General features: G+C 49.4%; 5 protein-coding genes and 1 pseudogene across 5 annotated transcripts in view; 5 read left to right on the top strand and 1 right to left on the bottom strand.

Annotated features, from left to right (window-relative positions):
* The window catches only part of Gid4 (GID complex subunit 4 homolog), a 21374-nt gene extending 10731 nt beyond the window's left edge, over positions 1 to 10643 (top strand). The window contains exons 3-6 of the mRNA XM_070027566.1: positions 665 to 772; positions 3843 to 3944; positions 6240 to 6370; positions 10534 to 10643. Coding sequence (XP_069883667.1) covers positions 665 to 772; positions 3843 to 3944; positions 6240 to 6370; positions 10534 to 10597 — 405 coding nt within the window. The 3' untranslated portion in view covers positions 10598 to 10643. The remainder of the gene's footprint in view (positions 1 to 664; positions 773 to 3842; positions 3945 to 6239; positions 6371 to 10533) is intronic.
* Positions 1 to 16704, bottom strand: part of Atpaf2 (ATP synthase mitochondrial F1 complex assembly factor 2) — a 45674-nt gene extending 28970 nt beyond the window's left edge. The window contains exons 1-2 of the mRNA XM_070027564.1: positions 16631 to 16704; positions 14757 to 14832 (exon numbers count right to left, since the gene is read on the bottom strand). The gene's annotated coding sequence lies outside the window, so the exon portion shown is untranslated. The remainder of the gene's footprint in view (positions 1 to 14756; positions 14833 to 16630) is intronic.
* A 243-nt stretch (positions 16705 to 16947) lies between these two features.
* Drg2 (developmentally regulated GTP binding protein 2) lies at positions 16948 to 33420 on the top strand. The gene is made up of 13 exons (XM_070027567.1): positions 16948 to 17126; positions 21052 to 21212; positions 24515 to 24604; positions 25050 to 25110; positions 25757 to 25847; positions 26406 to 26478; positions 26590 to 26680; positions 27536 to 27633; positions 28014 to 28090; positions 29507 to 29595; positions 31137 to 31195; positions 32227 to 32280; positions 32636 to 33420. The coding sequence occupies exons 1-13, from the start codon at positions 17063 to 17065 to the stop codon at positions 32720 to 32722; spliced, it is 1095 nt and encodes a 364-aa protein (XP_069883668.1). The 5' UTR covers positions 16948 to 17062; the 3' UTR covers positions 32723 to 33420.
* A 5493-nt stretch (positions 33421 to 38913) lies between these two features.
* Positions 38914 to 91506, top strand: Myo15a (myosin XVA). The gene is made up of 64 exons (XM_070026785.1): positions 38914 to 42501; positions 44299 to 44381; positions 45306 to 45369; positions 46104 to 46213; positions 46501 to 46575; positions 46734 to 46826; positions 48001 to 48108; positions 48245 to 48308; positions 49097 to 49210; positions 50505 to 50666; positions 51413 to 51526; positions 52068 to 52126; positions 52216 to 52339; positions 53324 to 53419; positions 53785 to 53916; positions 54421 to 54546; positions 54803 to 54880; positions 55699 to 55847; positions 55966 to 56011; positions 56602 to 56726; positions 57226 to 57343; positions 57610 to 57785; positions 58818 to 58902; positions 59540 to 59593; positions 59690 to 59771; positions 59849 to 59979; positions 61028 to 61123; positions 62093 to 62328; positions 63863 to 64044; positions 64323 to 64395; positions 64574 to 64765; positions 65591 to 65775; positions 65862 to 65956; positions 66682 to 66802; positions 66926 to 66993; positions 67073 to 67150; positions 67341 to 67521; positions 67652 to 67778; positions 68091 to 68196; positions 68350 to 68422; positions 69011 to 69132; positions 69341 to 69400; positions 69866 to 69941; positions 70288 to 70403; positions 70495 to 70613; positions 71298 to 71439; positions 72605 to 72716; positions 72804 to 72878; positions 73496 to 73674; positions 74239 to 74354; positions 74549 to 74621; positions 75104 to 75176; positions 75403 to 75476; positions 75724 to 75806; positions 76443 to 76573; positions 77729 to 77823; positions 78049 to 78126; positions 79866 to 79962; positions 82646 to 82806; positions 84196 to 84329; positions 86591 to 86724; positions 87015 to 87148; positions 88953 to 89093; positions 90952 to 91506. The coding sequence occupies exons 1-64, from the start codon at positions 38914 to 38916 to the stop codon at positions 91051 to 91053; spliced, it is 10596 nt and encodes a 3531-aa protein (XP_069882886.1). The 3' UTR covers positions 91054 to 91506.
* Positions 91507 to 92516: 1010 nt separating this feature from the next.
* On the top strand, positions 92517 to 97958 carry LOC138830525 (pre-mRNA-splicing factor SLU7-like; annotated as a pseudogene).
* Positions 97959 to 99132: 1174 nt separating this feature from the next.
* Positions 99133 to 121683, top strand: Alkbh5 (alkB homolog 5, RNA demethylase). The gene is made up of 4 exons (XM_070027568.1): positions 99133 to 100651; positions 111729 to 111809; positions 117964 to 118119; positions 120043 to 121683. Exons 1-4 carry the CDS (start codon positions 99882 to 99884, stop codon positions 120218 to 120220), a joined length of 1185 nt encoding a protein of 394 aa, XP_069883669.1. The 5' UTR covers positions 99133 to 99881; the 3' UTR covers positions 120221 to 121683.
* Positions 121684 to 121896: the final 213 nt, after the last annotated feature.

A 121896-nucleotide genomic window follows, 5' to 3' on the forward strand; every position in this document is an offset into this window, starting at 1 on the left:
CCAGTATTGCCCCCTACCCTACCCCCCGCAAATAAAAGATGATTTCCATTTGTGAAAATTTTCCCTCCCTCCCTTTCTTCCTTCCTTCCTGTCTGTCTGTCTTTCCATCTTTCTGTCTAGTGGTACTGGGAATTAAACTTAGCTTAACCCTTGTTAAACAACCACTCTACCACTCAACTCACATCTCTAGCCCCTCTATAGTCCAGGGACACCAAGTCAGTAATCTACTGTGTTCAGTGTTCACACTGTTCAGTCCACCAAGCAAGCCCCTTGCTCACAGTTTAGATTTCTTTCTTTTTTTAATATATGGAATTTTTATTAGCATCAGTTAGTTGTATAATGAGCAGTTTAGGTTTATTTCTACAGCCCAGTGACAAATCAGCTGAATCTAACTCTGGTTTTGATTATTTGCAATGTGATGGGAAAAAAGAATAAAATTGCTTCTTTCTGAAAGGTTAAAACGAGGGAATGGGGATTGTATGTGGCTCAGTAGGAAAGTATATTTTTAGCAGACTTGAGGTCCTAACTTCAGTTCCCAAGTTTAAACAAATTTAAAATGCTCATTCAGAGTCTGGGGATGTAGCTCAGTGGTAGAACAATTACTTAACATGTATGATCCATCCAAAAAAATGTTTGTTCAATATCTTATTTGTCTCTTTTATAGGAGTATCCAACTCTTACAACCTTTTTTGAAGGAGAAATAATCAGCAAAAAACACCCTTTCTTAACTCGCAAGTGGGATGCAGATGAAGATGTTGATCGGAAGCACTGGGTAAGGTTGTGCTCTGCCTAGAATTTGATGCTAGCTGGAGAGCTGACAGAACTCAGGAGCCCTCACTGATAATAAGTAGAGGCTCTGCAGTGAGGGGCAACAGGTTCCTACACACAGGCTTTAATTGTTCCATCCTCCTTCTAAAAAGTTCTTACATAGCACATTTGTGCCAGACATCAGTGGCTTATACTAATAATCCTAGGTACTCTGGAGGTTGAGATCTCGGGGATCTTGATTTGAAGCCAGTCCAGGAAGAACCATCTATGACACTCCATACCCAAAATGATCAGCAAAAGTCAGGGCTAGAGGCATGGCTCAAGTGGTAGAGCAACAACTAAGCAAGCAAACAAAGTAAGCACAAGGCCTTGAGTTCAAACTACAGTATCAGAAGAAGAAAAAAATAGCACATGGTTATTTGACCATGTGTAACCTTCATGTTCCATATACACTTGGTATACCTGTCAGCGTCATCTATCTTTCCACTGTTTCTTTCCAGTTACCTCTACATGGAGAAACCTATGAAACACCAGTTGCCTCTGTTAGGGTTGACCCAAGATAGAGACATTCTTTGTGGAAACCCAGTGAAGTCAGAACCACATGGTTTCTTTTCATCCTGTCCTAGTACATCTAGACACTATGGAAAAATCTCCTTTATAGCTGTTAAGTATGGAAGATTCTCATTTCCCAGTAGTGAACACTTTAAGACAACCTAGAGTTACTGTCCTTGAGTCTTTTCTCTAGTTGTCATTCAAGTCATTCAAAAATCTGTTTTCTCAAATATATGTTAATTTAAAAATAAAATAATTTAAAATATTTCTCCTATCAGAAGAGCCTTCAGTTTAGTTAGCCATAATGAGGATGAACTTTTGTTTAACGCAGAGGATGTCCACGATACTTAACTTCTGTAAACCCACCAGAAATGGCTGGGGTAGTCAGTAAAGATTGTAGAACTTACTCTACTGGTCCTCAGGTCTGGCTCTCTAAACTATCCTCCTATTCCATACCACACCCAGCCTGTTGTGAGAATTCTAGTGAGGCCTTTGTAGGCCTCACCGTGGGTGATAGCTTTGCTTATTGATGTCTTTAAAATGCTGAGCTGGAGTTAAGCTTAAACTAGAGCCTTTTCAAACATTTTTCTGAAAGCCACACCTTTTTGACTGTAGTACGTGGACGCCAAAAGCTAAATAGTCATTCATGTTTGGATAATCTGAAGAAATGAGGAAGATTTAAGTGTCTGAAAGGTTGGGGCATACTGGTGGCAGCATCAGAGCTGAGAGCTCCTGTGTGCCCAGTACTGCACCCTGTTTGTCTGGTCCTCCTTCACCTGTGGTATCATTTTTCCCATAGAGGCCTGCTGTTCAGCCTCAAAATTTCCTGTGAATGGGGCTGGGAAGGTGGCTCGGTGGTAGAGCGCTTGCCTTGCATGCATGAGGCCCTGGGTTTGATTCCTCAGCACTACGTAAGCAAAAAGAAAAAAGCCAGAAGCGGCGCTGTGGCTCAAGTGGTAGAGCGTTAGCCTTGAGCTGAAGAGCTGAGGGACAGCGCCCAGGCCCAGAGTTCAGGCCCTACAACTGGACCCCCCCCCCAAAAAAAAAAACAAAAAAATTTCCTGTGACAGTTGAAGTTGGTTTCATAGTCTTACCATTAAGTCAGGATTCTACATATTTAAACTACTTAGAAGAAAAATAATTGCCTGAAATAACCCATGACTTAACATCTCTGTATCTTGACTTTTTAATTTTTTGACTAGCACAATACTTATTATACATTCATGAGGCATAATGTGATGCTTCAGTTCATATGTACATTATATAATGATCTACTCAGGATGATTAGAATATATCACCTTAAGCTTTTATTGCGAGTTTTTTTTATGTAAGATGCTTTCTTATTAAATTATTGAATAATTATTTTAAAATTATTTGACAAGACAAAAAGTTATCTATAATGATAATACCTAAAGTTAAACAACTATTAACCTCTTTCTGAATCTCTTGTGTATATGCAGTTGGCCTTCATATCTGCATTTTGTGTACTCATCTAACTTCATATGAAAAATCATAAAAAAATGTCTTTAACTCAACAACCAGCCTTTTTCTTGTTACTGTTCTTTACACAATACAATAAAACAACAATACACAAGGCAGTTACATTGTATTGGATGTTATAAATAACCTATAGAGGAAGTAGAGGAGTGGCTCAAGTGGTAGAGAGCACCAGCCTTAAGCAGAAAAGGCCAAGCAAGAGCGCACAGCCCTCAGTTCAAACCCCATTACCAGCACCAAAAGATAGACAGACAGACAGACAGATAGATAACTCAGAGATGAGTTAAATGATGTGGTAAATATGCAAAGAATATGCAAGTACTATGATATTATATATAAAGGACTTGAGCATTCAAGGATTTAGGTTTCTGCAAGGATTCAGGAACCAATTCCCTGTAGATACTTAGGGATGACTACTTTTTTATTTTTATTTTTTTGTCTTTTTACAAAAATAAGAGATCATAAAATACAATTTTTTTGCATCTTTTTTCCCACAATACTGAGGATTGAACCCAAGCCTGGCAAGTACAAGGCCACTTTTCCTCCCAGCTCTCCCTTTTTTAATTTAGCTCTGTATTGCCGTGTCTTTAATTTCTACCTGAGCAGAATCCTGCTATGAGGCCAAAGGCGTAAACTTTACCACATCCCTCTCCTCTGTGGGTGGACATGCTATTTCTAAGTTTGTAGGACGTTATCCCCTATAGATTTACTTACAGAGACCTTCTCATTAACTGTTCCTAACTTTCATTCTTGTAATAACTGTGTTTGTTCCCACCCTCTAGCCTTTCCCTCAAGGCCATGTTCACTGGGCATTTGGTCCAGCAGTGCCTTACCTGGAGCCTAAGTGTCCGCCAGAAGTTTAGATGTGCATGCCCAGGTGTCAATATAGTCCCCTTCTCTATTATCCAATATTGGCCAACTTCATCAGGAGCCAAGAGTCCTGACACCAACCAGCCCCTCCCTATGTAGATTAGTTATGAGACTTTTTTTTTCTTTTCCTTTTTTTTTTTTTTTTTTGCTTTCAGGGCAAGTTTCTGGCTTTTTATCAGTATGCAAAATCATTTAATTCAGATGACTTTGACTATGAAGAACTAAAGAATGGGGATTATGTCTTCATGAGGTGGAAGGTAAGGTCCTCAGCTGTCACCTGAGATCCATATGCTAGCACCTGTGGTGCACTCCCAAACCTGCCCTTCTGAGGGTATATATACCTTCCAACAAGGGCTCCCTGTGTCCTAGCTTGTCATGGTATATCTTCATTGCAGGGTCATGATACACTTGTAAAAAATAGGAGTGCCACAGCTCCAGCGCACACATGGGTGAGCTACTTGTATCCCAGCTGCTTCTCTGGTTTCACTGCTTAGTGGCTAACAGGTGCATTTCTGCCAGGTGGGCACCCATGATGCTTTAGTTTGCATCTTCTCCCCTTCCTTTCTCCCACCAAAGAGTCTCTTTGAGCTTTCAGGTTGAGTCATCCAACTGTTCTGTAGATTTTGAACTTAGTCATCATTGAACCCTATTCTCATTGGAGCTTAAATGCCATCTGAGTGACTGGTCTCTTCCACCACATCCTTTGCCCAGGGCCCTCTGCTCAGGAAATGAGGGACTGGGAATGGAATGTGGATTTTCCCCTCACCAGCCCTCAGCTCCATCTGGTGATGGGACTGGCTTTTGCTTGGGAGTCCTTTGTGTTCCTGCTCTGACAGCACTATACTTACAGCTTCAGGATAGCAAAACCATGAAGCACACATTAAGTACCTTTGAAAACATGCACCTACTTCCAATTCCCAGTGCCAGATTTGTAGAGTAAAAGCTGTTTAATCATGAAGCCTTATGAGCTTTCATAGAACAAACCTGAAGCCCTCATTGCCATCTTTATATAGCTGATCATTTGGGGAAAGAGGTTATGACTACTTCAGTAGACAGTGCCAGGTGCAGAGAACAAAGGCTGAGCCCTACCCTTCAACGGCTTGCCATCAGTAGGAAGCATGCCAACCAGACCTTTAAAGGAAGCATCTTTTCCTAACTTTTTTTGTGTCTGTGCCTATACTGGGGTTTGAACTCAGGGCTTCTCACTCTAGCTCAGCATTCTTGCTCATAGCTAGCACTTCTACTACTTGAGCCACACATCTCTAGTTTGGCATATTGCTGGTTAATTGAAGATGGTTTCTGTCTTGAGGATTTTCCTGCCCTAGCTGGCTTTGAACCATGATCCTCTAGGTCCAAGTCTCCTGAGTAGGATTATACATGTCAGCTACCAGCTTCTAACTTGTCCTAATTTAACATTTGTTTACCCGTGCTGGGGATGGAACCCAGCTTTGTGCTGTTAGGCAAGCTGTCAAACCACTTAGCTAGACAACTCCCTGCCCCTCCCACCCCATCCTAAATTAGTTTCAGATAAGATAGAATATCCTTAAAAAATTGGAGGTAGAGAAAACTGAGATGTAGCTTAGTGTTAAGAGCACACTTGTCTAACATGAGTTCTTTCACAGCATTAAAAAAAAAAAAAAACTTTTATTTTAAAGCAATGACATTTCTTGTCTAAAGAATTTCTCAGAGAAGTCAGGTGCCAGTAGCTCATGCTGGTAATCCTAGCTATTCAGGAAGCTGAGATCTGGAGGATCACACTTTGAAGCCAGCCTGAGTAGAAAAGTCTACTAGACTCTATCTCTAAAATAACTAGCAAGAAATAAATTGAATAACTAAATATCAGAACTGGAATCATGGCTCAAGTGGTAGAGTACCAGCAGAGCAAGCTGAGTGTGGGCTCCTGACTTCAAATCCTAGTACCAGCACATATACACACACAAAAGAACTTTCAGGGTGAAACTAGTGGGCTTCTGGCCAACTTAATCCCTGCTCTGACCCAGTGTCTCCAATGGAATGCAAATAAGGACATAGCCTTTCAAATCTTTGCTTATCTTTGTAACCTGCCTGGTCATGAGCATTGCCATTCTGATTGTTTTGATGAGTTTTAAAACTGGAAGGGGGTGTGGCAGGGGCTCTTGGCAATCAGTCTTCTTTCAGAACAATCACACACTAACAGAAATAACTCATTGTTCTAGAGATTAAGACCCCAGAGCCCAGTGGTAGTTCCTAAGAACTGAAGCTAAAACCTATTCTTTCCAGGCCATTCGGTCTGTGGTCTCATTGATAAGTAGACAGGTTGGCAGGTGGCTATCAGTAGATCTCGGGCCCATGATCCCTTCTCTGATTTGCTAATCCTCAGGAATGCATCTGCTACTTTAGCACATGAAATGCTCCAGTAGAACATGGGTGCCATCCCAAAGTCAGACTGAGACCCAGAATATTGGGGCAGACTACATAGTCATATTTTATCAAGTGACCCTTAGAATCCCCTAATGCCAACCAGGAGGCCTCCTAGAGTGGTGTGTTATTGACAATCCTTCATCTGTGTGCAGGAGCAGTTCTTGGTCCCAGACCATACAATCAAAGACATCAGTGGTGCTTCCTTTGCCGGGTTCTATTACATCTGCTTTCAGAAGTCAGCAGCTTCCATAGAGGGCTACTACTATCATCGGAGTTCAGAATGGTAAGGACCTCAACAGCCAGGGCCACTACACATGCACACAACTGGAAGAGAATCTCTGGGCCTGTCTCTATAAGATATCATGCTCAGTCTCTATTTAAATGGTTTCACCCTCTATTTTAAAGGGTTTCAGTTTCTGTTATCCACAGAGCAAATGAAAATGAAGTATTTGGGTGAAGGAGGTAATTTCTAAATACTATTTTTTGTGTGTATGTGGTAGAACCTGGAGCCTTGTTCTATACTGAGCTACATCCACTAAATAAGCATTATTTTATTTTATTTTACTTTATTTTATTTTGTCGGTCATGGGGCTTGAACTCTGGGCCTAGGTGCTATCACTAAGCTCTTCAGCTTCATGCAAGCACTCTACTAGTATTACTTTAGTTTCAGTAATGTCTAGTAATCTTCTTGGTTTTGTATTTATTTCTCACAAATTTAACAGTAATTGTAATTGATTTAATCATGTGGACAACGTAGTGTTTACGGTCAACTGCCATTTGGTCCTACATGTACTGGTTCCATCAGGTCTCAGTCTGATGGCCTAGGGGCCTTATGAATTGACTCTCCTGCTGTGCCTTCTCCAAGGTGAAGGACAAAAGTTTACATCCATGTTTGCTTGTAGCAGCTTTTGGCAGACACTTTCAACTCTTGCTGCCTGTGTTAAGCACCTAGCTCTACTTGGAGGGTGAAGCAATATAAAATCCAATTTCCCTTCTGAAGATGGAACCCTTTGTTGGTTTTCCTTTTGTTCATTCTTTAGTGACTGTGAGTGACCCTACCCTAGATTAACTCAAATGCCTCATTTAGCATTAGACTCTAAGGGTCACTTGATAAAATATGACTATGTAGACTGTAATTTTTGTTTTCAAGTGAGTTGTCATAATCCTTTTTTTTTTTTTTTCTGGTGGTTATTAGGCTTGAATTCTGGGCCCTGGGTGCTGTCCCTCAGCTCTTCAGCTCAAGGCTAGTGAGTGCTCTACCATTTGAGCCACAGCATCATTTCCAGTTTTCTGGTGGGTGATTGGAGGAGATAAGAGTCTCACGGACTGCCTAGGCTGGCTTTGAACTGTGATCCTCAGATCCTAGCCTCCTGAGTAGCTAGGATTGTAAGCATGAGCCACCAGCGCCCCAGCTCTTCATAATCCTTTCTGTTAAGTTTTGAGATATTATTTTCCTAAAATGCAGTTTCCTCTCTTAAAGTGTAGAAGTAATGGTATTTATATATTAATAAAGTTAGGTGGGCTGGGAAGGTGGCTCAGTGGTAGAGCGCTTACCTTGCATGCTTGAGGCCCTGGGTTCGATTCCTCAGCACCACATAAGCAAAAAAGAAAAAAGCCAGAAGTGGCGCTGTGACTCAAATGGTAGAGTGCTAGCCTTGGGCTGAATTGCTGAGGGCCAGCGCCCAGGCCCAGAGTTCAGGCCCCACGACCGGACCCAAAAAAAAAAAAAGTTAGGTGGCTGTTGAGTTTAGAATTCTGTGTGTGTGTGTGTGTGTGTGTGTGTGTGTGCGCGTGCGTGCATGCGTGCGTGCGTGTGTGCCTGCATGCACACGCATGTGCACATGTGCATATGTGTGAGCATACGTATGCACACATAGTGAGTAAATGCATGCTGAGGATAGAACACAGGGCCTTGAACATGATAGGCAAGCACTCTGCCACTGAGCACACCCCCTGCTTAAAACGTTTTCACTCTCACCAGAGGAAACCCTACCTGCTTAGCTGTCATTTTCACCTCAACCCCTCCCTATCTTTTATATAAATGAAATCCTAAAATATTTAGCTTTGGCTCTGGAGTCTTTCACTTGGTATAATATTTTGAAAGTTCATCCATGTTGTTTTATGTATCAAAACCTCATTTTTATTACCAAAGAATTCCCTATTGTATGTCTATTGCATGACAATATTTTTTTTTTTTTTTTTTTTTTTTTGTCGGCCGTGGGGCTTGAACTCTGGGCCTGGGCGCTGTCCCTCAGCTCTTCAGCTCAAGGCGAGCGCTCTACCACTTGAGCTACAGCGCCACTTCCGGTTTTCTGGTGGTTTATTGGAGATAGGAGTCTCACAGTCTCTCCTGCCCGGGCTGGCTTTGAACCGCGATCCTCAGATCTCAGCCTCCTGAGTAGCTAGGATTACAGGCGTGAGCCACCAGCGCCCGGCTGCATGACAATATTTTGTCAATCCATTCACCTTTTTTTTTTTGTGGTGGTGGGGGGTTGGTCGTGGGGCTTGAACCCTGGGCCTGGGCACTGTCCCTCAGCTCTTAAGCTCAAGGCTAGCACTCTACCACTTAAGCCACAGTGTCACGATTTTCTGAGTGGTTTATTGGAGATAAAGAGTCTCAAGTACTTTCCTGCCTAGGCTGACTTTGAACTATAATCCTCAGATCTCAGCCTCCTAGGTAGCTAGGATTACAGGCGTGAGCCACCAGCACCAGCTCTTCATTCACCATTTAAACAGCCATCTTTTGGCTGTTGTGACTTATGCTACTATTAATGTGGGTGGACAGCTTCTGAGCTCTGGCTTTCCATTCCTTTGGACATATACCTAGGATTGAAACTGCTGGGTCATACAGGAATTCTATATTTAACTTCCTGAGGAACAGCCAAACTTTCCACCGTGGCTGCTCCATTTTGCATTCTTATCAGCAACATATGAGGATTTCAGTTTCTTCAGATCCTCCCCAATACTTGTATCATGTCTTTATAATTATAGCTGCCAAGAGAGCATGAAGCAGCATCTCGGTGTAGTTTTGGTTTGTATATTCCTAGTGGTTAATGCATTTTTTTTCTTTTTTTTTAATTTTTATTTATTTTTTATTGTGAAAATATTGTACAGAGGGGTTACAATTACAAGGGCAAGATAATGAGTACATTTCTTTTTTTTTTTTTTTTTTTTTTTTGTCAGTTGTGGGGCCTGAACTCTGGGCCTGGGCGCTGTCCCTCAGCTCTTCAGCTTAGACCAGCGCTCTACCACTTGAGCCTCAGCCCCACTTCTGGCTTTTTCTGCTTATGTGGTGCTGAGGAATCGAACCCGGGGCCTCATGCATGCGAGGCAAGCACTCTACCATTGAGCCACCTGCCCAGCCTAATGAGTACATTTCTTATCAAGCATTGTAGCCTCCTCCTTTGTTTCCCCTTCCCATCCCTTCCCATCCTCCCCCCACATTTTTTTTCTTTTTCCTCTTTTTTTCCTCATGCTAGACAAGCACTCTACTACTGAACTAACACCTTCAGCTTTTTATTTGATTATTTTTGGCAGTACTGGAGTTTGAACTCAGCGCTTTGTTCAGCTTGCTTGCTCTGCTAGCACTCTACTTGAGCCACACCTCCAGCCCTGATTGTATGTGTGTGTATACTGGTCCTGGGGCTTGAACTGAGGGCTTAGGTGCTGTCCCTAAGTTTTCGCTCAAGGCCAGCACTCTACCACTTGAGCTACAGCTCCACTTCTAGCTTTTTGGTGGTTAGTAGGAGGTAAGAGTCTCACAGACTTTGCTGTCAGGGATGACTGCAGACCTCAGTCTTCAGATCTCAGCCTCCTGAGTAGTTAAGATTACAGGCAATGCCTGTCTCTTTCTCTTTTTTTTTTTTTTTTTTTGGGGGGGTCGGGTTGTGGGGCCTGAACTCTGGGCATGGGCACTGTCCCTCAGCTCTTCAGCTCAAGGCTAGTGCTCTACCACTTGAGCCACAGCGCCACTTCCGGCTTTTTTTCTTTTTGCTTATGTGGTGCTGAGGAATCGAACCCAGGGCCTCAGGCATGCAAGACAAGCGATCTACCACTGAGCCACCTTCCCAGCCCCTCTTTTTTTTTTTAATTGGTTATGGGGAGGGGTCACTATTTTATTCCCATACATGTTTACAATATATTCCAATCAGTCTCACCCTCTCTATCACTGTTTGCTCCCCAAAACAATTTTAAGAGATTTTATTGTTCTTTTTTCATAGTTGCAATCTCCTTTAACCTTATTCATATTCTCTCTCTCTCTCTCTCTCTCTCTCTCTCTCTCTCTCTCTCTCTCTGATACTTAGTTTGAACTCAGGCCTTATACTTGTTAGGCAGGTACTCTACCACTTGAACTGTGCTTCTAGGTCTTCATTGAGGATTTTCTAACACTCTTTGCTCAGCACAAACAAAATGACTACCTCCATCCTGTCTCTCCTCCCACTGCAGGTATCAGTCCCTCAACCTGACCCATGTTCCCGAACACAGTGCACCCATCTATGAGTTCCGGTGACAGCGGTTCAGAACAGCAGCCAAATAAAACTGACCTTGGCAACAAAGAGCTTTGCCACAAAAATTGTGTACCTGCCAGAACCAGGAGAGGTGTGTTCCTGTTTCGTCACAAGCAGACTCGCATCAGAAAGCATGAATGTTAATCCACAGAATCCAAGGAGCATGGCCGACCAGATCGGCAAGGCAGGCAGAGGGAGCTGTCGGCTCCCTTGCTCCTCCCTCTGTGGCAATGTGGTCGTCATCTGTTTCTAAGCTACCTTAAACGCACTTTCCTTTCTGCACAGCTAACTTCTGCATCACTGAAATGCCGTCCTTCCTCGATCCACCTCCAGCCTAATGGAAGGTCAGCTCCCGGGTCTCCTCAGCCTTGGTGCTCAGTGGTCCCCATCCAGGCCCTGCTCCTCCCCCAGTTGCTTGTCCAGTAGCCCCAGAAAAGGCAGAGCCCCAGCACCTCTGTGCCCCAGAGCTCTGCGAGGAGTTGGCCAGCCCCAGCATCTGCCGCCAATGAAATGAGGCGGGACCCTGCTGGACCTCATCGGTCTTTGGTTCTGATTCCAGGGATGCTTCGTGGGGTCAGTGGCGCTGCTAAGCCCTGAACTGTAAGCAGCGTGAAGCTAGCATGTGGCTGTCAGGTTCCTGGGCCTGCCTTCGGGGATCACTATATGTAAGGCTTCCAGATCCCTGGCAGGAACACATCCCAAACCTGCTTACTCAGTAAGTTTGCTCCAAACTTTTGAACAAGAGGGCAATACAAAACTTAAAAATAAGAGTTTTTTTATGACAAAATTATTTTTATGGTCCCTTTAAATGAGGACCCTATGGCAAATGCACAATTATTCAGAATTACATTTTATCGTTTTCACATTGAAAACAGCAAATGTTGACTTAGTAATTTTTATATCTATATGTATATGTATATTTAATCAACCAGCAGTTTTAAAACAAGTCATCTTGGTACAGAAGTTTTGCAGCACCGCATAAATTATAGTGCTAAACACAGGAACTGTTTTGGGGGCCAGTTTAGCGTTTGTACCTCCTCCTTTTGCTATTCAAAACAGCAGTGCTTCATGGCAACCTTTTCCATGAGGCAGAAGGGGTCTTTGTTCTGAGAAATAATGACTCTGAAATGTTGGGATGAGGGGTGAACATGCTCCGATAACTAGAGGCTCATGTGCCAAAGTGTGTGTGTCTGCGTGCATGTGTGTTTTTGTTTTTGTTTTTCTAAATGTTTAAAAAAGCTAAAATGGGTTGGTATCAGTTTTAGCCCACAGAGATGGGCAAGGTTGTGGGAGTGGGAATTTGACTTTTTTTTTTTTTTTTTTTTTGGTGGTTTACAAGGCTTAGTCCGAACATAAAAGGAAAAGCTTTAAAAAAAAAAAAAATCTAGCATCAGGGCTAGAGGTGTAGCTCAGTGGTAGAGTGCTTGCCTAGCATACTCGAACTTAAAACCCTGGGTTCAAGCCCCAGCACCACACACACACAAAAGGAAAAAAAAAAAAAGGAAGGATGATAGCATTGCAGGTTGCACATCCATGGGCCCCATAGAGAAAGCCCTCCAGGAGGATGGGTGCTGGGGAATGTTTTCTATTCTTAAGTGACTTTCTTTTTAATGACATGTACTGTATGTTACTGAGACTGAATGTTAAGGGAAGCCTTAAAGGAGCAGAGGAGCAGAATTTGGGGAAGTAGCCATGAGCACTTGTGACATCCAGAATTTATAGTCCCAAGACAGCAAAGGTGCAACCCAGCCATGCTGTAAGGTCAGAGCCTAGGAATCCTAAAAAGTGCCCCAGTGACTGGTGGAAAAATAACACATCCATTCCTAGAGCTGAATCAAAAAGGTCAAGCTGGTGTAGGGGTGTGGACCTGTAGTCTAGCTACTCTAGAGGCTGAGGCAGGAGTGTTGCCTGAACCCATCTCTAAATGAACCACCAACTTCCAGCTAGATATCAGATGAGTGACTCTGCTCAGACCTACCTTATTCACACTCATGAGATGTTAGCTAACCATTCTGTTAGGCTGAGGGATATCACTAAAGAGCAAAGGAGGCCATGGCTGTGCCAGCTTTCCTCATGCAGCATATAAACCCTCTGTGTTTGCAAGATGCCTCGGTGATGGCAGGGCTACTTGGAACAGCGTGTTGAGGTTTGTGTGCATGGTTCTGCATGGCACATCAGTGAGCTAGAAGGGACACTAACAGATGCAACAGAGACCAGGCAGGCCAGGTTCTGTCCTAGGGATTTTCACATTTTTCCTTTCATAGCTACGTAATGAAGTGCGCAGGTGTTTGGAAAAATGAAGTGATACCTTTCCCAGACCCTCCAGACACCTCTGAAGATTTGTTGGCTTAGAAGTCTGCCCATAAGCCCCCGTGGGCGAGACTGAGCACTTCTCATAGTCACTCCCGAATGATCGAAATCAACTCCTTTTTCTTTTGTCCCTGAAGGACTTGGGGAATTCTCTCCACCTGTAGATCGTTCCTTAACCTCAACAGTTTACATGCCTCTGATACTATGTGCAATATTTCTGGTTGACACTTGTATCCATTACTAAGAGATTAGTGCAGATCGCAGGTTTCCTACTGTCTTCCTCCACCCCAAACAAGCCTGCCATGAGGCAGGATCCTAGGGATTTGGCTGTTGTTTCCCCACTGCTCAGAGGCTTCCACTCCACTGTCCCTAGCCGCCTCCTACCCGTCCCTTTAAAAGTTCTATAGAGTTTCAGCTGCAGTCCAAAAGTAACTAAGACAATGCCTAATGTCAAGGACAAAGTCAATCTGCTGGTTCCGTTGGCTATGTTGAAATCACAAACTCCAAGGGTGGCAAGGGGGTCTTTCAATGGTCTGCTTTCAAAAGCAGGGAATTTATATTCTCTAAGGCCTTGAATTGATTTTTTTTTCCTCACAAAATAGTCTGATAAGCTAATTTTTAAAAAAGAAATGCCATTAAGTATGTTGTATTGTGGTTTAAAATGACTAACGAGTTCTGGAAAGAAAAAATATTTGATTTTGAATCTTAAATGTTCTTAAAATTAGATTTGAATGAGCGCAAAGTATGAATATTTTGTTTCTTTATGGAGGACATGTGGAAAGGGTTTGAGGGTTTGGGATGGGAGAAGTATTTTGCAGAGCTATCAATGTCCAAATAATTTTTAAAAAATAATAAAGGTATTTAAGCAGTGTGTGTCCAATTTCTAAATCAGAACAGTCCTGTTAGTAGAAACCAGTTCCTTTCTGGCCCTGGAGATGCACAGTTCTGCCAGGCTGGCAAGAGACACATATGAGCCAAAGCTTTCATATGGCCACAGCCAAGGCCCTCCCTGGACTACTCTCCTTTTCATTCTGGAGGTTTCTGGCCAACCACTCTACACCTTTGTTTGATCTCCATTCTGTTCAATTATAGATCTCCTTAGGAACATGGAAGTGCTTCATCTTTAGTCCTGTGTGTGAGATTCCCACCTCTCACACAGGAAGTAGACACATTAAGCTATCATCTGCTGCCTGTCACGGCCTGCTGTCCAGACAAGTCAAATCAGGCATGCATGTGAGCTGCCTTTGCCACTGTGACCATTATCCTCTGGGAATGTGAGAGCCCCAAAGCACTGGCAGCACCCTGAAGCTGGGTGTGGATGGAAGGCCCTGGCCTTTAATTTCTGAGGTCCATGACTCCACAATTACCACCAGGTTAGGCAGCATCTAGGGATACAGCCAGAAACAGTTGAATTCTGAGGAAATGTTTTAAGTGCTGAGGAGGTTTAAATTCTAAGCTGGTTGAAATGCTAAAGGAATTGACATCAATGACAGTTCACTTGTGTGTATAAAGTATCAATTCTATTATTTAAACTAATAAGCTTTTTTTTTCTTACTGTGAGACAGGATGTTTACGAACATGTTCACAGCCAGGCACTGGTGGCTCATACTTGTAATCCTAGCTAATCAAGAAGCTGAGATCTTAGGATTGCTGCTTAAAGCTAGCCTGAGCAGAAAAGTCCTCAAGAGACCCTTATCTCCAATTTACTACTAAAAAAAAACAACAAAAAACAAAGTAGCACTGTGGCTCAAAGTGGTAGAGGGCTACTTGAGCAAAAGAAGCTCAGGGACAGTGCACAGGCTCTGAGTTCAAGCACCAAGACTGGCAAAAAAAGAAAAAAATAGGACTCACAACTCTGACCCACTGCATCAGTGATGATTGTGAGTCCGGGCTCGAGTTTCCAATAAATGGCTCTCGTGTACTTGCACTGGAAAAAAAAGAAAAAAAAATAATTTAGTAAACACCTATATACCTTCTCCTGGAGTCAACAATCAATAGCATACTTCTACATTTACTTTCACTGCTTTTGCTAAATATTTTGAGCTCTGTGAGAATAAGATACAGACATGACTTTTCAACCTTGTTGTAGACTGTCTTTTCCCATCACCACATTCATATGTTGAAGCCCTGCCCTGGAGTTGGAGGCCTAGAGTAGTGATTAGAGTAACATGAGTTGAAGAGGGTGCTTCTCATGATAGTTGAGTACCCCAATAAAAAGAAACACTAAAGAGCTTACTCTTTGTTCCAAGCAAGACCACATGAGGCCACAGCAAGAAAGCAACTGTCACCAGAAATGGAACATACTGATCTTGGACTTCCAGTGTCCAGAGCTATGAGAAAATGTGTTATTTAAGCCACTCTCTCTGGTGGGGATTTTTTTTTTTTTTGCTTGTTTTGTTTTTGACAGTTATGGGGCTTGAACTCTGGGCCCGAGCACTGTACCTCAGCTCTTCAGCTAAGCTCAAGGCTAGCACTCTACCACTTGAGCCACAGTGCCACTTCCAGTTTTCTGGTGTTTTATTGGAGATAAGGGTTTCACAGACTTTCCTGCCCGGGCTGGCTTTGAACTATGATCCTCAGATCTCAGCCTCCTGAGTGGCTAGGATTATAGGCGTAAGCCACCAGCGCCCAGTGTCAATGGTGTTTTATAGCAGCCAGTACAAGTCAAGACAACCTTTAAATTCTGCATGTGCATCTACTAATAAAGCAACTAGCAACAGTTCCCTAACATTCACTGGCCAATCCATTTAAACTTTCCCCAAATTGTCATAACTGTGTTATACTTAGGGAAAAAAAATCCAGGCAAAGTCTTTATCCCTGAATCTGGAAGAGTCCCCCTATTTTTCTCCCCTAGTCACTAATATTTTGAAGAACCCAGTAATTTACCTTATAAAATGTCCCATTTTCACATGTCTGTTGTTTCTTTGTGCCTAAACTCAAGAACAGTATTTTGGGGGCAAGAATTCCACCTTATCAGGATACCTGTAAGGGCAGGTAGTATGCTAAGTTGCAGCACTTACGGTGTTATCGAGCCAGGCACCAGTATCTTATGCCTGTCATCCTAATTTTTTTTTTTTTTTTTTTTTTGTCAGTCTTGGAGCCTGAATTCTGGGCCTGGGCGCTGTCCCTCAGCCCTTCAGCTCAAGGCTAGCACTCTACCACTTGAGCCACAACACCACATCTGGCTTTTTCTGCTTAGGTGGTGCTAAGGAATCGAACCTAGGGCCTCATGAGCCACCTTCCCAACCCCTCATTCTAACTATTCTGGAGGCTGAGATCTAAGGGTCATGGTTCCAAACCAGCCGGTGCAGGTTAAATCTGTGAAGCTCTTATCTCCAATTAATCACACACACACAAACAAATCCTGCAGTACAGCTGTGGTTCAAGTGGTAGAACTCCATCCAGCCTTGAACTAAAGCCAGGAGACGAGGCTGGGAAGGTGGTTCAGTGATAGAGTGCTTGCCTTGCATACATGAGGCTCTGGGTTTGATTCCTCTGCACCACATAAACAGAAAAAGCCGGAAGTGGCTCTGTGGCTCTAGTGGTAGAACGCTTGTCTTGAGCTGAAGAGCTGAGGGACAGCGCCCAGGCTCAGAGTTCAAGTCCCATAACGGACCAAAGGGAAAAAAAAAAAAAAAAAAGCTAAGAGACAGCGCCCAGACCCTGAGTTCAAGCTCTACTACCAGGTAGAACACACATACACACGCACACACACTAGCTGTTACCTAGGAACATGCTTTTAACCTTCTCCAAAATGAGAGCCACCAAGTTTTCCGCTCAGCGCCTCTTCTTGGCACAGTGTAAAGCGTCTCCAGTCCAGGGTCCATTCCTAGAAAGTCCCTCTTTCTGGTCTCAGCACAGGTCCAGAACCTCAAAACCCCGCCCCGGCCTGCCTGGCCCCGGCCTGCCTGGCCCCGGCTCCGCCCACAGGCCCCAGCCAGCCCTGGACCCGGCGTGCGGAACAGATTGTGTGTGGCGTTGTGCTCTACGTCGCCTGTCCGGACACTGAATCCAGAGGCACCGGGCGTCCACGAGGACTCTATTCTCCGTAGGCTTCCGGGTGCCGACAGCTCGGCCTCCGCCGTCAAACCGGAATTCCCTGTACCGCCGCCGCCACCGCCGCCGTTGGTTTGTCAATCTGTGCAGCAGCTGCAGCCATGGGCATCTTGGAGAAGATCTCGGAGATCGAGAAGGAGATCGCTCGGACGCAGAAGAACAAGGGTGAGGCCCAGCTCGGCGGAATCTCCTTTTCTGCCTGCCTCCGTTTTTCCGTCTGTAAAATGGGAGAACAGCTCCTTCGGTACTGTCCGGGGCCGCATAGAAGCACCGGAGGAGAGCCGAGGCCCTCCAGCCTGCACGAGATAGGGCCAAGCGGAAAATGGTTCTAATGCTCTCTTGGGTCCCCCTTACCCCCAAGAGATCTGATCACTGCTATACCAAAGAGGGGGGCGGGACCGGGATTCCAACCTGTAGGTTTCCTAAGGGTCAGGCCTGGTGATTTTCTCTCATCTTGTGCTGAGGAGGGAAAGAGAAGACACCCTCCCCCCCACCCCCCCCCCCACACCCTCGGAAAGCCCTCACTCCAGCAGGTAGCCAGGAGCCAGCAAAGTGATGTGGAGAGAATCAGAACCCTAGAATTTGGAAGGGCTAGCTTTGAGCCCCAGGTCTGCCACAGTACTTGCTACAGGAAACTTTGGAAAGACATTTTATCCCTTGGGGCCTTGGTGTCCCCTTCTGCCAATGGGGATAATAACTCCCTGCTCGGTATCTTAGCTCCTGTTGTTTATTTAGATGACATTTGTAAAGCACTGTTATGGGGTGAGCATGTAATATTTTAAATAAATCACCCAAGCCCAGGTGCTGACCAGGCAAACAAATCCAGACTTTTTCTTTTTTCTTTTCTTTTTTTTTTTTTTTTTTTTTTTTTGCTAGTCTTGAGGCGTGAACTCTGGGCCTGGGGTGCTGTCTCTGAACCTCTTTGTGCTCAAGGCTAGCACTCTTCCACTTGAGCCAAGCTCCACTTCTGGCTTTCTCTGAGTGGTTTATTGGAGATAAGAGTCTTAAGGACTTTTCTGCCTGGGCTGGCTTCAAATCCGATCCTCAGATCTCAGTCTCCTGAGTAGCTAGGATTATAGGTGTAAGCCACTGGCACCAGGCCCAAGAGACTCTAATCTCCAATTAATCAACAAAAATCCAAAAGTGGAGGAGTTATGGTTCAGCTGGTGGAGCTTCAGCCTTGAGATGAAAAAGCTAAACAGGAGTGAGAGGCCCTGAGTTCAAGCCCCTGTACCAGCACACCACAAAAGAATAAAATAAAACCACCCAATATAGATTGCATGTATGGGAGCATCAGAGCTATGCCTCAGATTGTAAGGGAAGAAAGGTCAAGAGAGACAAGAGGAAGTGGGACCCAGCCATTGCTGTAAGGGTATCTAGGCCAGGAAAGGCATGGGAATCACAGTGAGCATGCTGTGTTCCTGGGATAGTAAAAAAAAATCTAGATCAGGAGGATGTGGAGTAATGAGACCTGCAACTAGACAGTCTTGTGGGCTTCAGCTAACTGGAAGCAAGAAATGTGAGGTAGCAGGTCATAGTGTCTGCCCGTTAGCTCCATTTAGGTCTGGAGGAGGAGTCAGAGTCGTGAAGCCTCTGATTCTTTCACTCTTTAAACCTTTCCTGAACCTTTATAGTGCTAGGCATCATACCCATCCTGCCCTCCTGGAGCTGACTTTCCTGTCCATATCCTGCCAGCTTATCATCAAATAAGCCAGATAACTTCAGCCAGTAGTGGTTAGTATTGAGCCTGTTTAGGGGCATGATAGAAAAGACCACTATAAGGGTTAGGCATTGGAGCTGAGACTTGAAAGAGAAGGGACAAAACCATGCAAAGATCTGGGGGCAAGGGACTGTACCTGGCAGAAGGAACCAACTAATGCATAGGTCCCAAAGTAGGAACTTGGCTTATTCAAGGGCTAAAGGTTTGGTGCTGGGTTGCAGTGATGAGAGAGAAGGGGGCTAGGCATGTAGGGCCTTAAAAGTCAACAGGAAAGATGCTGGGCTGGTGGGTGGTGGTGAAGTGTGTCAAGCAGAGAAGAGACTAGTGGGATTCCTGGGTGTTTTTGTTGTTTGTTTTTTTGTGTTTTTTGGCCAGTCCTGGGGCTTGAACTCAGGGCCTGGGCGCTGTCCCTTTGCTCAAGGCTAGTACTCTACCACTTGAGCCACAGAGCCACTTCTGGCTTTTCTATTTATGTGATATTGAGGAATGGAACCCAGGGCTTCATGTGTGTTAGGCAAGAACTCTACCACTAAGCCACATTCCCAGCCCCAGGATTCCTGTTTTTAAAGTTCCCTGTGGCAGCTGTATGCAGCATTATTCACAAGCCCCCCAAAATAGCAGGGAGGCCACAGATGTTTTTTTGCTGGGGCTGTGGTGGGTAAGAGGCTGTAAAGATGATTCAGACCCAGTCCTTCTCCAAAGAGAAGCTTGAGGATGATCTAGGATGACAGTAAAGGACCATATGACCTGACTGATAATGCTAAGACCTTGCTTGCTGCCAGCAGCCTACCAGTTGACTTGCTAAAAACATGTCTTGAGCATTGGACTAAGGAAGCTTAGGATACAATAACCACTATGCCTCTCTTATTGAAACCAGAATGTTCTAAGAGTTATAAAGACAGTAAACAGAGGTATGAGGCAGATTTTAGGCAAGAGTGGGCTTGATTGTAAATAGTAAAGAGCCAACTTAATGTTGGGTGATCACTTTCTGCTAAGCAGGCTCTTAATTCTTAGCTGTCTGTCTTTATGCCTTACAGCAATCTGATCAAGTAGCAAGTACTGCCAGTGGTCTCATTTTACAGATGAAGAAGCCGACTTTTCCAAAGTAAAATAGCGAGCAATAACAGAATGGGGTTCTGACACAGGCTCTCGACTTCTGTATAACACTGTTCACACACACACACACACACACACACACACACACACACACACAGGCTCTCAACTTCTGTATAATACTGTTCACACACACACACACACACACACACACACACACACACACAGATTGAGGCCATCTTGGACACATTGAGACTCTATCTTTTTAAAAAACTTCATCTAAGCACTTCTTGCTCATGCCTATAAGAGGCTGAGATCTGAGGATCAAGGTTCAAAGCTAGTCCAGGCAGGAAAATCCAGGAGATTCTTACCTCTAATAAACTACTCAGAAAAAGCCAGAAGTGGTGCTGTGGTTCAAGTGGTAGCTTGCTAACCTTGAGCACAAAGGCTGAGGGACAGTGCCTAGACCCTGAGTTCAAGCCCAATGACCAGTTAAAAAAAAATTAAATTTAAAATTCCTAGCTGGGCACTGGTGGCTCACACCTATAATCCTAGCTACTCAGGAGGCTGAGATCTGAGGATCTCGGTTCAAAGCCAGCCTGGGCAGGAAAGTCTGTAAGACTCTTATCTCCAATTAACCACCAGAAAACCAGAAGTGGTGTTATGATTCAAGCGGTAGAGCGTCACCTTGAACTGAAGAGCTCAAGAACAATGCCCAGGCCCAGAGTTCATGCTCTACAACCAACCAACCAAAAAAAAAAAATTAAAATTCCAAGTATATGTATATGTGTATTAAATATATATTTACATACATATTTTACTGTGTGAGCGCTGGGGACTGGTGAAGTAGCCACAGCTCTGGGTGGGATCACAGAGAGGTGGTAGCCATGATACAGACCAGGGCAGGGCAGGTAAGTCTTATGTAGCCACTCAAGTTTTCTACCTGAGATGTGGCTGTGGCAGCATGGCATCCTAGAATGGTAAAGGTCTATTCAAACAAAGCAAACTGAAGCCTTCTCTTATATACTGTAGTTTATTCTTGGTGATCCCAGTACTCTTCCCCCCACCCCAGTACTGGTGTTTGAACTCAGGGCCTTGCACTTGCTAGCCAGGTACTTTACTACTTGGCTGTACCCCCATCCTTTCCAGAGGATAGCAGTGCAGAAAATGCCATGTGTTTTGGAAGCAGGGGCAGGTACTAGGCCCAGAGGTCCTGACCCAAGTTTTCTCTCAGCGACTGCTACCTGGTTCTGATTTTCCCAGTCAGCATCTGATGGGATGCAGGGCACTCACTTCTGCCTTACTTTTGCCTTTTAGCCACCGAATACCACTTGGGCTTGCTAAAGGCAAAACTCGCCAAGTATCGGGCCCAGCTCCTGGAACCGTCCAAATCAGCCTCATCCAAAGGAGAGGGTTTTGATGTCATGAAGTCTGGAGACGCCCGAGTAGCCCTGATTGGCTTTCCCTCTGTGGGTAAGGTTAGTGACGGTCAGTGTGGATTTGGGGAGGAAGGCAGGAGAACATCTTCCAGACAGATGGCCATCTCCTCCCTCCCTTTCCTGGTAGTCTCAGGCACTTCCAAGGCCAGGGCCTGGTCTCTCCATCTCCATTCCCTCCCCCCTCGAGCCTAACCTGGAGAGTATTTTGCCTCTCATTAGCAAGAGAAGCTGTGCTCAGCCTCCTGACTCAGCCATGAGCACAAAACATTTATTGTGCACCTTGTATCCAGGCAATATGGCAGGTACTGGAAACATGGCAGGGAACAAGAGTTCTGTTCCATTTTGCCCACACAGAACTCCTCTTCTCTAGGGAAAACAACAGAAAGCAAATACAGTTGGGGACCTATCAAGTGATGAGCCAGGGCTACCCAGAGAAGGCAGTGGTCTAACCCTTGAGAGGTGTGGCAGGGCCTGGGAGGAATTCTGTAGTCCATAGTTATTTGAGCAGAAGCCCAAAGAAAGTGAGGGAACTTATAGAGCCATGAGCAAGAATATTCCAGACCAGAGGAATAGTGAGTACAGAGACCCTTTGAGGGGAGTCTTCCTGGGATGCTAAGGGAAGCAGGGCAGCTGGGTCTGAGTGAATATTGAGGACAGCAGAGCAGAAGAAAGTAAAAAAGAATGGAGGCCTTCTGAGCCCTCAAATGAACTTTGGCTTGGAGTGAAAAGTGACATGAAAACAGTTGCAGTTCAATATTTGTATAAAATCCATATTGACTTACATTTATGTATAAAGATTAAGCATTATGACAGGGTTTTGAGCAGAAAAGAAACATGATCTGAATTACTCTTTTAAAAATTGTTATTATAAAGTGATGTACATAGGGTTACAAGTTACATGTCAGGTAAAAAGTGCATTTTGTCTTAGACAATGTCACTCTTTCCCTTGTCTGAATTACTTTTAAATAAGTTTTTAATTTTAGAATAAAGTTGGGACTTAAAGAAAAGTTGCAGCTGGGTACCTGTGGCTCACGCCTATAATTCTACTGCAGGAGGCTGAGATCTGAGGATCACAGTTCGAAACCAGTCAAGGCAGGAAAGTCCGTGAGACTCTTATCTCCAATAAACCACTCAGAAAAGGCTGGAAGTGGCACTGTGGCTTAAGTGGTAGTTCACTAACCTTGAGCACAAAGAGGCTAAAGGACAGTGCCCAGGCTCAGAGTTCAAGCCCCAGGACCAGCAAAAAATAAGTTGCAAAGGTAGCTAGGAAGCTCTCATCGACCTTACATTCCATTTCCTTGTTGTTAACATCATGTGTGTGAGTACAGCACATTTGTCACAGCTTAGGGCAGAGTGGTACTGTTGTCCACCCAAGTTCATACTTGAATTTCTCCCTACTGAGATCCCACATTGCAGTCAATTTACAGTCTCCCTAATTCTAGGCAGTTTTTTAAACATGCCTTGTTTGTTTTTGTTTCTATGATATTGGGAATGGAACCCAGGTCCTTATAAATGCCAGGCAGGTACTCTATCACCAAGCCACATCCCCAGCCCAACATGTCTTGGTTTGATGACCTTGACACCTTTGAGGAGAGCTGAGCAGATGTTTTGTAGAAAGTCCCTCACCTTGGGTTTGCCTGATGTTTTTCTCTGTGTCAGCTAGGGTTCTGCTTTAGTGAAGAAGCTCACAGAGACCCAGTGTTATTATATTACCTTGTGAATTACACTGTGGACATTGACTTGACCACCTGGCCCAGGTTGGGGTGGAGGGATGGTAAGTTCCTTCATAGGTCCTCTATTTGCCTCTCTTTAACCACACTGAGCCTTTGAGGGAAGGCACTGTGAGCAGCCCATACCTTCCTGGGCAAGGAGAGTTACACAAATTATTTGGAAATCTCCTGCATGGGAAGAGTTCTCATCTCGATTTATTTGGGATTTATTATTTGTTTTGGGTGCTGGGGTGGCAGGGCTTTGCCTCTACCAAGCATGTGCTCTACCACTGAGCCACGCTCCAACCCCAAATTTTGTTTGGTCCCAATATTTATTAATCAGTATGGACTGGTGGGTGTTTGTTTTGCTTTGGGATCTTGGCCCATGTTCTTTTTTTTTTTTTTTAATCTGGTCTTGGGGCTTGAACTCAGGGCCTGTGCATTGTCCCTGCTCAAGGATAGTGCTGTATCTATCATTTGAGCCACAGTTCCACTTTTGGCTCTTTCTGTTTATTGGAGATAAGAGTCTCATGGACTTTTCTGCCCATGCTGGCTTTTGACCATGATCCTCCGATGTCAGCCTCCTAGGTGGTAGGAGCCACTGGTGCTCAGCCCCATGTTTTTTTGTTGCCCAGGTTGTTCTGACTTCAGAGCTATTTCACTAGTGGCTTGGACAAGCACCTGTCTTTGTTTTTCTAGTAGAACTCAATTTCTGACACCATAAGACACTAAGACTCATGTTATCTCATGGTTGCCCTCGTCTGGGATCTGCCATTTCCCCAAGGAACCCTGATTCTTTTTTTGGAGAATGGTGTTAGGAATTAAGATCTGAGTGCTGACTTACTTTTAACAGAATCAGTGTTTGTGCAGATAATGGGTCAGAGAAGAACAGGGTAGACCTGTGGAGGCCAGTCAGGAAGCTGCCTAAAGGAAGGCTACATGAGTCCTGCTCGGGCCTACAGCAAGGGCAGTATAGGGCCACCTTCTGAGTCCACTCACTAAGCAGATGATCATGGACGGCAAAAGTATTTCTTGAGTGCTTGCTGCAGACTGGGCAGTATTTTGTGTGCTGTGTTTCACCCTTTGCGTACTTGGTGTGTCAGAAAGCCATTGATAGAAATTACCAAGGACTGTGCCTCCTGGGGTCTGATCCCACCTGCCCTGTTGGGAATATGAACTCACCTCTTATGAAAGTGGCCAGCTTGTCACCCCTGGGTCAGACAGGTCAGGGTGTCCTCAAGGTTGGATTCCCAGAGCATTTGCTGGGTGCCCTGGTAACCATCAGTCTCAGGCCCATTGCCTCCATCCCCATGCATGATCCCTCACCTCTCCCCAAGGGCTGCAGTGAACTCTGGGTTCTGGTTTCATTAGTATGTGAGAGCATTTTGTGGGATCAGGGGAAGGCTTCTACTTCATGTGTGGAGCACCTTAGAAACGGGTTCCCAGCTTACTGGAGACAAGCCAGAGGACTTGGAAGAACATAGCCTTGGTGTGAATCCAGAGACAGCCCTCCTGGCCCCATATCCACGGCAAAAAAGGCTCTTTCTGCTACCCAGCAACCCCCAGCCCTGCACAGTCTCCCAGGAGCCTGGAAAGAGACTCCTCAGTGCTGTGACCTTCTTCTTCTCTTAGTCGACCTTCTTGAGTCTGATGACCTCCACAACCAGTGAAGCCGCATCCTATGAGTTCACTACCCTGACGTGTATCCCTGGAGTCATTGAAGTAAGTGTGGAATGATGGGCTCCCAATGAAGAGAAGTGTGCTGTGTTGATCTTGAATGTGTGAGGGTGGGTGGCCTGGCATGGGGTAAGCTGGTTGCTTTACCCTGGCACCTGTCTCCCCCCCGCCACACACACACACAAAAGCCTCAGGGCCCTTGGCTGTGCTTGCCATGGGCAATGGGTGCTGAGGCTGCATTTCCATGGTGATCTAGTGTGTTTGTAAGGGGCTGTTTCTATTAACAAGTTGATATAGAAGATCCAGAGACCCTCCCAGAAAGCTCCAGCTCCTAGGCTGTGATTGGTGCCAGGCTGAGATGGTGAAAGGACTCCGACTTGGCCACAGTTGGCACCTGTGTTTCCCATATCCTTAGCTGCAGTTTTGTTGTAAGTATCCTGAGCCTTGGTGGGCCCTTGGCCTTACCTCACCCTTCTCTTCTGTTCGCCAGTACAAAGGTGCCAATATCCAGCTTCTGGACCTTCCTGGAATCATTGAAGGCGCAGCACAAGGTGAGAGCCAGACAGGCGGGTGGGGGCCAGGCTGGAGCTCTGTCACTGAGTATAGCTGATGTGGAGATGACCAAAGATCACTGGTTCTGTTCTAGAAAGAACAGGCTCAAGTTCAAATGCTGGAGCCATATTAGCTGTGTGCTTGTCTCTCTAAGCCAGGCCTTAGTCTTCTTACTTCCAAAATGTGCAGGATAATGTTGAATTCACAGCAGTGTTGAGGATTAAAGGAAGAAATGTACACAAAGCATCTTAGCCTGGGCCTGCTGTAAGGTAGGGGCAGGGAGGATAGCTATTATTATCCTATCGTTCCACTTAAGGTTGCTGGGTATGGGTGCCAATAATCCAGAGTGCTCGATGCCAATAATCCCAGCACTCTGGAGGCTGAAGCAGGAAAATCACTGGTTTGAAGCTATCCTGAGACCCTAACTCAAAAAAAAAAAAAAAAAAAAAAAAAAAACAGTCTCCATGAGTAAAACAGCCATGGGTTAATGAAGGTCGTCAAGGAAATTATGGCATGTAGCAGAGACCATGGTGGGTCTGTAAAGACAGGAGTCTAGGGTGTCAGAGGCTAGGTGGAAGTCACAGGTCCTTCCTGTTTATGTGGGTGTGCCTCGTCAGGGTGTAACCACTTCTTCTACCCATCCAGGAAAAGGCCGTGGCCGGCAGGTGATCGCTGTGGCACGCACAGCTGATGTTGTCATCATGATGCTGGATGCCACCAAGGGAGAGGTGCAGAGGTCCGCGTGGTGGGGCGGGAAGGCAGGCTCACATGTCTGGGATGGGCCATGTGTCTGAGATCGTGGTGAGCCCTCCATGGGTGCCTGGCACTGTCATTGTTGGAATTCTCACAGGGCTGTCTGTGACCAGCACTACCTGGCCTGGAACATGCCCCTCACTAAGCTGTGTTCAGGCATCTTGGGCTAAGAACAAAGCCTTGCCTGGCTTCTCCTACAGAGATCTGAATGCCCAAATACTGTCCAGAATCTATCAGAAGTCTAGCCCCACGTAGGGGCACAGCAGCTGCCTGTCTAGTAGCAGGCCCATAGAAGTTCCGGGGGCAGGGATAGTATTCTCTGTCCCTGGGCTCATACTACTGGCTTATGCACACCAGCTATTGTAAATTGAACAGGCCTGGCCTCTCCTTGGCCATGACAAAGAGTTTGAGGCTCCCCACAATTCTCAGGGGTTGGGTTACTAGGGAGAAGGCTAGAGAATTGGTCTCGAGGTAGCGGGAACTGCCGGGACCACTAAGATGCTATTCAGGGCAGCCGGTGAGGCTCGTGGATATCTCCTAGGTCTCTGTTAGAGAAAGAGCTGGAGTCGGTGGGCATCCGCCTCAACAAGCACAAGCCCAACATCTACTTCAAGGTACAGTCCTCCCACCAGGCGGGTTGGTGTGGCATAGCCCCTGTAGAGGTGGCGCTACCATCTCTTTGTCCCTTAATCAATAACCCTCCCTACTGTCTTTGCCTGTTCCAGCCCAAGAAAGGTGGTGGCATCTCCTTTAACTCAACGGTCACGTTGACCCAGTGCTCAGAGAAGCTGGTACAGCTCATCCTGCACGAGTACAGTATCCTTCAGAGGAGGGCTAAGCAGAGGAGACGTCAAGCTATCCCAGGAAATCTCCAGCTGGTAGCCACACAAGCCTGCTGGGTTTCAAGTGTGAGCCACCAACTTGACAAGCATGGCTTCCTACTATCTTACTGAGTCCTGGATGCTGTCAGATGACATCTAGAAGAAAGGCAAGATGTCATGGGAAAGGATCATGAAGCCTGGGGGTTCCTGACCTAGAGAAGCTTGAGGGATCTGTGTATAGCTAATGGCCCAGAGGATAGGCTGAGGCCTCAGAGACAGAGGGGACCTATTAAGTCAGTCCTGACAGGGCAGGAGAGGCCACTCAGCAGGATGTGAGCCCTTGGTTTTCAGAAATGCATGAACTGGCAGACAGTCCCCAAGGACAGGCGGGAGTGGCACAGGCCATGGCACACCATTCATGTGCACCTGGATTTGCACGTTTTTAAACTTTACCTTGACTTGAATTCAGGGCCTAGGTGCTGTCCTTTAGCTTTTAAGTTCAAAGCTGGTGCTATACCACTTGAACCACAGCTCTACTTTTGGCTTTTTGGTGACTAGTTGGAGATACGAGTCTCATAGACATTCCCTTTCTGGGCTGGCTTTGAACCTCAATCCTCAGATCTTAGACTCTTGAATAGTTAAGATGACAGGTCTGAACTGCTGGCACAAGGCTTTGAGATTTGTTGATTTGTTGATGAGAACCTATTGTGGATCAGAGTTGTGGGGATGAGAAGGCTCTCAAGCTTTGCAATCAGGTAAAACATTTGATCAGCATGCTTGCTGCTCTGCTCTCTTCTGAAAAGCACACAGAATACTGGTACACAGGTCATCCTTAATCTGAGCCCCTCAGAGATCTTCAATGCAGAAGTGCTCTTCCGAGAAGACTGCTCTCCAGATGAGTTCATCGATGTGATAGTGGGCAACCGGGTGTACATGCCCTGTCTGTATGTAAGTGGCCCGCTCCTGGGTCCCATGTGGGAGGGTATCCTGGAGGAGGCCACATGGCCTTTGCTCTGAATGCATCTCCTGAGCTCCAATGATGGACATGGCTGCCCTTGCTGCTTCCCTCTCAGCAAGCTTCTGAGAAGAGCAGAGTCAGAGGTCTGCATCCTCCCCCTGCAGACATGGTCAGCTTGAAATGAGGGTTTGATCCATTCTTTCCTCCTGGGGAGGCTGGCTGCCATCAGCTACTTCTGTCTTGTTAGTCTTGAGGCAGTGTGGGGGGCAGTGTGGGGAAGTACGTGAGTTCAAATCACAGCCATGGTTTGAAACCTCATCCTGAACTGCTCTTCTTCCCTACCACTCACCTCCACCTGTTCACTTCTCAGGTATATAACAAAATTGACCAGATCTCCATGGAAGAAGTGGACCGCCTGGCCCGAAAACCCAACAGTGTGGTCATCAGGTGAGATGTTGGTGCTTTGCTGCTCTTCTGTCTCATGTTCAGGCCTCCTAGCCACCTCAGCTTAGGAGCCAGGCAACTCCAGCTGCAGGTAAGTTTATGAAGCCTAGGAACTATGAAGAAGCCCACCCAACCCCTGGCAACAACCGATGATACTGGCCTGTCTGGTGGCCTCTGGACAAAAACAAAAACAACAACAAAAAAAAAAACCCAAAAAACATATGTCAGCTCCAAGGCTGAGGTTCAGAGGCTTCTTAGCCTAGTAATGAACTGCAGGCCCCAGAAAGTCTTGGGTACGATGGCCTCTGCTGGTGCCTTGGAAGGCCTGGCTTTTGTCCGATCACAGTTCCAAGGAAAAGGGAACAAAGCTTTTAGATGGAAAAGATCTATCCCTGGCCACCTGGAACCCTTCCTCAAACAGGAACCACATTGCTGTTTCCTGCTCAAACTAAGTTCTTTGGTGATTTCCCAGTGGGACCAGGATGCCCAGGGACCAAGAGGGGTAACAATTGAAATGATGGATGAAGACTGTTGTTGAAGCATTGTGACCACTTAGAAGAGTAGTGTCTGTCCCTCAGAGAAAACTCAGTCCTCTCCTCCCTGTATCCCAGGCTCCTCAGCTACCTGGGACACACTCATCTTCGAGGCATGAGAGCGTGGACACCTTTATCTGCTCATGCTCACCATGGCTTTTGGGGTTACACTGTTTCAAGCAATCACTTTGGGCCACCTAGTCCTGGTTACCCCCAGTACCCAAGCTGCTCCTGCATGCCAAAATCCCTGAGGGCTACCCTGTGCCTTGACAGCCCCTCTCCTCGCAGAGAGGGTTGAGTTTTCCATGTTCCTGGCTTCTGCCCACAGTCCTGTCACAGTTCAGCCAGTCACCCCACAGCAGTCCCGTGGGAGTCACAGGTACTGTGGGCCTATACAGAGCATAGACTGAGCTATTGGGGTTTTTAGGTTTGGGGTTTTTTGGTTTTTTTTTTTTTGACAGCCCTGGGATTTGAACTCGGCCAGGGCTCTGTCCCTGAGTTTTTTTTGCTCAAAGCTAGCATTGAGCCACAGATGCACTTCTGGCTTTTTCTGAATAGTTTATTGGAGATAAGGGTTTCATGGACTTTCCTGCCCAAGCTGATTTTGAACCATGATCCTCGGATCTCAGCCTCCTGAGTAGCTAGGATTATAGATGTGAACCACCGCCACCTGGCCAGACTGAGCTGTTGGGCATGAGCACTGGATGAGTGGAGGGAGTTATGGGTGGCTGAAGCATCAGCTGCTTCAAGATGACAGGCTTATCTCCCGCCTTGTGCTAGCAGGGCCACACTGGTCTTGGTACCATGCCTGGCCAGGGAGGTAGGGGGGGTAAAAAGTGGAAATCATGGCCTTTGAGCCCTAGGGTCTTGTGGTACCTCTCCACAGCTGCGGCATGAAGCTGAACCTAGACTACCTGCTGGAGATGCTCTGGGAGTACTTGGCCCTGACCTGCATCTACACCAAGAAGAGAGGACGTGAGTCTGTGCTCAGCTCAAGAAAAAAACAGTCTCCCCAGCCAGCATGAAGCTAGCTCCCAGAGATCTAGTTTGTCTGCACCTGGGTATTGTCCTCTGCCCCAGGCTGAAAGACACCTTGGCATGAAACCATGTGCAGAAAATCTTGAGTTAAGGGATGTCTGTCTTGAGGCTTTTCCACACTGGCCCTTCCCTATCCAGTGGCAGTCCCATTACTACACCCCCTCCCACCCCTGCGCTCCCCTCTCCCTCCTGGTCAGGAGCTTTAGGCACTTCCCACATCCCTGTCCCTTGGTACACACACTCACATACCCCAGGCACCCAGTGTCCCAAGTTCCAAGCTATTTATTTATTTATTTATTTTATTTATTTTTTTGGGTCTGGTCATGGGGCCTGAACTCTGGGCCTGGGCGCTGTCCCTCAGCTCTTCAGCTCAAGGCTAGCGCTCTACCACTTGAGCCACAGCCCCACTTCCAGCTTTTTTCTTTTTTTTTTCTTTCTTTTTTTTTTTTTTTGCTTATGTGGTACTGAGGAATCAAACCCAGGGCCTCATGCATGCAAGGCAAGCGCTCTACCGCTGAACCACCTTCCCAGCCCCCCATTCCAAGCAATGTAGATCAGCCTTGACAAAGGGTTGGCAGAGGCGAGAATACACATCTCTCCTGCCCAGACTTCAGCAGCTGCTTGTTTTTTATCTGTTCAGTCAGGATGCTCTAAATGGTTTGTCTTGTGAATCCTAACTTAGACTGATTCATCGATTTTCTTTCTCTTTCTCTTGTTTTTTTTTTTTTTTTTTTTTTTTTCAGTTGTGGGTTTTGAACTCTGGGCCTGGGCACTGTCTCTCAGCTCTTCAGCTCAAGGCTAGCCTAACACTTGAGCCACAGCACCACTTCTGGCTTTTTCTACTTAGTGGTGCCAAGGAATCAAACCTAGGGCCTCATGCATGCAAGATAAGCACTCTACCACTGAGACACATTCCCAGCCCTTCTTTTTCTTTTTGCTAGTCCTGGGGCTTGAACTCAGGGCCTGGCCACTGTTCCTGAGCTTCTTTTACTCAAGGCTAGCACTCTACCACTTGAGCCACAGCACCACTTCCAGCTTTTTCTGTGTATGTGGTACTAAGGAATCAAACCTAGGGCTTCATTCATGCAAATCAAGCATTCTACCACTTAAGGCCTGGGTGTTGTCCCTGAGTTGTTTTGCCCAAAGCTAGCACTCTTATCCCTTTGAGCCACAGCTCACTTCTAAGTTTCTAATAGTTAATTGGAGAGAAGAGTCTCATGGTCTTTCCTGCCCAGGCTGGTTTGGAACCATGATCCTCAGTTCTCAGCCTCAGATAGCTAGGATTATAGTACCTGGCAATTGACTGATTTTCTATGTTAAGGTCAAGGTTGCAGAAAACAGAACCAAGGGTATGCTGGATAGCCAGGGACAATGTTAGGCCCAGGCACGGGGCTCTGCAGCTAGCACTTCCCCTTTGGATATGAATCTCAAACATCATAGCCTAGGACTGGCTCATGCTCCCCCATCTCTCCCAACAGAAAGGCCAGACTTCACAGATGCAATCATTCTCCGGAAAGGGGCCTCTGTGGAACACGTGGTAAGTGGAGACTTGTCCAGACTGGGGCTCTAGGAGTTCTGCAGGCTCCATTCTGCCTAGGACGCTCCTAGCTGGGCTGGAGTGGGCTCCCTCACCTCATTCTTGGACGCTGAGGCGGGCTGTGAAGCTAAATTAGATAGGCCAGAGTTAAGGTTATACCACGTCTTCCTAGCTGCATGTAGAGTCTCCATCCTTTGCTGGGCAGTTAGGGTCATTGAATGATGACAAACATGTACGGTTCTCAGCTCACCTCTTGACAGTGGCTAGGCAACAAGGAGTTTGGTCTTGTCACCCCGTTCCCAGTCTGCTGTGCCCTGGTCACGGGGTCATGGACCATTCTGGTGTTCATCCAGTAGAGAGCTTGCTGTTTGATATTAGTTAAGTTTCTGCAACAGTGCTGGAGCTGAGATTTTGAGAGGCACTTGCCCCCATTCTGCCCTCTACCTTTTGCAGAGTTGACTAGGACTGAGAATTGCTACCTCCTATAGGGGGAGGAGCAAGGTTGCAGTTTGCTCCCTGCCACCTTTACAATACTTACAATACTGACATTACCATGGCAACCAAGGGTCCACATTGTGTGGCAATTGCTGACTGCCTCCTCCAGAGTTTCATTCCATCTTCCAGGCTGTGCTTTTGCCCCATCCAGATGCACTGAAATGAAAAGAGGTGCGATGTGTAGGGGGCCTTAGTCCACAGCTGGAGCCAGGGAGTGAGAGACTCCAGGCTGTGGTAGATGTCTTGAAAAACCACCCTGGCCCATCCAGGAGGAACATGTGTCAGGTTTTTTTTGGCAAATCAGGTAGAAAATAGCTAACTAACTGTAGAACGTTCTGACAGAGTGCCACAGCTCTTGAGTACCTGGGAGTGAGAATGTCTGAAGCACTTACACAGGGGAAAAGGCACTTGGCAGTCCTCGACTTGCAGCCTGGGTTGTCAGAGCACCTGTGGGAGGGCAGCTGACTGGCTCCAGCCCCAGGCTTGGGCTGGGTTGTGCCAGGCCTCATCTCTCTGTCTGACTCTCCTCTCCACAGTGCCATCGCATCCACCGATCACTTGCCAGCCAGTTCAAGTATGCCTTGGTGTGGGTGAGTTCAGATGGGCCAGGTGGACAGCTAGCCCAACAGTCCCGGCTTAGGCTCAGAGCTAGGTGTTCTCAAGCCTTTGTACAACTTCCCTGCTCTTTTATACTGGAACTCTGTATCTTCTTGGTGCATGTGCATGCATGAATGTTTGTATTTGTATGTGTGTGTGCTGACCCAAGCTGGATTCAAGACTCCATACCTTCAAGAGCATGGAGGGAACACCCTGCTGTCTGCCCTTCCCCCAAGCTAGCAGTACCAGACCCCAATTTGACCCTGACCCCCAGTATAGGCCCAGTTCACCTCCTCCAGCCTTGGCCAGTTCAAGGCTGACGTGGCCATCTACCTCACCCTTGCCCAGGGCACCAGCACCAAGTACAGCCCACAACGCGTGGGCCTGACCCACACCATGGAGCATGAAGATGTCATCCAGATTGTGAAGAAGTAGCAGCCCTACCCACCAGCCTCCTGCCTGCCCACCAGCCAGCCTAGCTTCTGATGGACCCACAGGGACACACCAAACCCGAACAGGAAAAATACAAATGCCCAGGAAGGAGGCTCTCAAGCCCACTGTTTCCAGAAGCCTCTTTAGTAGGCAGCTGATGCAGTGTTGGGGCTGAGGGGTGACCACTGGGCACTTGACTCTGTTGGGACATTTCCCACGAGCCTAATCCCCCTAATGGACTTCATAGGTGGGAGCCCACAGCCTGTATCCCTCACCAACATCCGTTGAATAGGGGGAACAAGTTAATCACCCACTTCCATCCAGGACCTAGAGCCAGTGGGCAGGCTCAGTGCCAGGGTGAGGAGCCTGGCTTGTCCAGGCTCCCAAGCTTCTGGCTACTGTTGGGGCACCTTGTTCCTTCAACTTCTCTGTACTGGGGAGAAGAGGTCCTAGGACAAAACCCCACAGGTCCTTCTCACCTGGGCTGCCCCATGGTGGAAATCAGAGCACAGCCAAGTGTCCTAAAGTGCCTCTCCCCTCAGACCCTCCTCGGGTAGCCGCTGCCCTGCACAAACCAGGACCTTCGCCCTGCCCTCCCTCTAGGGGCATCTTCACCAGATATGGATGTTTGAGTTTGGACTGTTTCCTAGACCCCCTAATCCCTGCTCTCTTTTTTTGAAATAAAATCAATTCCTGTTGGACTGAGGGAACTTTTTTTTAAAAAATACCTTTATTGCCGGGCGCTGGTGGCTCACGCCTGTAATCCTAGCTACTCAGGAGGCTGAGATCTGAGGATCGCGGTTCAAAGCCACCCCGCGCAGGAGAGACCGTGAGACTCCTATCTCCAATAAACGACCAGAAAACCGGAAGTGGCGCTGTAGCTCAAGTGGTAGAGCGCTCACCTTGAGCTGAAGAGCTGAGGGACAGCGCCCAGGCCCAGAGTTCAAGCCCCACGACTGACAAAAAAAAAAAAAAAAAAACCTTTATTGAGATTAAGTGATTACATAAATTTCACAGTATTGTGAGATAGTGATACTTAGCTAAAGTCACAAATACATTTTAACCTTCACAAGGCGAATTGTCATCATCATGATCTATAAAGCTTATGAACTCTACAAACCTTGATATTACAACTATTTCTTCCAAATCAAATGATAGGTACATTTCTTTCTTTTGCTTAGTATAAGCTGCTCCCTCTCTCTCTCATTCCCTCCTTCCCATCACTGCTCTTCAGTTGCTTAGTTCACTTTCATCAATGTCCAGTGCAGCTGATGGGCCGAACTGAGGGAACTTTCATAAATTTCCTAGACTGTCACCAGGGATGAGTTCAGCAATGAACCTCACAGGAAATGAGGAAGTCTAGGAGCTCAGGTGACGGGGGGCAGACCTAAGACTCCATGGCAAAAAGGAGGCTGGGGTCTTCTGTGGCACAGGCATAGGACAGGCCTAGGAAGGTTAGCAGTGACTGTGGGTACCCACATGGCCCCTCCCAAGGCCAGGCCCAGCCACTAGGGTAGGTGACCCCTCCAGAGTGGCTGGAGGCTCTTCTGTGAGTGCAAAGTGGCCGGTGTATTTCCTGAGGCTCAGGCCCCCATGGAAAGGTCAAAGGTGCTGGCTTTGAGCCCTGACCAGCAGGGAAGGCTTCTTTGGGGAGATGTACCTTTGAGGTGGACAGCAGGGGATCTGTGCTACTGTTGCAGCCCAGCTCTTCAGGTTCCTTGTGCCTTTCCAGAGACAAAACAGGAATAATAGCCATCATTAATTATGCATGGGGCCCCAGGCAGTCAGCGTGGTGGGCTGGGCCTCCCTCCCACCTCAGTGCTTTTCTCCATGGCCAGCTGCACTGGGGCCAGACTCAGGACCCCCATTAGGCGGCATGCAGGTGGGGAGCAAGCCACTAGACCCAGGTAAGGGGATCCTGGGTCCTTGGGGGGAGAGGGTCTGTCACCAGTCCCCGAGTGGCGGAGAAGAAGAAGGGGGCTACAGCAGAGCCAGAGCCTTGGCTTTACTGCCCATGAATCCTCATTCAGAACTCACTGTGTTCCTCTACAAAATGGGCATAATGCCATGCTGTCCCCTTGGCAGCACAGGAAGCCAAGCCAAGGTTTTGTTTGCCTTGGCTCCTTTCCTGACATCTTGTGGCCTGGCTGAAGGGAGGGTATTAGCCTGCGTGACAATCATCCACTCTGCATCTTCTAGGTAGGACCTTGCTCCAGGGAGAACCAGAAGGCATGGAGCTCTAGTTGTGGGGTCTAGGGTTGTTCTGCCCCCATACCCTACTGACTAGGAAAGATGGGAGGCCTGGGGACCTCAGGCCGAGCTCAGATCCCAGGCTCTAGCCATGTGTTGTGTGAGCTGGCTTGTCTCCTGGGGTGCCACTGTGTAGCTTGGGGACAGCTCCCTGTGTCCTGTTCTGTCAACATCTGGTCAAATCTGGGGCCATATATTTAAGCCTGTATGTAAGAGGGGATTGCAATTGCACACTTAGGTTAGTGTGAAATGTCAGCTAACCAAAACCCTTGGCTGGGGAAGCCCCTTAGATCCCCACAGTCTCTGAACTTGTGCCAGGGTGTAGCTTAGGACTTTGTTCCTGCCTGTCACTTTGTTCCCTCTACTGTGGCCACCACTGGAGGGAACCCTGCAGGCTCCCTCAGACCTGTTTCTAAGCAACAGGGCTATAGCTAGTCCCAGACTCACACCTGGGACTGCAGCTATACAAGACTCAGGTGCATAGGCTGGGGGCAGGTAAGTGCTAGCGCTCTTGCCTAATAAGCCTAAGGCCCCAAGTTCAAATCCCAGTACAGAGGAGAAAAAGAGAAAAACCTACAAATGAGCCTCAAGAAACAAATAGTCTGTGTCCCTTCATTCTCTAGTTCCCTCCTCTCTCAGATTCCAGGGTTCTTCTCTTGAGAACCTTCCTTTGGTAAGAGCCCCATGTCTTCCTGAAGAACTGAGTGTCCTCAGGCTTTCCTGGAGCCCCCTGCCTACTCTTCCCTCCTTTGCTCTGCCCCAGTCATGGAGGGAGCCTTGAACCCCACGGCTCTTCTCTCTCCCATACCTGGATGAGTTCATCTGGTTTGTCAGCTGGTCTGTTATGATCATCCAGGCTGCCATGACAGAACACCAGACTAGGTGGCTTGAACAAAGGTTTTCCTCACAGTCACAGTGCTGGACACCGCAAGGCCCATTTCACTGTGTGAACAGATCTGTCTCCAAAGGCTACCCTCACTCTTGGCTTCAGACAGCAACTTCCTGCTATGTCCTCTGTGGCTTTTCTCTGTGCACCTCCCTATCCCCCACAGGCAGAGAGCCCAAGGCATCCCTCTGAGACCTGCCTTTCTTGGTTTAGCTTCCCAGATCCCCCAACCCCAAGTTTTCTCACCTATCCAGATAGCCCTCTCCAACCTACCACTGAATGGGCTTCTCTGTTAAACAGCCTTCACTTGGAAGCCACGTTTTCTTGGCCTTGTCAGAGGTGGCTGGCTGAGACTCCTCTTCTCTCCCTGCTTCTTCCCTCTTTCTCTTTGTTCCTCTCCTCCCTCTCTTCCTCTTTTCTTCCCTTTCTCCTCCCTCCCACACAGGAATAGAGCCAGGACAGTCTCCTGCTCACTCTGTCCCTCTCCTAGATATCCTCTACCACCTGCCTCCATCCTGTCTGACCTGAACATCTTCCCTCCAAGTTCCAGGCCTGGGAATAAATGCCTCCTTAGCCATGCCATGTTCTTACACTGTACCAGGGTGTGAGGAGGTCATGGGGTAGAGTGGAACCAGCCATAGTCTATCCACAGGTCACCCAGTGTGCCCCATACTGCAAGCTAAGGACTACATACTCAGGAAGAGCCATGAGGGTCAAGTCATGATGCAGACAGCACCACCCACCTAGGAGCACAAGGAAGGGCTCCCCTAAGAGGGTGACCCTGAGCTGAAATCTGATCACATAGAAGAAACAAGAGCATTCCATAAAAATGAACAGCATGTGCAAAGTCCAGGAAAGCCTATGGCCAGTGAGTAGTGATAAGTATGGTGTGAAATGTGAAGCAGTTCGGATGGCAGCCAGAGGCCATTCCCATGAAGGATGTTGGGAGGGGATTCTGATCTCTATCCCTAAAATAGTGGAGAACCAGAAGAATGGCTCTGGGCCTGTCGTGTGTGTGTGTGTGTGTGTGTGTGTGTGTGTGTGTGTGTGTGTGTGTGTGTGTGTGTGTGTGTGTGTGTGTGTGTGTGTGTGTGTGTGTGTGTGTGTGTGTGTGTGTGTGTGTGTGTGTGTGTGTGTGTGTTCTACCGGCCAACTGCTCTGTCCTTTGCTTCTCCTCAAGTCAGCAGCAACCACAGCTCAGAGAGAGGCAGGAGAGTGAAAGAATGAAAGAAGTTGATAGGGAGAGTAGCCTTTCCCACAAAATCTTATGCAGGAGGACCACCCCTCCCAAAGGGCCCCCTCCCCAGAAAGTTACTCAACCATTCCTGTTTCCAGCCAGTCTCAGCCCCTCCTGATGGTTGCCTGCAGTAGGTGTCATCACCTACATATGCTGGTATAGCCCCTCGATATGGCTGGTCCTGGAGAAAGAGGAGCAAGTAGAGGAGGGAGAAGAGGCAGAGATGGAAGCAGAGATGAGAAGTGACGCTTTCCTTGCTCCATTGCTTCTGTCCCCATTTCACAGCTGAGCAAGCCAAGGCTCTGAAGCCACTCACCTTAAGTGGCAGAACCAGGAATGTGGCCTTGCCTATCCGGGGTCTCTGTGCTGATCTTTTAGCCACCAAATAATGACTTTGGGGGCCTAAGAGCTAGATGGAAATGCAGAGCACCTAACATCAATTATCATGTGTCTTTAGTCACAGTGGATCCTGAATATTCTGCTTTGTGAGCAGAGGGAAGAAAAGGAGGAGAGAAGAGAGGATGGGGGGAAGGAAAAGGAAGAAGAAAAGGAAGATGAGGTATAAGAAGGGAAGAGAAGAAGGAAAGGAAGAGAGAATGGGGAACACAAACTGTTGATGGAGAAAGATGGAGAAGATGGTTTTGAAGCTTCAAGTCCCTTGACTACCCCCTGTCCTGAGTTCTCTTCTCCTTATAGCCATAGTTCCTATTTTCTCACCCTACCCTGCTGGGTATGAAGCCTAGGCCTTGTATATGGTAGACAGATGCTCTACCCTTGAGCTTCACCTCCAGCCCAGAACCTTGTTGGGTAGGTTCTCAAAAGTAGTCTGACTGGCCAGAGCTAGACAGTTGGTACTTGGCCTTGGGTTAGGTATCCAACCTGCAACCAGATAAGGACTATAACCTACCCAGACAGAGAAGGAATGGAGAAAATAGGCTAGGCTGGGACTTCAACAAGAAGCCATTGCAAGGTCTCTGCCTCTAGAATGGCTCCACAGCTCTCTCAGGTCTTTCTTCCTCCAGGTGAAAGGAGTCAGGGCACAGTCTGTCACTTCCATTCTACAGATCAGAAAACCACGGCCCTGAGACAACAAAGGGCCTTCCTTAGACCACACAGTCAATCGCAGAGCTGAGAAAGTGCCAAGCTGACCCAACTTCCATTTCTGTTCCTGTGCTTCCTATCCCTCCCCCATGACCTGCTGAGATACCCCCACCTTGCTCTGCTCTGTGAGTCAGCAGCCAGGCTCTCTCCAATGCATTATTTAGCTCTAGATAGGCCGTTAGCTCCTGTTACACTGGCTGCAGCCCTGGGTACCTGCCCTGCCCACCCTTCAGGTGACGTGGTGGGTGAGCACCCTACCTGGTCTCAGGAGATCTAGGCTCCACCTCTGGAAGTCTAGCACAGATGGTGTCCCCTTTCTGGCTCAGTGCCTTCCTTTTACACTGTGGGGTCCTAAGCACTTCCGCTGGGGGGAAGTGAGGCACAGGAGGGTCAGAGCAACATCAACAGTTATTGACACTGTGATTAACATCAGGATGCTCACTGGGCCTCACTGGCTTCTCCCACTGTCCTGTAAGCAACACCCACACATTTTCCACCACCACCAAGTGAGGGTGAAACCCAAGGCGGCTCTAGAGGAGATGAATTATGGATCTGCCCTCCCGGAATGTTGGTCTCGTCCCTCCCCAAGCCACTTCAGCCAGTCTCAGCTGCTCAGAGTCTGAGAAGGCCACGGATTCAGCTGCAGGCAGGAGACCTAGCAGGTCCCCAAGTCCCCAAACCTGTGAACTGGCCCCAGCCCAGTAGAAGCAAGAGGCCACCATGCCGAAGGAAGAAGATGAAGAGAAGAAAGCCAAGAAAGGGAAGAAGGGGAAGAAGGCCCCAGAGCCGGAGAAGCCCAAACGGAGCCTAAAGGGCACATCTCGTCTATTCATGGGCTTCCGAGACCGCACACCCAAGATCTCCAAGAAAGGCCAGTTTCGGAGTGCATCAGCCTTCTTCTGGGGCCTCCACACCGGCCCCCAAAAGACCAAACGCAAGAAGAAGGCCCGCACCGTGCTTAAGTCCACTTCCAAGCTCATGACACAGATGCGCATGGGCAAGAAGAAGCGGGCAATGAAGGGCAAGAAGCCCTCCTTCATGGTCATCCGATTTCCAGGCCGGCGTGGCTATGGCCGCCTCCGACCCCGGGCCCGGTCACTTAGCAAGGCATCCACGGCCATCAATTGGCTTACCAAGAAGTTTCTCCTCAAGAAGGCTGAAGAGTCAGGTAGCGAGCGAGCCACAGTAGATGCCTGGCTCCAGCGTTCAGGCTCCCACATGGGTTCTCAAAAGCTCCCCTTCCCATCAGGAGCAGAGATCCTGCGGCACGGAGGCCGGCTCCGCAGGTTTCCTCGCAGCCATAGCATCTATTCATCTGGGGAACCCGTGGGCTTCTTGCCCTTTGAGGATGAGGCACCATTCCAGCACTCGGGCTCCCGCAAGTCACTGTACGGGCTTGAGGGCTTCCAGGACCTGGGCGAATACTACGATTACCATCGTGAGGGGGATGACTACTATGACCAGCAGTCACTGTACCACTACGAGGAGCAGGAGCCCTACCTGCATGGCTACGGCCCCTACAGCCCGGCCTGGCCACCCTATCACGACCACCACTATGGCTATCCACCTGAAGACCCCTACGACTACTACCACCCTGACTACTATGGTAGCTCCTTCTACCCCGGCTACGGCTATGGCTACGGCGATTATGAGCCCCCCTATGCACCCCCATTGAGATATTCATCTCCTTACGGCTACCATGACACATTTGAGGGTGAGGCCTACCCATACAACTACTACCTGGATCCCTATGTACCTTATGATCCACAGTACCCGCCCTATGACTTGCCATATGATGCTCCCTACAACGCACCCTACTTCGATCCCTATGGGGTCCCCTACACCGTCCCCTATGCTGAAGGCATCTATGGTGGTGGAGAAGACGCCATCTATCCTCCTGAAGCACCATATCTTTATCCAGAAGAGTCGGCCTTCATGTATCCCTGGGTGCCACCACCCATCCTATCACCCCACAACCCGTATGCCCACCCCATGGATGACATCACAGAGCTGGAGGAGCCGGAAGAGGCCAGTGGGGAGCGGCAGAGCACCTCCTTCCGTTTGCCCAGCGCTGCCTTCTTCGAGCAGCAAGGTATGGACAAGCCCGCCAGGTCCAAGCTGTCACTCATCCGCAAGTTCCGCCTCTTCCCACGGCCTCAGGTGAAGCTATTTGGAAAGGAGAAACTGGATGTGCCCTTACCTCCCTCCCTGGACATTCCACTGCCCTTAGGAGACGCGGAGGAAGAGGAGGAAGAGGAGGAGATGCGCCGGATGCCTACGATGCCCTATGCCTATCCTTACTGGGGCTTCCTTTCACCACGCCAGCGAAACCTCCAACGAGCCCTGTCGGCCTTCGGTGCCCACCGCAACATGGGCTTGGGCCCTGAGCTTAGCCACTCCCCACCCCGCCCAGCCACCTCATTGGCACGGTTTCTTAAAAAGACACTGTCAGAAAAGAAGCCCATTCCTCGACTCAGAGGCAGTCAGAAGGCCCGAGCAGGAGGTCCTGCAGTCCGGGAGGCCGCCTACAAACGCTTTGGCTACAAGCTGGCTGGCATGGATCCCGACCGGCCCAACACGCCCATCGTGCTGAGACGAACACAGCCACGAGCTTGCAACAACAACAACTCTCACCACCCGCCCTCGCCCAGGCCAACACGTCGGACCCTCGCCCACTGGAGTGCACTTGTCTCCCCTCCGCTGCCCAGACGAACCCCCAGCCCTGGCACACCACCGCCTGCCCCACCATTCTCTCCCACCCTCTCTGGGCTGCCCCGGCCAGTCTCTCCCTACGGGTCTCTTCGACGGCACCCCCCACCCTGGGCTGCACCATCTCATGTGCCCCTAACACCCCAGGCAAATTGGTGGGCCTTTGTGGAGCCTCCTCCCGTGAGACCAGAGGTGCCCCCTGACCTGCTTGCCTACCCTGCACCCCGGCCCTCATTCAGGGGTTCCCGCCGCCGCCGAAGGGCATCCTTCGGCTTCCCTGGGGCCTCCCCACTGGCATCTAGGAGGCGGGCCTGGACCCCCCTGCCCTCACCCCAGCCTTCACTGAGAAGCCTACCAGGCCCAGGCTACCGCTCACCCTTGGGGCCCCTGTCCCCTCAGCTGTCCCTCCGAAGGGGCCCCTTCCAGCCACCCTTCCCACCCCGTCCTCGACAGCCTCGATCACTGCGGGAGCCCCTGGTGCCACACCGATCCTCTGGACGCTCGGGCCCACCCCGCTCCCCAGTGCTAGGTTCACCTCGGCCACCCTCACCACCCCCGATGCTGGCCCCCGGCCCCCGGCACCGGTCTCTCAACTTGCCCTCGCGCCTCCCACACACGTGGCGGCACCTCAGCGAGCCGCCCACCCGGGCTGTGAAGCCACGAGTACGTGGGTCCTTCCACCCACCTCCCAGTGCCGGGTCCTGGAGAGCAGCCACAGGGCCCCGAGAGCATCAGGAGAGCCAGCATGAACAGGAGGATTCAGAGACACCCTGGACGGTGCCCCCTCTGGCCCCCAGCTGGGATGTGGACATGCCTTCTACCCAGCGCCCATCCTCTCCCCGGCCAAGAGGTGTGGGCAGCCTTCGAGGCTTTGCTAGGCCCCCTCCTGTGCCAGAAAACCCCTTCTTCCAGCACCTGGGCCCTGTGCTACCTCCCACTTCCCAGCCTGAAGATCCAGCCTCTGACTCAACTAGTGTCTTCCTGGGCAGACACCATGATCCAGGACCTGGACAGCTCAGCAAGTCAGCTGGCCCAATCTCTGAGAATCCTGAAGAAGAGGCCACACCTGGAGATCCTCAGACATCAGCAGAGCCAGAGCCCCAGACCCTAACACCTCCCAAGGATGCTCCCCAAGAGCAGAAGGTATTCAGGCGCAGCCTTTCATACCCACTGGCCACATGTGACCAGACAAGAGCCTTATGGCCTCCATGGCGTCGCTGGAAGACCCTGTCCAGAGCCCCAGCCCCCTTGGCACCCACCAGGGCCCCAGTGCCCCTGCCCAAGGCAAATGAACAACCCCAGGCTGGCCCTGCACGATTTGCTGTAGTTATGCCCCAGGTACGGGGTCTGAGTTCTTTCCAGAGAGTTGGGCCTGCAGCCCTTCAGCCTCCTGAACAGCCAGCCCAGGATCCCGAACACAACCTGGAGCCCCAAGCCTGGAGTCGGTGCCCTCCCCGCCGCTGGCTGCCATCAGATGCCCACCAGCACTGGCTACGAGTGCACACCCGTTCCCAGTCCCACCGCGTGAGCCTGGGGGCCACCTGCCTGTCCCTCCGGGGCCCTTGGAAACAGGCTTCCTCCAAAAGCTGGCCGAACAAGGTATGGGGTGCAGGTCAATGGGAGGGTGTGGCAGTTCTGGCCTAGGAAACAGGGCTTGGAGGTACTCTGCAGAGCTGCTACCTGCCTCAGTTCCCCATCTGCAAGGTGGTAGAACAGCTTGAACTGCCTGAGCCTCCTGAAGGAGCGCTAAATGAGAGGAGTCCCAGGCAGTCCTTGGGCTGAAGGATTCTGGACTAGGTGAGAGTGGCAGCTCCAGTCTTCTTATTGCCAAGTAGAGAAACTGAGGCCCAGAGGACCCACAGTGGATGGTGGCTGAGCTAGGAATTCATCTGAGCCACCTATGAGGTACAGGCAGGAAGCCCATCTGAAAGATGCCCAGCCTGTGCCTGCCTGCCACGCACATGGAGGAATGCGAGCCTGACGCCGGATGGCCCTCGGAGGAGGCGGGTGGTCACCGGAGCCTCCCCAGGGACATCCAGAATAGGCGGGGCAAGCAGGCGGTGGGTGCTTCTCAGCCTCTGCAGACGGTGCCCGGTGCAGCGGGCGGCCGGCTGGCCCGGCAATGACAACTGGGGCAGCCTGGCTGCTAGGGGGGCCCTGGCCCCGGCGACGGGTGCCCCGCGCCGTGTGGGCTGCAGCGTTGCGGGAGAGGGGCGCAGGGCGCCCGGGGGTGAAGGGCAAGGATGCCTGGGCCCTCCTTACCCTGGAATACGTGAGTGGCTGAATTATTTAGGGTCTGCGGCCTCTGACGAGCACGTGGGCAGATGGGTGGGCCGAAGGCCAGGGCAGAAAGGGTGATACTTGTTGTGCCCTACTTAACAGCCCAGGGATAGACATGCAGCACTCAGGTCCTCCTGGTGTCCCCTTGCCTGCTCAGGGGAGGGTGTAGCTGGGATGAGAATGGTGGCGTTGCACATGCACACACTCAGAGTTATGTAGCGCCTCAAAAGGCCTCTGTGCCTGGAGATCCATGAGCATCCGCTACAGCCAAAGGTGGACAGCAAGGATGTGCCATGTTTGAGCACCTGCAGGTGTCATGTTTTTGCTTCCCTTCTGTGCATGCACATACCCATGTGCACAAAAACAGGCACTGTGGATAGCCTGCAGCCCAAAGGTGGCATTCAGAATCCTCTTCTCCAGAATCCTCAGGTGGAAGGACCCCAGCTCACATGAAGTGGACAACTGAGTGTGTGCCCACATGTGTCTATGCCCCAGCCAAGCACTATAAGGCTGCACACGTAGCCACCACATCCTATGAGAACACAGGTGTGCACAGGCTCTGTGAGCGAACAATACCATTGCACATGGGTCCACCTATGGTGTCCATACATTTAACCCGGATGGTGCAGTCCTAGGGCAGTCTCCATCTTGGAGGGCCCTAAAAAGGACACAGATATCCATCAAGTTGTCACACAAGCTAACACATAGAGTGCTCTGGGGAGGAGGATGCAGATACAGAGTAAGCTGAGATTGAAAGGGATCAGATGCGTGTGTGTGTGTGTGTGTGTGTGTGTGTGTGTGTGTGTGTGTGTGTGTGTGTGTGTGTACATGTGTGTGTCACCCCCTGGACAGGACACTGGCGCTCACAGGAGGACTCAGGACTCAGGGACACTTTGGCACTGAGGACAGACTATGACCCCATGTGTAAGGGTTGCACATGAGCTCCATCAGTCACTATGTTTTATAGCAAAGAGGCCTGAAGGACACACTGGGGCTGGCCTTGGGGTTTGTTCCTTCTCTGACAGTGGGAGGGGAAGCCAGGTATGTCCAAACCAAGGCAACTCTGAGATGCTCTCCAACTTGCCAACCTCACCTCCCTCTTTCTCTCTCTCTCAGATGCACTCCATCCGGAATCTGCCTTCCGTGCGGTCCCGAGAGCAGCGCAGAGAGGACGGCGTAGAGGACATGACTCAGCTGGAGTGAGTGGGTGGAGCCAGGGAGGGGGTCACTCTAGGGTCCCCATATGCCTAGCCACATGGCCTGATATCTGCCTGCCAGAAAATTTCAGAGCCTCTGTTTCCCCATTTACAGAATGGGTACCAAGAAGTTTCGCAAAGGCCAAATACATGCAATTGAAATCTCTGTGAATCAGACAGGCTTCAGCTCAAGTCCCATTGCTTATCAGCCAGACCACTGGGGCTTAAACTCAGAGTCTTCAGCTTGCTAGGCAGGCGCTCTCCCACTTGAATCATGCCCCCAGGCCTGTTGTTTTATATTTCTGTGCTTCTGTTTCTCATCACAAAATGGGAAGATAGATGCTTGATCTCTCAAGGACTGGCATGTTTGAGATATTCAAAATATGAGGGTCATGCTGGCTACCATCATCATCCAATCACACCAACTAAGACTCAGGGTTCCCACCTTGGTGTCCCCTAACCCCCAACAAAGTAGACACAATAGTTACCATGCCCATAGGACAAACAAAGAAACTGAGGCACGGTTAGATGAAGTGACTTGCCTAAGATCTCACAGATGCCAGTAGTTCATGCATATAATCCTAGCTACTCAGGAGGCTGAGATCTGAGGATCATGGTTCAAAGCCAACCTGGGCAGAAAAAATGCATGAGATTCTTATCTCCAATTAACAATCAAAAAGTCAGAAGTAGACCTGTGGCTTAAGTGGTAGAGCATCAGTCTTGAGCAAAAAATAAGCTAAGAGACAACACCCAGGTATTGAGTTTAAGCTCCAGTACCATAATGACAACAACAATGAAATCTCACAGATGGTTAGTGACAGACAGGCCTTGAACTCAGGCCTGCCTGACCAAGGCATTGTATACAGTAAGGAAGGGCCCACGCTAATCAGGCCCCAGGGCACTGACAGCCTCTCCATGGCATTCCAGGGACCTCCAAGAGACTACTGTGCTGTCCAATCTCAAGACCAGATTCGAACGTAACCTCATCTATGTAAGTCCTGGAACTGATGGGCCCGAGGCCCTGCTTAAGAAGGCAGCTGCTTCCTGGTGTTAGAGGTAGTACAGTTTTCTCCTGCTGGGCCCAGTGTGACCTGTGGTATGAACACTGGGATTTTACTCTTTCAACATAGAATGTTAGAGCCTGGGGTACCAAAACTCAGAAGTCTTAAAACACAGTCTTGTATGGTGAATGCAGAAACAGAGACATAGAGACAGGGAATCCAGAAATATGTGAAAACCCTCCCCCTCCTCCACATGCTGGGTATCTGATGGGTAAAGCTTACAGAGTCCTAGAAAGGGGTGGCAGGGGTAGAAGGGAGCTCCCTCTCTCTAAAATGACAGAACAGAGGGCCGTAGAGCTGGACCCACAGAGAAGAAGGAAGACACACAGCTGTTCCCCTGGCCTCCCTGACCCCCTCCCTACTCCAGACAATAGAGTTTGACCTGGAGGCATAGGCTTCTAGTGCCTGGGCCTGACCATGAATGAGCAAAGTGGGCAGAGGTAGACATAGCTAGTATTGCAGGATCACAGCTATGAGACTTGGCTCACTCCATGTTCCCCAGCCTCAGCCTGAGCAACACCAGAGACCACACTATTAGACCACAGGACCCCTTCCCACTGTAGATAGTAATATGTCCCCTTGGAAAGGGGGGTCTAAGCTCCTGGAGCAGGAAAGGGAGGGCCACTTTAAATCCATGGCACTGAAGCAAACTGTCTGTCAGCAGACATACATTGGCAGCATCCTGGTGTCGGTGAACCCATACCGAATGTTTGGGATCTACGGGCCAGAGCAAGTGCAACAGTACAGCGGGCGGGCCCTGGGAGAGAATCCCCCGTGAGTGTCTTCAGACTGGGGAAGGGCTACCCTGGGGTGTCCAGGATCATGGGCTGGGTTGATAGGAATAGTGAACACCTCTGCTCAGTTTACCGTCTCTCCCCCTCTCTCTTCCTCTCTCTATAGGTTTAGCCAGGGTCTTTCTGGAGGCCAGTGAGGTTTAGGGTGGGGGTGTGGGATTGTCAGGATTGCCTGCTCGGCTAGACAGAAACCCCATTCCCCACTTCCGGGGGCTTGGATGAGGAGACAGGACTAGCCAGTGACACCTAGTGGCCTGTCTTCCCCAGGCACCTCTTTGCGATTGCTAATCTTGCCTTCGCCAAAATGCTTGATGCCAAACAGAACCAGTGCATAATCATCAGGTGAGACAGACTGTGTTTGGGTAGGGGACCAATGGCAGGACCTTGGACTTCAGGTCTGCATCCATCAGACCTGCTGTGAGACCAAGAAGATCACTGGGGCAGATCCAGAGAAACAGAAAAAAAAAAAATAACTTTGCTCTGCCCCTTTGCCTGACTAGTGGAGAGAGCGGCTCTGGCAAAACGGAGGCCACGAAGCTGATTCTGCGCTACCTGGCTGCCATGAACCAGAAGCGGGATGTGATGCAGCAGGTATCTATCTGTCTATCCAGGAGTCCCAGCTGAGCACTTTTGCTGAACCCATATCATATGCTCCCCAATAGGCCAGTCTTCTTGGCCCCCCTCAGAAGAGGGAGAGGCTGAATTCCAGGAGGGCTGGTGGCTCTGACCCAGGGATGTTCTTTCTCCATCCCTTCTACCCTCCTGTGTTTCAAAGGCAGCTTTGGGTTCCATGCCTCCAGAACTAGGTCACAGTAGAGATCATACAAGCAAGGGAGCCAGCCTATTTCTCTGGCTCTCCTTACCATCTGGGGCCATCATATTTTCATACTCAGAGCCTATGCTGACCCAATGGTAAAAAGGCAAGACACATCTGAGTGCAGTGATGATGGTACAAAGCAGCATATGCCGGGCCATGTGACAGAAATTGCTAAGTCCTCTGGACCTGGGAATACCAGAAGCTCATCCAGGTCAATAAAGGTTTGGTGAGGACCTACTACGCTCACAGACATGGCAGCAACCATCCAGACAAATGCTCATGCTTTTGCAGGAATTCCATTCTAAATGGAGAATGCAGAAAGGAAAAGAAAAGTAATAATTTATAGTTATGCAAAAATGATTTTTTTATAAATAAAGTGTGTCAGATTGTCATATTCTAGGGCCATGCGTCAGCCCCTAGACCTTGGGCACTGGGTTCTTCAGACTCACAGGTTTATGCCATAGGGGGCCCAGAGAGATCCCTCGATCCCACCATAGTCTGTGGCTCCCTGTGGGGTGAAGAGGGGACTTTATCATCGACTTGCTTCTATTTTTTTCCCTTATTTCTTTTCTTGCTTCCCTGGTGCTCCTGAAGATAAAGGTACTGTGTATATGTATGTGTGAGCATGCATGCATGTGAGTATATGTGAGTGCATTGTGTGTGTGTGTGTGTGTGTGTGTGTGTGTGAGGAAGGACTGACTCATCCTGGGGACTTGCGGTCAGGGGCTTCCCCACAAGCATCCTAGTATCCTAGGGTGCTTCCAGAGAAGGGTATGAGACAGAGCATGGATGGGGGCCATGGGTGGCACTGGGGAGTCCCTGGGGCTCTACAAGAAGTCTACTTCAGGTCGACCCTCACAAAGTGGGGCTCTTGGAGGAGGCCATACCTGCCATACCCAAGCCCCCAGAATAGTGTCCAGCTGTTCCATGCACACCTGTCTTCTTGGGACCCAGATCTTGGAGGCAACACCCCTCTTGGAGTCCTTTGGTAACGCCAAAACTGTCAGAAATGACAACTCCAGCCGCTTCGGGAAGTTCATGGAGATCTTTCTGGAAGGGTAAGTAGAGCCATGGCAGGCTCCCAAAAGCCTTGCAGAGCCCCATATATCCCTTGAAAACAGTCCCAGGCCAAGTAGCCAAGCAACAGCATCACCGACCCCAACATCAACTGTTCCTCTGGTTGTGTTTCCCCAGGGGCGTGATCTCTGGTGCCATAACCTCCCAGTACCTCCTGGAGAAGTCTAGGATTGTGTTTCAGGTGGGCTGGTCCCCGGGCCCAGGGAGGAGGTGGGCACAGAACTCAGAGTTTGGCACGGAGTGGGGGGAGGAGAGGGTGGCTTGACAGATATCAAAGCAATGAACAATGTACACCAATGTGTACATGTGAACCTATGACCTCATGGCTTCTTCTCCCCTTCCCCTACAGCACTTGGCTCTGCCGCCAGGCCTCTGGGCCTCAGGGCCTTTGTGTTCACTGTTTCCCCTCTGAGGCACACTCATCTCTGTGATACCTGCATGGCCAAACCCCCGCATCTTCTTGCCCAGAGAAGTGAACCCACTTAAAATACAGCCCTCTCCACCTACCACAACTCCTACCTTTCAAGGCTTCATTTCTCTCCAAAAGCTTTTCACCCGATTTTTTACCTTTAACCAGTAATTTGCTGGTCCCATCTTCCCAGCTTTGTAGATCAGCTGTTGGTCTGCTTCCTGCTGGGTCCCAAACTCCTAGGGCAGGGCCCAAGGCACAGGAAGTCCTCAGCCAGAATTCCATGTGTGCACATGTGGGCTGCTTATACACAAGCATGTAGGGGGGTGTGGACAAGTAAAACTGAGAGAAGATGGTTATCTTTATCTGCCCAAATGGTTTTCTGCCATCCATCACACCCAAGGCTTCTCCTCTTCCACCCTAGTGGGTGCCAGCCCGGGAAGTGCTGGGCAACATTGGCAGGCTTGTGTGTATGTGTGTGTGCATGTCCACATACGGTGCATGCATCTGAGCATTGCACAACTGGGGACCACCAAGGTGGGCAACTCCCTTCTCTGCAGGCCAAAAACGAGAGGAATTACCACATTTTCTACGAACTGCTGGCTGGGCTACCTGCCCAGCTCCGACAGGCCTTTAGCCTGCAGGAAGCCGAGACCTACTATTACCTGAATCAGGTAAGCATCTGGGCAAATTCAAGAGCCCCTCCATAGTCCTCAGGCCAGGAGATTCCAGCTGTGGTATCCTAGTGGCTAGAGAAGAGGACAGGTTTGGGGAAGGCATCTCCCAGAAGCAAGGAGGCCAGGAAATGTCACGTCTAAATCAGAGGATTTAGATAGACCTCAGCAAAACTGGCCAACATGAGGTCACCCCCCCCATCCTGTACCTCAATTTCCTCATCTGGGAAATGGGGACAACACAGCACCACTGTGCAGAGATACACTGAGGCATTTCCTGTGTGTCATGAACTTAGCCTGTAGCCTGAGCTACTGTTTTTATTTTCACCATCACTGACAAAGACTAAGGGCAAGCCCCTGCTACTTATCACATGGAGTCTATGAAACCCCATCCTAGCTGGGCACAGGTATCTCATGCCTGTAAGTCTAGCTGTTCAGGAAGCTGAGATCTGAGGATCACGGTTCAAAGCCAGCCCAAGCAGAAAAATCCCCATGAGACTCTGATCTCCAATTAACCACTAAAAAACTGGCAGTAGTACTGTGGCTCAAGTGGTAGAGTGCTAGCCTTAAGATTTGAGGATCAGGGACAGCGCCCAGGCCCCGAGTTCAAGCCCCACAGCCAAACATACAGAGAGGGAAAGAGAGACAGAGACAGAGAGAGAAAGAGAGAGAGAAAGAGAGAGAGAGAGAGAGAGACCCCATCCTGAGCCACCTCTGACTCACCTGGGCCCTAAGAATTAAAACAGAGGAGCTGGGAATGTGGCTTTGTGGTAGAGTGCTTGGCTAGCATGCATGAAGCCCTAGGTTCTATTCCTCAGTGCCACATAAACAGAAAAGGCCAGAAGGGATACTGTGGCTCAAGTGGTGGAATGCTAGCCTTGAACAAAAAGAAGCTCAGGGACAGTGCCCAGGTCCTGAGTTGAAGCCTTAGGACTGCCGAAAGAAGGAAAAAGAAAGAAAGAAAGAAGGGGCTGGGAAGGTGGCTCAGTGGTAGAGCGCTTGCCTTGAATACTAGAGGTCCTGAGTTCGATTCCTCAGCACCATATAAGCAAAAAGAAAAAAGCCGGAAGTGGCACTGTGGCTCAAGTGGTAGAGCGCTAGCCTTGAGCTGAAGAGCTGAGGGACAGTGCCCAGGCCCAGAGTTCAGGCCCCACAACCGGACCCAAAAAAGAAAGGAAGGAAGGAAGGAACTGAACCAGAGCCAAGGCCATATGGCCAGTCAGGGAAGAGTAGGACCTGGTGATTTCATATTCCCCAGCCAGAGTCCCTGACCCCAGCTCCTGCCCTTGCCCAGGGTGGGAACTGTGAGATCCTGGGCAAGAGTGACACAGACGACTTCCGCCGCCTTCTGGCTGCTATGGAGGTGCTGGGCTTCAGCGGTGAGGACCAGGATAGCATCTTCCGAATCCTGGCCTCCATCCTGCACCTGGGCAACGTCTACTTCGAGAAGTATGAGGTGAGCCTCCACAGGGTCAGCATCCAGGACACAGTTGTGTCTATGACCATGGTTTGTTTGTTTTTTTTATTCCTTTCATTTATTTATTTTGGTACTGGGGACCAGACCCAAGGCCTTGCATATGCTGGGAAGGAATCTACTCCTAAGCTACACTTCTAGCTTTTCCACTCATCTTAATTATTATGATATGCTTCAACTACCTCTCAGAGCTACCTTCCCTCTTTTCACACACACACACACACACACACACACACACACACACACACAACTCAAGGCCTTCTGTTCTTGCTTGGCTTTTTTTGCTCAGGGCTGGTGCTTTACCACTTCAAGCCACACCTTCACTTCCAGCTTTTTTCTGGTTAATTGGAGATAGAAAGCCTCATAGACTTCTGAACGGGCTGTTTCAAACCTCGATTCTCAAATCTCAGCCTCCTGGGTAGCTAGGCTCAGCAAATCTTCCATTTCTTTCCTTTTCTTTTCTCTCTTCTTTTCTTCACTCCTTTCCTTCTCTTGTTCCTTTTCTTTGGTGCAAATACCATGGCTTGAACTCAAGACCTCCCACTTGCACTTGGCTTTTTTTTTTCCTCAAGGCTAGTGCTCTAGCACTTGAGCCACAACTCTACTTCCCTTCACTCTTTTCTTTTCCAGACTTTTCCCTAGCACATCTAGCTTGTTTCTGTTTTTCACCCAAACGTTAAGCTCAGCGTGTCTAGTCCATAGCTCACTGCCCTTCGTGTTTTGCGTAGACGGATGCCCAGGAGATAGCCTCGGTGGTGAGTGCTCGGGAGATCCAGGCCGTGGCGGAGCTGCTGCAGATCTCTCCTGAGGGCCTGCAGAAAGCCATCACCTTCAAAGTGACTGTGAGTCCGCTGCTACTGGGGCCTGCCAGGCCAGAGCAGTCTTTCCTGTGGGGCATCTTCCATGGGTATCTCTCTTCTCCTCTCTCTGACCTTGTTCATTGTCCAGAGTTCTAACCTCAGACCCCAGAGGCATTATACTCACCATCTGAATAGTGAACATGGGAATAGGCTGTTTCTGTGCCTGGCATTCTCTTCATCTTTTTATACCTGCACAGGTACTCCCTCCACCAGGAAGCCTTCCCTGACCCCTGGCTGGATAAGTGCCTTTTCTGGGTCTTCAAGTCTTAAACCTTCCCCCTCCCTGGGTGATTCCATTGTGGTGTATGTCTGTTGACACTCCTCTCCTCCATTAGATCAGCAGTCACGCGCCAGCCAGCAGGAGGAGGGGGAGTTCTGTCCCTCCTAGGGCCAACTGCATACCTGAAACCAGTCACACCATCTCTCCAGCCTTCCTTTTCCTTTCCCCTCACCCCCACTCCTCCAGGGGCTTCCTGGAGGTGGTGGCCAGCCCATTGTCACTCAAAAGCCATGTCTCTCCCAGGAGACCATGCGAGAGAAGATCTTCACACCTCTCACTGTGGAGAGTGCTGTGGATGCCAGGTGAGGCTATATCCCTATCCCTGCCTAGCCCCTGACGCCCAGCACCTCTGCCCCGTGCCCCACCCAGCCGAGCACCGACTCTGTCCTAGGGATGCCATCGCCAAGGTCTTGTACGCGTTGCTGTTCAGCTGGCTCATCACCAGGGTCAACGCGCTGGTGTCCCCACAACAGGACACACTGTCCATTGCCATCCTGGATATCTATGGCTTTGAGGTAGGGCTGTGTGAGTGGGTGAGGGGCAGGAGCACATTGCTGCATGTGCAATTCCCTACAAGGGACCCATCCCTTACCATTCTTTGTCCCATCGCCCTGTTTTCCTCCATCCATTCTCTAGGAGCCCTCCTCCCCACAAGCTCCTAGGAGGGAGTGGGTAGCACGAAGGAAAAGACAAGACCATGGTCTGGCCCTTGGCAGCACCCCAGGGGTGCTGGGTAGAGAACAGTGGGAGTGGGTAGAGAATAGACTCTAACAGACTTGTGTGAAGAAAGGCATGAAAAAAAGGTAGCCAGGATTGGGAACTATCAGAGGGATCCTTTTCCTCAGCTGTGCTAGAGTCAGAGGCTTTCTGCAGGGAAGGGACATTCCTGAAGACAGTAAAGCCATTATTGCTGGTGTAGTGAATAGTATATGCAAAGGCCAGGAGGCACAGGAGACCATGGGTCTAGAAGCCAATGTTTTTTTGTTTGTTTTTTTTTTTTTGTACCAGTTCTGTGGCTTGAACTAAAGCCCAGGTGTTGTCCCTGGATATTTGTACTCTGCCACTTGAGCCACAGCTCCACGTCCAGCTTTTTTTTAACTAAAGATAAGAGTCACATGGACTTTCCTGCCCACGTTGGCTTTGAACCTTGATCCTCAGATCTCAGCCTTCTAAGTAGTTAGGATTACAGACATGAAGCACCAGCATCTGACTCCAATTTTTTTTTTTTTTTTTAGTTTGGTACTGGGGTTTGAACTTGGGACCTTGCCTTGACTTAGCTTTCTGGCTCATGGCTAGTGCTCTACCACTTGTGCCACATCTTCAACCTGGCTTTTTGCTGGTTAACTGGAGATGGAGTCTGGTGGACTTTACTCCCCCAGGCTGTCCCTCCAAGTTTTATCTTCCCACTTAGCTAGGATTACAGGGGTAAGACACCAAGGCCAAGGAAAGACCAAGCAGGCCAAAGAATGACCAAGTTCAACTTCCCCATCCCCCCACAGGACCTGAGCTTCAACAGCTTTGAACAGCTATGTATTAACTATGCCAACGAGAACCTTCAGTACCTTTTTAACAAGATCATCTTCCAGGAGGAGCAGGTGTGCAACCCATCCACCCTTCTGTCTCTGACTTCACTGGCCAAAGGGACTCCTTGAAGATAGACAAGGACATACAGGTTCTACAAGGACAGTTCCAAGTTGTCAGGAGACTCAAAAAGGAAAAGCAGTCTAAGCAGGGAACTGGGAAATGCTCAGGCCTACATTGCAGAGGCAAAGGTATTGGGATGCTGTACCTAGAGAAGAGGGGCAGCTCTTCTTGTCTTTTGATGAGCCATCCCAGGCAGAGAGAGCAGCAGGGCCCTGGGAGTTCAGGTTGTTAGGGGTGAACCCCCTGATCCTGGAATGCATGCAAGCAGAGCTGTTTAACCAGCTTCCCTCTGGTGATTGGGCCACATGGCCTGCAGGAGGAGTACATCCGGGAGCAGATCGACTGGCAGGAGATCTCCTTTGCTGACAACCAGCCATGCATCAACCTCATCTCACTGAAGCCCTATGGCATCCTGCGCATCCTCGATGACCAGTGCTGCTTCCCACAGGTGAGCAACATGCACCAAAGTAGCCTGCCAAGGTCCTCTGTGCTTTGGCCTGGGTTGGGGAGTAGAGTGGGGGCAGAGACAGTGTCATAGGACACTCACCCTACCATTCACAATCTTGGATGAATGGGGCTGGATGGGGTCTGCAGGTGTTTGGAGGAGGCTGTACCAGCTTGGGTAGTCCCAAGTAGCTTCCTAGAAGAGGTGACCTGGGATTGGGCCTCAACTGCAGATCATGAAGCACAGGACAAGATGGCAGTGGGAGGGCACCGGCGGCTGGACTAGCAAGAGGCAGCTGGGAGCAGATTCAGCAGCATAGGACCCACTGAGACTTTGATGCTTAGATAAGGCAGCTGTTCTAAAACAGGGATGTGGACTACCATGGAAAGCTGTAGGTGGTTCCTCTCCAGCACCCACCAGGGAGCAGTCAGGGCTGGAGAATTTAACACCAGGCTGGGAACAAGTGCCCAGGCCCGCTGATCACCCCCCTGGCCCTGCCACCCACAGGCCACAGATCACACATTCCTGCAGAAGTGCCACTACCACCACGGCGCCAATCCACTGTACTCCAAGCCCAAGATGCCCCTGCCCGAGTTCACCATCAAGCACTATGCCGGCAAGGTCACCTACCAGGTGAGCGCTGAGACAGCCTGGCCGCAGGTGCTATGACTTCTCCGTAGGATGAAGACAATACAACCTGGTCCCAGCCATGCATACCTGTTTCAGTCCTGTGACTGTTACACAGTCCTTGCTGTGTAACCTTGGGCAAAGAGGCGTTGGAAACATGCCGCTACTGTGTTATCCAGATACCCTGCTTCGAGACTACACAGAGTAGGGATGAAGGTAAGCAAGGCCCAGCTTCCACCACACTACGGGTCCTCTTTCCCAGGTGCACAAGTTCCTGGACAAGAACCATGACCAGGTGCGCCAAGACGTGCTGGACCTGTTTGTGCGAAGTCGCACTAGGGTGAGCATACCTGGCCTCCACTGGGTGTCCCCTGGCCCCAGCCCCGCCCCCGGAGGCTCCTCCCCTGGAAGTGACCTTTCCCAGTGTGGCCCCGCCTCTGTTGCCACACCCATTTCCTCTTGGCTGCACCCCCAAACTGGGTTCCTTCTGCTAGTGCGAGAAATGGGAAGGTACCTACCCTGTTCTCTCTTTAGTATACCCCAGCCGGGGGCCAGGATCTGGCCCCACTCCCAACCGGGATCCTGTACCCACCCTGCCTTGCCTTGCCCTATCAGTTCCAGTTCCACCATCCAGGCCCCGCCTCCAATTGGGCCCCACCCCAACTATCCAAGCCCTGTTTCCCCACCCACCGTTCCTGGCACGCCCTTTTTATTGCTTGCTTATTCCTGCCTATTCAAGCCAGCCTTGTTCTCTGCCTGCTTACTGGGCATGGGCCAAGTTGTTTGTCCAGAGCCCTCTCCAGTGTGACCATGAGGCCTGCAGAATGCTAGCAGGTCTTGAAGGTTTTGCAGGGTCCCATGTCCCAGCCCCACAACTGGTCAACAAGCAATGATTGCATGTTCCTCAGAAGGAGTGGGAAAACACAGTGTCATTATGAGTGGCCCCTAGGAAGCCTTGAGACCCTATGTTGTGAACCCCGCAGGCTCTGATGGCACAGAGGGCAGAGTCTCATTGTTTCTCAGATTTCTTCAGTCCAGGGACTTAGCTCTGTTTTCTCTCTTCCCTCATTCATCTCGTTGGACCATACAGCTCTGTTTTCCCTGTGGTCTCTTGTCTCCAACGCTTTGCCTTGTTCCTCTGTGCTGCCATCCCCCCAGGTTGTGGCCCACCTCTTCTCCAGCCATGCTACACAGGTTGCCCCTCAGCGCCTGGGCAAGAGCAGCTCTGTTACCCGACTCTACAAGGCGCACACAGTGGCTGCCAAGTTCCAGCAGTCACTCCTGGATCTGGTGGAAAAGATGGAGAGGTGGGTAGGGCAAGGGGACAGACGCCTAGCCTCCCCTTCAGTCCACACTATGATACTCAGTAGGTGAACACCTTCCTTTTTTAAGGTTTCACATCTCCTTCCCCCTGCCCTTGCCCAGGTGCAACCCCTTGTTTGTGCGTTGCCTGAAGCCCAACCACAAGAAGGTAAGAGCCAAATTTTTGATTGTGCTGTGTGACCATGAGAAAGTGGCTTGACCCTTCTGGACCTCCATTGAAAGTGCCTTGGTGGGCTGGGTGCTGGTGGCTCCTGCCTGTAATCCTAGCTACTCATGAGGCTGAGATCTGAGGACCACAGTTCAAAGCCAGTCCAGGCAGGAAAGGCCATGATACTCTTAGCTCCAATAAAACTACTCAGAAAAAGTCGAGCCGGGCACCAATGGTTCATGTCTATAATCCTGGCTACTCAGGAGGCTGAGATCTGAGGATGGCAGTTCAAAGCCAGCCCAGGCAGCAAAGTCCATGAGACTCATCGCCAATAAACCACCAGAAAGCCGGAAGTGGTGCTGTGTCTCAAGTGGTAAAATGCTCGCCTTGAGCTGAAGAGCTGAGGGTCAGTGCCCAGGCCCAGAGTTCAAGCCCCAGAACCGACCAAAAAAAGAAAAAGAAAAAAAAAGTCTAGCAATGACAAATAGAAGCTCAGGGACAGTATCCAGTATCCTGAGTTCAAGCCCCAGGACTGGCAAAAAAAAAAAGTGCCTGGGTGAGCCAATGATCTTCTCTGGCCATCCCTCCAGGAGCCCGGTCTCTTTGAACCAGATGTAGTGATGGCACAGTTACGCTACTCAGGGGTACTAGAGACTGTACGGATCCGCAAGGAGGGCTTTCCAGTGCGGCTGCCTTTCCAGGTGTTCGTTGACAGGTACCTTTGTTTGGATAGCTCCTAGCCTCGTGCACCTTACCTAAGCCCCCATAGCCTTAGGAAGCTACAATCCAGGACCTGTCATGCCAGGTACAGCCTGCTCAGGCTGTACACTATAAGACATATTCTGTTACATGATAAATACATTTATTGTTTTGCCTTTCCTCCCCCTTCCCGCATCTCCCCTCCTTCCCCCCCCCCAGTTTTATTATGTCTATTGAGTCCATAGAGGGGTCATTTTAATGGGTATTCTGACAAGTTTCCAGCAGATGGCAGTGAGTGTCTTGTTCTGCTGAAGTCACTTATTAGAATTTTCTGACATCCAGTAGTCTTGAGGACAGAGGGCCTGCCACTCTCTAATGAGGTACTCTAAGTGGAGCCACCAGCTGGGACTGGACCTCCTAGACATCGAATTGCTGTGGGATCCTGGAGTCATGCGTCTCCCGGGGTTGAACTGATGACCTCAGGCTGAGTTAGGAGCACCCCTCCCTCCCCCCAGGTTCCGCTGTCTGGTCGCCCTGAAACACGATCTGCCCGCTACTGGGGACATGTGTGTGTCGGTGTTGAGCCGCCTGTGTACAGTCATGCCAAACATGTACCGCGTTGGGGTCAGCAAGGTGTGTCCTACCTCACAGTCAGCCCTTTAGAGACCCCAAGTTCAGGAATGTTCCATTCCTGTCCCCAAACCAATCCAGTGGACCATCAGTGCCACTTCCAGACCTTTGTCCAAGTGGCTCCTGATGCCTGGGTACCATCACCCCTGTGTTCACAGCTTCCGACTCCTTCCAGCCCAGCCCCGGCAGGCTGCCTGGTATCTGGGGAGGGCAAGCCCCCTCCAGACTCCCGGCTCTGACTTATCTCCCACCTGCTCCCCTGCTCTCAGCTGTTTCTTAAGGAGCACCTGCACCAGCTGTTGGAGAGCATGCGCGAGCACGTACTGAACCAGGCAGCCCTCACCCTGCAACGCTACCTGCGTGGCTTCTTCATTCAGCGCAGGTTCCGCTCCCTGCGCCGCAAGATCATCTTGCTTCAAAGTCGGGCCCGAGGCTACCTGGCCAGGTGCGGGTCCCTTGGGGCCCTAATGGGTTTGGAAAGTTCTGAACTCAGAGGTATGCAAGCTGAAAGGGCCTTGCAGTATGGAAGATCAGAGTCTCCGTCTCTGCTTTTCTTTTTTTTCCCTCCTTTCCCCCCTTTCTCACTTCCTTCCTTCCTTCCTTCCTTTCTTCCTTCCTTCCTTCCTTCCTTCCTTCTCTCCCTCCCCCCTCCCTCCTTCCTTCCTTCTTTCCTTCCTTCCTTCCTTCCTTCCTTCCTTCCTTCCTTCCTTCCTTCCTTCCTTCCTCAAACCCCCTCTCCTTACACCTTTTGTTCTAGTGCTGGCGCTGGGGTTTAAACTCAGGTCCTGGGCTGGGAAGGTGGCTCAGTAGTAGAGCGCTTGCCTTGCATGCATATGAGGCCCTGGGTTCGGTTCCTCAGCACCACATAAGCAAAAAGCCAGAAGTGGTGCTGTGGCTCAAGTGGTAGAGCGCTAGCCTTGAGCTGAAGAGCTGAGGGACAGTGCCCAGACCCAGAGTTCAGGCCCCATGACCGACAAACAAATAAAAATAAACTCAGGTCCTTGCACTCTTACTTGGCTTTTTGTGCTCATGGCTGGCATTCTTCCACTTGAGCCACAGTTCCACTCCATTTCTGGCTTTTTGCTGGTTAGCTGGAGATTATGGCTTTGAACCTCAATCCTCAATCCTCAGATCTCAGCCTCCTGAGTAGCTAAGATTACAAGCACGAGCCACCAGAGCCCAGCTTCCATCTTTGCTTTTGGATACTCTTCCTCCATCTCCACACCCTCTAGACTGATGGGTGGGGATTCAGCTGAGAGGGACTCCCCCCCCTACACCTTCTCAGGGACCCCCGCACTATGATCTGATGGGAAGCACCCAATTGGCACAAGGTTAATCCAGACCGTACTGCTTGATTTGCTGTGTGGCTTTGATCAAGTGGCTGTCCTTAAGATCCAGTTTTCCTTTGTGCCAAAGTCCCAGAGGCACCTCTACCTGTAGCCCCAATCCTTGATCATCCCCTTCCCCCCCCCCCCAGACAACGCTACCAGCAGATGAGGAGGAGTCTGGTGAAGTTCCGCTCCCTGGTACACACCTACGTGAACCGCCGTCGCCATCTGAAGGTATAGTCTTGGGGCTGGGACACCACAAGGTGAGGCAAGCCCTTAGCAGCCAGGAGACGCCTGCTGGCCTCAAACAGTCCCCAGCCCCAGTCTCTCCTCCACCACTACTGAGCTGTGTGAGCTCAGGCTCCTCTGTAGCCTCAGTTTCCCCATCTGCCTTTGGTAGCCAGAAAGGTTGCATGTGAGCATCTACCCTGGTGCTGGGATCCTGATGGGGGCTTCAATAACCTGAACGTCCTAGAAGTGACCTGGATCTGGATCTTGAGATTAGTCTCGGCCCAATGGCACATCAACCAACCACCAAAGACGCAAGCCATCCCCAAAGCATGGAAAACCCCATGTAGTGTAAACGTTTCAGCGCAATGCAGGTTCTATTATGTGACAGTGGAAGGATTTCTGTTGCATACACTCACCTACTTGCTAGCAGTTTTCCTCCTGTGTCTCTATCCCTTTTGCTGCTGTCTTTTTTTTTTTTTTTTTTTTTGCTCCACCTCCCTCCTGTCCATTCCCTGTCTCTCTGGCCACATCTCTGCCTCCATGTACCCCCGTCAAGTGGGGCAGTAGCCTCCTGATGACAGGATGCTACCCTTGCTTTTTGTGCCCGCCCTGCCCGCCCTGACCACCTGCTGTCCTGCAGCTGAGGGCAGAGCGGAGGCGCCGGGTGGAGGAGGCACGGCTGCGGGAGCAGGAGGTGGGTGTGGAGGCTGGGTGGCAGCAAGGGACAGGGAGGGAGGCTGGCAGGGGGGATGTATGGCATCTGTGTCCTCACTCCTTGTCATTTCTCTAGGAGCTGAGCAAGCGGGAGGTGGTGGCTGTGGGACACCTGGAAGTGCCCGCTGAGCTGGCCGGGCTCTTGCAAGCAATAACAAGTATGTCAGCTCAGGACAGTAGGGGAAGGCAATGGGGACAAGGGCACCCAGCCACCACAATGTGTCAACCTCCACAGGCCTCAGGTTGACCAGCGCACCACGAGTGGCCCCCGTACGGACTCCCCGGCTCCAGGCTGAGCCTCGTGTCACACTGCCCCTTGATATCAACAACTACCCCATGGCCAAGTTTGTCCGGTGCCACTTCAAGGTAAGGGTTTCATAGACCAGAGGTGGGCCCTGACCACTGGCATCTCCTGCTGGGTGCTGGTAACGTACTGTTAGAAACAGCTTGGGATGTTGGTTTATCGTGTAGGAATAAGGACACTAACTTGAAAGGAACTTGGCAAGGTGAAGTTTACTTCTGTAGAAAGGTGCTCCATCAGTCAAAAATCTGGTGAGCAAACACAAAGAGCAGGCAGGCTGCTCCCTTTTTGTCCCTAACCCAAAAGGCCCCACAACTCTTCTCAGACTGGCTGAGCTCAGGTTCACAATCTACAAAAGGAGATGGCTTAATGAACAGGCTACAAGCAAAATTCAAGGAGCTTCTAACAGAATGTCTCAAGTTAAATGCAGCAGGATGGGCTGGGAATATGGCTCAATGGTAGAGTGCTTGCCTAGCATGCATGAAGCCCTGGGTTCGATTCCTCAGTACCACATAAACAGAAAAAGACGGAAGTGGCACTGTGGCCCATTGTGGTAGAATGACAGCCTTGAGGGGGGGAAAATGCTTAGAGACAGTGCCCAGGCCCTGAGTTCAAGCCCCAGGACTGGCAAAAAAAATGGCTGAGATCCCAAAAATTGCAGCTTAAGACCAGCCTGAGCAGAAAAGTCTGCAAGATTCCACCTCCAAAATAAAGAGCACATAACTGGTCTAGAAGCATGACTAGGTGGCAGAGCACCAACCAAGCAATTTCAAGGCCCTGAGTTCAAACCCTGGTAGTTCCAAAAACTAAAGAACTGGAAAATCCTCCTTGAGCAGCCTCCTGTCGGGTGGGCATATACCTCTTAGTAGCTGAATCATGGGACATGTGGGGGAGGAGGGGCGTCTAAGAAGACCTCACAGCATTTGGGGGGCATGGGTAGGGCTCACCAGTCAGTCTGGAAATACTTCAGAAATTGGGTAACTGCAAGAACCACACAAATCTACCCTGCTCCTATATCCTGCTTGGGAAATGGGCTGGATGTACCTGTTAGTCCTAGTGCTAAGTCCTCATGTGCCTATTCTGTGTCCCTCTGTGTCTACCTATGTCCCCAAGGAGCCTGCCTTTGGGATGCTGACTGTGCCCCTGAAGACATCCCTCACACGGCTGCCAGCTGAGCATTATGCAGAGGCTGTGAGCATCTTCAAGCTGGTATGGCATTGACCAAGCCCATCCTTGTAGTTTAACGCTGCCCCTGAGCCAGGCTGTGAGGTCCCCAGTGCCAGATCCTGAGTCTCTATAAGCCTGGCTCATGAGCACCAAGCCTATTCGGGGAAGGAGAGACTTTTATATTAGTGAGGGAATCTGTCCTGCTGATCTAGCCTCACTTCCTTTTTCCCTTCCTGGAAAAAAAAAAAAAGATTGCAATCTCTTGAAGAACTCCCGAGTAGTTTCTGAGCCTGTCCCAGGAGCACCAGGAGCAGAGGAAAACACAGGGCTGGGGTGAGGGTAATCAGAGAGGACTGCCTGGAGGAGGGACACTGGAGCCAGAAGAGAGTTTGCCAAGCAGGGAGAGTAGAGCAAACAAAGAGGAAGTCCCTGGTCAGAACAGAGGCAAGAGGGCAAGGGAACCATGCCAGCAAGGTGCGGGTCACAGACCCCAAGCTCTCACTTTACCCTGAGAGACAAGAGGGCCTGGGAGAGAGAGGGTAGAAACTGAATGTTGGGAAGGGGCCTAGAAGGGGCTGCATAGGACCAAAGAAAGTTTATGAGCAGGAAAGGAAGCAGCATATACTTCGGATCTTACCTTCCCTGCCATTAGAGTGACCTGCCTGGTCATTTGGCAGTTATGTTGATATAAAGGGACTTCCTTATCAATTTTTCTTGAGTGTGTTCCAGTCCTATGGCTAGAGCTCTACCACTGGAGCCACAGTTCCACTTTCAGTGTTTTGGTTAAGTAGAGCTAAAAGCCTTCTCATGGACTTTCCTGCTATGTCTGGCTTCAAGCTGTGATCCTCATATCTTAGCCTACTGAGTAGCTAGGATTACAGGTGTAAGCTACTGGTGCCCAGTGACAGAGGAACTTTTATCTAGGCAGGGAGAGAGAGACTTTTGTGTAGGAAGGGAGACCCACAGAAGGAATGGGAGAGGGATGCATGGTAAAGTCTGTTTGTGGCCCAGATCTTGCGTTTCATGGGTGACCCCCACCTGCATGGCGACCGGGAGACTGTCCTTGGGAACTACATCGTGCAGAAGGGATTGGTGTCACCTGAGCTGCGGGATGAGATCCTGGCCCAGCTGGCCAACCAAGTATGGCGCAACCACAATGCCCACAATGCTGAGCGGGGCTGGCTGCTGCTGGCGGCCTGCCTCAGTGGCTTCACACCTTCCTCACGCCTGGACAAGTTCCTCCTCAAGTGAGTGGGACTAGGAAGGGGCAGACACAAGGGGAAGGTCAGGCCCGGAGGGCATTTCCAGGTGGAAGGCGGCTTAGGCCTTAGAAGTGGCCAAGGGCTGAGTAGTCTTCCCAGTGAGCCTGGAATGGGAAGAAAAGCAGGGAGAGGAAGAATCAGGACAGACTGGATGAAGGACGTGGGGAAGCTGGAAACGTGCATTGAGCTCTTTAGTCTTAGAGTATAGCAGAACACTAGGAACATGGACAGTCAGGGTTCAAATCACAGTACAGCTGTGTGACCTCAAGCAAATTACTTCGCCTCTCTGGACATCACCCATAAAATGAGGAGGATGATAGTAACTATGTCATAGGCTATTATGAGGATGTAAAGGGTGAATAAAGCCATCATGCCCGGTCAATGCCAAGTAGGCATTACCACGTGATGATAACGCTATGGCCCTGCTGTTGGGCGAGACCAAGAAGAGGAGCTGGGTTGGAGTCTGGCTCTGTTGTGCAGCCTGGGGTCCAGTACTGCCCTTCTCTGAAACTGTTTCTCCTCTATAACTCAGGGATGGTAATAGCCTCCATCTGATAGGGTGGCTATGAGCTAGAGGGTGTTCAGACCCGCCCTCAGCAGGTATCCACGCCTTAGTCTTGTGGCAGCAGGGCAGGGCTTCTGCCTGCTGGTCTGGGCCTTCCTTTGTCTGTGGGCTCTGGCTCCCTCATAGCAGGCGGGAGGCACGAGGAGGGCTTGCCTGGAAAGGACAGGCTCATTGGTCCTGGATGTGGTTGAACCTCACAGCCATCTCTCATGTGAATGAAAACTAGAAAGCAAGACTAATGTGGGCAGATCACTCAGGACTGCCTGAAGAAAGGAGGAGGGCAGAGTTCCCCAGGTCAGGTGCTTTCCCACCTCTGGCTTCAGACTCTACTCTGACAATGAAATTGTGCTGCAATAATTGGGGCCTTCTTGGGCTATATTTGAATGTCTGTGGTGGCCTGTGATACTTCTGAGCTAGCCTGGGATCTTTTCAGTTTGGCTATGGACTCTGGGATAGTTTGAGATCCTTTTCATTTCCTTCCTTCCTTTCTTTTTCTTTGTTTCCTTCCTTCTTTCTTTTCTTTTCTTTGGCAATACTAGGGTTTGAACTTAGGACCTTGCACTTGCTAGGCAGGTGATCGCTCACTTGATCCATACTCCCAGCCCTTTTTTTTCTTTAGTTATTTTTCAAATGGTGTCTCATTTTTGCCCAGACCAGATTGATGCACAATCCAGAGCAGATGGAATGACAGGAATGTACCACTATACCAAACTCTGATTGGTTGATACAGGGTCTCACAAACTTTTGCCCAGGCTAGCCTCTGATCTCTGTCTCCCAAGTAGCTGAGATTACAGACATGAACCACTGTGCCCAGCCTGAGATCCTTTTATGGGCTAGCCTTAGAACTCTATTTCTAGGCTTTGGGCCCCTTTAATGAATTCACCTGAGGCCTAGAGCTGTAGCCTAGCCTAGGCTAGCTTGGGCCTCCCTCAGACTCCAACTCCCACCCATCAGGTTTGTGTCTGATTATGGACGGAATGGCTTTCAGGCTGTGTGTCAGCACCGCCTCATGCATGCCATGGGCTGGGCCCAGCAACAGGGCTCAGGGGCTGCCCGCACCTTCCCCCCAACCCAGCTTGAGTGGATCACTATCCATGAAAAGGCCAGCATGGCACTGGACGTGAGCTGCTTCAATGGTATGCTGCCTCATCCTGCTCTCCTGCCAGCCTCCCTTCCCCCTTCATAAAGGGGCAGCGTGGGTCTATGGGAGCCAGGGGAGGTGGTGGGGCAGGGGAGGGGCCTGCAGGGAAGTCAGTGTGTTGAGCTGGAAAGCCCGGTAGTGAGGGTGCATATACAGGCTCCAGAACAAGTTTAAGAATCCAAAGGGAGATGGAGGAGCAAGGAGCAGGCCCAGAAGCCAGCAAGACGGGCCTGCAGTTGATCTATACTGAGCTCAACACCTGCTACATCCCAGGTGACCACATTTCCTGCCCAGTGCACTCCTGGAGTACAGGGGAAGAGGTGGCTGGAGACATTCTGAGACACAGGTGGGCTTCTAGAACACCCTACCCAGCTCCCCCTTAAAGCCTAGGAAGAAGGGAGGAAGGAACAGGGGGCCACATCCTCAAGGGGGTGGTCTTAGAGGATTACTCTGATCCCAGGGACTCCCAGACCATGCCCAGTGGCTTCATCTCTCATTCTTATTCCTCCATACGCTGTCACCAGGGGGCTGGCTGACGGCTGGCGGGGCTGGACAGTAGCCATGAAGAATGGACTGCAGTGGACGGAGCTGGCTGGCCATGACTACGTGCTCGACCTAGTGTCGGACCTGGAGCTACTCAGGGACTTCCCGAGACAGAAGTCTTACTTCATCGTGGGCACAGAAGGGCCTGTGGCCAGCAGGGGAGACCCCAGAGTGTATGTAGCTAACCAACCTAACCCTCACAAACAGCTTCCTCCTCCCCCTCTCCCCCTACCTCACCCCCACCATGACCTACCTGTCCCAGCTGCTGCGCCAGGCTGACTTCTGAGGGTTTGCTTAGTTATGTGTTTAATGCTGGTCCTGGAGCTTTGAATTCAGGACCTTGCACTCTTGTTTTTGTTTTTGTTTTTTGTTCGGTTGTGGGGCTTGAACTCTGGGCTTGGGCGCTGTCCCTGCGCTTTTCAGCTCAAGGCGAGCACTCTACCACTTGAGCCACAGCACCACTTCTTCTGGTTTTCGAGTGGTTTTATTGGAGATAAGAGTCTCATGGACTTTCCTGCCCGAGCTGGCTTTGAACTGCGATCCTCAGATCTCAGCCTCCTGAGTAGCTAGGATTACAGGTGTGAGCCACCGGCGCCCGGCCCTTGTACTCTTGTTTAGCTTTTATTGCTCAGGGCTGGGGCTCAACTTCTGACTTTTTGCTGATTAATTGGTGATAGGCATCTCATGGCCTTTTCTGCCCCAGCTTGGCTTCATATTGTGATCCTCAGGTCTCAGACTCCTGAGTAGCTGGGATTGCAGGCATGAGCCACCAGCACCTGACTTTTGTTTTGTTGAATGGAGGTCTTGCTATGTTGTCTAGGCAGGCCCCAAACTCCTGGGCTCAAGTGATCCTGTCCCCTTACACTCCAGAGTAAGTGGCATGAGCCACTGTGTCTGGTGATCCTATCTCTTAAGTGGAGAAAGTCACAATTCCAGGGGAAGAGGGTTCTGAGCCGGATCCCTGGAGATCAGCTGCTGTATGCTCCCCTCTCCCCCAGGGTGTTTGGGAGCTGGGACTCTGATGAAGACACACCTATTAGGCCCCAGCCCCAGAGTCATGCACACCGAGCACCTGACTCCGATGGGTACTGCAGCCACAATGAAGCCAGTGCAGATGGAGAGACTGAGACCCAGAGAGGGGCGGCAACCCACCAAGATCAGCCAGCCGTGGCTGCTGTCTCTGGTAGGAAAGGAACTTGGGGGAGTGTTGGGGTAGGAACCAGCAGGAGAACTGGACTTGACTTTATGTGCTTCCCCCTCCCCCACTAGACATGGACAGCCTGGGAGAGCCCATTGTGCCCCCCAGGGGGCTGGACTGCTACCTGGACAGCCTCTTCGACCCCGTGCTGTCCTGCGGGGATACGGTAGGGATGGGGTTGGGATGACCGTTGGGACTTTCGACTGACTTGGTGTGCACACACCAAGGCCCAGAATGACACAGGAACTTCTCACAGCCAGGACTGCGGGCCGTGTGTCCCATCTGGGTCTCGGCTGGGAACAGGAAAAGCCTGGGCTCTTCTAGGGCAGCTGGACATATTCCCAGATGCCCTGTAAGAACCCAGGGCTAGAAGTCAGACTTTTGTCATGTCCTCTGATGGAAGCCGGCCCTCACTTTGTGGGGGGGTCCTAGATCTTAAGAGCACCCCCATGAGGCCCTGGGCAAAAATACAGCCCTCTTTTTTTTTGGGGGGGGGTCCGGTCGTGGGGCCTGAACTCTGGGTCTGGGCGCTGGCCCTCAGCTCTTCAGCTCAAGGCTAGCACTCTACCACTTGAGCCACAGCGCCACTTCTGGCTTTTTTCTTTTTGCTTATGTGGTGCTGAGGAATCGAACCCAGGGCCTTGAGCATGCAAGGCAAGCGCTCTACCACTGAGCCACCTTCCCAGCCCACAAATACAGCCCTCTTTGAGGCTCTGTTGACTACTCTGTGGCAGGGTTTGGGGCTAGAAGCTGGGGGTGGGGGGGAATAGGTCGGACTGAGTAAAAGCAGGGCATAGAGTAGACGCTTGGTTGGGGGTGGAGGAAGGTGTCAGGTACCTGTTACCATGGTCCCTCAGGAGAACAGCAGTGAGTCTGTCATTGCTCTTCCAGGAACTGGAGAAGCCAACAGCCATCGCTTACCGCATGAAAGGTGGAGGCCAGCCCAGCGGAGGCAGCAGCAGCAGTACTGAGGACACCCTCAAGAGACCCCCAGAGCCCAAGCCAAAGCCAAGTCAGTGCCTCCTCAGGGTGGCTCTGGGGTTGGGGAGAGGTGTGAGAAGAAGGCGGGCAGGAGGGAATTTTGACTTCCTGCCTATCCAGTGCCTATCTATGCCCCTCTGACTTGTACCCTCAGTCCCAGGTCTGGATGCCTCTACGCTGGCTCTGCAGCAAGCCTACATCCACAAACAAGCCGTGCTACTGGTGAGTGACGGGGGAGGGGAACACCAGCAGGAGGGAGGGCCGTGATAGACCTCCCTGGTCACCCACCCCCTCTCCTCAGGCCCGAGAGATGACGCTGCAGGCCATGGCGCTCCAGCAGCAGCCCCTGAGTCCTGCCCCAAGACCCTTGCCCCCAGAGGTGAGCTGGGCCCACCCAAGGTGAGGGGTTGTCTAGAGATGGCAGCCATGATGGACTGCTGTGCTGCTCCAGGGCATCATTGTACCTCTCTGAGCCCAGGAGCCCCACGGTCCACCTTGAGAAGATTCAGGGTCCTTGAGAGCAGGCTAGTTTATTCATGGTGACCTACCTCATGTCCTGCTTTTTGCAGAAGCCCTTAGCTCCAGAGGCCCGGCCGAAGTTTGTAGGTACCGGCCCCCCAGCCAAGCCTGTCCTCCTGCGCCCCTCTCCACAGCCCTTGGCCTCAGTCCCTCCAGCCAAGGCCCCAAGGTCCCCCACCAAACCTGTGGCTGTCCCCATTCTAGCTCAAGACCAGGCCTCTCCAGAAAACAGTGAGTGACCACCCCAGTATGGAGGATCGGGGCGGGGTGGGGGCTTCCCAGGCAGGATTGGGGGTATGTGACTGTGGCTTTGTGGCTTTATTCTGCACCCAAACTTCACCCCTTACCCCTTGGCCCACAGGTTCCTCAGAGCTGGTCCGCTACTCTACGCTCAACTCTGAGCATTTCCCGCAACCCACACAGCAGATCAGGAACATTGTCAGGCAGTACCAGCAGCCCCCCCGGGGAGGCCGTCCCGAGGCCCTCAGGTGGGCACCCGCCTGCCCCCCACGCCTCCCACGGGCTAGTCCCTGCTATTTCTCACAGAGCCCTAGCCAGCTCCTTCCGCCAGGGGCCATGTATGCCAATGAGTCCAGATGAGCCCTAGGGGAAAAGAGAGGCCAAGGCTGGATGGTCTTACTTGTGCGATGTGACCAGTCTCTGCTTTTCTCTGGGTTTTACTTTAGAATTAGGTGGGGGAAACAGAATTTAGCAGACATCCTCCCCCCCCCCCCGCCCCATCCTTGTGGTGGGGACAGAGAGATGATTCAGTGTCCAATCCATCATGTTTTGCCTGCTAGGAAGGATGGTGGGAAGATGTTCATGAAGCGACCAGACCCCCATGAGGAGGCACTGATGATCCTAAAGGGGCAGATGACTCACTTGGCTGCAGCACCTGGCACTCAGGTGAGGGTAGGTAGGGATGGGCCCAAAGGACAAAGATGTGGCTTTGGAAACAGTTCCCCCCACCCCCCCACTACCCCTACGTCCGATCAGCTGTGGCCCTGCTGCTGGCTGCTTCACAGGGCTCACCTGAATACTCTGTTTGGGGTTGGACAGGTATCCAGAGAGGCGGTGGCCCTAGTGAAGCCAGTGACCAGCGTCCCAAGGCCATCCATGGGGCCCACTCCAGGTGAGGGCTGGGAGGGAGGGGTGAGCAGACAGGAGTCCCGGAATATGAGCAAATCTGTGAGCACAGGGGAGACTGTGTGTGTGGATGACATTGTTCGATGTCCCTAAGCCCATGAATATATGTTATGTGGATGCTAATGTCATAGTACTAACACTTAAATCATCTACTTAGGCCAGGCCCACCCTGCTGTCCTTTATTACGACTAAAACCCAGCAGCCTGCTGCTGTCCCTTTGCCCAGACCGACCCCTCTGTCCATACAACCTTCATGCTTGGTCCCTTCTCGTCATCCAGGTATTGGTTCAAATGCCACCTCTTCAGGGAGGCTTGCTTAGACCACCTGGACAGAAGGCATATCAGCCCCACCTCCCCCCAGTCTTCTTTCCTGAATCATCCTGTCATACTTCTGTCCTAGCTCCTAGCACTAAGAGCTTTGGGTTTCCCAGCATAGGCTGTAAGCCATGAATAAAGGGCTGGGTTTATGAGTGAGCCCGTGAGTGGTTAGACAATCTGCCCTCTGTTCCCTCCTAACTGGCCTTACCTCTTCCACTTGGTCCTGAAATGCCTTTCTTGTCCCGTGCTCTCACCAGTGCTGCCTTGTCGGTCACTGGAGCCCCCAGAGGAACCTGTGCAGACACAGCTGCACCGTCCCTTCAACCCCAACTTCTATGGCTACCAGGACGCCCCCTGGCGGATCTTCCTGCGTAAAGAGGTACCAGGCCAAGCCCATCTGATGCACGGGCTGAATGAGGACCGAGGGGGTCCAGGAGAGCCCCAGGACAGACCCAGGAAAATGAAATATGTAGGGTTGAAGTTAGGAATGGAGTCAGTGCCAGGGGCAGGGCTGGTATAGAATAGGGATGCATCTAGGAGATGGGGCTAGGTACAAAGTGACACCTATTGAATCCCGATCCCTGCAGGTGTTTTACCCTAAGGACAGCTACAGCCACCCTGTGCAGCTTGACCTCCTGTTCCGGCAGGTGAGCCCCCTCTTCCTCTTTGGCTTTACTGTTCTCATCAGGACAATGGCCATCTACTCTAGTTGCACATTCTCTTCTGCAGTCTGGTTTGGGGACCTCAAAGGTGCAGAGTTCTCTTACTAAGTCTTCATTCCCATGATCAAGGTCACTGAACCCACAACTCAGTCTTACTTAGAATCCCAATTTGTCTAAGCTGAGGAAGGGCCCAGAAGTCAAGTCTGAGTTCTCCACTGGATAGTTAAGGAAATTGATACTTAGGAAGGTTAGGAAGGAGTATAAAGGTGAAGAGAGATGAGAAGGTTCTGGCAAGTGAGCTCTTTTTCTAGAGGTGACCCGGCTTACAGTTGACCGCAGTACTGCAGAATGGACCCTGCCCCCACCACTCCCTCTGACAGTCCAACCTGGGTTTCTCACTGAGCCACCTAGCTCCACCCTCCCAACGTGCATTATGGTCTGTTCCTGCAGATACTGCACGACACACTGTCTGAGGCCTGCCTCCGTATTTCTGAAGATGAGAGGCTCAGGATGAAGGCATTCTTTGGTATCTCAGGGATGAGGGGTGAGGGGAAGGGTGCTGATTGAGCAATTAGCCAGAGCTCTGGATGGCCCTTTTCTAGAGGGAGGCTGAGTGGACACAGCCATTTACATTTACCTCCACACATGCCCTTCCTTACTCCACTTCTGGCCTCTTCCATGCCTGGGTGCATGTTTGAGGTCAGCAATACCTGCTATGTAGATATACTCTGACCATCTTGTCCATCTCTGACTCTCAGCTTCCTGGGACAGATGTTGTTCAGATGTTTTCTTGCTAGTAGCAGCCTGTCTCCCAGATCTCCCTGACATGTGGGTTGGCAGAGGATCCTGACGAGACCTGGCCTCTATCTTAGCCCAGAATCAGATGGACACACAGCGGCCTCTGGTAACAGAGAGTGTGAAGCGGGCTGTTGTCAGCATTGCCCGAGACAGCTGGGAAGTGTACTTCTCCCGACTCTTCCCTGCTACGGTGCGAGGCCCCTGTCTGTGCCTCCCTGCCTGCCACAACACTCAGAGCTGAGGCTAAAAGGCCTCTCACCTGCCCTTCATCCTCACCCCAGGGTAGTGTGGGCACTGGTGTGCAGATCCTGGCTGTGTCCCACACGGGCATCAAACTCCTGCGAATGATCAAGGGCAGCCGGGAAGCCAGCGGGGAGCTGCGAGTTCTGCGTGCGTACAGGTGACCAGCACTTGGGTGTGAGTAGAGCTAGGGCACAGACTGGGGCTAGTGTTTTCTCATTCTGTCCAGAGCTGCTTACCAAATACCTATGATGTGTCCAGCTCTGTGCCAAGTCTTATTAGAGATGGAAAACGGAGGCTTAGAGAAGTTGCCTGTCTCTAGTCACATAGACAGGAAGTGATTGAGCTAGGAGCCCATTAACCTTCCTTGTCTCTCACAATTACATACTAGCCCTACTTTCAGAGCTCTGTGCAGGGAGGTAGAGGACAGGGGGGAATGCTGAGTCCCAAGACAGCTGGGAGAGGAGCCAAGCTCTATCTAGAGTCTTTACTGAGTCCCCAGACTCTGTCCCTGCTATGGTCCCTTTTGTCTCTTCCAACATGGTCAGGAAGAGCCTTCATCACCAGTTGAATGAAAGCTCCTTGCTTTGGAAGTTGGAGAGAATTTGCTCAATGAATCACAGATTTGTATGGGCAAAATCTGAGAGGTTGGAGCATTGGTTCAAAGAGTGGTAGGAGATGAGCAGAATCCACACACCAAAGGCCAGAGATGGAGGCAGGCAGTCCCAGGGTAGGGCTGGGCTTTGGGAGATGGGACAGAGTAGGATCAGAAGGAACACAGTAAGTAGGGGAGGACATCACTCTAGTGGGGGGTAATGCCCTCATACCACTTCCCACCCTTCAGCTTTGCAGATATCCTGTTTGTGACCATGCCCTCGCAGAACATGCTAGAGTTCAACCTGGCCAGTGAGAAGGTCATCCTCTTCTCAGCTCGAGCTCACCAGGTCAAGACTCTGGTAGATGACTTCATTCTGGAGCTGAAGAAGGTAAGGACTGCGCCCCCCACCCCCCCGCTGCCTGGAGCCATGGAGACACACACACACACGCACACGCACACGCACCCACACACACACACAGATATCCCAGCACAGTGCACTCTATACTCTGTGTATGTGTCTGTGTGTGTGTCTGTCTGTCTGTCTGTCTGTCTATGTGTCTCAGGATCTGCTGAATTGGTAGACATCAGCATACTTTTTCAGGTTAAATCTTTTAGCCAGCAGGCCTCTCCTGCTTCTGCCTGTTCCTTCAGCACTTACCCATATCTGGCCTCAGCAGTATGGCCTAGCACCTCCTCTAAGCTCCTGGAAATGGTCCCACCACCACAGTACTGCTGCAACTCTGTCTCTGTCCATCCCCAGCCCTGACTAGGCAGCCCCTGGCCTAAGCATCTGTCTGGGAGACCTCAGAGTGGGAATGTAACTGCAGTTTTTAAACCCCAGGCCCAAACTCCAGCCACTCGCCCTTAAAGAGAAGGTGGTAAAAGGTAGAGAAAGATTTATTATATGGCAGCCATGGGAAGATAGTACTTCATTTTATCTTTAGCCAGCTTTAGGTTTTATAGACAAAGAACTAAGGGTAAGTGGGGAGGGTATGTAGAATTATTAAACAGCCCTGGTCAAAGAATTGTCTGGTTGATCATTACTTCGGTCCTTATTTTGGGAGGGGTCCAGAGAGGTTGTTATTGCTGTCATCACTAGTCAGGATAAACATTATTGCTTGGGGATTGTCTGTCCTGAGGAAGCTCTGTTATTCTTTAGGGGTGGTTTATGTCCTCATAAAGATGTATTGATTAGTGACAAATCTCATCCTTCCCAGTGATTGCAAAGTGACTACAGAGAGAATGGCTTAGAGCACAGCAATATACAAAATGGTGGCAGGGACACTAAGTTTTTCACCTCTTTTTAGCCACTTTATCAACCCAGTAAAAGCAGAATTTGGGTTTGGTGGGTAAGGCACCAGTGTGCCCTGACATCCATTTCTGTAAAAGTGAGAGGCCTTGCAAGGCTTTTCCTGGAAAGCCTTTCCCTCTTCTGGCTAGAGATAGTCCCTTCCATGAGGCCTTGAGGAGGATGGGAGGACTGGGAGGAGCTCTGAGCCTCTGGGAGGAGAACTAAGGCACTGCAGTCCCTCACCTTTTCCTGGTGGTCTCAGGATTCTGACTATGTGGTTGCTGTGAGGAACTTCCTGCCTGAGGACCCAGCGTTGTTGGCCTTCCACAAGGGTGACATTATCCATCTGCAGCCCCTGGAGCCACCTTGTGTGGGTCAGTGCCACGGGAGGGTGGTAAACCAAAAAAGGAAGGCTGGTGGAGGGGCTTCCCAAGCAAATGTTGATAGAGCCTGTCCCACAGGCTACAGCGCCGGCTGTGTGGTCCGAAAAAAGGTGGTGTACCTGGAAGAGCTCCGGCGCAGAGGCCCTGACTTTGGTGGGTACACTGGGGATATCCCACAGGGCTCATCTACACACACTGTAGATGAACAGTGAGCCTGGAAGCCTAGGGCTGGTGGTAGAGTGATTGTCTAGCTGTGGGAGGCTCTAGGTTCAAACAACTCCAGTGCCACATACACACAAAAAGAAGCCAAAAACTTTGGACTGGCCAGGCGCCAGTGTCTCACGCCTGTAATCCTAGCTACTCAGGAGACTGAGATCTGAGGATCACAGTTCAAAGCCAGCCAGGGCAGGAAAGTCCGTGAGACTCTTATCTCCAACAAACCACTAGAAAACGGGAAGTGGCCCTGGCATGGCTCAAATGGTAGACTGCTTGCCTTGAGCTGAAGAACTGAGGGACAGTGCCCAGGCCCAGAGTTCAAGCCCCACAACTGACAAAAAAAAGAGACAACTTTGGACTGAAGTCTATGGTTCAGTGGTAAGAGTGCTTGATTTGTGTGCCTGAGGCCCTGAGTTCAACTCTAGCACCAGGCAACACAAAAAAGGTTCCATCGCATGAGATCTCAGAACTCTAGAGAGGGATCAAAGAGCTACCTGAGTGCCTGTAAAGGGTCCCTTTTGTCCCAAAGGAACAGACCCTTACTTCTCCCTTAGGCTGGAGGTTTGGGACCATCCACGGGCGCGTGGGCCGCTTTCCTTCGGAGCTGGTGCAGCCTGCCGCCGCCCCTGATTTCCTGCAGCTGCCAGCTGAGCCGGGCAGGGGCAGGGCTGCCGCGGTGGCTGCTGCTGTGGCTTCTACAGCTGCAGCCCGAGAGGTGGGCCGCAGGAGAGAGGTGAGGCTGATGGGAGTCGAGGCTGGGCTGATGAGGCGAACCCAGTAAAGGGGGAGGCGTTGCTGCCAGGTGATGCGACCAAGGTCAGCCAAGAGTGTGGCCAGTCCTGGAACAGGACACGCTGGATGTGTGACCCGTGTGCGTGGTGCGTGTGGTGGCCAAATGCGGTTAGGGAAGGGTGACAGTCAGCTGGTTGCAACCAGAGAGCGATGGGGTCCGAAGACCAACCTCAGCCAGGCAGTAAGTGTGGTGGGTTGGAATGAGGCGGGGCCCTGTGGGTGGGTCGGGCTTGCAGAGTGAACCCGGGAAGGGGAGGGGGGCGTCTGGTCAAACGAAGGAGCGAGGGGCGGGGTCCACTGCGACGAGGCAGCCAACCCCACGCACGGGGCGTGGCCTATGGCAAGGAGGCGGAGTCAGGCATGATTGGAGGAGACACACGGGACGGGTCGCGGCTGCTTGCCTGAGTCCTGATGGTCTGGAAGGGGTTACCTTGAATTAGCCCGGGCAGGAGAGCAAGATGGGGGAGTGGCCGAGGAACTGGCCGATGGGGTCCTTTTCCCACAGGGTCCCCTAATCAGGGCACGCTCCGCCGACCGTGGGGAGGACCCCTTGGCTCCCCCACCATATACAATGCTCGAGTTTGCACAGAAGTATTTCCGAGACCCTCAGAGGCGATCTCAGTGAGTGATGATCCCAATCCTGTTTCCTATATTCTTTGGGGCTTCTTGCAGCCCTCTTAAGTTTCTGGTTGACGGGCAAGAAGGCCCCACTTTTGGTGGGATGAGAGACCGTTTATTGTGAAGACGCCTCCAGGAGAGGTCCCAGAAAAGACTAGGAGGCAGGACTGGTCAGCAGCACACACTTCCTTTTGCAGGGATGGCCTCAGGCTGAAATCCAAGGAAGACCGGGAGTCCAGAACCCTGGAGGACATGCTTTGCTTCACCAAGGTGTCCAGTCCTGAACATCAGTTTCTCCATCTGTAAAACAGTGATGCAAGATCCCTGGGACAAATAACTCTGTCTTTTGTGACACCCTCTAGCTCTCAAGACCTGTGGGCCAGATTATCCCCAGGAGCATATTTATCTGGTGTTGAGTTTACTTTTCCTATTGTGGTGTGGGCCCTTCTGTCAAAGTGCAGCCTGGAAACTCTGGCAGGTGGCTCACACCTGTAATCCTAGCTACTCAGGCAACTGAGAGCCCGAGGATAGTGTGATTCAAAGCCACCTTGGTCAGAGAAGTCTGTAAGACTCCATTTCCAAAATAATAGCAAAAAGCAGAACTGGAAGCATCACTCAAGTGGTAGAGTGCCAGCTTAGCAAGCTAGAGGTTCTGAGTCCAAGCCCTAGTAGAGGGAAGGGGGAAGGAGGACAGCCAAGAAGCAAGATATGGCCCTCTTCTGTTATAACACGGCCCCTCCCTCCCCTCACAGACACCACTCCAGGAATCACTTATTGAATTCAGTGACAACAGCCTCAACAAAATGGCCACTGACATGTTCCTAGGTATGTGTGTTGGGGGCACACTGTGGAGTGTATCACTGTGGGAACCCTGCTTGTCCCCTCTCCTCTCTGGTGCTTAAATTCTTCCCCTCCTCAAACTCAGACATTGGACATTCAGAAGATGACTGTGGCCGCAACCTCCCAGGGAGGGATTGGACCCTGGGGCTCCTGGGGTAGGCAGCTGGGGTGGGAGGAGTCCATCACCTAATAGGACGAGTCTTTCCTGCAGCTGTCATGAGGTTCATGGGAGATGCTCCACTGAAGGGCCAGACTGAACTGGATGTGCTCTGTACCCTCCTGAAGGTCAGCACAGATGATTATGTCCCATGCTCCCTTTCTTGTTCTGTGGCTCAGTTTCCCCATTTGTCAGCCAAGGTAGCCAGACATGGGTTTGGGAAGCTTCTTTGATAACCCAAAGGGAAATGAGGAGTGGGCCACAGAGAGAAGGGATGCCTGCCGTATCTTCAAGTAGTCCTCCTGTTCTTTTGTACCCGGAATGTGGCATAGCTTCTGGTATGACTTTGGCAAATGACTGCCTACCTTCTTTCAGTTTTGTGAGGACCATGAAGTCATGCGAGATGAGTGTTACTGCCAAATTGTGAAGCAGATCACTGACAACAACAGTTCCAAGCAGTGAGTCATCTGGACCTTCCCCCACCCACCCACCCACAGTGTCCATGTTCAGCCTTCCTCACATCTTCCCTATTCACATATTCTTAGGATCGTTTGGTCTGGGACACACCATTTTCGCTCACTGGGCTTTAGTTCCCTTATCTGTGAAGTGGCAATCCTAAGGCCTAAATTCAAATTCTTGGATACAATGACAGAAACCCAATTCAGGGCTGGTTAATAGAGGGAAGTTGTTGATTCAAACAACTGAAAAGTCAGTGGCTTCAGGCATACTGGATCCAGGTATCCTTAGGAAGCATGCTTTTTCCATCTCCTGGTCCTGCTTTTCTCTGTGTTGACTTCATCCCAAAGCAGTCTCTCTCATAGCTTAGCAATGTGTTAGCTCTGGTAATCATTTCTCCAGCTTAACAAACCCAAGGAAAGCAAGAATGACCCAATATTTGCTGCAGAGATCCCCATATCCAGCTTTATTGGTCCCTTTGGTCACATGCTCATCCTTGACCCAAGAAAAATGGATGAAGGATACATCGTGCTGATTGGTTAATACCTGGTGTGAATTCTAGTTGGTCATCTTATGCTCATCCCCAAGCCAGGTGCCATGGCCCTCTGTGAAGTGACCTCATGTATGTGTGCTCCTAGGGATAGCTGCCAGCGAGGCTGGAGGCTGCTATACATTATGGCCGCCTACTACAGCTGCTCTGAAGTCTTCTACCCTCACCTCATCCGCTTCCTCCAACATGTGAGCTGGACCCCAGGCCTGCCTTTCCAGGGTGAGAAGCCCATGAGTCGGGATTATTTGCCTAGGACTATATGCCTATTACATGGGGGCAGAGCAGGCACCCACAGGCACCCAGAAAACCTGGCCTTTCAAAGGGGCCTGGCCCTAGGGCCCCTGGGGTAGGCAGCTGGGGTGGGAGGAGTCCATCACCTAACTAATGTTAACTACTCCCTAAACACTCATGGACATCCCAAGGAAATAGATGCCGTGGGTCATCTCGTGGTGGGTGAGGTTAGGGAAGGCCTCTTGGAGGAGGTTTGTGATTGTGTGGGAGGGATTTTCAGGTGGAGTGAGTGGTAGATACAAAGGCCCAGAGGTGGGAGTATGTAGCACAAAGGAGAAAGGGTGGAGGAGGTGGGGATGGTAGAAAGTGCTTCTCTGGCTGCTGAGACTCAGTCAGGATGTTCAGTGGACCCAAAGCCAGTGGCAAGGTTTTGCCTTTGCCCTTGGCAGTATGGAAGAAATGGGCTGATTCTTAGCCTTGTTTCCATAGCAACCCTGAGGACCCTAAGAAAAAAGCTAGAGCCCCTCTATCAGCCTATAGTAATGACAGCCACAAAAATATAAAGTAAATCATTTTCCTTGCCTCTGAATCATTCTTTGATTCAATTAACAAACATTCCCTGATCAACAGATAAATAAGCCCAGCTGCTCAAGGAAGGGCTCCCAGTTAGGGGAAGATAGCAAAATATACCCTAGAACTCTTGGCCTGAAGCAGGGTGAGAGTCTGGTTCACCTAGAGACATGGAGCACTAAAAGTAGGGCCACTGCACTGGGAACACAGGGGATCCTGGATGGGAGGCACATTGCATTGTCATGCCAGCCCAATCCTGGTAAAGACCAGCTGGGCAATAAATAGCTCAGAATCATAGCTGTTTCTAGGCTCATAGGTAGACCAGGGTAAGATGAGGCCATAACCACCTAGGGTATGGATTCAAATTCAGAGCTTAAACTCCAGTTCCATCCTGACCACGGCAAATCACTGCCCCTCACTAGCTCAGTGTCCTCAGATGTCAAAAGGAGGAAGGGTGAATACCTTTTGCACAGTTTGTGGAAAGAATACAAGGAGTTAATGGCTCGAGAAAGAGGAGGACTTTTATTCCCATTGCTGACCTTGGACAAGGCCTTGACTGCCTGCCCTCTACAGGGATCGCTAAAGCCTGTGAGCAGAACCTTCAGAAGACCTTGCGCTTCGGGGGTCGCCTGGAGCTCCCAAGCAGCATGGAGCTTCGGGCTATGTTGGTAAGTCTGGAGTGGGAGACACAGACCTGCCCATACCCTTCTCCCTCTGCCAGGGTGCCCTTCCTGCCTGGGGTGTGTGGATAGGTCCTGTGAGGTCCAGGTGCAGAAAGATCACTGTATGGGCATACCTGGGACCCCTTGGCTTGGGGTCTCCCATGAGAGGGGTCACAGCTTCCTGGATCCCAGGGCCCAGTCTCTCATCTCTGTCTTGCTCCCTACCCCTAGGCAGGCCGCAGTTCCAAGAGGCAGCTCTTTCTTCTTCCTGGAGGTCTAGAACGCCATCTGAAAATCAAAACGTGCACTGTAAGTGAGGGGGTGTCACTGGCAGGCAGGCATTAGAAGGTCAGGATCACCCCAGTCTTCAGGGGATGGTTGGGGTGGTTGGGGTGACTGGGTAAAGCCCAAGGATTCCTGAGGCCCTCATGGGGTCTCCCACAGCTCCACAAGGAGGAACTTACTGTTGAGCCTCCAGATCTGCCAATTTTTACAACTTCTGATTGAAAATATTTGGAGGGCTTGCATACATGAGGCCCTGGGTTCGATTCCTCAGTACCACATAAGCAGAAAAAGCCGGAAGTGGCACTGTGGCTCAAGTGGTAGAGCACTAGCCTTGAGCTGAAGAGCTGAGGGACAGCGCCCAGGCCCAGAGTTCAGGCCCTACCACTGACAAAAAAAAAATTACATCCAAACTGAACACATACAGATGTTTATGTGTGTGTGCATGCCAGTACTGGAGCTGGAATTCAGGGCCTGAGTGCTGTCCCTTACCTTTATTGCTCAAGACTGGCTAGAACTCTATCACTTGAGTTATAGCTCTACTTCCAGCATTTTGGGTAACTAATTGGAAATAAGTCTCATAGACTTATAAAAGTCTTGGGCTGAGTTGGGCTGGTTCCAAACTGTGATCCTCAGATCTCAGCATCCTGAGTATCTAATTACAGATGTGAGCCACCAGTGCCTGGCCTGATGTTTTCTTGTCACTATTCCCTAAACAATACAGGATAATAATGATTTGTGTTTTGTATGAGTGTGTAAGAGTGTGTGTTTGTGTGTGTGTGTGTGTGTGTGTATACACCCAGGCCTAAACTCTTACTTGATTTGTTGACTCATGACTGGCATTTTACTACTTGAGCTATATCTCCAGCCCTGGATGACAACTATTTATATAGCATTTACATTGTGTTAAGTATTATAAGGCACTGAAGAGATGATTTGAAGTCTATGGAAGAGCCCGGTGCTGGTGGTTCACACCTGTGATTGTAGTTACTTTGTAGCCTGAGATCTGAGGGATTGTAGTTTGAAGTTCAGGGAAGAAAAGTCTATGAGCCAGACACTGAGGATCACGATTCAAAGCCAGCCGAGGCAAGGAAGTCCATGAGACTCTTATCTCCAATAAACCACTCAGAAAACTGGAAGTCAGCGCTGTGGCACAAAAGGTAGAGTGCTAGTCTTGAGCTGAAGAGCTGAGGGACAGTGCCCAGGCCCAGAGTTCAAGCCCCAAGACCAACAACAACAAAAAAAGAAAGAAAAAAGAAAAGAAAAGCCTATGAGACTTTATTTTCAAAATAACTAGTAAAATGCCTGGTTGGAGGCACGGCTCAAGTAGTAGAGTGCCAGCCTCTACCTCATGTTAAAACCCCAATACTGCCTCCAAAATAAAAGCTACTGAAGGATGTGTGTAGATTCTATTCAAATACCATACCATTTATATAAGGAACTTTAGCACACTGGGATTCTGGTGTCTGCAGAGTGTCCTGAAACCAGTCCCCCATGGATATAAAGAGGTGACTATTTCTCAGAAGAACAAACCGAGCCTCTGAGAGGTTAAGACTCAGCTCAGAGTTATACTGTGAACAAGGGACAAAGACAGAATCAAAGGAAACAGAAACAGCATACTCTACACACATGAAGCTGATCCTCCAAGACCTTGGAGGTTGTGTGCTTCTGTGGCTCACCTGACAACTACACTCACTTCCTGGTTGGGCGAAGAGGCCAGAGGACAGGTCTGGCTGGCACAATCTTACCATTCCTGCCCTGCCCAGGTGGCCCTGGATGTGGTGGAGGAGATCTGTTCTGAGATGGCCTTGACACGTCCTGAAGCCTTTGATGAATATGTAATCTTCCTTGTCACCAATCAAGGTGAGCATTCCACAGGGCTAAACATGATGGCTCCTTCTCACTACAGGCTTTTGGCCATGTGGGGTCCTAGACCCAGTCTTGAAGGCACACTCTTTTCAGGGAGCCCTAGATCCCCATTTGGAAGAATCTTTATGTGTACTGAGCCCCTCAGCCTTTCCCTTACCCTGTTCTTTGTTTTAAATTAGTCTATTTCCCCTTCTAGACTAGGAGTTCCTGGAAGACAAGACCCTCTTTGATTCCTGTCTTTGTCCCTCAGGGCCTTTCCAGCCCTTCTTGGTAAGAGGACTCTGTCCTTAAGATCCTTGTATCCTAGGAAGCTTCATCCATAAGCCTAGCCTCCAGGAGCCTACAATGCCAGCATTTGCTCTAGACACTTTTGGTGCTACAAGGGCTGCCAAAGTTCTCACCAGGCTCTCTTCCCTGGAACTCCTGGAACCCAAGCGGACATCTTCCATCTGTGGCATGTATCCTCTAGGTCATGGCCTTGCCTCCCTCCAGCAACTCTTCAGCTCCTACCACCTCCAGCCAGCCCTCTTATGTCTTGGATCTTAGGGAGATGCCCTCAGCACTATCTGCTAAGTGCCAAGTTCAGCAGAGACATAGGGATGGGGGAAGGCATCTAAGAGATGGTCCTCATAACTGATTGCAGTTACTATGTGCCAGGCACAGTTTAAAACATGTAATACTATAAGCTGGGTGCTAGTGGCTCATGCCTGTGATCCTAGTTACTCAAGAGGCTAAGATCTGAGGATTGCAATTTGAAGCCAGCCAGGGCAGAAAAGTCCCTATGAGACTCTTATCTCAGCCTGGCAACAGTGTCTTGCCTGTAATCCTAGCTACTCAGCAGGCTGAGATCTGAGGATCATGGTTCAAAGCCAGCCCATGCAGGAAAGTCTGTGAGACTCTAATCTCCAATAAAACCATCAGAAAAACCAGAAGTGGTACTGTGGCGCAAGTGGTAGAGCACTCTCCTTGAGCTGAACAGTTGAGGGACAGTGCCCAGGCCCAGAGTTCAAGCCCCACAACCAAAAAAAAAAAAAGACTCCTATCTCCAATTAACCACAAGAAAATGAATTGGAGCTGTGGCTTAAAGTGATAGACTGCCAGCCTTGAGCAAAAAAGCTCCGGGACAGCTCCCAGAACCTGAATTCAGACCCCACGATGACCACCACCACCACCAATAGACAGATAGATAGATAGATAGATAAGATAAATAGATAGATAGACAGATAGATGTGTATACACACATATATATACACTATAATACTATAAACTCCTCTCTTTTTTGTAGTGCTATGGATCAAATCAGGGCCTTATACATGCTAGTTAAGGGTTCTACCACTGAGCTACACTATAATCTCTTAATTCCCACCACAACTGTATAGATTATTATCATTCCCACTTATGGATAAGGAAACCGAGGCCAAGAAAGGCAGTATTAGTTTCCTTGGCTGCTACAACAACATATCACAAACTTAGTGGCTTGCAACAACATGGATTTACCATCTTATAATTATTAAAGTCGGAAATCCTGGAATAAGAATGTGGTCAGGGCTGTGTTTCTCCTGTAAGCTGTTGGAGACAATCCATTTTCTTGCCCTTTTCACCTTCTAGAAGCTTCTCTTGTCTCATGGTACCTTCTTCCATCTGAAGGCAGCAGTGTAGAATCTTTCAATGCTTCTTCTCCTAGCTCTATCCCTGTACCTCCTCCTCTGACTGATTCTATCTGCCTCTTAGAAGAACCCTTGGATTAGGTATTAGGATGTGGACATCTCTGGGACCACAGAGGCTAAGTGACTTACCCAAGGTCACACTGTAGGGATGTGAAGAAGGCCTTCTAGTCAGTCTGCCTCATGCCAAGCCACCCTTCTTTTTTTTTTTTTTTTTTTTTTTGTCGGTCGTGGGGCTTGAACTCTGGGCCTGGGCGCTGTCCCTCAGCTCTTCAGCTCAAGGCGAGCGCTCTACCACTTGAGCTACAGCGCCACTTCCGGTTTTCTGGTGGTTTATTGGAGATAGGAGTCTCACGGTCTTTCCTGCTCAGGCTGGCTTTGAACCGCGCTCCTCAGATCTCAGCCTCCTGAGTAGCTAGGATTACAGGCGTGAGCCACCAGCGCCCGGCCAAGCCACCCTTCTTTGATAAAATTTTTTACTGAAGGGGTAAGATGGTGAAGAAATAGTGCAGCAGGGAAACATCTTGCACTTCTCTCCTAGGCATAGACCCCACGCCTTTCCACTCTGTCCCCACAAACAGGTGTCCAGGAGAGCCTGAAAGAAGTTGAATGAAAGGCTTGTCATGAGCTGAGTGAGGCCAGTTATACTTCTGTTTGTCCCTAGCCTCCTCTGTGAAGGAGCTAGCTTTTCCCTGAATGTAATCCAAGATCCTTTCCAAACCCAGGCAGGCTGCCCTCCAAGACACTCCTGGGCCCCTTCCTTGGGAAAAATGACACATCACTTTACCTTTGAATTGCAGTTACTTCCCTCTGTAGTGACCAACACTTCAAGACACATGGTGTTGCTTCCCTAATGAGTTTATGTGGTATGGAAGATGTGGCCCGGGGGAAGTGGTGTATTCAAGTGACATCTTGCTTGTCTGGCAGGTTGAGGTTTGCACATTTACTCTGTGCATGTGCACACATGTGCACAAGTGTGCTTCATTCAGCCCTGCTTCTCCATTCTCTAACAGGCCAGCATGTGTGCCCACTCAGCCGCCAGGCCTATATTCTGGACGTGGCCTCAGAGATGGAAAAGGTGGATGGCGGCTACATGCTCTGGTTCCGGCGAGTGCTCTGGGATCAGCCACTCAAGTTTGAGAATGAGCTGTACGTGACCATGCACTACAACCAGGTCAGCATACCCAGCCCTCTTGCTGCTCTACACCCTGTGGGCTGCTTGGAGGAAGGGGTAGACCATGAAGTCAGACACCACAAATGCCACAGCTGGGATTTGGGAGAACTAGTGTCAAAGCTTAAGCAATCCTGTGCATGGAATGAGCCAGTTTGCTCTTGTGGCCACATGAGATTGCTGTTGGAGTCTAGCTCTACACCATCTGGTAGTGTCTTACTGAAGAATCTGATGCATGGGGCTGGGAAGGTGGCTCAGTGGTAGAGCGCTTGCCTTGCATGCATGAGGCCCTGGGTTCGATTCCTCAGCACCACATAAGCAAAAAGAAAAAAGCTGGAAGTAGCGCTGTGGCTCAAGTGGTAGAGTACTCACCTTGAGCTGAAGAGCTGAGGGACAGCACCCAGGCCCAGAGTTCAGGCCCCACGACCGGACCAAAAAAAAAAAAAGAATCTTATGCAAACCAGGAGCTGGTGGCTCATGCCTGTAATCCTAGCTACTCAGGAGGCTGAGATCTGAGGATCGTGGTTCAAAGCAAACCTGGGCACGAAAGTCCATGAGACTCTTGATTCCAATTGACCACCAGAAAACCAGAAGTAGAGCTATGGCTCAAAGTGGTAGAATGTTGTTATTCTTTTTTTTTTTTTTTTAGGTCCAGTCGTGGGGCCTGAACTCTGGGCCTGGGCGCTGTCCCTCAGCTCTTCAGCTCAAGGCTAGCGCTCTACCACTTGAGCCACAGCACCACTTCCGGCTTTTTTCTTTTTGCTTATGTGGTGCTGAGGAATCGAACCCAGGGCCTCATACATGCAAGACGAGCACTCTACCACTGAGCCACCTTCCCAGCCCCAGAATGTTGTTATTCTTGATCAGGAAAGCTTAGACACAGCACTCAGGCCTTTAGTTCAAGCCCCATGACCCCCTCCCCAAATGGCTGGGGATATGGCTTGGTGGTATAGTATTTGCCTAACATGCATGAAGCCCTTGGTTTGATTCCTCAGTACCACATAAACAGAAACAGTCAGGAGTGGGGCTGTGGCTCAATTGGCAGAGTGCTAGCCTTGAGCAAAAAGCTCAGAGACAGTGCCCAGGCCCTAGATTCAAGCCCCAGGATGACAAAAAAAAAATTCTGATGCAAATCCTTTTGTCTATTGAACACTTGGGCACACCATAGAGTTTGTGCTCTCCTTTTACAAGACTACACTTTGCCATGTAACTGTAGGGGTTTCTTCATTGCCTTGAAAGCCACAGCCTTCCCAGCTCTACCTATGATGCCAAAAAAGCTATATCACAAAGAGATAAGGCTGGCATGGTTATAATTGTCTGTCTCCAGTCACTGCCAGTGAATACCCCAGTGAATACCTGCCTGACAGCATCTCATACATCTGCTCCCTGCAGGTCCTGCCTGACTACCTGAAAGGCCTGTTTAGCAGTGTGCCGGCCAGCCGGCCCAGCGAGCAGCAGCTACAGCAGGTGTCCAAGCTGGCTTCACTGCAGCACCGCGCCAAGGATCACTTCTACCTGCCCAGTGTGTGAGCACCCGTCTACCCATCTCAGTCTGAAGGACAGGCACCCATGCTTTTGCATCCTACTCTCCACTTTTCTCATCACTGCCTATCCCAGTCCCCCTCAGACTCCCCATTGTTCCAGAGAGGCTGTCTGGAAGAGACTGTCCTGGCCTTGGGGCTGGAGTCTTCCCATTCACCATAAGCACTGGGACTCCACCTCTCTTTCATGACAGGTTGCTTCCAGCTGCTGTTTATAGCACAGAACAAATTTAAAGATATAGAAATTGTTAGGACAGAGCTAGGAAAGTGGCTCAGTGGTAGAGTGCTTGCCTACCATGCATGAAAGCCCTGGGTTTGATTCCTCAGTACCATGTACACAGAAAAAGCTAGAAATGGTACTGTGGCTCAAGTGGTAGAGTGTTAGCCTTGAGCAAAAGAAGCTCAGGGATAGAGCCTAGGCCCTGAGTTCATGTCCTAAGACCGGCAAAAAACAACTGTCAGGACACACATACCAAGTGGTCCAAGAAATACACATGGCAATGCAGATTCAGCCACAAAAATATTTACTACAGCATTGCTCATGACAGCAAAAGAAGCAACTTCAATATTCAGCAACAGGGGATTCGTTAAGTACATTTTGGGGAGTTAGGATTTACTGATACTTTCAAAGCTATGATAGGCGCTCACAGTGTAAATCAGTTACACCTAAACCTTTAATCTCGGGACCTTTTAACTCTCTTGAAAATAGGACCCCAGTGCTGAAGGGCATAGCTCAGTGGGAGACCTTGCCTAGCATAGGTGAGACCCTGTGTTCCATCCTTAGCACTGCAACAAAAAAGGATGAAAAGAAGGAAGAAAGGAGAAAAGAAAAAAGTAAAGAGCAAATATAATAATCTCAATGTCATCACACACACATTAAAAAAAGACATGGAGCTGTGGTTCAAGTGGTAGAGCGCCAGCCTTGAGCAAAAAAAGCCCAGCAAGGAAGCAAGAGTGCAAGACTATGAATTCAAGCCCCAGTACTAGCACAAACAAAAGAATAAAAATAGGACCTCAAATTGTTTGTGTTTATGTACAGTATGCATATTGATGCATTTGAATATTAAAACTAAGAGAAAGTAAAATCATAAAGTTAAACTTAGTATGGTGGTACACACCTAGAACCTCAGCTACCTGAGCCCAAAGAGTTCAAGGCCAGCCTGAAATATATAGTGAGAACACACCACCTCAAAAAATAAAATAAGGGCTGGGAAGGTGGCTCAGTGGTAGAGCGCTTGCCTTGCATGCCTGAGGCTCTGAGTTTGATTCCTCACCACCACATAAGAAAAAAGAAAAAAGCCAGAAGTGGCACTGTGGCTCAAGTGCTAGAGCGCTAGCCTTGAGCTGAAGAGCTGAGGGACAGCACCCAGGCCCAGAGTTCAGGCCCCACGACCAGACCCAAAAAAAATAAAATAAAATAAAAGCCAGAACCTGGTGGCTCATGCCTATAATCCTAGCTATTCAGGAGGCTGAGATCTGAGGAACATGGTTCAAAGCCAGCACGGGCAGAAACGTCCATGAGACTCTTATCTCCAATTAACCACCAGAAAACTGGAACTGGTGCTATGGCTCAAGAGGTAGAGCACTAGCCTTGAGCTGAAGAGCTCAGGGACAGTGCCCAGTCCCAGAGTTCAAGACCCACCACTGACCAAAAGAAGAAGGAGGAGGAGGAGGAGGAGGAAGAAAACTAAGATTTATTGATTCATTTAAAAAAAGAAATAACAAAGCCATGCCATGTTAATATAAGTAGTGTTTGAGGGGAAAAAAAAACTGCATTCTATGTAAGAAGTCTGATGCTGGGGAACATTTTGCAAAGCCCTTTCCCACTTGACTTGACAGGGGAAAGCTAAAGCTACAGATGTACTCATGCAGTCCGTCCGCTAATCCCACATATCATATCCCTCAGATCTCTGCCTCCTGAGTAGCTAGGATTACAAGTGTGAGCCATTGGAGCCTGGCTATGTAAAGCTCTTTTTATGGCATAACTGTAAACAAGAAGAACAGGAATCTCCTAAAGGTATAATTCTAATCCTGGATTTAAAATAATCATTGAGTTTTTACTTCTTTTCTTTTCTTTTTCTTTTTTTTTTTTTTTTGAGTTCTTTCTTTTTTCTTCTTTTTTTTGCGGGTACTTGTCTCCTGCAAGAGTTCCTGACAGGTGTAGCTATGACATCTGCTTTGCGCTTTACCTGCTGCAGTGAGGATGCAGAGTTGGGTGCTCAGGCCCCTTGTTCCTCCCCATACAGGCGGGAGGTCCAAGAATATATCCCAGCACAACTCTATCATACGACGGCTGGCGCAGCCTGGCTTAACCTGGTCAGCCAGCACCGGCAGCAGGCACAGGCGCTCAGTCCCCATCAGGCCCGTGCCCAGTTCTTGGGTGAGAGTTGGGTATGGAGAGTTTGGGGACATGGTTGTGGGGAGGGCTCTACTTAGGGGTCTTGGAGGAAAGGGTTGGAGGCATCTTTTTCTTTTTGGTGCTGGCTGAGCTGCCTACTTACCTACCATGTTCCTAAAAAAACTCACGTGGGTTGGGGATGACTTTGGGTGGAGAGCTAGAAGCAGGAGCTGTAGGTGGGAAGTGGAGAGGCCAGAGAGGTGGGAGGGGAAGGGAGAGGATCTCTTCTGTCTTCTTGTGTGTCTCATGGTAACACCCTTTCCTTACTGCAGGGCTCCTCAGTGCCTTTCCTATGTTCGGCTCTTCCTTCTTCTTTGTCCAGAGCTGCAGCAACATCGCTGTGCCAGCCCCCTGCATTCTCGCCGTCAACCATAATGGCCTCAACTTTCTCAGCACTGAGACTCATGTGAGTGTCCTTAGCCTGGCCCTGCCTACAGGTCCCTTGTCCCCTCTATCCTGTAGTCTTCCACTTCTTCCTGGGGTAGAGGCACCTGTGGAGGCCCAGACTGAACACTTAGCACATATGTGATCTCTGGCAAGTCTCTTCTCCTGCCCTGTAGGGAAGAGGAGAAGGTGGCAGGTGAGGTAAGAGACATGCCAAGCCTGCAGACAGTGTTAGTCTGCTCAAGCTGTGGAACCAAATGCTACAGTTTGGGCAACTCACCTAAGGTAAATATATTTCCCACGGTTCAAGAGGCTGAAAGCCCAAGGTCAAGGTGGGTGCCTAGCTGGCCTCTCTTTGGCTTATAGATGGCCGCTTCTCATGGTGTCCTCCTGGTCTTTCTTCTGTGTGTGAATATTCCTATAGTCCCTTTTACTAGGGACCAACCTCCCTTTTATTAGGGACACCTGCCATACTGGATTAAGGCCCACCACAACAGTGTTATTTTAACCGAATCATCTCTCTTTCTCTCTTTTTACTTTAGTGTGTGTGTGTGTGTGTGTGTGTGTGTGTGGTGCTGGGAATCAAACTGTCTTGTGAGTGCAAGGTAAACATACTCTCTCACCCCTAGCCTCTTGATCACCTCTTTAAAGGTCCTACACCTAAATATAGTCATGCTCAAGGTACTGTAATTTCACATTGGAATTTGGAGGGCCACAACACAACCCATTACAAATAGGACTTGAAACTCCTTTCTTAGCTTTTGCTCCCAGAAGTAAAAGCTGATGCTAGGCACCAGTGTCTCATGTCTATACTCCTAGCTACTCAGGAGGCTGAGATTTAAGGATCAAAGTTCAAAACCAGCCCAGGCAGGAAAGTTTGTGAGCCTCTTATCTCCAATAAACTACTCAGAAAAAAACAGAAGTGGTACTGTGGCTCAAGTGGTAAATGTTACCTTTTTTTTTTCTTTTTCTTTTTTTCTTTTTTCAGTCATGGGTCTTGAACTCTAGGCCTGGGTGCTGTCCCTGAGCTCTTCAGCTCAAGGCTAGCACTCTACCACTTGAGTAACAGTGCCACTTCTGGCCTTTTCTGTTTATGTGGTGCTGAGGAATCAAACCCACGGCCTCATGCATGAGGGGCAAGCACTCTACCACTGAACCACCTTCCCAGCCTCTAGAGTGCTACCTTGAGCAAAAGAAATTCAGGGACAGCTCTCAGGCCCAGAGTTCAAGCCCCAAGACAGGCAGAAAAAAAGAAGCTGAGATAAGGATTCCAGGGCTGGTAGCTTATTTATAGGTGACTAAGGGGACACTAAAGAAGGTGGAACAGGGAAGGGGACACAGATGAGAATTTCCAGGCACATGACTGAAGGTCAGTCCCCCTGGGGCAGCTGGAGACAGCTTCTAACACACCCTTTGTATAGTTCATCTCTCCTCAGTAACCCACCACTCCCCACCAGTCAGTAGTCAAGGCTTCTTCCTGTTACACTAACTCTCCATTGCTCTTGCTTTTCCTGCATGGAGTCTGCTTGCTCCATGAAAAGGAGGTACAGAAGCAGCATGATGTGACAGGGCACTAGCATCATCCATTATACTCCTATATCCCACGAATTCTGAGTGATGTCTGGCACACTGTAGATGCATCATCAGTATTTGTTGAATACACAGGTGAGGAAATAGGTCCAGAGAGGTTGAGTGACTTGCTTGAGAAACTGGGATTTGAACTAAGGCCTTCTGCCTTCTCCTGATCTGATTACAGGGTAGGAACTGATGTGTTGGAGATAATCCCTATCCTCCAATATGTCTGGCCTTTCTTCTTCCACTTCCAGGAGCTGATGGTAAATTTCCCCTTGAAGGAGATACAGTCTACAAGGACCCAAAGGCCCACAGCCAACTCTAGCTACCCTTATGTAGAGATTGCGCTGGGCGATGTGGCGACCCAGCGTACTATGCAGCTGCAGCTGGAGCAGGTGGGCTCTGTGTCACTGGCCAGATTTATTCCTTAGACCCTAGGTTCCTCATTCATGCACTGGGCTTTTCTCTGGGCCTGGCTGTGGTCCAGGGAGCATCCAATGCTGGGGACAGAACTGCAAGTCATCCTGGCTCCTCCAAGGAAAGCTGCTTGACAGTGAGACTGTGGGAAAGAGCCCAGGTTGCAAAACAAAGACATTTGATGGGGCTGGGGAGCAGGGGAGGACACAATCAGGGAGGTACAGGCCTTAGAGTTGAATGTTAAGCTAAGAATGTGGAATGTGGGACTTTCTTTTTAGGTTGATGTGAGCAGGCAGGGTATGGGAGGTTTGAGGATGTTGACCTGGAGGGAGGCATGGGGCCTAGGATTGCAGTTAAAGCAAATGGATTTCCATGGGACAGAAGGGAAAATGATGCCAACCTGTCTTGTGCCTCCTCAACTGTGGCTGTCCTTAAAAAGGGATGGTGAGGGGGGGGCTTGGCACTAGATTCCTGTCCAACTCTCACGGCTTCTGATGGACCAGTAGGAATGAAGTTTTTACCCCCCTGGATAGACAAGATTAAGAGTGAGAGAAGGTTAAAACCAATATATCTGCCCTTTCCAGTCTCTACCTCCCCTGCAGGGACCTGGGCACAGTACCCTGCCCTCTGTGACAGGACCAATTCCACCTGGTAGAGAAGAGACTTCCACTGTACCATCCCTACCCCTGGCAACACTGACTTGGGCCCAGGCTCTCCAGTTGTTCTTCCCATTACATGTCAACCCATATCTACTATGAGTTAATCATTTCTCCTGGCAGCCTCAGGCTCCAGACCTGTCCTCTTCCCCAGAACACAACTCTCTGTTCTCTCCCTTTGATCCATACCCCTGTACCTGCCACAATGCCCATTCTTTGGCTCTTTTCCTGATGCCTTCTCTCCTGAATGGTCTCTACATGTGGCTGAGTCTGTGCTCTTTCCTTGTCCCTCCTCCCCCAATCCGGTCCTTAAATTTTCAAAACCATCTCTACTGTAACGGACCCCACCTCATATATACTTTTTAGTTAACAGGGATGGCTCCTTGGGTATTTCAGATTGTGGCCTTGGGCCACCTCTCTCCATGGAGGTGTGAACTCTACCCCATACCAGCTGGGAGTGGTGGGGCTCTGGCCAGCTGGGCCAGAGCTGACCCTGGGCCTCAGCCCTTTTCAATTCCAGGATGGGGTAGCAGTGCTACCTCTTAGGGACAACTTTAAGGGTTGAAGGCAGCTCTTGGGATGAGGCCTGACACTGCAGTGATGCTGTCATCATATTGCCCCTATAGGAGTAGCTTCAGTTACCTGGGAAATCTCTGGGGGAAATCCCTGAAACTGGCCTTAGTCAAAGAACCAGACTCAAAACTTGATTTCCCACAATGCCCACCCTGTTCCAAGTGGGAACCCTGAGGTGGACACCATGGCAACACATCGTTAGACCAGTTGCCTTTTATGGATCAGACTAATGGAGGGGGTACTAGGGATCAAACTCAGAGCTTTGTGTATACTGGGCCACTCCCCTTGTCTCATGGACTGTTTCTAAAATCTACAGGATCTATGCACAATAGAATCTCATTCAGTCTTTACACAGCTCTGCTAGGCATGTAAACTCAGCCCCTACCTATGAGGCCACTGACACTCAGAAAAGTGAAGTCACTGGTCTTGACCACACAATTCACAAGCAGCAGAGGCAGTAGCAGTCCTGTGCTTACCGTGGCCTAGAGCCCAACATTCCTTCTCCCACACTGAGGATCCCTGCATGAAGGACATCTTGCACGTACCACCCCAGTGTGAATGCTAAACAAGGTTTAGATAGTCTAGATTCTCACTGTGTCTCTGGCAGGGTCTGGAGCTGTGTCGAGTGGTGGCTGTGCATGTGGAGAACCTGCTCAGTGCCCGGGAGAAGAGGCTCACGCTGCCCCCCAGTGAGATCACCCTGCTGTAAGGCTGCTGCCAGCCCTGTGGTGCTGCCCTTTCTGGACCAGTGACCTTGCTTACAAGGACCACGACCTTGAACAAGACTAAGGAGGCAGGAAGAACCACCTATCTTCTGAAAATCCAAGAGAACAGACCCAGAATTGGGAGAGAAGTGCTGATGTGTCCTGGGGGGGTCAGATAGCAGAAAGAACTTTCAAATGTTGGTCCAAGATGTACATAAAGCAGGCTTTCTGCTATTTGCCTGCTGCAGATGCTGCCTTGACTGCTGTGAGGGGAACACCCTCCTCCAGTGGCCTAGATGCATTGGGCTCTGCCTTTGGTTAACTCAGGACTTGATACTCAGATATGCTCCGGCTCCATACCCCAACCCCCATGTCTCCTCCTCAGGTGCTCCACCTTGTGCTGCCCCTCAGTTCAGGTCTATGACCTGTTCTTCTCCTCCCCCCCCCAACCTCAGTCATTTCTGTGCAAATAAAAGGTGTGTCTGGCAGTCATGTCATCCACAGAACTGGAGAGTTGCTGGAAAAGAAGCCTGAGGGAGGAGGCAGAAGGTGGAATCATAGCTGGGCTGACTCATTGCCTTTAGACACATCTGTCCTTATTCCTCTTTTCAAATTTCTGTCCCCCAATCCACACATCCAGGTTACCTGGATGGGCCACACAAGCTTTAAGAGTGAGGTACTTCCACTACTTGGATACATTCTATACAGCGCAAGGGATGAAGATGTCTTGGGAAGGGCTTCTCAGAGAATGGTACACTGGAGTTGGGTTTTGGAGAATATATAGGAGTTTGTTAAGAATGGAGGCAAGTCCTCTCTCGTATCTGCTGTACCCCTAGGACTCTTCAAAAAGTTTCTGCCTATGCCTATGAGTTCTAGTGTTTCTCCTACTGCCTCTTGCAGTAATTTCAAAGTTTTAGATCTGACATTGATCCCCTTTGTGCAGAGTGACAAACAGGAATCTACTTTTCATTTTCTACATTGTGGATGCCCAGTTTTCCCAACACCAATTATTGAAGATGCTATGTTCCCACTTAGCAGCCAGAAAGGAAAGACATAAAAGATGACAGCAAAGATACAAAGGATTCTCCTCACCACTAAGAGTTAATGAGGGAAACAAACAGCTCAAACCTTCCAAAAGAGTAAAAGAGTGTGAGAGCCAAGTGCTCTTTAGGGCACAGGCATCACTCAATCAGAAGCTAATGCAGTGGCTGCTGGGAGAAGGCAGGGAACCCAGAAGTAAACCTCAGTGGCTTGGCTTACTTATCTGCCATTGGATGGTTCTGCAGATAGCTGAGGTGGCACTGGGGTCTCACTATGTAGGTCAAGCTGGCCTCAGACTCAGTATGTAGCCCCAGACTGGTGTGAAACCCTCAAGCCTCCTGTGCCAGCCTCCTGAGGACCAGGATTGCAGGTATGCCACCACACTTGACACTTTCTACTATTTTAATACAGAGGAAGCCAGTTCACCATGTTATGGGCAGCTGTGGATACAGTTAATGCCACACCCCTAGGTCCAAAGAACTGAGTTTAGAGGAACCAAAGAAGATGACCAATGACGGGAGCTGGGCACCGGTGGCTCATGCCTGTAATCCTAGCTACTTAGGAGGCTAGGTTCTGAGGATCATAGTTCAAAGCCAGCCTGGGAAGGAAATTGTGAGACTCTTATCTCCAATTAAATCACCAGAAAACCAGAAGTGGCACTGTGATGGCTCAAGTGGTAGAGTGCTCACTTTGAGCTGAAGAGCTCAGGAACAGCACCCAGGCCCAGAGTTCAAGACCCATGACTGAAAGAAGGAGCTAGAACAACAGAAACTGGATAATGCTTCTGTAGAAGTGAATGAAGAAGGAAAAGATATCAACTCACACATCCCTCAGTATATTTCTTCAGTACCCATGATACATCAATCCATCAAAAAGATCCACCTCAAAACATCAGAGGCTGCAACTAGAAGAACAAAAGCAGCTCAGTTCATCTGGAAAAGGGCACAAGATGGATGTAAAAGACAATTCCAGGAGGCTGCAATGCTTGGTAAGAAATGTATGCATTATCCTGCCCATGTAATTGTAACCCCTCTGTACAGTATGTTCGTAAATAAAATAAAATTAAAAAAAAAAGACAATTCCATAGCCACCAAGTACCGAAAAGGCACCTGCCAGAACTGGGGGGCCCTGATACGTAAGAAGGACTGCTTTGAGAGACCTAGGCAAGTTTACTAGTATTAACACAGCCCCAGACGAACATGTCTAGCCTCAGCTGATGTTTGACTATGACAGGAAAAGAGGTCGCTGGAATGACCACAATCCAGAGGAACACATGAAAATTGTGGGAGAACATGTCAAAGTTGACCTGGCAAAATGAATGTTGAAAGCCCAAAAACTACATAAGGAATTAGCTTCAGGAAAATTAGTGGAGGCTAGGAATGTGGCTCAGTGGTAGAGGGCTTGCCTAGCATGCATGAAGCTATGGGTTCAATTCCTCAGTATCATATAAACAGAAAAGGCCAGAAGTAGCACTGTGGCTCAAGTGGTAGAGTGCTAGCCTTGAGCAAAAGAAGCTCAGGAACAGTGACCATACTCTGAGTGCAAGCCCCAGGACTGGCAAAAAAAAAAAAAAAATAGACAGGCTTATTCTCCAAAATAGCAGTGGGAACCAAATCCTCAGATGGAAAAAGATCACAACAGTGAAGATGAGGATGAAGATAAATACGCAGACAATATCCACATGCCTGGGCAGAATTTTGACTTTAAGAGACATAGTCTGGAACCTGAGGAAAGATATTGCAAAATATTTGAGAAATTTAGATCCAAATTTTGCCTACTATGATCAAAAAACTAGAACGATAAGAGAAAATCCTTACACCAATGCAGGGAAGAATCCAGATGAAGTGAGTTACGCAGGAAATAACTTCATCAGATACATAGAAGATACCATTTCAATGGCTCAGACATTTCAATGGCTCAGTTGTTTGCCTGGGAGGCCTATGACAAGGACTCAGAAGTGCATCGGCAGGCAGATCCTACAAAACTAGAACTGTTATATAAGTCCTTCAAAGTAAAAACAGACGACTTCAAAGAACAGCAGACACAAAGCATCCTGGAAACATATGACGGCCAAGAGCACCTAGATGTTCCTTCAGCTGAGTTGCTCTTAACCCAGACAGAACAATACGTAGAGTACTGGAGGCACAGGGCTGTCATCTAGGGGCAGGAGCTGGCGGTGGCCTGCTTCAAGTAGGAGGAGGATGTGAAGATTCACAACCACACACACACATCTAGGGAATCTTATTGGAAAGAAGGCTAATAGGGATACAAATGCTGTCACTTTTTTCAAGTATTCCTATTACACTGGATAAGCTGGAAAGGAGACTGCTAATTCCAAGTAGTGTGTGTGATAAGTGATGAGACTGGAGGAGAAGAATCGGTAAAGAAACCACAGACACTCGTGGAGACACACCAAGAAAAACTAAAGAGAAGGAGGAGGAGGAGGAGGAAGAGGAGGAGTAAGAAGGAGGAGGAGGAGGAGGAGGAGGAGGAAGGAGGAGGAGGAGGAGGAGGAGGAGGAGGAGGAGGAGGAGGAGGAGGAGGAGGAGAAGGAGGAGGAGGAGGAGGAGGAGGAAGAAGAAGAAGAAGAAGAAGAAGAAGAAGAAGAAGAAGAAGAAGAAGAAGAAGAAGAAGAAGAGGAAGAAGAGGAAGAAGAGGAAGAAGAAGGAGCAGCAGCAACACTGTAAGAGCAGTTCCAACAGTGATGATGAAGAGAAAAAACATGAGAAGTTGAAAAAGGGACTGGGGCTGGCTTAGTGGTAGAGTGCTTGTCTAGCATGCATGAAGCTCTGGGTTCAATTCCTCAGTATCATATAAACAGAAAAAGCCAGAAGTTGGGCTAGGAAGGTAGCTCAGTGGTAGAGTGCTTGCTTTGCATGCATGAGGCCCTGGGTTCGATTCCTCAGCACCACATAAGCAAAAAGAAAAAAGCCAGAAGTGGCGCTGTGGCTCAAATGGTGGAGCTGGAGAGCTGAGAGACAACCTAGGCCCTGAGTTCAGGCCCCATGACCAGCAAAAAAAAAAAAAAGCCAGAAGTGGCATTGTGGCTCAAGGGGTAGAGTGCTAGGCTTGAGCAAAAGAAGCTCAGGGACAGTGCCCAGGCCCTGACTTCAAGCCCCAGAACTGGAAAAAAAAAGAAAAAAGAAAAAGGCACTGAATGCTGAGGAGACTTACCTGCTCCATATCAAGGATATCATGCAATTGGTGAGAGAAAGCAGTGGAGGAGGAAATGGAGCCCTACAAAATGAAACCTCGGAGGCCAGACACCAGTAACTGGTCAGAGAAGGTCATTAAGGATACAGTCCAGCATGCTTCCGTGGCTTCCCACTGATCATCAGAGATAGAAAATACCTGATCTGTCCTTGCTGTCTGACTTTAATAAAGCTTTCAGAAGTCTCAAAGAAAAATAAATAGAGGCAATATCCTAAGGAGAGAAAATTGTTCCCTGCTGGATCACTAGATTGAAGGTGGGGGTAGGAAAGCCTATCCTAGGATAGTGTATAATAAAGTCCTTTAATACCTGTCATATGAATAAAAGAATAAATAAATGAATGTGGCTAGAGTGTTAGTGCTCTGGTGAGCTTGGCTGAGGAATTAAGTCTTGGAAGCGGGAGGATGGAGAGGTAGCTGGGATGTAACTCCAGGAGCCATGCTATCAGAGGAAGTCTTGGTTTACTCATTCAGCCATTTATTGTTTTGAAAGTATTAGTGCCAGGCACTTGGACTTGCTTATTGCTGGATAATTACAAACTAGATGATCCCTATGAGTGAGAGCTGGCAGGCAATAAAGGAAAGCTATAGTCCATGCAGGTTCCTAGGTGACCAGTGGCAGGCCTCACTATGGATTTAGGATTCTGTCCCAAAGACATGAGGAGCCCTGGGAGATTTCCAGTGGGAGTGGGGGTAGGGCAACTTGATAGAGTGCATATTGCAGCGAGTAGCTCTAGAGCAGGAACCAGAGAGGCTATAGAGGAAGGGAAAGGGAGCTGGGAGGCTCTGACATGTATTCTGCTTGTGTGGGGGGGGAGGTAGATAACTTGGGAGAGGACTCTGGATCCATCAGACCACCCCAGGACAGAGAGGTCAAGGAGCCCTTGACACAAATACCAGAGCTGTTCGGCTTTGTCTCACTGTTCCAGGCTGGCTTCCACAGGAGCAGGCTGTGGAGCCAGAAAGTGTGTAGTCAATCACATTTCGAAGGCCACAGTGGTGTGGCTCCAGGTGGCTTGCCTAAGATGGCTTCTGGGATTCTCACCTTAGTCCTGGTGCCTAGCAAGGGTCCACGAAAGAGCCCACTGGGATACAACAAGAGGCCTCCCAGAGATCTCCCTGCTGTGTCTCCGTTTCTCAAAAATGTCATGGAGTGGTATGTGAGAAATGTATATACTATCTTTACCCTGAAACCCTTTTCCTAGTCACCTATAACGTTCAGGGAGGAACAGATGAAGATGAAAGAGGTCTTTTGGGTTTTGGAATACAAGTGGGTCACTGTGTGACTACTTGGAAGTGGGCCCCCTCTCTCTGCTCCTTTCCTTGTAAATAGAGAGCAAGAACAGAAAATGTAGGAAAACTGCTTTGCTTTTGTTTTTGTTTTTTTGCCAGGCCTGGAGCTTGAACTCAGGGCCTAAGCACCATCCCTGAGCTTCCTTTTGCTCCAGGCTAGCACGCTACCACTTGAGCCACAGCGCTACTTCCAACCTTTTCTGTTTATGTGGTACTGAGGAATGGAACCCAGGGCTTTGTGCATGCTAGGCAAGCTCTCTACCACTAAGCCACATTCCCAGCCCCATAGGAAAAGTGCTTTCTAAGTAATTATCTTTATGTCTAGCATGGGATGCAAATGGGTGTTGGGGGGAGTCATACATTGCTTTGGAAGCAAATTCTACCAAGCTTTTCCTATGTGCCAGATCATATGTATATACTGACCCATTTGATCCTCAAAATACCTCAATAAGTATACACAGGAAAACTGATGCCCAGAGAGGTGAAAGGACATGCCCAAGTTCACACAGCCACTATGTAGCTTAGTGAAGATACAAGTCCAGGTAGCGTGTCTTTTCCTCAGATGATCTGAGAGTAGAGGGCGCTGGCTCTAGAGGAGATAGTGAGGGCTGGGGGGCATGGCTCAAGCAATAGAGCACCTGTGTAGCAGGTGGAGGCTCTTAGTTCAAACCCAGTACTTGCCTCCCCTCTCCCCCGCCCCCCTCCACTCAAAGAAAAGCATATAAGGAGCTACTCAAAAGGCTGAGATCTGAAGATTGCAGTTTGGAACCAGCCTGGACAGACAAATCCAGGAAACTTTTTTCTCCACTTAACTACCAAAAAGCCAGAAATGGAGGTGTGGCTCAAGTGGTAGAGTGCCAGCTGTGAAAAAAACAACTGAGAATCTAGAGTTCAAGCCCTAGTACAGCACACACACACACACACACACACACACACACACACACACACACACACACACAGAGAAACGCATGAAAGCTTTGACATATGTATGTGTATGTGTGAGGGGGCGTATGCTTCAACCTGGAAGAGATTCTCGTTTTTTGTATAGGTGGTTGGAGCTGGGGTACTAAGCTCTCTAGCAAGTAGTGAAGTTCAAGGGCACTGAGCAAGCAGCAGAAGTTCAAGGGCACTGAACTTGTGAAGGGCCACCCCTCCCCCCATTTCCCATCAGGTAGGTAGAGGACTCTGCCCAGGTGGCTATGGCTTAGATAAGACTGACCACCTGCTTGGTCTTGCCCATTAGCCACCTTCTCACTGCTTGCAGCTGCTCTTCTACCCCAACTTCACCACCTGCACCCCACGGAGTTGCACCAGGAAAACTCAGAAGCCTGCTCCATTTGCCCTGCACCTGGCTGCTACCACTTAAAGAGGGTAGCCCATGTCCCTGGTGTTCTGGCTTCTCATCCCACAGGCCTTGCTAGCTTCATCTTGCTAAATTAACACACAATCCTCATCTTCCAAAAGACTGAGGCCGACCTTCAGTAAAATGCTCGGGGAAAGCGAGTCCCAGCCTGGAGATCGGCAGATTCCGCGGCTTAAATATTTCACGATTTCACTTCACCCTCGCGTTCACCTGATGAGATGGGTACTTGAGATTATACCCTATCTTACAGACCAGAACAGGAGAGAGCTGCCAGCCAGAAGTGACTGAGCCTCTATAAATCAAAACGAAGGACTGAGTGAAAAGCACTGACGTTCCCAGGTGGGAGAAACAGCCAGGGTAAAAGGTCAAGAGGAGGAGCCCGGGTATGTGTGTCGACCTGGCAGTGGCCCGGGTGAGGCCGCCGCGACTCGGTGAGTACGGAGCGTGGCCGAGCAGGCGAGGCCGGAAGGGGCCTGAACGAGGGCACTGAGCGCCAAGTACAGCTGCTGGACTTTACCCTGGGAAATTCCGAGCAGAAGCCTCTGTCGGCTGGAGCCGTGCAGCGCCTCCCAGCACGGCCGCGTCTTTGTTCCCGTTCCGCCCTCTGCTCCTAAACTTTAGAACCATCTCTAGTAAACATCCCAGAGTGGTAAACGCGCTCCGTGAAGATCTTTTTGAGTCATTTCTCCCCGCCCCCGGCAACCCGGGGAAGCGGAGGGCCCCGCCCCAGTGCACGTGCCCGCGACTGTGACCGCGCACGCGCACGCCGCCCCAGGGACGTGACTCGTGGAACGTCCGCTTCGGGCATCCGCGGCGGAGGGGAGTGCGAGGTGCCTTGGCGACGTGCGGCTAGATTGCGCGGCCGTCATCGTCAGCTTTAGAGCTGGTGCCCGAGGCTCTCGATCCTACTGTTTGAGAAGTTTCCACAGTTTCCAGGAGTTTCCATTGGCGTCCTAAGGGCTTTCCTCTGGCGGCGTCGCCACTCAGGCATTTATTTAACCACCCATTCGCCCTTCAGGGGTCCTCGCCGTCCGCCCCACAGCTAATTAAATGACGGACGCAGTAGCCAAGGAAACTACATGATTGACAGCCATGATTACCAACCAAGTTACGGAAACTCCAGTCTGGGCTCGACCGGCGCGTGGCCGGCAGTCCAATTAAAAAAGTGGAAGCACCAAAGGGGGCGGTAACGGGACGGCCTAGGTTGTGGCGGTTCCCCGGTGATTGCGCGCTGGGGGCTGAAGCGTCTACGGTTTTCGGGCGAGGCCATGACGGGGCTTAGCAACACCGTTGACAGCGTGATCGCACCCCAGCAGAGGGAGCCCTTCGGTCTCAGACGCGGCGCGGCGTAGAGGCAGGTCGCTGTTTGAGAGAGCTCCCTCGAAACCCTTCAGCGGGTGGGGGGAGGGGCGGCAGTCGACGCGCGAACCCCGTGTGCGCTTGCGCCGGCACCTCTGCCGACCCAGTCCACACGCTCGCGCATGCCCATAGCGCTCGGAGCCGCGGTGGCCGTCAGTTCTGCGCGTGCGCGCCTAAAAGCCCGCTGAGGAGCGGCGCTGGCGGACGTCGGGCGGGCGGGCGGCCCGTGACGTCGTGAGGAGCGCTTTAAAGTGCGGGCCGGGCGTCTGAGGGTCTGACTAGGAGTCGGGTCGTACCTCTGCCGCCACCCTCCGCGGCATGAGGCGCGGTCGGCGCCCCTGCCTCCGGGGACGTGGAGAAGGTGGAGGAGGAGGAAGTCCCGTTGTCTGTACCGTTGCATGACCCGCCGCCGCTGAGGCCCGACCCCTCGAAACCTCCCTCCGGATTCTCGGGCTACGCATGGGGGCCCGGCACTGAGGACCCCCTTCCCTCTGGGGGCTCCGGGCCCGTCTCCCAAGAGCCATGCCCGCCCGCCCTGGAGGACCCTAGAGCAACGTCGCGGGGGCCATGGCGGCAGCCAGCGGCTACACGGACCTGCGTGAGAAGCTCAAGTCCATGACGTCCCGGGACAACTACAAAGCCGGTAGTCGGGAGGCCGCGGCAGCCGCCGCCGCCGCCGTGGCCGCCGCAGCCGCCGCCGCTGCCGCCGCCGAGCCCTACCCGGTGTCCGGGACCAAGCGCAAGTACCAGGATGATTCGGACCCGGAGCGCAGCGACTACGAGGAGCAGCAGCTGCAGAAGGAGGAGGAGGCGCGCAAGGTGAAGAGCGGCATCCGCCAGATGCGCCTCTTCAGCCAGGACGAGTGCGCCAAGATCGAGGCCCGCATCGACGAAGTGGTGTCCCGCGCCGAGAAGGGCCTGTACAACGAGCACACGGTGGACCGGGCCCCGCTGCGCAACAAGTACTTCTTCGGTGAGGGTTACACGTACGGCGCCCAGCTGCAGAAGCGCGGACCGGGCCAGGAACGCCTCTACCCGCCCGGCGACGTGGACGAGATTCCCGAGTGGGTGCACCAGCTGGTGATCCAGAAACTGGTGGAGCACCGCGTCATCCCCGAGGGCTTTGTCAATAGCGCCGTCATCAACGACTACCAGCCCGGCGGCTGCATCGTATCTCACGTGGACCCCATCCACATCTTCGAGCGCCCCATCGTATCTGTGTCCTTCTTTAGCGACTCCGCGCTGTGCTTCGGATGCAAGTTCCAGTTCAAGCCAATCCGGGTATCCGAACCCGTGCTTTCCCTGCCGGTGCGCAGGGGGAGCGTGACTGTGCTCAGGTAACCTACCTGGGAGAAAGGGGAGGCTCTCACCCTGCTGCCTTAACTACACTCCCGGGCCAGGAGATGGTGGCCAATAATTGGAGCCCAGGCTTTTTTCTTTTCTTTTTAGTCGTACTGATCCATACTTCTATTTGTTAGTTGGGGGGAGCAGGGGAAGGGACATGAGTTTAAAACAGTATAGTGAGAATTAGGGAATTCTGAGGTGGAATTTGAGCCGGGCACTGGTGACTCACGCCTGTAATTCTGGCTACTCAGAAGGCTGAGATCTGAGGATCACGGTTCAAAGTCAGCCCGGGCAAGAAAGTCCCCGAGACTCTTATCTGCAATTTACCACCACAAAGCCGGAAGTGGAGCTGTGGCTCAAAGTGGTAGAGCGCTATCCTTAAGCAAAAAAGCTCAGGGATAGTGCCCAGACCCTGAGTTCAAGCCCCAGGACCGACCAAAAAAAAAAAAAAAAGCTTTGAGATTGTTACAGGCTTATTCTAAAAGCATTTTTCCAGAGGACTAAGATGTAAAAAGTCATTCTTGTGGCTCTTGGCCTCCATTTCCACACTGAAAAGAAAACAAAAGGAAAAACGTTGAGCTTACTGTCTAAAAAAGTCTTTCCTGTTCTGTTCTTGCTTTTCTTGATTGAATGTTCATGGGATCTTTAACTGAAAATACAGAAGCCCCATGAGTGTTTATTTGATATGGGTTTTCCATTCTCTGAAGGGAGAGTGACTTCCCTGAAGTTGAACGATTTAGTGGTCTGGTCTGGAATAAAGTGCAGCATGTTCTTAAAATTCTCCCCTCTTAGTTGCTGGCAAGTCCTTTGTTGTTTTGTTTTGTTTTGTTTGCCAGTCACTGGGCTTGAACTCAGGGCCTGGGCACTGTCCCTGAGCTTCTTTTGCTCAAGGCTAGCACTCTACCACTTTGAGCCACAGCTCCATTTCCAGCTTTTTCTATTTGTGTGGTACTGAGGAATTGAACCCAGCGCTTCATGCATGCTAGGCTAGTCAAGCACTCTACCACTGAGCCACATTCCTAGCCCCTGGCAAGTCCTTTATAAGGATGTGTTGCCTGTTGTTAAGACTCAGTAAAAACAAAATACAGCTGGTATCTTGAACTGGTGTTTGGCTTTGCAGTTCTATGAACAGCAGGTCTTATTTGGGGCCCTAAATCCTGCTGAGAGTGAGCTCAGTGCCCTCCTCCCCCCACCCCAGAGAGTATCATCTGCTGGAACTCTTGCTGTTTATATAAAATGAAAAATGCATTTGGAGACTACCTCCTTCCACCCCTGAAAAAGGTAAAGTAATTCAGTAATCCCCAGAACCTCTTAAGAGGTCTAGACTACAGCTGTTCAGACCACCAAGTATAACATAATAGGATTTTTGCGGGGGGGGGTCCGGTTGTGGGGCCTGAACTCTGGGCCTGGGCGCTGTCCCTCAGCTCTTCAGCTCAAGGCTAGCGCTCTACCACTTGAGCCACAGCGCCACTTCTGGCTTTTTTTCTTTTTGCTTATGTAGTGCTGAGGAATCGAACCCAGAGCCTCAGGCATGCAAGGCAAGCGCTCTACCACTGAGCCATGTTCCCAGCCCCATATTAGGATTTTGTTAGGAGCAGCTTTACTTTTGAAGAGCCATGAGCATCTTAGGTCATAGTTTTGGGGAGAAGCAGGGTCCCACAGGCCCTCTTAATACCACCAGTGCAGGTCATCTATCTCATTTGAGTCAAACAGCTGAGACTGCTCCCATGTTGGGGGCAGCAGTAGAACCTTGGAATGTCTAGGGCCTCGTGGTGGAAAAACCTGGAAGTCAGTGGCAGAAGCAGCCCTTTGACTTCCTTACACACCTGTAACCTAAAGGACAACTTACCTATCAGATACTTCCTTGTCCATCTTCTGAGCATCTCAGATTTCATAGTTCTTCCAGAAGGTTCTTAGCAGAACCTTTTAAGGTGGAATTTTCAGAGCAGAACCTCCCAAGGGTCCCGTTATATAAGGCAGGTTGGAGGTCTGCCTCTATGAACATTCTTAGTGTTCAGAAGATTTCACACAAAGACCATTTGGTGGGGCTGGGAAGGTGGCTCAGTGGTAGAGTGCTTGCCTTGCATGCATGAGGCCCTGGGTTTGATTCCTCAGCACCACATAAGCAAAAAGAAAAAAGCCAGAAGTGTCGCTGTAGCTCAAGTGGTAGAGCACTAGCCTTGCTTGAGCTGAAGAGCTGAGGGACAGCGCCCAGGCCCAGAGTTCAGGCCCCACAACCGGACCCAAAAAAAAAAAAAAAGACCATTTGGTCTTTCAGTGGGATATTAATGTTGTACATATGCATAGGTTCTTAGGGAGGTTTATCTTGGGGTTAAGTATTCAGTCTTTTAATTTATATGTATATATATGCATATGATACATATATGGTGTGTGCACATGTGTGCGCATGTGCACTGGTCCTGGGGCTTGAACTTGGTCAGGAAACAGTCCTTGAGATTTTTTTGCTCAAGGGTAGGCCTCTACCACTTGAATCACAGCTCCACTTCTGGCTTTTTGGTCATTAATTGGAGATAAGAGTCTCATGGACTTTCCTGCCCTAGCTGGCTTTGAACCTTGAACTTCAGATCTCAGCCTCTTGAGTAGCTAGTATTACAGGCATGAGTCATCAGCATCTGGCTAGTCCTCAGCTCCCCACTTCCACTCTTGCTGTCAGGCTTAAACCTAGGGCACTGTCCTTGAGCCTCTTTTTGCTCAAGGCTAATGCTCTACCACTTGAGCTACAGGGCACTTCTGAGTGGTTAATTGAAGAGTCTCATAGGGATTTTTCTGCTGGGGCTGGCTTCAAACCATAGTGCTTAGATCTCAGCCTCCTGAGTAGCTAGCTAGGATTGCAGGTGTGAGCCACTGGCGCCTGGATAGGTCTTCAGCTTCTTTTTTTTTTTTTTTTTTTGGGGGGGGGGGTCCGGTCATGGGGCCTGAACTCTGGGCCTGGGCGCTGTCCCTCAGCTCTTCAGCTCAAGGCTAGTGCTCTACCACTTGAGCCACAGCGCCACTTCCGACTTTTTTCTTTTTGCTTATGTGGTGCTGAGGAATCGAACCCAGGGCCTCAGGCATGCAAGGCAAGCACTCTACCACTGAGCCACCTTCCCAGTCCCTGAAACTCTTATCTACAATAACCACCAAAAAGCTAGAAGTGAAACTGCAGCTCAAGTTGTAGAGTGCCAGCTTTGAGTAAAAAAGCTAGGATACAGAGCCCAGGCCCTAAGTTCAAGCCTCAGTATCAGCACACAAAAAGTATGTGTTTTTGGGGGGAAGCACATAACAGAGGCTTTGGCAGTGGCAGCCATCAGTACATAACCATAGGTAAAGGGGATGGTTGCAGTAAGACAGATGGAGTTCATTATTAGAGACTGTTGGAGGCTGCCATGGTGACACTATGGATTAGGGCTTAAGTGCTACTGTTGTATTAAGGACTCTCCAGCTCTTTCCTGGCTAGGCTGTCCCAAGTATGTAGAAAATTCAGTATCCCTAAAAAAAAAAAGAAAAGAAAATTCAGTATCCCTAATCTCTGTCAGATGCTACTAGCACTTTCTTGACAACCAAAAATGTTTCCAGACATTGCCCAGTGTCCCAGGGAATGAGGGTTTCAGGGCAGTCCTTCCCAGTTCAGAACCACTGCTCTACAGTTCTGGATTCTCTCACTACTTTTAAGTCTTCTAGCACCTGCTTACTTAGCACCTGGTTTATTTGGTATGTAGGAGGATGTGAACATTTGCATGTTAGGAGTGTACCTCATCAAATTCTGCATATAGGAGGAATTTTTCTCACTTTTTTTTTTCTTTTTTTCTTTTTGGTAGTGTTGGTATGGACAGGAGTTCAACCCAGGGCCTCCCTGTTGCTAGGCAAGCACTCCACCATTTGATCTAGCCCCTTCTCTCACTTCTTGGTTAAGATCATAGCCCAGCAGTAAGGAGCAGTAAAGTTGCAGGTTAGAAAGGAGCTTCCAGGCACTAATGGCTTGTGCTTGTAATCCTCCTACTCGGAGGCTGAGATCTGAGGATTAGAGTTTGAAACCAGCCTGGGCAGGAAAAGTCCATGAGACTCTTATCTCCTATAAGCTACTCAGAAAAAGCCAGATGTGATGCTGTGGCTTCAGTAGTAGAACACTAGCCTTGAGCACAAAGGCTCAGGGACACTGCCCAGGGCCCTGAGTTCAAGCCCCAGGACTGGTAAGAAAAAAAGGGGGGGGGCCTATGAAAACTGGTATGCTACAAATGTAGATGGAGTTTAGAATTGTTGTCATCTGACTGAGTCTTCGTTTGTTAGAGGCAATAGTTTCTGTATTTGTCCAAGGCGACATGGCAGGAATACAGTTTTATATTTAATAGTGTCAGCAGGGATGTTGCTGTGTGGCAAACATTGACTCAGCAATGTCTAAACCTGGATATTTAGAACAAGAACATAGACTCTTATGGAAGTGTTTTACATTCTTTTCCAACCTAGCTGGCAGTTTTTGTTTTGATTTATTTTATTTTATTGTAATTTTCCCATATCAGACCTAGTTAGGCTCCCTTTTTATGCTGTTCTTTAAAGAAATAAGTATTTTTTACTTTTTTTTTCCATGTCAATTCATCTGGCATTCTTTCTTGTGTCCCTAAAAGTGAATGCAGTTGGTTAAAACAGCCTCCACTTTGACTAATTAGAATAACCACTTCAAGGCTAACTAATTGCTTACCTGTAATCAGAGACCATGCCTTAGCTACTGGTCCTGAAATGACTGTGTTTAACTCGGCCATGGTATATGTACTAGTGAGCTCAGCCTTTATTAATATTTGGTTCCATTAGTGTGGTTTGGGTGGAGTGGAGATCCCTGTGGATTTGGGGCTAAGAGTTGATCAGCTATTTGAAAGCAATGTCCTATTAATGTTTGACTTGAGTGGAGTGGGCATCCCTGTAGATTTGGGGCTAAGAGTTGATTGCTATTTGAAAGCAAAAGATAGCCTTCTACCTTCAGATAGTTAAATAGTATTTAGGATAGGCAAATAGGCCCTAGTCTACTCCTCTTTTATGGACTCTTCTGTCTCCATGAGACGGAGAGGAACCATGGGATGAAGTTAGGGCTATATACTCTCTGGAGGTGCTCTTGGTGCTGCCAAGACAGAAGGCATTGAGCGCCAGTGGCTCATACCTGTAATCCTAGCTACTCAGGAAGCTGAGATCTGAGGATCGTGGTTCAAAGCCAGCCCGGGTAGGAAAGTCTGTGAGACTCTTATCTCCAATAAAACACCAGAAAACCAGAATTGTTGCTGTGGTTCAAGTGGTAGAGCGCTCGCCTTGAGCTGAAGAGCGCAGGGACAGTGCCCAAGCCCAGAGTTCAAGCCCCGTGACCAACCAAAAAAAAAAAAGGCAGCAACGGTGAGGAAGCTAGCAATGGTCTCAGTTGTAGCTCAGAACCAACAGAGAATAAGTAGGCCATAAAAATTCAGGGTTGGCAGGCAGGCCTTTTTAGGGCAGTTAATGTGAAGCCATCAGAGATATAGTGCTAGCTAGCTCCTTGGAAATATAGGCTTATCTTTTTTTTTTTCCAAATTTTTTTACTGTAATTAAGTGGTTACATAATTTCCCAAATTTCACAGTATTGTTGGATAGTGATGCTTAGTTAAAGTCATAAACACATAGCCGGGCGCTGGTGGCTCATGCCTGTAATCCTAGCTACTCAGGAGGCTGAGATCTGAGGATAGAGGTTCAAAGCCAGCCCGGGCAGGAGAGACCGTGAGACTCCTATCTCCAATAAACCACCAGAAAACCGGAAGTGGCACTGTAGCTCAAGTGGTAGAGCGCTGGCCTTGAGCTGAAGAGCTGAGGGACAGCGCCAGGCCCAGAGTTCAAGTCCCACGACCGACAAAAAAAAAAAAAAAAAGTCACAAACACATTCTAACTTTCATGGAGCAAATTGTCTATCTTGGTCTATAATATTTGTTTGTTTGTTTGTTTTGGGTCCGGTCGTGGGGCCTGAACTCTGGGCCTGGGCGCTGTCCCTCAGCTCTTCAGCTCAAGGCTAGCGCTCTACCACTTGAGCCACAGCACCACTTCCGGCTTTTTTCTTTTTGCATATGTGGTGCTGAGGAATCGAACCCAGGGCCTCATGCATGCAAGGCAAGCGCTCTACCACTGAGCCACCTTCCCAGCCCAAAAGTCCATGAGATTCTTTTTTTTTTTTTTTTTTTTCTTGTCAGTCATGAGGCCTGAACTCTGGGCCTGGGCACTGTCCCTCAGCTCTTCAGCTCAAGGCAAGCTCTCTACCACTTGAGCCACAGCACCATTTCCGGCTTTTTCTGTTTATGTAGTGCTGAGGAATCAAACCCAGGGCCTCATGCATGCAAGGCAAGCACTCTACCACTGAGCCACCTCTCTAGCCCCAACATTTATGAGTTCTATGAACTTTGCAATAGTTATTTCTTCCACATTGGGTGATAAGTACATTTCTTTTGTTTTGCATAGTGTCAGCTGTTCCCTCTTTCCCACTTATTCCCTCCCTCCCATCACTGCCATTGAGTTGCTTAGGTCATTTTGGTCAATGTCCAGTGCAGCTGATGGGTCCCACTGTTGTATGTTTTTCCCTGATTCCCCCTAGTTCTGTGTTGTCCTCCTGGTTTCCCTCTGGTGTGCACATATATACCATATACGTGATCAGCAGCGTGGGGTTGTTTAGTAGTGATTCGACCAGATGAGTGGAAGTCCATTGTTTCTTAAGTCTTGTTAATTTTGTTGTATCACCTTACATTTTGGATTTAAGATCCAGTTATCAGGGAGAACATGTGCTGTTTGTCTCTTTGCTCTTGGCTTACCTTGTTCATCATGATTTCTTCTAGCTCCATCCATTTCCCTGCAAATGCCATTATTTTGTTGTTTCCAATGGCTGCATAATATTCCATTGTGTATATAGATGCCACAATTTTTGGATCCATTCATCTGTGGTGGGACATCTGGGTTTCCATATCCTGGCTATTGTGAACAGTGCTGCAATAAACATGGAGGTGCATGTATCCTTGTATACTGGTTCCTGTTGTTCAGGATAGATGCACATAGGCTTATCTTTGCATCTTTGCAAAGCTCTTCCCGTGGGGCTGCTGCTTGTGTCTTTTTTTTATCCCCCCAGGGCTGAGGACCGAACCCAGGGGGCCTTGTGCACACCGGGCAGGCGCCCTTCCACTGGGATAAACCCCCAACCCCTGTCTTTTTATGAGGTCAGCAAGGTCCCCAAAACAGATTATACCTTGTTATCAGAAAATGTAATTGTAAACTTTTTTTTTTTTTTTTGCCAGTCCTGGGGCTTGAACTTCAGGGCCTGGGCACTGTCCCTGAGCTTCTTTTGCTCAAGGCTGGCACTCTACTGCTTGAGCCACAGCTCTACTTCTGGCCTTTTCTGTTTATGTGGTACTGAAGACTCAAATTCATGCATTGCTAGGCAAGCACTTTACCACTAAGCCACATTTCTACATTTTTCCACATTCATGACCTAACATCCTCCTCCCCAGACCAAGAATTTAATGACAGAGTTGGTGGCAGTCTAGCACCTACCACTTTTAACAGTTCTTGAGCAGGTTATTTAACCTTCAAAGTCTTCAGTTTTCCTCTTCTGTAAAATGGGGCCAGTGATTCCATAGAGTCATTATAGTAGATTGTATCTCATACAGCAGAATGTTTAGAGTCATGCTGAGGCATATCTCAGGGGATTAGCCTGCCTTCTGGATCCTGAAAGCTAAAATTTCTCATAAAGTTAAACCATATCTTTTCTTGTAGGTTTGGATCTGTAAATAGCTTGAGCCAGAGCTCACAGTCCTGGTGTGTGTGTCCAGGTGGCTGGCTGCTTCCTTCCCAAAAGTCTAAGATTCTTAATCCTTTAGGCCTGTACTGATGAGTTAGGTTCAAAGAAGCTGGCATCAGGCCATGATCTTAGCCATTAGCTAGCTTAAACAGGAAATAGAGTTGGTATGGGGAATGGTGGCCAACTTGGAAATATAACCTAACAACTCACCTCTGAGATCATCTCTAGGGAAGAGATATACAATCCTACCCAGTCCCTTATATAGTTTTTCCGATTCATTTAACTTGTATCTAATCTTCTGAGGAAGGGTTTGCTGCACTCTTGTTTTGCAGATGTAGACACTAAGGTTTCCAGTGTGGTTGAATAGTGCTTAAGACTACTGTGTGTGCACATGTACGTACCTATCCTAGAGCTTGAACTCAGGTGGTAGTGGCTCTAAACTTTTTTGCTCTAGGCTAGCACTCTACCACTTAAGCCACAGCTCCACATTTGCCTTTTTGGTGGTTAATTGGAGATTGGAGGCACAGGGACTTTCCTGCCTGGGCTGGTTTTGAAATGCAATCCTCAGCTCTCAGCCTCCCTGAGTAGCTAGTATTACAGGCATGAGCTACTAACTCATAGCTACTTAATAGACTGTTTTGGGGGTTTTTTTTGGGGGGGGGAAGGGGGTTGTTTTGTTTTTGCGGGGGGCATGAGGGGGCGGTGTCAGTTGTGGGGCTTGAACTTGGGGCCTGGGCACTGTCCTTGAGCTCTTTTTGCTAAAGGATAGTGCTCTACCACTTTGAACCATGAAGGCCACTTCCAGTTTTCTAGTGGTTAATTGGAGATAAGAGTTGTGCAGACTTTGCTGCCTGGGCTGGCTATGAACAGTGGTCCTCAGATCTCAGCTTCCTGAGTAGCTAAGATACAAGTGTGAGCCACTGGCGCCTGACATTAATAGACGTTTGATTTTTTTTTCTCTTTTTTTTTTCACTCTGCAGAATTGAGTGAGGCCAATGAAGAGCTTTAACAGGGAAGGCAGTTTTCATAGAGCACTGTAGTAGAGTGCTGGGAGGATGTAGTGAGATAGCAAAAAAGATAGAGGACGCTTAAGGAAAGATTACTGGACGAAGTATATATATTTGTCAGCTCCTTCTCTCACTAGGGTGGTCACTCTGGATGTGGATAACATATTTATCATTGCTGCTGGGGGGGCAGGGAGGGGAAGGTGGCTAGGCCAAGAAAGGGAACAGGCAAGCTAGACAACACAAGGTATTTCCTTCTCTCATTTCCCTGTGAAAACAAGAGTAGGCAGCCCTGGAACTTTCCTTCATGCCAAGGGTAGGGCTGGCCCCAGGGCATATTAAGTTTCAGGTTGGCAGACTGGGACTTTCAGTGTCTCTTGTAGCAAGCAGGTTTCTTAGCAGTAAATAATACTCTTGTGGTCTCCACTGGGCACTTTCTGCTAAAGTTTGACCTGGAGAGCTTCTGTTCCCTCTCATTGGAGCTCAATACTCAGGAATGGTCAATGGGTTGTCACAGATGCCAGGAAGTTCTTGAAGACCAGCACTTGTGAGCCTGCCAGCTTGGGTCAGTGCCAAGGTCATTTCTGTGGTCCTGTTCAGCTCTTACCTATACACTAGTTGTAAGGCCTGGACTCAGGGCAGGAACCTGATGTAGCTCATTGTTCTGGAGCCCTTTGGAGGTTGGGGGCAGTCTTGAGCTTTGACAAACATCAAGACTTGCTTTAGAACTGCATTAAGAGAAGTGGCTTCTTACTAGAGAAGTTAGAACCCTTGGTCAGTCATATACCTAAAGCCAAGTAAAACAGAGTGATAACACTTGTTAACAATAGGGAACATTGCCTGTGTCTGGTACTGCAGATTTGGGCCTTTGATGTGTCTTTAGACTTAGCTTTTTTGAGAGGCTTTTTTCACCAGGTCTCTGGCTGGGCAGGTAAATGCTGGCTGTGTGGATCTGTCCCTTTGGTGCTATGTTCCCAGTGAGAGCATGTGAAGGACTTGAGAACAAGAGTTTCAAATTAGAAGGATGCTAGCTGAGAAGAGGACAGCCTTCTTCCTACATTCATTAGCCTGTGAACAGTTTTGAAATCATGTAACTTGTTGAAAATAAATAGAAATTTGAGTGTGATAGAAATTCTTAAAATATCCCAAACACAGCTGTCTTAAAAATTCGGATTCCCCCAAAGGAGGCTTTTGAAAGCTTTTTTCCAAGTAGATAAAATTCTGTTTTGGAACTTGGCGGTCCTGTTCTTCCTGTGACTCAATGCCGTCAGAGACTTCCTTGGCTTCCTCTGAATACTAGGAGGAGGAAAGGGTAGAGAAATTAAACAGCTATTTGTCTCCTCACCAAGGTTTCCCCAGCATTAGTTGCCTCTAGAGCCTTTAAAGGTATACTCTCTTGAGGGCTCTTTATTGTTTTTATTTATTGTTATCTGAAGCATTTTATTTTATAGTGATGGGAGATTGAACCCAGGGTTCACACATGTCTGGCAAGTGTTCTGCCACTGAGCTACACCCAGCCTTAAGGGATCTTTTTTTGTTGGCTGTGAGCTTGAACTCAGGACCTGGGCATTGTCCCTGAGTTCTTTTTGTTCAAGGCTAGTGCTCTACTACGTTGAGTCAGGAATGCCATTTCTGGTTTTCTGGTGATTAATAAGAATCTGATGGACTTTCCTGCCTGGGCTGCCTTTGAACCAAAATCCTCAGATTTCAGTCTCCAGAGTACCTAGAATTATAAGCGTAAGCCACCAGTGCCTGGCTCCTTAAGGGATCTTTACAAGAAGAATTTCTAGCCTGTGATGGGAGAGTCCTGCTTTGGCCATAAGAGACCAGTGTGTCTCCTTTGCCTCATGCTAGGTTTTTCCTTGAGTGATTTCTGGTCAAAAGCTTCCTAAAGCTTAACGTGGTATTTCCCTTCTGTATAGATATTGAACCTCCCACATAATAAGTAGCAGCCATAGACCTGGGTCGTATTCTTGGCTCCAAGGAACTTGGTTGTCTGTTGATTCTTCTCTTTTTTTGTTTTGTTTTGTTTTTGTTTTTTTGCCAGTCCTGGGGCTTGAACTCAGGACATGGGCACTATCCCTGACCTTCTTTTGCTCAAGACTAGCACTCTACCATCTGAGCCACAGCATCACTTCCAGCTTTTTCTATTTACATGGTACTGAAGAATCAAACCCAGGGCTTAATGCATGCTAGGCAAGCACTCCACCACTAAGCCACATTCCCAGCCTGTGGCTGTGGATTCTTTATGGTGACATATTCTGTATTTCTTTCTAGTGGATATGCTGCTGATGAAATCACTCACTGCATTCGGCCTCAGGACATCAAGGAACGCCGAGCAGTCATCATCCTCAGGAAGTAAGTGTCCTGGTGTGACTAGTGCCTTCTGCTTCTCTGTGCCAGGGGCAAGCCAGAGTGAAATCTGGAAGACCAAAAGGGTATAAGCTGTCTTAATTTTTATTTACATTCTGAAAAGATAATGTCATTTTGTCTTTTCATCAGAAAGTAAGTCCTTTAGCTAATTAATTAGAGTTTAGTAGTGAACAAAGGCACATGCTTCTGATATTTAAGGACACAGTCGTGTGTGTGTGTGTGTGTGTGTGCGCGCGCGCGCGCGTGTGTGTGTGTGCGTGCGCACGCCAGTCCAGGGTCTTCAATTTAGGGCCTGGGTGCTGTCCCTAAGGTTTTTTACACTCTGTCATTTGAGCCAACAGCTCCATTTCCAACTCATATATACAAGAGTATATTCCTTGGGATATATCAAAAAACTGAAATAAAATATGGATTCACCTTAGGGGGAGAGGCAGTCTTAGATTTGACTCCTAAGATGGAAACTATTGGCCAGGCAAAAATGGTAAGTTCAGATGCTGGAGACAGGAACTGGTTTAGGGACCAGTGTAGGTGAGAGTCAAAGGAGATGCATAGGCCTTAGATCAATATTTGACCCTGACGAAATGACTTGTAGACCCTTGAGAAGTCTTTTTAGTTTCCCGAAGACCCCCAACTCCAGGGTTGTTATAAGACATATTCACAGGCTAAGAAGGTGGCTTAGTGTTAGAGTGCTTGCCTAGCATGCATAAAGTCCTGGGTTCAATTACTCAGTACAACATAAACAGAAAAGGCCAGAAGTAGTGCTGTGGCTCCAGTGGTAAAGTGCTAGCCTTGAGCAAAAGAAGCTCAGGGACAGTGTCCATGCCCTGAGTTCAAGCCCTAGGATTGGCAAAGAAAAAAAAAAGATTTGGGGCTGGGAAGGTGGCTCAGTGGTAGAGCACTTGCCTTGCATGCTCAAGGCCCTGGGTTCGATTCCTCAGCACCACATTAAAAAAAAAGCCAGAAGTGGCGCTGTGGCTCAAGTGGTAGAGTGCTAGCCTTGAGCTGAAGAGCTGAGGGACAGCGCCCAGGCCCACAGTTCAGGCCCCACGACCGGACCCAAAAAAAAAAAAAAAAAAGGTTTATATTCATGAGGTTGGTACTGTCTAATTAACCAGATATTGTGGCGCAAGGCAGAGTAAATAGCCCAGTTCTTTGCTGCTGGTCAAAGGGTCTCAGCTCAAGAGTGTAAATGAAGCTGGATTAAATATTTATAGAGATATATTTGCCTAATCTTAACTGAAATTGGTGTGTTCTAGACTTTGCTACTGCCAAGAGTACCACTAACACAAGCTTGTTTCCACACTGTGCTGGTGATCAAGCCTAGAGTCTCACACATGCTAGGCAAGTGCTCTGTCATTAAGTTACATCTCCAAACCAAGTAAGCTGGCAGACATTGAATGACTTGGTAGAATGCAAGGAGGGCTCTCCAGAGACACACACCTGAAGTTAGTAGATGGTGCCTGGGTCTCACCTGAGAACAGAAGTCCCTGTCTCCAATTAACCACCAAAAAAAGCAGAAGTGGTGATGGAGCTTAAAGTGGTAGAGCACTAGCCTTAAGCAGAACAGTTCAGGGACAGTGCCCAGGCCCCAAGTTCAAGCCCCACAACCAAAAATAAATGAAAAACTTAAAACCAAGAACCAACATCTATCTCTTCCGTCCTCCCCATTTTCCTTTCTCTTTCCTTTTGTGAAGTTTAGGAATAGAACCCTACGACTTTGAGCATACTAAACAAGAGCTCCATCACTGAGCCATCTCCTCATCTCAAAGTGGCAAAACTACCCCTGGCTCTGAGCTTCTTATTCTTTTTTTTTTTTTTCTTTTTGGTCAGTCGTGGGGCTTGAACTCTGGGCCTGGGCACTGTACCTGAGCTCTTCAGCTCAAGGTGAGTGCTCTACCACTTGAGCCACAGCGTGGTTTATTGGAGAGAAGAGTCTCAGCAGACGTTCCTGCCCAGGCTGGCTTTGAACCATGATCCTCAGATCTCATCCTCCTGAGTAGCAAGAAGAGACTTCATTACATGTAAAGAAATCTACAGGGTACTAGGAAGTCCGTGGGCACATAAGCAGTGAAGTGAGGGGTTCACATGTGACAAACTATAAGAGAAGCTAGTTCAATAGTTTAATAAGCATTGGAGCCAAAGTGTCCAAAGGGGTCCATAGGGAAAATCCCTGCTGGGGACATTGCAAGGGTGTTAGGTTCTATCCCTCAGCAGGGTGTGGAAGAATGATCAGCTCTTGGTTTCCCTAACTAAGCATGCGGTATTGCCCCTACAGAGATCCTTCTCACATGTAAGGCATACTACTATTCCTATCTTGATGATTTTTTTTATTTTTATTTTTTGTCAGTTATGGGGCTTGAACTCTGGGCCTGGGCAGAGTCCCTCAGCTCTTCAGCTCAAGGTGAGTGCTCTACTACTTGAGCCACAGCCACTTCCAGTTTTCTGGTGGTTAATAGGAGATTTTCTGCCCAGGCCCAGAGTTCAAGCCCCACGACTGACCAAAAAGAAAAAAAAAAAAGAATAAGAAGCTTTGAACCATGATCCTCAGATCTCAGCTTCCTGAGTAGCTAGGATTACAGCTGTGAGAGCCCCTAGTACCTGGCTCTATCTTGATCGTTTTTTTTTTTTTGTTGTTGTTGTTTTTTTGGGTCCGGTCATGGGGCCTGAACTCTGGGCCTGGGTGCTGTCCCTCAGCTCTTCAGCTCAAGGCTAGCGCTCTACCACTTGAGCCACAGCGCCACTTCCGGCTTTTTTCTTTTTGCTTATGTGGTGTAGAGGAATCGAACCCAGGGCCTCATGCATGCAAGGCAAGCGCTCTACCACTGAGCCACCTTCCCAGCCCCGTGGAAGACTTTATTTCCTAATGTTATAGTCTTTATAAAGTCATAGTATGGCTGGACACTCATGGCTCGCACCTGTAATCCTACCTACTTAGGAGGCTGAGATAAGAAGATCATGGTTCCAAACTTGCTCAGGCAGGAAAGACCATGAGACTCCAATTAACCACCAGAAAACCAAACATAGAACTGTGGCTCCAACTAGTAGAGCAGAAAAGTTCAGGGACAACACCCAGACCCTGAGTTCAAGTCCCATAACTGACATCCTCTCCCCCCCCCAAAAAAAAAAAAGTCTTATTAGAATCTTTATAATGCTTTAGAATCTTCCAAGTTGAGCTTAATGGCTAATAGTCTTGTTTGGGCTGATTTCTGCCATCTGGACATCAACACTACAATAGGAGAGAGCTGTGGGAAATAGCTGTTAATTCACATTCTTATATCTGGGTATTGCCCAGTAGTACTGTCTTGATTCCAAGACCCTCAGAACTGAATTCTATCTTAAAGCCAGTCATATGTTCTTCCTGTAATGGGAAAATTGCGAAGGATAATGAATAGCTTGGAATCTGAAGGGCAGAACCAGTAAGAAGTCTCTTTTGTAAGAAGTCTCCTTTTACTTTTTCTTTCTTTTCTTTTTTGCTGGTACTAGGGCTTGAACTTTGGACCTGGGTGCTGTCCCTTATCTTTTTTGTTTAAGTCTAGCACTCTACCATTTGAGCCACAGCTCCACTTAAGACTTTGATAGTTAATTAGTTAATTGGAGATGAGTCTTATGAGCTTTTTTTTTTTTTTGTCGGTCGTGGGGCTTGAACTCTGGGCTGGGCGCTGTCCCTCAGCTCTTCAGCTCAAGGCGAGCGCTCTACCACTTGAGCTACAGCGCCACTTCCGTTTTTCTGGTGGTTTAATGGAGATAGGAGTCTCACGGTCTCTCCTGCCCTGGCTGGCTTTGAACCGCCATCCTCAGATCTCAGCCTCCTGAGTAGCTAGGATTACAGGCGTGAGCCACCAGCGCCCGACTTTCTTATGAGCTTTTCTTCCTGGTCTGGCTTGGAACTGCAATCTTCAGATCACAGTCTTCTGAGTAACTAGGATTATAGGCATGAGCCACTGTCATCCAGCCTCTTCCTCCTCTTGATGATAAATCATGCTACTCTGAGCCTGCAGAAGCCCAGCATGAAGGCCAAGACTGGTGGGCCAGTTCCTTCTCTTAGGCACCTTGTTTGCTGTTCCACTAATTTGGCCCTGTGGGCATCAGAACATTAGTTCCTGATTGAAAGGAAGAAAATGCTGTCCAGTCCAGTGGTTGATGTCTATAATCTTAGTTACTGGAGGCTGAGACCTGGAGAATTACTGTTCAAAGCCACCCCAGGCAGAAAAGTCTCAAGTTAACCAGCAAAATGCTGGACTGGATACATAGTTCAAGTGGTAGAGCACCAGCTGTGAGCAAGAAAGCTGAAGAAGTGTGTAAGACTGTGACTTCAAACCCTAGTACCTACACAAGAAAAAAAGAAAAGAGATGGTGATGATGATGCTAATACCTTCCTCAGGAGGGAGATAGCCCACCCCCATCCTGGCCCAGTGGATCTTGTTTGTCTGGCTTGAAGTTTCACCTAGACTTAAACCTTTCTCTCATGGCATCTAGAACATTGGCCTACTACCTTTCTGACTCAGTTTTCTTTTTTTCTTTTTTTTTTTGGGGGGGTGGGGGATCCAGTCGTTGGGCCTGAACTCTGGGCCTGGGCGCTGTCCCTCAGCTCTTCAGCTCAAGGCTAGCACTCTACCACTTGAGCCACAGTGCCACTTCCGGCTTTTTTCCTTTTTGCTTATGTGGTTCTGAGGAATCGAACCCAGGGCCTCATGCATGCAAAGCAAGCACTCTACTACTGAGCCATCTTCCCAGCCCCTCTGACCCAGTTTTCTCATTGCTTATAGTAGGTCACCACATAATAAAGTGACTGAGGCAGCTGCGTAAGTTGTGAAGGAATGGATGTAACTTTTAGATTTCCCACCTGGTCTATACCCCACTACTTGGTGATTAGCAGTTCCTTGAAAAGGTGCTTCTGGGACTGTGCCCCTGTCATTCTCTACCCAGTCTGCTACCCAGGCCCCTCTTCTGCCCTGGCCCCCATCTACTTATTTTCTAGCCTTCCCTGTGATACACAGGAAGCCTCAGGGCGTTCTTGAGATTTCTAAAGCCAGTAGTTTCTTTTTTTTTTTTTTTGGTCCAGTCGTGGGGCCTGAACTCTGGGCCTGGGCGCTGTCCCTCAGCTCTTCAGCTCAAGGCTAGCGCTCTACCACTTGAGCCACATCGCCACTTCTGGCTTTTTTCTTTTTGCTTATGTGGTGCTGAGGAATCAAACCCAGGGCCTCATGCATGCAAGGCAAGTGCTCTACCACTGAGCCACCTTCCCAGCCCTAAAGCCAGTAGTTTCTTGGTCTGGCTTTATAAAGGACTCAGATCATTGCTGCAGGCATCTCTGACCAGCATGACCATCCTTCTCTTCCTCATCTGTATGACCCTTTACAAAGCAGTGTGTTCCTTCTCTTGAAACTTGCACCTGATGCTGGATGGGGACCTTGGCTTTGGAAGCCCTCTGGTCCTATTTGGTTAGCATCCTGGAACCAGACAGAAGCCTCTAGGTGGTTGTGGCAGGACTAGACCAAACTCATGATTGTGGAATGGACCTGGGCTCCCCCTCTTTTTTTTGGTCAGTCATGGGGCCTGAACTCTGGGCCTGGGTACTGTCCCTTACTTCTTCAGCTCAAGGCTAGTGCTCTACCGCTTGAGCCATAGCTCCACTTCTGGCTTTTTCTGCTTATGTGGTGCTGAGGAATTTAACCCAGGGCCTCATGCATGCAAGGCAAGTACTCTACCACTGAGCCACCTTCCCAGCCCTGGGCTCCCCCTCTGTGTGCCTATAATTTTATATGAGAAAGTAGGGTGGCTCTATTTCCTATTCTATTGGTGTGTGTGGGGCCCTCAGATATCTGGGCCTGTGTGGGATGAGAAGGTGGGCTGTCTTGCAGTTGAGAGCCCTATTTTTTGTCCCTTTGAGACAGTAAGTTCTTAATCATTGGAGGATTCCAGAGTATTCCCCTTCTAAGCCAAAACTTGAGAAAGATGCTTTCTGGAAGTCACCTAGACCAGTTTCTAGTTGGGTTCCAAGAAAAATCCAGAGCAAAGATTTCTGGGCTGTATGCCCTGTTGGTTTCTGCTTGGTTTGACCAGAAATTAGAATTGATCTGAAGAGAACTGTGACTTCACTAGAGGTCCATTAGAGACTCCATGTGTATTTCCTTTACAGGACAAGATTAGATGCTCCCCGATTGGAAACAAAGTCCCTGAGCAGCTCTGTATTGCCACCCAGCTATGCTTCAGATCGGCTGTCAGGAAACAACAGGGACCCTGCTCTGAAACCCAAGCGATCCCACCGCAAGGCAGACCCTGATGCTGCACACAGGTACTCATCTTAGGACATTCTGCAAAGTAGTCTGTGGACTAGCTTTGGGACAGAATAGATGGAGAAGCCTTTTATTTCTCTTTAACTTTTTGTTGTTGTTGTTGTTGGTCGTGGGGCTTGAACTCTGGGCTTGGGCACTGTCCCTGCACTCTTCAGCTGAAGGTGAGCGCTCTACCACTTGAGCCACAGCACCACTTCTGGTTCTCTAGTGGCTTATTGGAGAAAAGAGTCTCATGGACTTTCGTGCCCGGACTGGCTTTGAACCACGATCCTCAGATCTCAGCCTCCTAAGTAGCTAGGCTTACAGGCGTGAGCCACTGGCATCCAGCTGGAGAAGCCTTTTATTTTTTATTTATTTTTTTGGGGGGGGGGTCCGGTCATGGGGCCTGAACTCTGGGCCTGGGCGCTGTCCCTCAGCTCTTCAGCTCAAGGCTAGCGCTCTACCACTTGAGCCACAGCACCACTTCCAGCTTTTTTCTTTTTGCTTATGTGGTGCTGAGGAATCGAACCCAGGGCCTCGGGCATGCAAGGCAAGCGCTGTACCACTGAGCCACCTTCCCAGCCCTGGAGAAGCCTTTTAAAGGGTAGGCTGGTTAGGAGCCTAGGATTGCCCACTCTTCCAGAACCTATGTCTGGTTCCTACAGGATAAGGACATGGGTGGCATTCTTACCTAACTGGACCAGCTGCCTATTCACCCAAAGGGAAAGGATTAGGTAGGGAATCTAATAAATAGGAATGTGTTGGGCTGGGAATGTGGCTCAGTGGTAGAGTGCTTGCCTAGCATGCATGAAGCCCTGGGTTCGATTCCTCAGTACCACATACACAGAAAAAAGCCAGAAGTGGCACAGTGGCTCAAGTGGTAGAGCACCAGCTTTGAGCAAAAGAGCTCAGAGACAGTGCACAGGCCCTGAGTTAAAAGCCCTGTGACGACCAAAAAGAGTGTGTGTGTGTGTGTGTGTGTGTGTGTGTGTGTGTGTGTGTGTGTGTGTGTGTGTGTGTGTGTGTGTGTGTGTGTGTGTGTGTGTGTGTGTGTTGTAACCTTCCTATGGTCGTCGTTTGCTTAGTACCATTTATACACATTCTTAGGGGTTTATGCTTGGATCTTAGAGGGACTATTGATACTTAGAATTGAGTCATGCGTGGTTGGGAAGGTGGCTTAGTGGTAGAGTGCTTGCCTTGCATGCATGAGGCCCTGAGTTCGATTCCTTAGCACCACATAAGCAGAAAAAGCCAGAAGTGGCGCTGTGGCTCAAGGTCTAGAGCACTTGCCTTGAGCTGAAATGCTCAGCACTCAGGCCCAGAGTACAAGCCCCACGACCAACAAAAAAGATGAGATAGGAAGGATGAGGATGTTGTGTATGGAAGGGCATTAGAGGTAGGAAACAGTATAAGGCCTAAGGCTGTGAGGCAAAAGAAGTGCTTGATGGTTTCAGGGGTTAACAAGGCTGGCAAGCAGGGAAGGAATGTTGGAGGGAGCCCAAATGAAGAGAATTGAGAAATAGAAATAGATAGTAGGACTGTGGAGAGTATTGAGCTGTGGTAGGGAAGGCTGTCTATCCAGCAGGATACTGAGTACCAGAGTCAAGTAGATATCCCACTGGGTGACTAGAAAATGTCCTAAGACAAGGGTGGCCATGAAGCCTCAGTGGACAGGAATTTGAGTTTCAGTACTTCTACAGGCATGGATGAAGGCCTCTGTTGGAGTGTGTGGTTTCTATCAGTGGGGCCTTCTGTCTTCTGGCAAGTTGAATAGATGCCCCTGCAGGTACTCGGCTTGAATGAGATCAGGATAGATCTTTGTTGAGAACCATTGAACTTGAAGGATCTGCCCCAAGGACATGGACTCTGAAACTAGTGGCAGAGGTAGTAAGTCCAGACTCTTCCTGACAGCCTCTCAGATAAAGCCCTCTCTTTGCTTGCAGGCCTCGGATCCTGGAGATGGACAAGGAAGAGAACCGCCGCTCAGTGCTGCTGCCCACACACCGGCGGAGGGGTAGCTTCAGCTCTGAGAATTATTGGCGCAAGTCTTATGAGTCCTCAGAGGACTGTTCCCAGGTGGCAGGAAGTCCTGCCCGCAAGGTGAAGATGCGGAGGCACTGAGGCCTGCCCCACCCTCCTGGAACTCTGGTTAATCCTCATGTAGCTGCCCCTTTTTCTGTTTTGTTTTGAGGGTTTTTTTTTTTTTGTGGGTTTTTTTTCCCCCCCCCCTATATATTTTTTTCTTTGGTTTGTTGCCCATTAAGGCTGAAGAACAGAATTGGCCAAGATCTGGGTTCTTCTGTTTTGGCTTTCCTCCTGGATAGAAAGGCTGTTGGTGTCTGTAAGGGACAGAGCTCATGCTGGAATAGACAGTAGAGGTATGAGGGATAGCTGTGTTGGACTGGCTTTATTTAAAAGGAACAAAATGTTTTGGTTAAGGAATTTTTGTTTTTGCTTTAAATGTAAACTTCTTTGTTCTAAACAAGTTCAGCCTCCTGCCCGCCCTTCCTCCACTAATGTTCATGCTTGGTCCAGTTTTATTGGAGCCCTGTAGGCTCTGTTGTGGGGCCTACTATCCCCCACCTCTCACCTGCTCTCCAGGCTCTGGAAGCTCATGCAAACACCCTTGTCCTCCTGTTCTTTGGGTTGGCTGGGTGGGGGTACTTAGTGCCAGTCCTTGACACCCCAAAGCAATTGCTGAGCGTCCTGGGCTTCCTCCATGCCCTCTGGCCTGCTCTGCCCACCATTCCTCCTTGCCAAGAGCATGCCTCTTTGCTGGATTGCCTTTTAGGCATATGCATTTGATTGTATGGAACAGGTAGACTTGCCATGTTGGATCAGTTTTAGGAATTGTTTCTAGCTAGGACTGGTGTCCTTCCAAGTCTAGCATTTGGAATATGGGAAATTGTTGTGGTGTGTGGTAGGATTTTTTTTCTTTTGTTTTGGGGGGTTTTGTCTCCTCCTCCCTCTTAGCTTTATCTTCCTTTTTTTTCTTCTTCATTGGCCAGTTTGGGCCTCCTCCTCATGTCATCCTTCTAGGAGGGTGCCTGCCCCTATTTCCTCCTGCAGCTTGCATCCAAGGCCAGAACTCAGGCCTGCAGACTGGGTTGGTGCCTTCTCTGCCTCAGGGGTGTAGGAACTGGGGAAGGGGCTTCTAAAAAATAAGTCTTCAGCAGTTTTTACCCACTCAGATCCTGGAAGGCTGCAAGATTTTGCTGATCTAAATAAAATTCATTAGGAATGACTTCTTGCCAGTCAGGCCAGGACCTGAGCTTGCCAAAAGCAAAAGCCCTCCTGGCAACCGGGCCACCACCACTCCAGGAGGTTTTGTGTACAGAGACCTAGACCTGAAGCCTCAGAAGCTGCAGAAATCTGGGGCAGCACCATCAAGAAGCCTCTCTCAGGGGCCAGAACTCCTTTGCCAGCGTGGATTCCTCAAGTTGGGACTGCATAACTAAAGCAGTTGCAGTTTTATTTTTTTTACAGCTTTTTTCCCAAAAAATGATTTGTAGTTGTGTGTGCAGCACTTTGCCCTGATATGTGTGCTCTACAATAAAAACCAAATCTAATATATTTTGAAACAATTGTCTGATGCTGTCATACGAGAAAGCTTGCTTTTGATGCTTCCTTAATCTATTTTCTGAGCCTTTGAACAGGTGTTGGGGAAGTGGAGTATATTGCTCACCTGAGCTCAGGACTGCCAGAGACCAGCCTCCTAATGGCTAGAGGTGTACTTGTCCTTTGCCTACTTCTTTCTCTGCTCCAAGGATAGTCTTTGTAAATCTTCCTATCCTCTT

Source organism: Dipodomys merriami, unplaced genomic scaffold, assembly GCF_024711535.1.
Source record: "Dipodomys merriami isolate MVZ:Mamm:240054 unplaced genomic scaffold, mDipMer1.0.p SCAF_19, whole genome shotgun sequence".
In the NCBI taxonomy this organism is placed as follows: Eukaryota; Metazoa; Chordata; class Mammalia; order Rodentia; family Heteromyidae; genus Dipodomys; species Dipodomys merriami.

Bases quoted from the DNA above. Each gene is read 5' to 3' on its own strand.
- Drg2 (XM_070027567.1), top strand. From the start codon at position 17,063: ATGGGCATCTTGGAGAAGATCTCGGAGATCGAGAAGGAGATCGCTCGG. The intron at 21,213-24,514 runs GTTAGTGACGGT...TTCTTCTCTTAG, and splicing joins GCTTTCCCTCTGTGGGTAAG to TCGACCTTCTTGAGTCTGAT. The intron at 26,681-27,535 runs GTATCCTTCAGA...TGAGCCCCTCAG, and splicing joins GCTCATCCTGCACGAGTACA to AGATCTTCAATGCAGAAGTG.
- Myo15a (XM_070026785.1), top strand. From the start codon at position 38,914: ATGCCGAAGGAAGAAGATGAAGAGAAGAAAGCCAAGAAAGGGAAGAAG. The intron at 66,994-67,072 runs GTGAGTGACGGG...CCCTCTCCTCAG, and splicing joins ACAAACAAGCCGTGCTACTG to GCCCGAGAGATGACGCTGCA. The intron at 69,942-70,287 runs GTATCTCAGGGA...CCTCTATCTTAG, and splicing joins CAGGATGAAGGCATTCTTTG to CCCAGAATCAGATGGACACA.
- Alkbh5 (XM_070027568.1), top strand. From the start codon at position 99,882: ATGGCGGCAGCCAGCGGCTACACGGACCTGCGTGAGAAGCTCAAGTCC. The intron at 100,652-111,728 runs GTAACCTACCTG...ATTTCTTTCTAG, and splicing joins GGGAGCGTGACTGTGCTCAG to TGGATATGCTGCTGATGAAA. The intron at 118,120-120,042 runs GTACTCATCTTA...CTTTGCTTGCAG, and splicing joins GACCCTGATGCTGCACACAG to GCCTCGGATCCTGGAGATGG.